Source organism: Sus scrofa, chromosome 10, assembly GCF_000003025.6.
Source record: "Sus scrofa isolate TJ Tabasco breed Duroc chromosome 10, Sscrofa11.1, whole genome shotgun sequence".
Classification (NCBI taxonomy): Eukaryota; Metazoa; Chordata; class Mammalia; order Artiodactyla; family Suidae; genus Sus; species Sus scrofa.
This window is the reverse complement of record NC_010452.4, coordinates 58,395,510-58,539,688: the sequence shown is the minus strand read 5'-3', so window position 1 is coordinate 58,539,688 and position 144,179 is coordinate 58,395,510.

Sequence of the window (144,179 nt, the reverse complement as noted above, 5' to 3'; positions counted from 1 at the left end):
TCTTAAATTATATGCTGTCCATAACGGACACGGATATAATGGACAGTTGGTCACAGCAGACAAAAACAGATTTGCCCAACATTCAAGACATTCTTCTCAGTTTATGACAAACAGAAACTTTGGCTGCGTTGGACTAGTTCTGACTTTTTCCATATATTGATATTGGTTTTAAAAAAATAAGAATGTTTTTAAGGATGGCTACAGCAAGAGTAATGCAATATAATTTGATTTTACATAGTACACTTAGGAACTAAATTATAGTAACTCTACTTTAATTTGCGGGATACCAGAAAGTTATGTGCAGCTTTCCAAATTAAACCAATAGACCAAATCCTGCCACAAGATCTTGGCTTCTCTCAATAGATTGCAAAGTTTCTAGCACATGACTCCTCTCTGGGGTGGCACTTATAATGAGACATGTCAAATTCTAGCTCTGGAGGACAGTCAGAAAAAAACCTAGGCTATGACTCAATGACAGTGGTCTGCATCTCTGCCTTTGAGTTTTTATGGTTCCTATAAAAAATGGCAATATGGTATCCCAGAAACGTGGATGAGCGGAGCATTGGGGAGCTGATTGCCAGCCCGTCCCCCCATCAGCCAGCTGTCAACTTTGTGCAAATCTTGTCCTTTTTCTTGACTTCGTTTTCTCATCTGTAGAAGTAAAGGGTTAGATTAAGTAATGCCTAAGCTCCCTCTCAAAGCTAAAACTCCAAGGTTAAAAAAAAAAAATTACGTAAGCCAACCATCATTCTTAGCATTGTACATATTTCATATCTGAACTCTGTCCTCAGAAGTAGGAATTATATTATTACCATTTTACAGATAAACAGAAGGGTTACAACAAACCATCCAGTTGGAGAGAAATCTGCCAAATGTCTGAATGCTTGATCTGTATTACCTTGGAATCCCCGCCTGCCCACCCCGAGCTCAGCCTTATTCCCCTTTCTCACTCTTCCTCGAAGCACGAAGGATGGCTAGATCTTGGATGGATGTGCACTTGTACAAAGTGACTGTACTTCAGAAAAGAGATGACGATTGTAAGTAGAGATTTTGGAGAATTTCAGCCCCCTCTGTGGATAAACTATCGTGAGGATCACAGCCTTAGGAAGAGAGGAGATTGAGGGCAGGAAACATGAGGCCTAAAAACTCGTTAGTCAGGGGACCACAGGCGCCCGTGGAGGTATTCATCACCAACATCTGTTTCCCCTCCACTCCCAGGATGAGAGTCGTACTTCCCTGCCCCGTGGGTGTCAGGCTCAGTCATGGGACTCGCTTTGGCCAATGACGTGTGACAGCAATGAAGTGGCAGAGGCTCTAGTGGCCAGTCTGTTCTTTCCTGGGCTCAGTTTTCCCTCTGCCACTGTGACCTGCATGCTTTAGAGAGGCTGGCCCGGTGGCCCGGCTCCCAGAAGCGGATGAGACAACACGACAACTACACAGCCTCCCTGAGAAATCAGCCTTTGTTCTCTTCGGCACTGAGCTGGGGAGGCATTGAGGAGAATGAGAAGGAGGACCCAGAAAGGTAAATGCCGAACACAGGAGGACTGTGTCCCATAGTCCGCAGGCGAGAGCCTGGGGAGAGGAGTCAGGAGTGCCAGATGCTGAAAGCCCCGGAGCCGGGGAAGACAATGTGAGCTCTTCTGATCCTATTGAGAGCGCAGGCAGCAGGGGTGGGGCCAAGTCCTGCTGCGGGGATGGTGTCAGTGCAAATGCATGGAAATGAAAACAGTGATGCAGAGAACTATCTAAAAAACATGCAGGGGATCAGAGAGCGGAGCTTACACAGGCCGAGGTGGGCAACACTGAAGCAGCTTTTCAGTGGGAAGTGGCAGGGCATCTGGTGTTTACTGGGTAAGCCTCCTGCAGAGCTGGGGTTTTACCAGGACATTCAGTGCTTGAGAGGGTGAAATGCAAACATTAAAGATGGCAGACGGGGCTCCTTGGGTCGCTGTGCCGTGACCAACCCACTGTTTTTCCGAAGCACCCACGTCTCTTGCATGGAGTTGTATATATTCCCAAGTTCCTTGTCCACCGAGGTCACATCTCATAATTTTTAATGGGCTTCCCTATAGATACACTGTGTATGGATAAGTGAGGCCACAAGGTAATAAATATGTTATTGTGATGAAATATTTGCTTTTCTTTGATGTCCGAATCAAAAACGGGTCCAAGAGGATCATAAATAAGTTATGGGCCAGCACCAGGCCAAGAGTCTGAACACACACTCCATTGCTTAGAATCCACGTACCTCTACTGAAGTTACTTCACTGCTTTTTACTTCTGTTTATTTATTACCCAGCCTCAATCCATTCATACACACACACTGTATTTATATAATCCCATTTTAAAACTTATTTTATTTATTTATTTTTTGTCTTTTTATGGCCACACCTGTGGCATATGGAAGTTCCCAGGCTAGGGGTCCAAACAGAGCTGCAGCTGCCGGCCTACACCACAGCCACAGCAACACCAGATCCAAGCCACATCTCTAACCTATGCCACAGCTTGCATCAATGCCAATTCTTAACCCACTGAGTGAGGCCAGGGATCGAACTCACATCCTCATGGCTACTAGTCAGGTTCTTAACCTGCTAAACCACAACGGAAACTCCCCATGTTAAAATTTAAAGCTTATTAACATATGCCCTGTTTTTTCCATGAGGAAATCTACATTCTTTAAAATTGATTGTTCATTGATAGAAGGTGGCCAAGAGACAGCAAGGAAAGTTGCTGAAAATGCAGCTCATACAGGACAAAGGCAGCCATCAGCTCTGGAGAATCCCAACCCTACAACCACACAGAGGAAGTTCAATGCCTCAGGCTTTTATATTCCTAAGTAAGCTAGATGGACCATGGATGGACCGTGATGGAAAATTATTCCTTTTATAATCATGCTAACATTTTGGTAAACAGATTCTTAATTTTATGACACATTTCTTCCTTTTCCTAAAATATACTATATGACTAATTTTTTAAATACATGAATTAAAGGTAATTTTAGCTGAGGTGAGCATCCCAACCCTTGAAACATGTGGCAGCAAAGATGAGAGGGGTGATAGTTTTTGAAACGGGATAGTTGTATTTTATTCTAAGGAAAGAATCATCTAGGTTTACCTTAACATTTGAGAACAGAAACTGACACAAATTAAATCTTAACATTAGTAGAATTCCAACATGATAGGAATATTTTTAACATGGCGTATACATCATAGAACCATTACAATAATTGGGACAGAAAGATGCTTTAGTGAGCATTCTGTCCCTTGCACACGAAGACAGTGAGGACCAGAAAGAGTAAATGACTTGCCCAAAGTCGTAATTCTTAGAAAAAAAGTAATGATTAGTGCTAAGTGTGAGATAAATAACTACACATAGTTTTAATATTGCAGGCTCATTATTGGTTAATTATCTCACCAATGAGACCATATTTAGAGCCCAGCTTTAGTTTCCAGTCATAGCTTTTTCATTTGTGCTCTTGCTTCATATACAAAGAGCCCTGCAGGAGTCCCCATGGTGGCGCAGTGTGTTAGGAACCTAACTAGTATCCATGAGGATGTGGGTTTGATCCCAGGCCTCGCTCAGAGGGTTAAGGATCCAGCCTTACAACAAGCTGCAGCGTTAGTTGCAGATGCGGCTTGAATCCCTGTGTTGTGGCTGTGGTGTTGGCCTCAGCTGCAGCTCAGATTCAACCCATAGCCTGGGAACTTCCATATGCCACTGGGGCAGCTCAAGAAAGAAGGAAAGAAAAGAAAGAAAGAAAGGAAGGAGGAAGAAAGAGTAAGAAAGAGAAAGAGAGAAAGAAAAGAAGGAGCCCTGTAAGTTTACAAATTGATTAAGACTAACATTAGTGGCAATCCCTTTTTTCATTGTGATTTCTCCTCCTTTCTTCAGACAAAAGTCTCTCATGGATGCTTAGCACACTGATGCATTGAGAAGGATACTCTTCTTTTACCCAATATTTATGACATCATTTTGGACAGATGTTTGTTTTAAGGAAGTAAGCAGAGCATGAATTGTAGAACAATCCCCAAACCCACAGGTAATTAACCTTCCCCACAAACACTCAAAGCATAGAAGAGACAAACAGAGGGTGAGGGGGCTAGGGGCCACCATGGCTGAGTCCCAAGTTGCCCATAAGGTCAGAAAGGTCATCAGGCATGGGAGAGGATGTGCCTGCCTGCAGTCTTTCCCTCAGCAAAAGTTTGATTATTAAAACACATTCGATCGACATATTCTGTGTCTCTTAAGAGTCCTTCCAGAGAGTGAAATTCCAATTACCAAGAACTATCGTCAGTGTGATTATTATTCCTTAAATATTAGAGAGAGTTGCCAGTTTAGAAATGGGAGGTTTCAAGATGGCGTTTGATCTCTAAGTCCATCCACCAAAAAGAGAAATGTCCAGATGGGAGGCATTGAAGGTGTGCGTTGTCCTTTGTTACTTAGGGTATGTTTCACTCCAAAAGAAACAAAGTACTCAGACGCATACCCTGCTTGAGTGTCCCTCCCAGAAGCCAATTAGCATCAGTGCCCAGTGGCAGCCCAGCTCCCGCACAGACTGTAGGCGCTCACCCATTACACTCAGCAGGAAGTTGTATTGCTCTAAAACCACAAGCCACTGCTTTGATGGTTCAGGAGACCTTGGCCTTTTAAACGTATAAACAACCTTTCTTTTCTAATCTGGGCCATTAGAGGGAAATGCTGTGAAAGCCTGCATTCTGAAATAACCAGGTTTGCTCAGAGTCAGGACAGTTTTCAGTCTTGCTGCCTGGAGCAGAAGAATAGCGCTCCACTAAAAATAACATGGGTGAGACTGTGCCTTGGGCACCTACTGAGGCCCAAAGGGTTGCAGATTAATTTGAAACCGAGCAAAGGTGGATTTTTCTCTCTGCTTTGGCCCTTTTGTGGGTGTCATCATCATGGGGAAAATTCATCTGTCTAATGAGCTCTCAGCACAGAAAAGAAAGAAAAGCAGCTGTGGTCAAGATTTCATCTACTCATCAGGAACCCTATGGCTTCTCTTTCCTGGGCTGTAATAAATGTTTCCTGATTGATTCTGCCCTGGTCCTTAGTAAGAGTTCTCTCCTGTCTGCAAAGTATTTCTTTGCAATCGAGTGCTATAATTAAAGTAAATTAATAAATGCAGAGTAGGCTTTACTGCTTTGGAAGATGCTAACAAAAGTTAAGGCAGCTAGGGGTTCCCGCTGTTGGTGCAGCAGGAATTCCAGCATCTTTGCAGCACCAAGACACAGGTTCAGTCCCTGGCCAGGGAACTCCATGTGCCAGGGATCAGCCAAAAAAGGAAAAAAAAAGTTAAGACAGCTAACAAGAATGATATTTTTGCTCTATTATAGTCTTCTGACACAGGCAGGTTTCTTACCGTGAATGAAGTTGTGATTTTTACTCATTGCTTTGGGGGCCATGGGTTGAACTGATAGATGATAGTTCACCTACTCAAATAAGTCTCTGAATGTTCTGGAAACCTCTGCAACCAAAGATGTTAAAACTATCTTTCCAAAATTAGAGCTCTTTTATAACTCTCCTATCATTCCCAGGAGTTTTCACTTTCTAATATTTGCATCTGCCAGACCTCTGCTTTGTGGGTGATAAAAAAAAGAAAAGGAAAAAAAGTGCTTCTCTGCATCCTTCTAAAAGCAAAATGAAGTGTAACCCCAAACCTGAATTTTTTTCTCCAGAGGAGGAAAGACAGAACAAGATTCTGCAAAAGAATATCTGTTCCTTTGGGCTAACTATGAAATTTCAGTTCCATATCTCAAACAAAGCAAACTCTTTCCTAGTAGGACAGAGGCAGAATGAGAGCATGGCCCCCATGTGTTAAGAGGACCGAGTCTCCGTGGATGAATCTACAGTAAAAAGCACCCTCTCCGTCCAGGTCCGAGTGTAAAGAAAGAAGTTTTATAGCTTGAATGTTGCTGGTCATTTAGTACACTTTTTTCATTTCTTAGCTTCCTGTTTAGGAGCCATTTATTTCCAAGAGAAATGGCAAAAGAACTCAGGATTTCAGAGGGGCTAATGTATGTAATTTGTTTCATGACACTAAATATACAAGTTTAGATGGTTAAAAATTTAAAGACCGTGCGAGGACTGACATCAATTTATGAGGCAGAAAAGTGTTTAACCCAAGGACTTAGACGTAAAATTGCCTGAGTAGCCAAGGACTAAATAGAGACCTTTATTTTGCTTAAACCGTGCTTGGAAATCATTCATAAATAAGAACAACATGATGAATATATGTGTTAATCGTCTGTGAGTGTAGACAATCGTGGAGTTTAATCCCGTACCGGCAAACAGTAGGTGCTTATCAGGTTAAGTCATTACATGTTTCTGATGGCCAACATTTGTGAAGGGTTTCAGCACACATAATATTGCCTTAAATTTGCATTTTCATGTGTAACAAAAGATTTTATGTCTAATATCTCAGTTTTCTTTGTCCTTTATTTATCCTTACGACAATCCCTGTAAGTAGGAAAGACATGTTTTGCTGTCCTATATTGTATCAGAGTTGATTACAAATAGTTGTACACATAGCAGTTTATGTTGATTTTATATTAAGACATTTAACATTGGTTTATTTTTTCCATTTTCTTCTAAAATTTGATCCAAGAAAACACAGGCAGTTGATAGACAATCTTCACTCTCTCCTCCAGTTAATTGAGAGTTTACTATGCAACACAAACACACATACACACACACACACACACACACACACACACACACACACACACACACACACACACCCTCTGTAACTGTCCCCAACAGTAATTCCCAAACTTTTTATCTCAGTTCTCCCTACCACCCTAAGGATTCTTGAGGAACACAATAAGCTTGAATTTATGTGTGTTATAGCAATTAATATTTACAATACTAGAAATTAAAATTGTATTATTTAAAAATTATATTAATGCATTTAAAATAAAATGATTAATACATTACATGGACAATGCATTTTAGGAAAAACAACTATTTTTCAAAATAGAAAGTATTAGGAAGAAGAATGACATCGCTGTGTATTTTTGCAGTGTCTGGCTACGTAGGAGACACCAAAGTTTTCATATCTAGTTCTGCATTCCATCTGTTGTAGTATGTTGTTTTGTTTAAAGCATATGAAAAATCCAGTTTCACATATAAATATAATTTTAAAAGGGAGGCACATTGAATGATCTATTGAAGAATCTTTATGGAAATTTTTCTTAGCTGTTGGGTTAAAACTTGACGAGTGGTAGTTGCTTAAATGTTCACTGCAAAGTAGACTGAAGCCCTTTCAGTCAGCTTCTGCCCTCATATACATTAACGTCCAGTGGGCTGTCTCACACTTTGCAGGAATCTTTAAACTCACACATGATTTTGTAACATCATACACTGGTAATTTGGAAAATATTTGATTGCTGAGTTATACGGACCTTCCAACTGTTGACATAGCTCTCTATTTGATATTTTAAAATTACCCTTGTTAAATTTGCCACTGATGTCATCAGACTAGTCTTAAATATTGGGAAGCTGTCAAGCTCACCGTGGCAGACACCAACTTTTCAAAATTCTGATTTTTACTTGGAAGTTCTAATTTAGTCATTAGCCACAAATACTGGCAGCTGTTTTCTTGAAGTAATAGCATCATTTCTTCCCCCCCCCAAAATGTCAGCCAAATACCAAATCAAATGTGAGGTTGTCGATGTGTTAATTAACCTGATAGGGGAATCCTTTCCCAGTGTGTACAGGTATCAAATAATCACATTTTACATTTTAAATATCTTACAACTTTATTTGTCAATTATACTTCAATAAAGCTGAAAAAATTCTGCCTCCAAAATAATCATGGTTTGACAGTCATCCTCTCCAGTAGGATGTTGTTTCATAGCCACACACAAATGGCCAGTTCAGCTCACAGCTCAGTCTCAACCACTTAAGTGCTTTTCCGGGAAGAAAAACATCATTCTGTGTTAGGCAGCATATGTACTTTATAAGTACTTTCCATTTGGTCAAATGGAATATTACAATGACGTGTACTCAAGGGTTGCGATATAATAAAATTTATAGTTATCACAGTTACATCAAGGGCATGTTTAGATGAAACTGGCTTTTTACATCAGTGAGTATGTGATGGAGAAAGTGCAATGAGGACCAGTACAGTTTCATGCTGCTGCCCTGATTTGCACTTGGGTGCCCATAGGGTCATACCTCCCTACCCCTGCACTGCTTTTGCATCACCATGGCAAATGTCAACACAGTGGGAAAGACAAAGATTTTGTATTATCATGAGGATAGTTTTGACCTCATGAAACCACTGAAAGAGTTCCATAGACCACAGTTTAAGAACCACTGGTCTACAAAAACAAAAAGGTCTTTATGAAGGAAATATAATGTAGTTGAAAGAATTTGGAATCATAAAGACTTGAGAATTTGAGTCCCAGCAGCATTTCTAACTAGTTAGGTTATTTGGGGAATGTCTCTTACATGTTCTGGAACTTGATTATTTCATCTGTCAATTGAAATCACACATTTAACTGATAGAAGAATTGGCAAACTATTGTCCATGGATACCCTGTACTACTTTTTAAAATTTAGACACAGAGGCACTGATTTAATCTGGATTTATTTTGAGCTCTCATGATTGTCAGTCCAAACATAAGTGCATGTTTTCACAGTAGACAATTAAGAAAGAGAGAGAGAGGGAGGGAGGGAGAGAGGAAGAAAGAGAAAGGAGGGAAGAAAGCAAGGAAGAAAGAGATTAGACTTTCTAATGTAAAAATTGAGTTATGCTGTCCAATATGGTAGCACTAGTCACTTATGGCTATTGAACAGTTGAAATGTGGCCAGTCCAAATTTAGATATAGTTTACCAGAGAATCTTATATTTCCATACAATTCCGTGCTGCCGCCTGCCACAATTTCATTTCAACTTGGAAGATCCTCTGTAGTATTTCTTGCAGAACAGGTCTAGTGGTCCTGAACTCTCTCAGCTTTGGTTTATCCAGGAAAGTCTCAAGTTCTTTATTTTTTATTTTTTGGCTGCGCTTGTGGCATGCAGAAAACCTGAGCCACTGCAGTGACAACACTGGATCCTTAACCCACTGAGCCACAAGAATACTCTTTAAGTTATTTTTAAGGCTAGTTTTGCCTATACAGTTTTCTTAGTTGACAGTATTTTTGTTTTTCTTTCAGCACTCTGAGTATATCTGTCTCTTCACTTCTGATAAATCCACTGTTAGTCTTATAGGGGTTCCTTGTATGTAATGAATTGCTTTTCTCTTGCTGGTTTCAAAATTCTTTCTTTGTCTTTGACTTTACACAGTTTGATTATACTATGTTTCAGCATGGTCCTCTTTGGGTATTTTTTTATTTTTTATTTTTTTGAGCTTACTGAATCTGTGTGTACATTTCATTCCCAGATTTGGGAAGTTTGGGGCCATTCGTTCTTCAAATAAGCTCTCTGACCCTTTCTCTTGCTCTTCTTTTGGAATTCCCATAATGTGTGTTAGGGCCACTTGATAGTGTCCCAGAAGTCTCATAGGTCTCTTTACTTTTCTCATGTGTTTCCTTTTTACTCCTCTCTCTTGAGGACTTCAAATGACCTATCTTCAAGTTCACTGACTCTTCTGCCTGTCAAGTCTGTTGTTGAACCCCTCTAATGAGTTTTTCATTTGGTTATGGTACTGTTTACTGCAGATTTTCTCTTTGGTTCTTTTACATAAATTCTACCTCTTTGTTGATAATCTCTCTCTCTCTTTTTTTTTTCTTGATCTTTTTGCCATTTCTTGGGTCGCTCCCGCAGCACATGGAGGTTCCCAGGCTAGAGGTCGAATCGGAGCTGTAGCTGCTGGCCTATGCCAGAGCCACAGCAACGCGGGATCTGAGCCACATGTGCAACCTACACCACAGCTCACGGCAACGCCAGATCCTTAACCCGCTGAGCAAGGCCAGGGATGGAACCCGCAACCTCATGGTTCCTAGTTGGATTCGCTTTGCCAACCACTGAGCCACGACGGGAACTCCAATAATCTCATTTTATTTATCCATTGTTTCCTGGTTTTGTTTAGTCGTCTGTATGTGTTCTCTTTTAGCTCAGTGAATGTCTTTATGAATGTCTTTATTTTGAGTTCTTTGTCAGGTATTTCATGGATCTATTTTTTTAGTGTCAGTTTCTGGAGTTTTATTTTGTTCCTTTGTTTAGGCCATGCCAAACTCTTTCTTTCTATGCCTTGTGAGCTTTTGTTGGGATCTGGGAATTTAAAAGAAAATTCTTTGTGCAGGGAAAGAATTTTTCAGCCATGATCCCAGCCAGAGGTTTCTCTCAAGCCTTTTTTCACATCTTACTCCCCTGGTATCTGCTTGAGGAACAGCAGTTCTAATGTGCTGCATGCTTACCTCTGCTTTCAGCAGCCCTCAAACTCTGGCACTGGCTCAATCAGGTGGGACAGAAACCAGCCCCTCAGACAGCCCCCAGGCTAGCAGAATGTTGGGTACACAGACCACTCTTTTGTTTCCATTCCAAGAAAGGAACTCCCTACAAAGAGTTTCCTTTAAGTTGCTCTACATTAGGCTGCTGGGAGAGGGGCACAGACATATAATAAATGACACAAATTTCCCTACCCCTTTCATTGGAATCCCCTCTTGGTTTTGTAATGGCAATGGATGCTGTAGCTTGTCCACTTCTCTCGGAAGTATTATAGTTTATATATTGTCATTCACTGAGAGTCTCAGCTTCTTATTCTACCGTCTTGCTGGCAGCATCCCCTCTACTATTTATTTTTGCAAATAATTTTTTATTGTAATACAGCCATATTCACTCATTTGTGTATTATCTCTGATTTCATACTACAGTTGCAGAGTTGGGAGTTTGATAAAGAGTGTGTGTCCCACAATGCTGGAATATCTGGCTCTTCCTAGAAGAAGTTACAATACTTAAAGAATGGCATAGACGTCCCATCCCTTCCAAAGTCAAAACCAAAGTCTTTACCATAAACTACAAGCCCTCTGAAGCCTGGTTTATATTACATTTCTGACCATATCCCTCGTCCTCCAGTTGACTCTGACCAAACCTGACCACACATGTATTCTTATTGTTCCTCAGAATCTAGGCACTCTTCTGCCTCTGGCCCTTAGCACATGCTGTCTCACTGCCGGAGTGCCCTCCCAACAAATGTACATGCAGCTAGCTCCTGTGCCTTTAAAAGTTATCTTCAGTGATTAGTCATCAAATCTAAAATTTTAACTCCCCCTTTTAACCTTTCATGCCCTTCCCCTGCTTTATTTTCACCCTTAACATTATTTAATCATTACATCCCACCCACTCCCATTTTTAAACCTTCTAACCCCTTTAAAGAATGGAATCAAAATCTTCATATGTTTTATTCAGTAAAGTATCCCTAACACCTAAAGCAGTGTTTGGTATAGTAGGTTCTACAAAAGTACTGATTTAACAAGTGAATAAATTCGAGAATACTCATATTATTAAAGGGACTGAGAAAGTTAGGTAACTTATCACTATTTTCTTGAATCCAAAATGCCTTAACTGGAAATAGGTTCTAATATATTTTGGAGTAGTTAAGAACCCAGGAAAAAACTTAAACTCAATTCTAAGCTCCAGTTGGTTTTGGACTAAAAGTATATATTTATCCCACTCACAATTTCACAAAAGTTCCAAATCATGCCATCACAGCCCTATACAAATAGGGAAAATGGGGGGGGGGCAGATTTCTCTTTTAATCCACCCCAAACAACAAGAGTAAACTCTTGTTTTTAAAAAAGAGTTTACTTTTTACAAGAGTAAAATAAACATCTAAGGAAGGGCTGTGATTCAGTTACATTAGACGTTTTGGATATTACCTCTATTTTGTATTTTGCACATCTTAATGCCATCTTTGGCATCTGAAATGGTCAGATTTGTTAGGATTTCTGAGACAGTTTCAACAAAGCCATGTGCATTCAATCCTTTTTTCTCAAAATATCACAGTGTTCACAGCTGAGTTCCAGCTACACATCCTGCAGTCCATTTACCTCAGACCTCATAGGGACCACTATGTTGTGTGTGTGGCTTCTCTGACAATTCCAGCCATTAAACTTCAATAGGTTTTTCCTTTCTTTTTTAATTATATGTCACAGGTTTACTTTCCCTGTAATTTTTTATGCATATTGGATTCGGTAAGAGCACACTCGTTTCTAAGACATATCTATCCCCTCTTTTTACAAAGTGAACACATTTTTATAAAAGAGAAGAAGTATTTAAAATTGCACTTGGCATTTGGAGTCGAGCAGAAGGTAGCAGTCGTCCTGTTTTATTGTACAACAATCATGTAAACTCCAGCTGTCAAGTCGTCTGATCAGTTCTTCAATAGGAAAAAGGGGCTCTGCTAAATCCTGCCCACATGCTGATGGACGCCTGCCTCATAACTATGTGGCCCCCTCTTTATGAATTTCATTTACAATTATTCTGGGACTTTCAAGGAATTTCTTAAAAGAAAGATGTGACTGGAATGGCTAAGTAGTATTATTTTCTGTCGGGGGTGTGGAGAAAACACCGTCTGTTTTATGCAAGCACAGAGATGAGATCTACCTGCTGTCCTTGGTGTAGTTTCCCAAGTTAGTCCACAAAGATCTTCCCTTTCTTTGAATTCTTGCAAGAGATATCAGTTAGAGACTGACCTTAAGACATCAACAGAATAGAGCTGGCAAACAGGCCAAGAAGGTAAGATCTTAGGGAATTAACTGTTAAAGACATCCTCATTAAGTACAAAACAGAAACATGGAGCGCAAGTAACTTGCTCAAGATTCCCCAGAATTTGCTGTGTTGTGTTCCAGATCTGGCACTAGGAGCCAGATCTGGAGAATTACAAGTCACGTCCAGTTCCTTGGATTATACACACACACACACACACACACACGTGCGCGTACACACACCCCTGTGTGCACACACTCATTACAAAAATATCTTTGTCATCAGGCTATGAAAGGTGAAGTAAAAAGTATGTTTGTTGTGGCTGCTGTTTCTATTGATCTTGCTGTTATTATTGTTGTCATTATCATTATTAAGGGATAAGTATTCCGGAAAAGAAGAAAGAATCATCATCCCCAAAGCTTTAGAGCATCCTGAGAGCAAAGATTCATTCTTAGGTATTTTTGTCCACAAAGAGACTACCAGGTATGACACATAGTAAGTTGAGAATAATGTTAATTGTGGTGGGTCTTAGCCATTAAAAACTTTTTACTTAGAAGAAACAAAGGCATGTCTAACCTAGATGACATCATTGGAATTTGATAGAGAGGCTTACTTTTTTCCTTATCATAAATTTGTATTCAGTGGACCAAGTAATATACTAATAATTTAGGAGATTTTATTAATTTATCACCAGAAAATCAGGACATTTTCCATGGATTTTGTAGGTCCTAAGCTTTGGCAACCAACTAGGCTATTACCTTGCCTCAAAGTATGAGTGGTTTTGTAAGTAATGTTGTTACATGGTTATTTTACCAATATTTGTTAAAGTAGGCTCAGCAAGGCAGTAAAGCAGTCTTCTTACTTTTATTTATTTATTTATTTATTTTGCTTAAAGGAGACAGTGATATTTTATATGGACCAAAGCCACGCAAATGTAACCTGTCAGTAAAGAAATCCATGTCATTGCATGAGAGGACATTGGATAGTGATGAATCAGCAAAGGAAAGATACAGAATATAATATTTGGATACCTCCTTTCAAAGAATTCTTCAACCTAACCACACATTTAAAAACCATTGTGACTTAGTTTCATTTGGCCTGAAAGACTTTTCCATTTTGGAATCTGCCTAAAACAGTGAGGCCGATTCCACAAAAATCTGTCATGTTTTCGTTTAGATGCACACGCTTTTATTTAATATTCTTATCCCCAGATATGCTATGCTGGTTTCTAAAGTTACCTATGACATTTTCTTTTTCAATTCTTAGAAATTCTGCAGGCCATCTAATCTCAGCATTAAAGGTTATCCAAACTAGTTTCTGACAACAACAGCAAAAAAAAACCCTCAAAATTGGACACTAATTTTCAAGGTTTAAATCATATTTTATCTGTAGCCTTCTGAATGATAAGATTGTCATATAATGCTCTCTGAGATATCCGTAGGATACAGGAACTATAAAATCATCACATGTTAGTTACTCATTCTTGTATGATATCCACTTGCTTGTCGTAACTGCATACTACTCACCTGGACCTTCGTTTCAAAATTTAGAGTTTACCACTGCATGAAACATGCTATGTTTACATGTTTCCTCATGTAAAAGTAGCCATAAGGTGGGTTGTGTTATAGCAGATGGAATTCCACAGATGTGGTATCCTCCTTAGCTTTTTACTTAAAATATGCTTAGTAGGATCCAAAATTATCTATCTAAAATGAATAAATAACTTTTTAAACGTCCTTTTTTTTATGGATCCTCAGCATTGCTTAACAATGGGAATCATTTTTTTTTCCAGTACTTTGGTCCTGCTAGTATGGGATTTAGAAACACTGAAATATTATGCCCACTGTACCATGTATATGACCTTAAAATGACACCATCATCTATGACACCAGTCCTAGGACAGCAGGCAGACATGTCACCAACATAATCTCAACCCCCCGAGGAGAGACAGGTGTAGGTAAAGCAGGGATTTGAGAATCAAGGGAATTTCTGACTAGGTTGATTTTTAGATCTTTAATTTCTTGAATAGAATTGGGTTAAGCTAATAGAAAATGTATTTTGTTTGCAGTAGAATAGTACTAATAATGGCTTGGAAAGGAGGAAAATTGGTTAGGATCCCCTCTTGCTGGTGATCAAGTAAAGTTAATTTTACAGTATCTGTAGATGTTTAAATTATTTCGAGAAGGACAGTTTAATTCAAAGAAAACTTGATGGCATGTATTAGACTGCTAAAAAAAAAATCTGTGGATACAGATTTAATAAAAGTATGATTTGCACTCCTCCACTTTTGAAAGAGTAGACAGAAGACGAGTGACCATCTTAAGTCTAGTTATGACTAAGCTCAGAAATAAGGATTTTTAGGTGAAACATCTATAGTATATCGTGGTTGAGTCTGTCTCTGTCAATATTAAAGCCTCATCATAAGACTTCCTTGGGTTTATTTTGATTTTGTTTTCCACAAAAACTATAAACAATAACTGAACAGAGAAGAAAAATAAGAACTAAAGCAGAGCAGCAAAACGCTGATATTCTTCTTATGAGAAGGAGACACATCCAGGGCTGGGAGAAAAGCCCGAAGCCTCCACTCAAAGATCTTTCTTTGGCAGCTCAGTTCAGAAATGAGTCTGGGATGTTTTTATACCTGTGACAATGTGGGAGGAAAGAGTGGAAAAAAAGCAGCTGAGAAACTGGGACATCCAAAAATAAGATTAATAATCAAGATTGGTGTGATGACCCAATAAAGAACGCTGAAAATGGGAAAATATTATGTATGTGCATTTTACCTTCTGCCTTTGCCTGGACGTTTTAAAATTTATTTTGAGTTTAAATTAAGAAAATGTTATACAAATTTTGAGACTGGTCTTGAGCCAGCCCTTTTTCAAATCTGCTGCTGATTAACGTATATGTAAACTACAAGTAAAAATTATTTCTAGTGCAAATTGACTCCACTTCAGCAAACAATCAGTGGCTGCTTTTGCCAAGAGAAACAAGTGTGGCGGCTAACACTCCACAAAGAGCTTTTCTCTGCCCACAATGGTATTCCTTTAACTCATTCATCATCTTGTTTAGAACCATACCTTGTTGGAGTTCCCATCATGGCTCAGCAGAAACAAATCTGACTAGTATTAAGCTACAGTGAAGGAAATACCTGAAGAAGTGGATCAAGTAACCACCAGATTTAAACACCAGTCACATAGCACAACATAGGTCAAGGATACATGAACCAAGCTGGTTGGCTAAACCTACCCCATTACGCTTTCTGTAAATAAAGATAATACATCTTTATTGCTGATTTATTTTCTACACAGCTTGACTTTGCAATTCGACTCCATATAAGGCCTTAGAAAATTGTGTTTGTGTCCATTTCAGTTCAGACTATTCTTTTTTTTTATTATTATTCACTGTCTGCTCCTTTCTCACTTTTGCTTTGTTTCTAATCCAGCAGAGTTTACTTGCATTTATTTTGATATCATCTCATTGTTTACTTCTTTACTAATGGAAACCATGTCTTCTCCCATTTAAGTAAGAATTTAATGACTTTGCTTTTGTCTTTGAATCAAGGAGTTGGATTTTTTTGTTTGTTTTTTTTAACAAAGTTCTACAATTTATCATCCTACATTCTCTGGTCCCCACAACTCAGAGTGACTAAGGATTGAAGTAGAGCTTTCCCAGTGAGATTAATCATCACATTCGGCCTTCACCACTGACGTGAGAACGCCTGAGTGTGAATCCGTCCCACGTCTTGATGAGGAGCTCTGTCAGTCTTCCTGGTGACTTTGCCGTTGGCCTTCCATCCTTCCATGTCCCATCAAGGCCATGTATGGGAGAAATCTTTCAAAGATGCTGGTGTTTGAATAAGTTGCTTCTCCAGCTTTCCTCAAGGAGGCTACTTCAGATTGTCCCTCATTTTTTTTTTTTTTTAATTCTTAGTTATTTCCTAAAGAGTGGAATAGAAGATAAATAGGACATGAGTCAAACGTAATGTCCTTCATGTAGTATGTAGGGCTAGATTATCTTTCCTTTCTTCTATTTTTTCACTTTTTCTCTTTTTGGGACCATACCTGCAGCATATGGAAGTTCCCCGGGCCAGGAATTGAATCAGAGTTTCACAGCCATGCTGGCTCTGAGCCACATCTGCTTCAGCTTACGGCAACACTAGATCCTTAACCCACTGAGCAAGGCCAGAGATTAAACCAGCATCCTCGGGAACACTATGTCAGGTTCTTAACCCGCTAAGCCACAATGGGAACTCCTAACTTTTCTTTTGATAATTAACACATTCTCGTCAGGAAGCCTTCTGTTTTCTTCTCCTGGCTTCTTTTCCCAGATAAAAATTGGCTTTGACTTTACTCGTGGCATTCTGTCCCGACGGTAATCTGATCAGTGCCTTCAGAGAGCTATGGTTGGGTAACAACTGTCCACCAGCTGGCGAGGGTTGGAGCTGCAAGCCTCTAAGACACTTTGGGTGTCTTAGAGCCCATACCAACCCACCTCCCTTCCCATTCCATCCGGGTGTAGAGGATAGGCAGGTAGGCAAGTAGGGTTGGAAAAGGTCCCAGTGCCGTTTGCAGAGTTGTGTTCCTCATGCTTTTTCCTTAGCATCGTTTTCATCCCAGCTTTGTTAGTGCCCAGGGCCTTCTGCCCTGGAGGACACTTGATGAGCATGTTAGATGTCTATTGCTACATGAAGGGATTGGAGAAGGTACACAAACCCAGAGAAGAGGCCCACAGAGGCAGGGCTGCAGCCCCCCAGCAAGAACAGGAAACCGCCTTTACCATGCAGCTCATTGCTTGTCACATTCTAATAGTTCTGGCCTGAGCATTAGACTCTACCAAACCACCAGCCACTAGAATAATTTGTTATTCAATGCCACACACAAATACAACCTGAAAGAGCCTCGGATCACACAGAAGCGCAAGGAAAGATGCAGAGGTCCGTGACAGCAAGATCCTTCATCATCTCTACAAGCCTTTTAGAATTCTCTGCCTCCATCCAGGCAAGCCAGATACATTTTTATGATTCCTCGGTGATTATGGGGCTGCATTTAAGAGGCAGAAGGAGTCTGGGGTTTGGAGTCGATGAAAATGCAGGCTCACATCAGTGATGGTTTTCTCATTAATAAGAGGAAGATGATGAAATCAATCTGTATACTCTCCCTAGATTATGAGTAATCCACTCGAGCTCTGGGCATGGTGTCTGGCATGTGGCGGGTAGTGGCTGCCCCTCCTCCCCCTGTTGTCCTTAAAGCCAAGACTGTCACTTCTACTACTGACAATGTTAGCAGTATGACGCGGGTCACACAGGTTCCACTTGAGAAAACACGTTGGACCCTAAATATTGAAACCTGTAGCAGTGACTCTGAAAGAATCGGCAAAGATACACTTGGGTGCATTTCAGTTTTGCAAAGGGTTCTAAAGTCAGTTCTTGGCAAAGTGACGGAATCCAACTGCCTGCCTGGACGGCCGGGTGGGAGGAATGGATGCACGCGTCTCGCTTGTGTAATCACTTGGTGTGAGGTCTGCACCCCGAAGCTCTCTCCTCTAAAGCTCACCGAGGGGACCTTCCCCAGAGCAGAGAGGTTAGTTCTCATTCCAACATAAGCAACAGAGAAATAGCTCCCTGGGAAGTCTCTGAAATGCATGCACGCAGGTCAGTTTGGATTAATTTCCAGGGCAATGGAGAGAACTGGACGGAGTCACCATCCAGAAGGTTAAAGGTCACTTGTCTGTGAGAGGTTATCCTAGGTAAGGATCAGTCTGATTTATATTTGGCCTCAGATTTGTCTGTCTTATCAGCCAGCGACCTGGCTGCCCCAGGGTTCATGGACGGCAGATGTTGTACATAAACCAAAGGGGGAAATGAGGCTGTAGAAAACCAGAAATTCCTGTGTAAACCAGTTTGAGAGATCTGTGAGCAATTACACGTGGTCCAATTGTGCAAAACATAGAAGGATTAGAGTATTTTAGTGAAAAGTACATCATTTCAGGTTCCAAGTCAGCAAAAATAAGCCTATTTTAAAATATTCCTATGGGTCTAAATCATAAACCTGAGATAATTTTCTTTCCCATTTATATCCATCTCTTTACAAATCCATTTACTATCTAAAATATTCAATTTCTAATTTTTGTATTTTTAAACTATATAGGTTGATTCCCTTGTGTTTCATGTATAATCTTTTCTTTAAATTCCTACAGCTTTAATACTTGCAAATTAATTGAGATCTGGTTCTCTGTTTACTTTAAAAGCGTAGTCCTGTGAAGTGTGTAGGACCATAGTCATTTTCTCTATTGACAGAAGGAGAAACAGACTCTTGGAGATCGAGTCAGTTGCTCAAGATGGCCAGGTAGCTGGGCTGGGGCCAAGGCAGGGTCACTGGTTGTCCTGTGTCTTCAGCAAGTGAGCTGTTGACTTAGTCCCAGCCTGACTTTACTCTCGGAGCCAGAGCCTGGGCTGATTCTGCAGAGAACTCTCTAGAATAGACTCTAAGTCTGTTGCTCAGGAACCAAGGGCCAGCTCTATTCCGATGATGTGTGTGGTGGTCACCAGGGGTCCAGCAAGCCTCTAAGAAAGGTAGGGAGGGCCAACCAAGGACACATACACCCCACAGTCTCACTGTGATTCAGCAACCACCGGGGCTGGGGCATTTTCCTCAAATTCCGTCCTATGGGAGACTGGGTTTGCAAATTCAGGCACGACCCAGGCTGTCCTCTCCTGTCCTTTAGGAAGCACAGCTTCCATTCCCAAATTAAAAGGTCTCTGATTTGGATCTGTTCTTTCTCGCATTCAAAATACCTCCCAGGAAGAACCAAGGCCACATTCCAATAGCTCAGAGCCTACAGTTACATTCCTGGGGGCGGGGTTCGGGCTTCACCAGCCACTTGATTCCTACCAGAGTACTGTGTTGTCATTATCTGAAGCTAAACAGATTAATATACATTTAGGAAACCCATTTGCCTTTTTGGAAGATTTGGCTCAAGAGAATTTTAATAATCCCTCTGAATAGTGGTTTAAATAACCAACCCCAGCATCTGTGTCTTGGCAAGCCAAGGAGCAGGGTAGGGAAGAAGAAAGGAGTGTCTGCAAACAGACAAGAGCTGTCTATTTTGGGGGCTTTCATGGCGCAGCTGCTCAGTGTCACGCTTTTAACTAAACTAGTAATTCTCACGTGCTTTTTTTGAGGAACAAGAAGTGCTATACTCCGTGCAGACAGAATGCTCTAAAAAGTGGGAATGAATCTTAATGTCAAGAACTCGCTCATTTCCAGTTGTTCAGTCAGTAGATGCGAGGTAATGAAGAGGTGTTTTCATGGGCTTCTTCTATGAGAACAAGCTTTGTAGGGAATCTGCACTGGAGTGAGGTGGGAGGTGAGGAGAAGAAGGAGGAAAGGGGGAAAATACAAGCATGGATTCCTTCGAACCTCATTCTGAAATTTCTAGATCACTTCTCTGACAAATTGAAGCTGGGTGAAGTGGGAGAAAGAGCACCCGGTTTAAGTAGTTTGTGACTAACTGGAAGAAAATATCACTATGTCTAGTATCTAATATGTGTCGTAGAATTAGGCACATGGTTTGATACTTTTAACTTGATTTGTGAGATAAGTATTAAAAGTAAATCACCTTTAGTTACATGCTATATAAGTCACCTTTACTGAAAAGATGATATTACATTGCGACTGTTCCCAAAGTTCATTATGAACATGTAATATGACAAGATTATAAAAGACTTGGGTCGTATTAACTTAAAGCAAAATTGCACGCTTTGGATTTTACCAACTATATTGAGCTTCATACCTCTTTCAGAATTTGATGTGTAATCTCTTCTCAGTGGTTGAAAGATAAAGGCTTGGTGGTAAGGATGGAGTGTGAGGGAAATATGGATCCTCTGTTCTGAGATGGGAGTGAGGTTGTCTAGATGATGAAGTGGCACATCCAGCACCCTGGACAACCAAACGCCCATCTTCTCAGCCTTGGTTTTTCCATGTCTGAATGAGGAGACTGGCTTTGCCTATTCCTCTTCCACCCTACTGTCTATACTGTGGCTGAACCCACATGGTGGGCGTTAGAAATCCTGATCTTTGGTGGCCTGTCTTGTTTGTATCACTTAACAGATTTGATTCTGATTCCCCTTGCTTGGACCCCTGAGCAAGAAACCAAAACATGTAGGTCAACATGAAAAAAAAACAAAAAACAAAAAAAAAACTCCCCACATCATTCCTCTGAGGTAATGCAAGCTATTTATGTCAATAAAGAGGATTGTTGATAAAATTTTATTAAATTTTAGTAGAAAATATCTTCTACTCTCACACTCAAAAGTCATTCTATAAAGACTAAACAGAGATTTTTCTATTTGTGTTTAAGTTAAGGAAAAATGTTGTTTCTGCAGCCAAATGTGAATGCATGCATCCGACAGGAAGTAGAACCCAAGCAATATGACATGTTTTCTCTTTCACTTAGTAGCCAGGAAAGTGAGAACTGGATTCAGTAATGAACTGTATTAATCAGCCCATTTGAGCATCTGATCATATATTTCGTCTCTGCTCCCTTCAAACTACATCAATCTATTTTTGTTCCTAATTTATATTTAATTTCATTTATTTCAAATACACTTGGAAGAACATAAACTGTAGTTGTAATTGTTATAAAAATATTTGAACAAAGTATGAATCAAAATTTCCAGTAGACTCAAGTGATAATGCTGATTAATATTTTGAATTCAAAATATGTAATTGGAGAACATAACCTGAAAAACATAAATCATCTTTATAAAGGTATGTTGGCACATCTCTCTAAGCCGTAATGACCAGAAAGTAGGAACAACTGTCATTTCCAGATTGCAGCCTGAGGCACAAGACACTTTAGGTCACTTTGGAAGAACTGAACTCACGGAGGAGTCAGGAACGTTGAAAGATGGCCCCTCAATTCCAGCCCAGAAAGGTGGATAGTGGGAGAAACATAAATACTCAGGAACTATTTAGCCCAGTGGCCTGTTGGACGTGTGGAAATTGAAAAAATTCTTTTTTCATCAATTGCGAAATGCAGGAAGTGATGTGATTTTGATGTAGGGAGGTAGGTACCAGAAGTAACAGTAGATTCTCAGAATCACATGCTGAGGTCACAGGCCTGACAGTAACAGAGCTCCAGTAACCTTTTGTATGACCCATCACTTGTGACTGAATAACACAGTTTAAGGACTGATTTAAGCAAAACTACATCTTTATAAGATCAGGAATAATGATTGAAACTTAGGGGGAAAATTGTATGAACAAAAAGCACACCAGTTTGGGCCCCATCTTCTGACAACAAACCACTTACTGAACAATTTGCTGTTCTCTGAACTGAAATATGAACCTGGCCTAGAAAAATTTTAAGAAAGTGAAAGTAGCATTTAAAGTGTTTAAAGTAATAGTCTCTAAAAATTGTTTTTCTGTGTCCATGTGTATGGCCCTTGTAAATTAACCTTTCTAAAATTCAATTCCAATGGTAATTCTTACTTTCATGCAAACTATTTGAAGCATTTTGTTAGATACTGTAGGAAGAAAGGTACAGCCACTGTGCCCCAGTACCTAATCCAATTTCTAGTCATTGCTTCATGCCTGTCCAACTTCCTGGACCAGATTCAGGAACTTCCTTTATTTCTTCTCTTTTCATACTCTCTTTTCCTTTTTTTCCTCTCTCTCTCCTTCCTCCCACCCTCCCTTCCTTCCTTTCTTCCATTCTCTCTCTTTCTCTCATTGCTGTTGTCATTGTTTCTTGTTTGTTTCTTTTATTCCAAACCACACTTTCAACATCTCTCCCACTATTCATCAAAATATTTCTAATGTTTCAACAAACTAAACATTTTCCTTCAACTTTAGGGCTTCATTCTCTTCATCTCCCCCATGTGGACAGATCAGCACAAACCATCTCTATGCTCTTAACTTTCAGAGACCAACGTCCATCCTTTCCTGCCTGGGCCTTGACATTTGGCAAGGGGTCTGATTATGGCTCTGTCACTTCCTACCTGTATGACTCTGGAGGAGTGACTTAACTTTCCCAGCTTCTGTCTTCTCTGTCAAATGGAGTTAATACTTAACCTCTGAGGGTCACTTCAATGGTTAAATGAGATAATACAAGCGAGCTGCTTACATATTGTGGTACATAATAAAGTTTGACAAATATTTGCTACCATTTGTACCAATAACGCCAAAAATGAAATGACCATTCCCTCCATGAAAACCAGATATTTGTTCCTTTCTAACATGTTTATTAGTGTCGATTCTGTCCCTGTCAGTTCTGTCTCACTGTGTGCCTTGTACGTTATACAATCTGATCTATATAAGTGTATATATACACACACATTAAACATTTTAATGCCTTTTTCACAAATTAGTACTTTTGTTTTTATCTTGGAAGAAATGTGATGTATGATTTTTTAGGAACCTCCATGTTTAGGTTTCTTCCTCCAGAAATGCCTCCTAAAATGCTCCCTTTCATCGGTCTCCAGCCCAGACCCATCGTCTCCCATATATAGCCTTGGCTTGACATGGTTTCTTGTTCCCTGAGTTTTCACAGAGGTTTGGTCTTAAGACACTTTATCTTATCCTGTGTAGTTGCATGTGTCTTCTCTTCACGTGCCCTGATCCATTGTTATGTTCTTTAAGATGGGAAGATACTCTTTTGTTTTAATCCCTTGCATTTCATAGACTGTCTGCATTAATTCCTTAGTTCCTTTGTTCATCTCCTCACTCGTGCTGGAAGCCATGGCTGCAAGCTCATGGTTGCTGGGCACCAGGGCGGAGCACCAGATTTGAGCCCCTGTCCACTTGCTGTGTTGTTTCAGCTTCTTTCATGCAGCATTCTCAGTTGCAAGTAAGTGTTTTTATGTATGTTGAATTGTATAGTAAAATATAAAACTGTTATAGGATCATCTGGCAGAGTCATCTTATATCCTAAGCAAATGTCAATGTTCTTCTCTTAGCTTCACCAACAGATTCTTTGAAATGTTGTGCCCAAAGTAAACTGATCTTTACGTTGGCAGGCATTCTGAAGTGTGCCGCATGCTGTAGAGTCTGTCTCTGGATCCGTACTCAAGCTCTTTTAAGGTAGAGCCATTAGAGCTACAAAACTGATAAACCAAGACAGCAAGTGTTGACTCCCCTCTTGGAAGTAGATAACTTTTCTTCTCTCTCTTTTTTTTTGTCTTTTGTTGTTGTTGTTGTTGCTATTTCTTGGGCCGCTCCCGCGGCCTATGGAGGTTCCCAGGCTAGGGGTTGAATCGGAGCTGTAGCCACCGGCCTACGCCAGAGCCACAGCAACGCGGGATCCGAGCCGTGTCTGCAACCTACACCACAGCTCACGGCAACGCCGGATTGTTAACCCACTGAGCAAGGGCAGGGTCGAACCTGCAACCTCATGGTTCCTAGTCGGATTCGTTAACCACTGCGCCACGACGGGAACTCCTTTTTTTTTTTTTTTTTTGTCTTTTTGTCTTTGTTGTTGTTGTTGTTGTTATTGTTGCTTTCTTCTCTTTTTTTAAAAAGAGTAAGTAAGAGTATCTTGGATTGCTAGTGAAATAGTTTCCCTCCCGCCACCTAAGAGCTGGCTGTTGTCTCCCCAGACGCCCTGTCCGAATGCATTTCTGATGGCTGCAGGCTGGGTCATGTGTGTGGCCTGAGGAAATGCATCATTTCCATCTCTGCTTCCTGTTCGCTGTGTCAGCAGGGTCAGCGTGGACCAGATCCACAGCCCAGGTCAAGCTTCTCTTGGCCCAGGGCCTCCTGAATCAAACCAGTGCATCACATGTAGAGCAGAGGGCACATTTACTCTCTGTTTTTGCAACCTAGAATCAAAATTATTTTACAATATAAGCAAGCCTGTGGGTAGCCTGACTACTGCCAGAACTATTTAAAGAATGTATCAGTTTCATTCAATTTTTGCTTCACATTTTGCTGATATAATATATATCAACATACAGGGAAACCTCAAAATCTCCATTCTATTACGTTCCAAATTCTACTGTTCCCTTTATAGGTGTTTATATGTTCTTCGCTTTAGAAGGAACAACTTTGTATAATAGTAAAAGTTCATACTTTATTTTTTATATTTTTTGTAGAGAGATTTTAGAATCGAAAAATGTAAAGACAGTGCATTAATATGATTTCATTTAGAAGCTAGCTTTCATTTATTTTTTAAAATAGTTTTTTGGCCTCGCCCACAGGATGTGGAAGTTCCCGGGCTGGGGATCAGATCTGCACCACAGCAGTGACTCCAGCCATAGCAGTGACAACTCCAGGTCCTTACCCACTGTGCTACCAGGGAACTCCCTAGAAACGTTTAGAACTCCCTAGAAGCGTTTAGAAAATAACTGATTATTGTTTTTTCTCACCAAGAAAATGAGATGCATAAATCTCTAGATTTGGTTCATCTTTGCCATATTACACAATTTTGTGAAGATAAGAAGCCTTCAAACTTTAGGAAGTCCCCCTCTTCCATGGCATGTTCATTTAGAGACATTTCATTTGTTTGATATCAGTTACACTATTTGAGTTCTTGTCTAATTTATAATCCAACACACAAAAAAAGCAGACAGAAAATAGACAAAGATTAGTACAGGCACTTCACAAAAACAGAAATACAAGTATCCATTAAGCACCAATGAATAAGTGCTTAATCATTAGTAATTAAGGAAATTCAAATTAAAGCCACAATAAGCTACATGTCCTCTAGAATGGATTTAACAAAAAAAGACTGACAACAAATATGGCTGAGGATGCATTGCTTGTGGTTGTATAAAACATTATAACTACTGGAGTTCCTGTCGTGTCATAGCAGAAACAAATCTGACTAAGAACCATGAGGTTGCGGGTTCGATCCCTGGCCTTGCTCAGTGGGTTAAGGATCTGGCATTGCCGTGAGCTATAGTGTAGGTTGCAGATGTGGCTTGGATCCCATGTGCTGTGGCTGTGGTGTAGGACGGCAGCAACAGCTCCAATTAGACCCCGAGCCTGGGAACCTCCATATGCCACAGGTGTGGCCCTAAAAAGACAAAAACAAACAAACATTATAACTACTGCAGAAAATGGTTTTGCTGCTTTTTTTTGTTATTGAGGTACAGGAGTTCTTTATCTGAATACAAGTGTGTGTGTGTGTGTGTGTGTGTGTGTGTGTGTGTGTGTTGTCAGTTACGTTTTAAGAATATTTTCTTCTAGCTAATGGCTTAATGTGGTCTTTTGATGGTTATAATTTAAAGTAGTCTAATTAATATTTTTTCTTCTTTTGTTGCTTACTTCTTTCCATGTCCTGTATGATACTTACCTACATAGAATTATAAAGATAGTCTTCTGTAACTAGAAGCTTTCTTAACTAGAGGATTCTTCTGTAACTAGAAGCTTTCTTAACTAGAGGATTCTTCTGTAACTAGAAGCTTTCTTAACTAGAGGATTCTTCTGTAACTAGAAGCTTTCTTAACTAGAGGATTCTTCTGTAACTAGAAGATTCTTCTCTATTCTAGAAGACTTGTAATTTCAGCATTTATATTTTGGTCTATAATCCATTTCAAAGGAATTTTATTAATAGTAGACGTATAGGCTATGGCTCTAATTGCTAAAAGAACTTTTATTGTAGAATTGTTCTGATACCTTCCCTTAAAGTCAGTTGACCCTATGTGTGTAAGTAAATTTATGGCTACATATTCTGTCCTATTTGAACTATTTAATTTTCCATACCCCAGTACCAAATTGTCTTGATTATTTATTTATTTATTTTTGATTACTTTAGCTATATAGTAAGCCTTAGAGTCAGGTATTTTGTCTTCTGACTTTGTTTAATTTTGAAGACTCCGTTTAATTTTGAAGACTCCGTTTAATTTTGAAGACTCCTCTGACTATTTTAAGTTCTTTTTTTCTGTATAAATTTTAAAATCAATTTGCCTTTTTAAAATATTTATTATAGTTGATTTACAATGTTCTGTCAATTTCTGCTGTACAGTAAAGTGACCAGTTATACATACACACACACACACACACATATAAATACACATATATACATTCTTTTTCTCACATTATCCTCCATCATGTTCCAGCCCAAGCAGCTAGATATAGTTCCCTGTGCTATACATCAGGATCTCATTGCTTACCCACTCCAAATGCAATAGTTTGCATCTACTAACCCCCAATTCCCAGTCCATCCCATTCGCTCCCTCTCCCCCTCCCACTTGGCAACCACAGGTCTGTTCTCCATGTCCATGAGTTTATTTTTTTCTGTAGATAGGTTCATTTGTGCCATATAGTAGATTCCAGATATAAGTGATATCATATGGTATTTGTCTTTCTCTTTCTGACTTACTTCACTTAGTATAAGAATCTCTAGTTCCATCCATGTTGCTGCATATGGCATTGTTTTATTCTTTTAATGGCTAAGCACTATTCCATTGTGTACATATACCACATCTTCTTAATCCATTCTACAAAAGGAATTTCCTACCATAATATTGTGATCAGTGTTGCATTGAATCTATAAGCAAACTTGGGAAGAATTCAAGTATTACAATAATGAATCTTTTCATTCATGAAAATTCTTACCTCTCAATTTGATTAGATATTCTTTATTTTCTCTCATCAAGGTTTTACACTTTTCATTGTAAAGGTCTTACTCTACTTTCATTAAGTTTATTCTTAAGTATTTTATGTCTTCTAAAGATATTGAAAGTGGAGTTAACATTTTTTTCTGATGTAGTATTCTGGAGTTTATAAATACAATTGCTCTAAGTTTATTGACTGATCCTTTATCCTGTCATGTTGCTCAATTTAATTATTAATTCTGATAGCCACTTTGCAGATTCCTTTAGATGTTTAATGTAAACAGATATGTCTTTTGGAAATAGACATAGTTTTAATTCTTCCTTTCCATTCTGAAGTTTTTTATTTTATTCTTTGCTTTTTTGTGCTAGCTAGGACCTTGTTTCAATAGTTAAGCCTATTCCCAATCTTAAAGGGAAAATGCTCAGACTTTTGTCATTTAGTTTAATTTCAATTGTAGATGGCTTCCTTTAGTTTGTAATACTGAGGAAGACCCCTCCTATGTCTACTTCTGTAATTAAAAAAACTACTAATGGGTATTGTTTTGTCAAATACTTTTTCTACATCTTTTGAGATTTTCTCCTTTTGTCTATTAATGTAATTGATTATAGTGATTGATTTTCAAATGTTAAACCAAACTTGCATTCCTGGTATACAGTCCACTAAGTCACGATGTTTTTATTTTTATAATTTTTGTCTTCAACTTGTTAGCATTTTATTAAGGACTTTTGATCTGTTTTCATGAGCGATACTGTGTGTTTAAAACAACTTTTTTCTTGTGTGTTTTTGTCAGGTTATGATATCAAGGTTGTGATTGTAAATTTTCTGTTGTTCTGAACCCTCTGTAACCTATTTTCTTCCTTCCTTTCCTTCCTTCATTCCTTCCATCCACCCTCCCTCCCTTCCTTCTTTCCCTCTTTTTCATAATTTGTTTAGGTTTTACTCCTTCCAGTTTGAGGCATTCCTTCAATGTCTGGTGATTTGAGCTATCATTTCATGTTTAAGAGTGAGGTTTTAAGAGCTGGTCAGAAGCCCTGAGCCTATAACTAGAAATTGTTGGCTAGGAGCCACTGTAGGGTAGCCAAAAGGACACAGGCCATTTCCTTGAGGGGAACCCCAAATATCTGTTGAGAGTTTGTTTGTTTAACTACACAGTTTCTCTAGGGTGGGGTTTTCCAGGTTTCTGTCTGTGGGGGAATGGTTTTAAGTCCAAGTGAGAAAAAGATGTTATTCTTACTGTCATCTTACTCTCAAAATGATGACTCTTTCAGAGTTTCTGTGGAACAAATTGACCTCTACAGACGCAAAATATAATTTTTATAATTTCTCCTGCCCTGCTAAGTCACATGTCACTCTTGCTCTGTCCAAAATTAGTGTAAAGTTTGCTAAAATCTCATTGTCTTTATGGGTTCGTACTTTTTTTTCTTTTTGAAAAATTCCTTTGCTGTCATTTTAATTTGGTTTTGGTAGGAAGAGGAGATTGACACATGTCAATACCCCATGTTTAACCAGAACTCTGTTTAAATTGGTGTAGAGTCTAGCAATATTATGGTGATAATATAGTTAACCTCTCAAGAGACTGTCCCTGAGTATTAGTGTTGCAGATAATAAAGATGAATTTTGAAAAAGAATGTGTATCAATTGAGTATCTTTGTTCATAAATGTTCAGCATAAAATGTTTTATTTCTATAAATTGAGGACAAACAATATGGTCTCTTTTCATCAATTTCTGATTTCAGATGTTTTTAATCTCAATTATCTAGAGAGTGAATGAACAGTTGAGACAGAGAGAGAGAGAAGGAGAGGGAGAGGTGTATGTTGTATATCTCACTGCTGCTGAGAAGTTTTTAAATGTGGCAGAGCTATTCTTAAAGGACATGAATAAAAATGTAGATCGGGGAAGAAGTTCTTGTCATGGCTGTCAAGTTTCTGATTGGTAGATGAGAAATATAGCATAAAATTAAGTTGTTCAGAAACTCACTTCTCTCTCCCAGTTAAGCCGAAAATGGTAGAGTGTCATAGAATAGAAATAGTAAATGGTGCCAGAGACTGACTTGGAACCACAAAGTTCCCCTGAGTGAGTCGTGCAGCAGTTTCATTCCACACCTAAAACACAGAGAGCCCTGGAGATGTCACGATGTACCCAGAGAGCCCCGGATAGTTTGTGATGTACAGGAGGAACCCCTGGTGTGCAACTGTGTACACAGAGAGCCCTGGATAGTTTGTGATGTACAGGAAGAACCCCTGGTGTGCAACTGTGTACACAGAGAGCCCCGGATAGTTTGTGATGTACAGGAAGAACCCCTGGTGTGCAACTGTGTACACAGAGAGCCCTGGATAGTTTGTGATGTACAGGAGGAACCCCTGGTGTGCAACTGTGTGCACAGAGAGCCCTGGATCTATTGTGATGTACACACTGTGTACACAGAGAGCCCTGGATATGTCGTGATGTACACGGGGAACCCTGGTGTGTAATTATGTTTGCATTTGGCTCCTTCTCGCTTTGTTCTTTGTCTTGGCTTCCGACTATTTGAGAGTTAGAATGTCTTCAGTCTTTTATTTACGTATGATATTCAAAATTGGCAGAGTCTGTAGATTCAGGACTATAGGACAAACCCTAGATTAACTGAGCTATTGAACCTCCTTTTGTGAGAATGTAAAGAGTTCTATTCCACCCATCAAAACAGATATTAAGCACCTTCCACTCCTGAAAGCATGCCAGCCACTTTCCGTAAGGAAGTACAATGAGGGATCAAAGCCACTGATCCTCTTGTTACAAAGGCAGTGTTTACCTCCCGACAAGATAGTTTGATGTTGGCAATATTTGAAGCAAGTTTCCAAAGAAGAATCCAATTAAAGTACAGGGTGAATTTAAAGATAAGTAAATATCCAGGCTACATCTCTGTAATAATGGGGCCTCCTTCTCAGGACTAAATAACCATCGGTTCAGAGAACTGAAAATGAGACAAACCGTAGAAAATGCAGAAAATTGAGTTACTCTCCAAGATCACGGGAGAGCTTGTGGCAAGATAAAACCTAAAGTTTAATTTTTAAATGGACATAGATTTTTTTTTTTTGTCCATTTAAAGAAATAGACTAAAGTTTGGTTTTAATATTGAAATACATCATACAGGCTGTCCTGAAGGGTTAGTTTTCTCTTAGGCCAGATCACTTTAGGTCATTCTGAGGCTGTTTTGCCAACAAATACTCTTACTAGTCTTTATGGTTCAAGTGGCCCAGCAACACAAGATATTGGAAATTTTTCTTCAAGTCCTTTTGGTCAATCCAGTCCGTGACGTCTATATAACAGGAGCTGTGTTCTTGGATTAAAGAAGAGGCTTGCATTTTCTGAACATTTTCCGTAGGCATTCATAAAGTTCAAGCTTACATGATGTTTTTTTTTCCTTTTACGACTGTCATAACTTAAAAAAGAAAGAAAGAAAGAAAGGAAAGAAAAGAAAGAAACATCCTAGCGCAGTGAAGAGAAACAAAAATCTGAAAATTCTGATCCAACATTTGCACCTTCTGCTTCCAAATATTTTGCCTCTTAAATTCTGCTACATTTTGATCAAATAACTGTGGGCAACTATCCGAGGACATATAAGAAACAAATTTTCTTGGAAAAATAACCTTTTTTTTTTTTTTTTTTTTTTGTCTTTTTGCCTTTTCTAGAGCCGCTCCCGCAGCATATGGAGGTTCCCAAGCTAGGGGTCCAATCGGAGCTGCAGCTGCCGGCCTACAACAGAGCCACAGCAACGCGGGATCTGAGCCGAGTCTGCAACCTACACCACAGCTCACAGCAACGCCAGATCCTTAACCCACCGAGCAAGGCCAGGGTCAAACCTGCAACCTCATGGCTCCTAGTCGGATTCATTAACCACTGCGCCATGATGGGAACTCCGGAAAAATAACTTTTAAAACAAATATAAAGGTGAAAGTCAGGTAAGTAGTTAGGATCTAACTTTTGCCTGCTGGGAAAACACATGAAAGTGTTCTTATTTGATCCAAATTAGTTTCCAGAAAGCCAGTGATAGAAATTTAAGAACTTGGCACTCTTATTCTACAATTTAAGCCAGCAAGTGCCCCAGAGACGCTGGGAGAGTGAAGTGTCCGTAGGGTTAACTTTGTGCTCCCAAGTGTCCTGTTTTAAGCCTGAAATGGGTTGTTCTATCAAAGCTCACCCTGGTTATTTTCACTTATGATTAGACAACTTAAAGGGATAAAAGTAATGGCATTATATATATATACCCCTTTTCAAACACTGAAAAGGTTTCTGAGTGAGTGCAGGGCTGCTTCCAGTTTGTAAACTAAGAAACCTGGACAAAGTCATACATCATCCACTGTAGCCAATGTTCCTTTGAATGTTATTTGAATTCTATTAGCTCAACCAAATTAAGGGGGCACAACTCTGTGAAAGTGATGACGATATAAAACAAGTTCCGTACCATCCAAACATTCACAGGGACGTTTGCTGTCTCTTTAGCTATATTGAGTAATTGCTGCCCTGCTACCAGGTGATTGGAGACAGTGGGAGAGCCAGCTCCAAGGGAGACAGCAAAAGCTATTTGCTCTGAACGCTCCATCAGGCTGCAGCTCAAACCTCGGCTCTGCTCCTGACAAACTGCATGATCTGGATGTGTTTGTTAACCTCCCTGCGAGTCCATTTCCCAGAAAATGGGAGCTAAATCTAGTAGCTCTGCCATGGGGTTACTAACGGAATCAAATGCAATGTTGCCGTAGAAGGCTTAGCCTGGGCTTTACCAGCGTCTTTACAGATGCTGGTGTTTAATTCTTAGTATCTATCGCCTTTATGTAAACAGGATAAAATCATGTGGGAGAAATGAATTGAGAAAGATCCCTTCTCTCAGATCCCCCAAGTTCTGCTCCTCCCTCCTTAGAGGCCATTGATTGAATGGCAGCTGAATTCAGTCAGGTGTGCAGCTGAATTCTGAAGTATACAAAAGCAGGGCAACTCCTGGGGAGGTCCCAGAAAGAGACAAGATCAACTAGCATCTAATTCTTGTTGTTGCAATTCAGGAATCGGCTCCAACTAGTACCATCCTTATAAGTACTGTGTACAACAAGCCAAGCATTTCTGCCCAGTGGCCCATCTCCTTCCAAGAACTCCCAGATTCTTCTTCACAGTCAGGACTAACCCCCAAATCAAACAGGATATAAGTTCCCTAAAAAACTAAAAATAAAGCTACCAAACAATGTAGCAGTTCCCACTCCTGGGCATATAACCAGACAAAACTATAATTCGAAAAGATACTTGCACACCTCTATTCATAGCAGCACTATTCGCAATAGCCAAGACATGTAAACAACCTAAATGTCCATCAACAGAGGAGTGGATAAAGAAGATGTGGTACATATAAACAATGGAATACCACTCAGCCATGAAAAAGAATGAACTAATGCCATTTGCAGCAATGTGGACCCATCCTAGAGGTCATCATACTTACTGAAGTAAGTCAGACAAAGACAAATATCATATGATATCACTTATATGTGGAATCTAAAAAATGATACAAATGAATCTATTTACAAAACAGATTCACAGATATAGGAAACAAATTCCTGGTTACCAAAGGGGAAAGGTAGGTGGGGTATAAATTAGGAGTTTGGAATTAACATACGTACTCTAATACATAAGATAGGCAATCAACAAGGACCTCCTGTAGAGCACAGGGAACTCTACTCAATGGTCTGTAATGGGAAAAGAATCTTGAAAGACGGGATGTATGTGTAAGTATAACTGATTCACTTTGCTGTACGCCTGAAACTAACAACACTGTAAATCAACTAAACTCCAATGTAAAATAAAAATTAAAGGAAATTTTTAAAAAGTCTGAAAAAAAAAGAGACCTGGGCCCCAGCATCAACACCCACCCTCACCAGCAGGCTGTGTGCTGGTCCACCACCAGACGGCACCCCAAGTTTGGTCATGTGTCACAAGAGAGTACCTGAGAGAGGAGGCTTGCCTGGTATAGACAAGTTCTCTCCATGGGAAGAGCTGTTCCAAGTCCGTGCCTACTAAAGAAGGTTTGGGAAGGTCATTTTCGAGTTACAGGCCAACACTATCCATTCATCTTCATTTACTACATGGATTATCATCAGATAATCGATGGTCAGAATTTATCACCACTCCTGGGAGAAAGAAGCATGCAAACACTGAGGCAGGGTGTCAGTCTCACAACTATAAAGGTAAAAGTTGCACTTAAAAGATGTCTCTGGGAGTTCCCACCCACAGAGGGTTAAGGATCCAGGGTTGCCACAGCTGTGGTGTAGGTCACAGCTGTGGCTCGGATTCGATCTCTGGCCCAGGAACTTCCATGTGCTACGGGTGCTGCCAAAAAAAAGATGTCTCTGAAGGCCTAGCTAGGGTTCCTTCCTTCTTTCTCTCCTACCAGTCATTAGAAAATGATGAATTTTCAGTCTCAGATGAAAGAACTCCTGCTTCATTCATGATGAAATTTTGGTTTTGGTTTTGTTGTGTTTTTTTTTTGCTTTTTAGGGCCACACCCATGGCATATGGAGGTTCCCAGGCTAGGGGTCAAATCGGAGCTACAGCCCCCAGCCTATGCCACAGCCACAGCAACACAGGATCCGAGCTGCATTTGTGATGTGCACCACAACTCATGGCAATACCGGATCCTTAAACACTGAGTGAGGTCAGGGATTGAACCCAAATCCTCATGGATCCTAGTTGGGTTAGTGACTGCTGAGCCATGAGGGGAACTCCTGAAATCGTTTTAAATATTATCCTTGGAAATGGACATCTTACCTCCTTAGGTTACCTTGGGATTAAAATACCAGGTTTTATGCACTGATTAGAATTTTCCATGGGAGTATGTTGCTGTTATTTTATTTTTTGCCTCAAGCTCTCTTAATGGCCAGTTTCCTGTGAAATTGTTTGTTCATGTAGCCAACCTATCAGCTCTGTAGAAACTGTCTGGGCTCCAGTCACTTAGAGTAGCACTTCCCAAACTTGTTAGAACAGATTCTGATTCGGGATCCAGGGGGTGGCCCAGGATCCAGCACTCCTAAGGGGTGATGGTACCAGTGCTGGTCCACAGACCACCTAACCTGCCACGTGAAGTTAAGGGAAGATGGTGCCAGCGTCCCAGTTTCAACGCCGTGAACATAGGAGAGGAGAGCAGACTCTAAACAGGGTCAGATTTTCCATTGAAGTTTGGATTTTTCGTAGCTCATTGAATGTCATTATTGGAAAAAAAGGCTCGACTAAATGAGTGGGAAAGTCTGAATGGAGTTCTCTTTTTAGGCTGCATGGAATCATTATCGAACTATTAACAAACTATTAGCAGGGAAAGCCTTCTCTGGACCACATCAAGTGAGAAGGTCTACTTTCTTCCTGTATAGGCAATTGCCTCTATTCAACTTCGGTTGCCAACTAAAATTTGAGTGGTGCTTAAATCCCTGACATTGTGTTTGCTTTCTAAAAATTGCATACAGTTATTAAAGGATTTTTTTTCTATTGTCATATTTGAAAAAAAAAAAAAAACTATTGTATTTCCTGAAAGCACAGATCCACTCAGCAGAAGTTTCACAAGAAGAGTTTTCCATCTGGAAGGTGAAGTTTGTAGAGCAAAACCCCAGAGAAGATAGCATGGAATGATTTGACACATTTCTCATGCAGCACTTAAACGTCCATACCCAGAGACAACTCTGTTGAAATTTTCAAAATCCTAAAATGAATGCTGAGTATAGCACAGTTATTTCCAGCTTATGGGTGATGCTGCAAAACCACCCAGCTAATCAAAATAGAGCCCTGTGTTGCACAGGCCAACTTCATTTTAGATTGATGAGTTATGCCTTTTTTTATACCAAATACTCTTTATCCTAGGAGTTCCTGTTGTGATGTAGCAGAAACAAATCCGACTAGGAACCATGAGGTTGTGGGTTCGATTCCTGGCCTCACTCAGTGGGTTAAGGATCCGGTGTTGCCATGAGCTGTGGTGTAGGTCACAGATGTGGCTCAGATCCCACGTTGCTGTGGCTGTGGTGTAGGCTGGTGGCTGCAGCTCTGATTCGACCCCTAGCCTGGGAACCTTCACATGCCGCTGGTACAGCCCTAAAAAAGACCAAAGACCAAAAACCAAAAACAGACAAAGAAACAAACAAAAAAAAAACACTCTGTGTTCTAGCATCCTAAAACCTATGTTTTTCACAGCCATTATGGGGAATGTAAAAGACTCAAGGAGACACTAGCTAATCTGTCCCTGAGATTAAATCAGAGTATCTCCAAGCTTCGATTTTTCTCTAATGTGGTACAAGGTTATACCTTGATGTCTATACTATAGAATTTTTTTCAGTGCATTTTTACATGATCCTCTACCCTGGTAACATATACAAGCACATTGGATACTTGCAGATTTCTAGTTGTTTTCATACTTTCTTTCAAGTGCTGTCTAAAATAGCAACCCCGAATTTGGAACTGTATTTTTTAATGATAATGCCTATAGATAATTACTAAATTAAGAAATGATGTTTTCCCCATCTTAAATTCTGTCTTGGGGCCTCCTGCTGTAGTTTGAAAGCCTGTGCCCTTCAAACACTTTCTTATTTATCAAGGAACACCTTTCGCCACCTATCTCCACAGTCACAGAATGAAGTCTGCTCTGTCCGAGGTACCAGGCTTTGGTGAAGCCCAACACAATGAAAAGTCACGCTTGCCATTCCCCTAGCAAATGTTTATCAAAATTGGCTACTGTCTGAGAGCAGTTTTAAAATATGCTAAAAATGATTCACCCGCATTTTCCTGAATTCATTCTTATGAAGGCAAAGTAGCTGAACATTCTTAGCCGGCCTCGTCCATTTTACTGTGAAAATTCCCTTGTGCTGGGGATTCATTCAAAGCCAGGAGGATCGCTTTACAGGTTCTCATTGTACTCAGGGGAAGTTTATGGACATGTTGCAGAAATAAGCTGCGAATGGAAACCTGGCCTTCTGCCCAACTGCATCTCGCTCTTCTGCTCTGACAATATTTCTTTCCCTCTTCAGCACTTAATGTGTTCTCCAGCATCTAGAACATTTATCTGGGGCTAATTTTAGAAATGCAAGACATAGTGATTACATCCCAAACAACATTAATAACTGATACTTACATGGTGTAGCTGTGTGCCAGACATCTTCCTAAATGCATTTTGTCTATTAAGTGTGAATGCTTTTTAAAACGCCTTCCACGTCCATCAAGAGAGGAATGGATGCAGGAGATGTGGTGGAATACTACTCAGGCACATCAAGGAACAAATTTAGGCCATTCACAGCAACATGGATGCCACTAGAGATTCTCAGACTAAATGACCTAAGTCAGAAAGAGAAAGATAAATACCATGTGATATCATTTATGGGCAGAATCTAAAATATGGCACAAATGAACCTATCTATAAAACAGAATCAGACGCACAGACACAGAGAACAGACTTGTGGTTGCTAAGGCGGGGGTTAGGGAGTGGGATGGACTGGGAGTTTGGGTTTGGTAGATGCAAACTATTACATTTAGAATGGAGACACAATAAGGTCCTACTGTACAGCACAGGGACCTAGATCCAATCTCCTGGGATAGACCATGATGGAAAATAACATTAAAAAAGAATATGTTTGACTGAGTCATTTTGCTGTACAGCAGCAATTAGCACAACACTGTAAATCAACTATATTTTAATTGAAAACTTTTTAAATAAAATGGCTTACATGCCTAATTCATTGAATGCTCACATTAACCCATGAGGTGGGTACTGTGAGTACCCATTTTACAGATGAGGACACTGAAGCACAAAGAGGGAAAAGATTTGCCTAGGGTCACTCTCTGTGTTGGCAACAGACAGAACTGGGGTTGAATCCAGGTGGTCACACCCAAGAGTCTAGGCTGCTTCAGTCCTTTCGTTACTGTCCATGGCAATTTCCCTCTGTCTTCAATAGACTCAAATTAAGCAAAAAGAATTATTGGAAAAGAGGACGGCTCTATTTTATATTTCAGTTGACTTCCATTATCTAGGTCTCATACTCTATACTTGTTTTTTTTTTTTTTTTTTTTTAGGGCCACACCTGCAGCATATGAAAGTTCCTAGGCTAGGGGTCAAGGTGGAGCTGCAGCTGCCAGCGTGCAGCTGCCAGCCTACACCGCAGCCACAGTAATGCCAGATCCGAGCTGCATCTGTAACCTACACAGCTCATGGCAACGCCATGTCCTTAATCCACTGAGTGAGGCCAGGGATCCAAGCCACATCCTCATGGATACTAGTTGGGTTTGTTACCACTGAGCCACAACAGAAACTCATACATCTTAACACTCTAAATTTTTAAGCAGTTATGATGAAATATTTCTCTCCAAGAGGGGTAAGTGTTTTTTTCTTTCCTAGCTTTGATGTATGCAAGATGATCTATTAGCACACTCTACAAAATGGCTTTTAGAATAAAAAAGTGTGACGTTTATTTGGATAGCCTTCATTTTATAATCAATGATTTTCTTTAAAGTGTTGCTTTCCATGGGTGGAAATAAGTTTTTAGGGAACAGAAACATAATCAAATAATATCATATAGAGAAAAAAAAAGAGTAGAGCGTAAAAATGTTTCAAAATGCAAATTCACATGGATGTAGGACATTGGAAATGCCTGCGTGAGGCTTACTGTGGTTCACTTACTTATTAAACTGAGATTGGAAACAGAAATTCTCATGAGATGATTGAGCCTTCCAGGGTTGATAGGAAACACAAAAACAGGAATATATCCCCAGTGTGCTTTTCCCTTATGAGTTTAGTCGAACAGAAGATTCACAGCCAGAAATTCCTGAGTAGCACTCCCAGTTCTGACTCTGGCTTGCGTAGTGACCTTGGCCATCTGCCAGCCCCTGTGACTTCATTTCCTCCTCTGCAAAATTAGCAGACCACTCACCTACATCCCAGATGTTAGAAGACTTAATTAATGTCAACGTTTGTGTAAAAATGAAATGCTGTTTACCCAATAAATGCCAAGTAGTTCAGATTTTTTACTCCTGCTCTTGGCAAGCACCATAGAATGGAGAAGAAAAAAATATTAACTTACTAAAATAGTTGGGGTAATATCAAGGATTCTTGAACCTTTCTTTGCAGTGTATTAGAACTGGGCAGTCTACTCTAGCAACAGTAATCATCAAGAATCACTTATTAATACCCTTGCACAGAGTAATGCTTTTCTGCATAAGGCTCACCAAGTTGTACAGACACTGCACTGATTAAAAATTTGCAGGAGTTCCTGTCGTGGCTCAGTGGTTAACAAACCCGACTGGCATCCATGAGGTTTGATCCCTGGCCTTGCTCAGTGGGTTAGGGATCTGGCGTTGCCATGAGCTGTGCTGTAGGTGGCAGACACGACTCGGATCCTACATTGCTGTGCTGTGGCGTAGGCCGGCAGCTACAGCTCTGATTCGACCCCTGGCCTGGGAACCTCCGTATGCTGCAGGTATGGCCCTAAAAACAAAAAACAAAAAAACAGTGAAAATGTCAGGTATACACCTCAGTAAAGCTAAAAAAAAAATATGTGTTCCAGTCGCCTTACACACTGTCCTGATGAAGATAAAGTCTTGGGTTCTGTCCTGCTGCCCCATCTTCTAAGGCCACAGACTCTAAGTCCACGCCATCAACCAGGCACCCTGGAAATGTGTGCAGTGGATCCCAGGGGGACTAAAATCAATAGACTCATGTGACCCCATCCACATTTCTGAGAAACACCCTAATGTCTCTGTCTTACTGTTTGCTTCACCTTCTTCTTCCCACCCACACGTGGGCTCAGTCCCTTGTTCGTTTGTATATTTAAATAAGCATTTACTGATTGTTTACTCTCTGCTGAGGCAGCACTAGCCATAGGTTGGTGAGCCAGACAGAAACAGTCCTTGGTTATACAGTGGAGCACAGACACGAAGCCAGTGTCTGTAATCACATGTGAAGTCGTCCTGAAGGGGAAGTTCCTTGTTAAATTACGTACCTGTCAGTTGTTCAGTTCAGCGCTGGGCGTGATGTAAGGGCATTTTAATGATATAAACCAGACATTTGTAGTTTTTCCTAAAAGTTGGTGTCAAATACCTTCATAGCATGTAACAGACAGCTAAGCATTGAGACTAGCCTAATACCATTGGAATAAGTGAAACAAAACACAGTTTAATAGGTGGAGGAGATTTCAGATGTATTTCTGTCTATTTTTCTATGGTTTAGATCTATTAAAATATTCAAAAATGGTAGGAGATTTTAAACTGTATTTTTTTTAAGTAGATTTTCAGTCTCTGTCTGGGTTACCTCCCACAGCGTAGCCAGGTAGTCATTAGCGATGGAGTGTAAACTTCTCACCTCCCACCCCCATGGGACAAAACCTTGTTCGTAAACAGGAGGCTTGAATGAAAGCAAAAGTGACATACCTAGTGTTTGTTGCACATTCAGAAATCATATACATTTTATTTGAATTTTAGAAAGGAATTCAGTTAGGTTAGACACCCTTGGGAAGATAAACCAGTTTTTGAACTCATAATGTACATCCATTAAACATCATTTAAAGTGCAAAAATAAAGTCAACTGAATTATTCCCTTAAAATCTTAAAAGTGAGAAACATATGGAGGTCCCCTGTGGCTTAAGAGGTTAAAGAGCCTGCGTTTTCCCTGCAGTGCTCGGGTTGCTGCTGTGGCAAGGGTTGATCCCTTGGCCTGGGAAATTCTGCATGCTGCAGGTGGCCAAAACCAAAGAGCAAACAAGCAAGCAAACAAAAATAAAAGTGGAAAACATGTTACCAGTGACCTGAAAAAAAAAAAAAAAAAGCTCCATTGCAAAAACTAGGTCTTTGAACCTATTTCATTGAGTTTAAGGGAAAGAGTGAAAGTAAATGAAAATGTGAAGGGAAAAAACTGAATTCAATAAAACAAGTAATAAATCAGTGGTTTGATCCAATTTTTCACCGCCTTCATGGCTGTGTTGGCATTATGTAGCACTGACTATGTGTATATGGCAGGTATGTGACTGACCTAGCACTACAAACTTTGTTTAATGTAAGAGAAAAAAAAAAAATCCCCTGGTTTCCTAGCACCCCAAGTTCCCAGAAAGGCTGGCTCTGGGTGGGTTACTAGATTGTGCAAAACACCACCCAAAACACAGGCTCTGATTCATTTCCCAGGGCTTCAGCTTCAACTGGCAAAGAATAATTACAAATGGGCCTGGAAACACAAGAAATCTGTTTGAAAAGAATGCACTTTTCACATAAAAATTTGAAGTTTAAATAGTGAGGCTAAACAAATAGCAGCCACATCTACATAGGTAGTCATCTTTGTAGATCTTATTCTTCTGGCCCTCTTCCTAAAAGGAATACGAAATCCCTCTCAACGGCACCTGTCCTTTTCTACTCCAAGTACCCTTCATACACAGGACTTGTCACGTCATCATCTTCTCAGTCCTCCCCTCAATGGGGAAGGGAGAAATAAATGAGCAAAGTGAGGGTGGCACTCACCCACTTTTTTGTTGCTTATAACTGCCCAGCCTTACTCCTCTGGTGGCTTGATGAGCCTGTGCCTTACCGTCTCTCCTTTGCCAGGCTTCACGTTCAGCATAACTTCAATACATCACTGAATGGTTTTACTAAGAGAAGTTCACAACCCAAAGGCTGATTAATAAGTGCTTACTACGTACTAATAGGTTGCTGTTCTGTTTGCCAAAATCTATTACTTTCACATGAAAGATCTTGTATTTTTTTCCCTTTTAATATTTTAGCCATCATATGTATGTGTATACATATATATTACTGTTGAAACAAAAATATCAAATTATAGATGTTCCTGTTGTGGCTCAGTGGTAACAAACCAGACTAGTATCCATGAGAATGCCTGTTCCATCCCTGGCCCTGCTCAGTGTGTTAAGGATCCGGCAGTGCCATCAGCTGCAGGGTAGGTTGCAGATGTGGCTCGGATCTTGTGCAGCTGTGGCTGTGGCATTGACTGGCAGCCACAGCTCCGATTTGACCCCTAGCCTGGGAACTTACGTGTGCCACAGGTGCAGCCCTAAAAAAGACACACACACACAAAAAGAAAGAAATACCTAGGAATAAATTTCACCAAGGATGTAAAAGACCTATACAGTAAAAACTAGAAGACATTAATGGAAGAAATTAAAGAAGATGCAAATAAATAGAAAAATCTATGGTGCTCATGGATTGGAAGAATTAATATTGTTAAAACACCCATGTTCCCTGAGGCAATCTACAGATTTGGTGCAAACTTTACCCAAATTTCAATGGCATTTTTTCAGAGGACAAAAACGAATAATCCTAAAGTTTGTACAGAAACACAATATCCTGAATAGCCAAGAGCCATCTTGAGAAAAAAGAACAAAGCTGGAGGCATCACACGTGCTGGTTTCAAACTATATTGTAAATCTATAATAATCAAAACAGTATGGTATTGCCCGAATCTAGACACACAGATCAATGGAACAGACTAGAAAGCCCAGATATATATGCATGCACTATACGTTCAATTAATCTGCTGATAAAGGAAGCAAGAATATATAATGGGGAAAAGACAGCTTCTTCAATAAATGGTTCTGGGAAAACTGGACAGGCACATGCAAAAGAATGTTATACATCAGTTATATCTCAATTTAAAAAGAAATCTACAACCACCTTTTTCTAAGCAGCTGTAGAAGGACATAGAGCCTACCCTTCCCAAACCTGGCCCTCATTCCTCTGGCAGGGTCACTAAATTCGCCTTCCACTTATATCCCCAGGTCTTTATATCCTGAAAGTTAAGGCCAATCCTAACCTTTCCTTTCCACCACAGCTGAGTTACCACACCTTGGCTCTGAACATGGTATTATAGTTTCTTCTTACTCCAATTTCTCTCTCTGGCCACTAGGTCATTAACCTCTTAACCTCTGTGGTCTTAAGATCTCTCTACAATCTTAAATATAACTGCAGACCCCAAAGTACTTTGTAGATGTGGATTGTATCTATTGGTATTTATCAAACTGGAAATTAAAATAGAAATATTTTTATTATTTATTTATTATTTTATTTAGAAAGAGCCATAATAAAACTCCAAATAATAAACATATTATCATATAGAACATTCTAAAAAATCTATATTTTCTAAAACATAACAAAAAAGAAGTTAAAAAGTAGCATGGTTTTATATTTTTACAACTCTTTAATGTCTGGCTTAATAGGAAACAGCTAAATTCTCATATCTGTTTCTGTATTCAATCTGTAGTGATAGCTAGTTTTGGTTGAAATATATTAAAACCTGTTCTCTCATAGAAATATAGTTGAAAAATGAGTAATAATTTAATAGTATTCAGATAATTGTGGCAACACAGCACATCTTGACAATTGTTTTTTAAAGGTTAGTTGCAATATGTAATATGAAATTATACTGATGCATTTTTTGGTTGGTTGCATCAAAATTCATTGGTCTTGAACTTTGAAAGAATAGTTGATCCATGCATGGTTTGTAGTATTGGTTATACGGAATATACCCATTCACTAAGCTATGCCTCTGTTTGGAATGTTAACACAATTCGTAATGTAATATTTAAAAAATTGCGTTCATCAATATCATCATGGATCCTGTTAGAAAAGTCTTGAAGTATTGGAAAGCTGTCAAGATTGTGGCAGCTGATACACCCTTTTCAAAATTCTAATTTTCACTTGAAAAGCTCAAATTTTATCACAGGCAACAAACAGGAACTCCCCAGGCAGCACTTTTACTGTGACCTTCCAAAGTCCATCCTCTGACGCAGGCCAGAGAGTAAATATTTTCTATTTTGTGGGCTATACAATTTCTATCATAGCTACTCAACTCTTCCATTGTAGCAAGTAAATTTCAAAAACTTTAATAGGCACTGAAATTTGGATTTTATAGTTTTTGTGTGTCACAAAATATTAGTCTTTTAATTTCTTTCCCAATCATTTGGATAACATTCTTAAATTGCAGGCTATTCAAAAATAGGTGGTGGACTAGATTTGGAGCATGGGCCATAGTTGGCAGACCATACTTTAAATACAAAAGTCTAGGAGTTCCCCATTGTGGCTCATTGGGTTAAGAACCCACGTAGTCTCTGTGAGGATGCAGGTTGAATCCCTGGCCTCTCTTGGTGGGTTAGGGATCCAGCATTGCTGCAAGCTGCAGTATAGGTCACAGATGCAGCTCAGATCCAGTGTGGCTGTGGCTGTGTCATAGGATCTGTGCAGTGTGGCTGCAGCTCCCATTTGACCCCTAGCCCAGGAACTTCCATATGCTGCAGGTGCAGCCCTGAAAATACAAGCAAGCAAGCAAGGAAAGAAGGGAGGAAGGAGGGAAAAGAAAGGAAGAAAGCAAGCAAGCAAGCAAGCAAGAAAGGATCCTAGTGATAAAAATTTGGCCTGCCATGAAGAATAACATGGATAAATGAAGCCCTTTTAATAGTCTTTGATGTCTATCTTTATTTCAGGCTGACCTTATGTTCTCATCAGCCAAGTACGTGTGGCTGTGTTTTTCTAACATTGCTGATAAAAGTCACATGTTCCTGTGACAAAAAAGAAATCCCGGAACATAAACTATACCACGTAATGTAGCAAAATATAATGCAATGTATTATGATCATAAGAGACTTAGAGTGTTTATTACATTCTGCCAGGTCTTCCCTGTAATGTTTGTCCACAAAAATTGTATTTGCACCTGAAAAGAAACTAAACAAACCAACCCCCTCTGCAGCTGGCTTCAGGCAGAATCAAAAAAGCTAAAAACAGAAACATGAGCTTTTTGAAGCAACTCACTTTGAAGGATCTAGCCTATTAAATAATACTGTTGAGAAAGAGTCAGAATAAGTAACTGGATTTGTTTTGTCCCAGGAACACTGTCCTGACAGCCTGGCCTCTTCAGAGTCTAGAGGCTCTTCAAGCCCCGTTCATATCTTAGCTGCTTTGTATGTAAAGCCTTCCCTTATCTGAGACATCTCAAATCTGAACTCCAGGGCATTCATTTATGGTCCTATTTATTTGACAGTCATACTGATTCATAGAGTCTTTTCCAGTGTTTTCTTAAGCTATTTATTAGACTCTTTTTACTTTTTTTTTTACTTTCTGGGGGGCGGGGGGCCTACACCTGCAGCATATGGAAGTTCCCAGGCTAGGGGTCGAATTGGAGTTGCAGCTGCAGGCCTACACCTCAGCCACAGCAACGCCAGATCCAAACGGCATCTGCGACCTACACCACAGCTTGAGGGCCAAAGCAATGCCGGATCCTTAACCCACTGAGCAGGGCCAGGGATTGAACCCACATCCTCAAAGATGCTAGTCAGGTTCTTAACCTGCTGAGCCACAATGGGAAATCTAGTTCTTTAACTCTTTGAAAAAAAAAAAATTACTGAAATACAGTTGACCTACAAAATTATGCTAATTTCAGGCATATAGCAAAGTAAATCAGTTATACATATATCCATTCTTTTTCAGATTCTTTTCCCATATAGGTTATTACACAGTGTTGAGTGAATTTCTCTGTGCTATACAGTAGGTCCTTGTTACCTGTATATATATATATATAGTATATATAGTAGTGTGTATATGTTAATCCCAACTTCCTAATTTATCCCTCCCCACTGTCCCCCCGCCCCCCACCGCATTTCCTCTTTGGTGAACATAGTTCGGTTTTGAAATCTTTGAGTCTGTTTCTGTTTTGTAAGTTCTATTGTATCTATCCTATCTGATTCCTCATACTCGTGATCTCATACGCTGTTTGTCTTTCCCTGTCTAATTGACTTCACTTAGTATGACTCTTGAATGTGTACTGTAAACTCCTGGAGAATCACAACCCTCTTCTAGCTTCTTGTGATTTCTAGGCCCCTTCATGTAGTGCCTCAGTTAAAATTAAATGCAAGTAAAACAACTCATGTTTTGGCCTATTTTTCTTCATGGTTTCTCCATTCAATTTCTTCTCCATTCTCCTGGGAGGAAAATTTCTCCACTAGTGTTCATTTGCCTTTAGATTTTTAATCTCCTTAAGAAATTTTAAAAATCAAATGTAGGATTTGTAAACTGACATGATTTAGTTTATTTAGCACATTGATACTGTTGTTTAATTATGTCCCCTTTTGTTTTTTTCAAATCCTATTAATCTAAACTACATTGAGGTATATCTTTTGATGTGTCCAGAGGTTTTCAGTCATACTGAGCAGGGTTCCTATCAGCTTATTTCAATCTCTTATCTTCAAAAAGCTTTTGGAGTTGCATCTATAAAATGGGTATAGAATTAGAATATGGATGTAGAGTCAATTAGCATGTGAGGAATGGTATTTGGAAGCATAAAATTGTTATACCGATTTTGAAAAGCAAGTTGACAGCACCCATTTTGAATGCAGATATCCTTTGATCCATCAATTTCACTTTTAACATTTGGTTTTATAAATATAACATATAAAATATGTATGCATGTATATATATATATACACACACACATACTTACAAAAGTTTTTCAAGCTATGTAAACACGAATTTTATTATAGTATAACCTAGAGTACGGAAAATATACAGAGCAACCAAAAGGTACATCAGTACAAAAATTGTTGAATAAAATATATTATTTTCATAAAATAAAATCCTACTTTGTGTTACAAAGAATGAGATAGGGCTATGTATGCTGATATTAAAACATCTCTAACATTTATTACTTAATAGTTGAAAAATAAAGGTGCAGTGTGGGGGAAGTAGTGTGGTTTTATTTGAGAATATTAAAAGTATATTATGTACACTGGTTTATACAAAAAATATTATTTTCCCTAGTGATACACACAAAATTGTTAATGTGATAATATTTAATGAAAAATATTAGGCGAACAGAGAAGTAGACTTCCATTTTTATTTGGTGCCTCAGTTAAATTATGTGCCTAAAAAACACCTACTGTATCAGTGTTGTGAACATTAAATGTGAATGTCTAGCCGACTTGGCAGGTAACAGATGCCCAACAAGTGCTCATTCTCTTTTCCTTACCCACATGTCTAGTCAGTCACTAGTACAATTTTTTTTTCAGAAAACATTTATTCCAAAGGAGAAAAATGCATAAACTGTGATGGGTCAGTATCCCATCTGTAATGCTATTCCGTGGTATTTAATTTGCAAACCTAGATTCTTCTAGCCACATACACAATTTATTGCTTTATTTTCTAGACTGCTTTGAGATGGCAGAATAAAGTAAATCCGTATTTGAAGTTTTTTTCTCTTAAAGAATCTTTTAGATTAACAAGAGTAAATATTTAGACCCAGGTGCTTTTTAAAATAGTCTTATCGATGTTATTTCTTTAGGCAAAAAGACAAAAGTTATATGAGATGGGCAGGCTCATGAGAAAGTAACATTTCATTTCACACCCTAAGAGCCTGGTTAATTCAAAAGAAAAATGTCCTTCATCAAGCTCACATGAAAGAGAACAGAAGTAAAATAAAAAATAAAGAAAAAAATAGAAAAAAAAAGGAAAGGGGGAGAAAGGAAGGGGGGAGAAGGAAAGAAAGAAAAACCATCTCATCTTGGGAGGCCAGCATGATCCAGGCCAGAACAGAAGTCAGAAGTGTGTTAAGGAAAGTAAGATGTATCCCATCTGCATTAACTCTTGCTATACTTGAATTATTACCTTTCTACTCTAAGATATTTTCACTGATAAAAAAAGGATATTTAATTATTTAGTCTGCGTTGGGTCAACTGTCAGAAATCATGATATACATTACCTCATCTCAGTATAGCTCTATGGCAACCATTGAAAACCAAATATTTTTAACCTTCAGTGACTCCAAAGTGCTAAGAAGAGACGTCGACCTTTTGCAGATATTAACCACACTGCCTTGTGCCTGCTGCCAGTCACACCTCAGGACAAGGAGGGCATTGTGAGAGCAGCCTGGAATCCCCAGGAGCCTGTATCATGCTTTTCTGAAATGCAGGTGGACAGTCCTTGCAGACACATGACGTTTCATCAAACTAAACCTAGGCTAAGGCAGGCTCAGGGTGAGGGGGGAATTTAAAAAGCAGTTCCAAAAAAAAAAAAAAAAAGGCAGTTCCGTTGAAATCCTTTTATAAAAGGGCACAAACTGATAGGGTGATGTTACAGAAACAGACTTGGATACTGTTAGAGCTGGAGGAAAAAAAGGTTTAACAGAAGAACTCTCCCAGGACCCCTTCATTTAATGATGAACAAGGAGGGAATTTCACTGACTTGCCAAAATTGATACAAGTTAATCGCTAAGAAGCAAACCTGAAAATGTTGCCTGAAATGATGGAAAGGTCATCTGCGAGAGAATACGTTTATTTTCAACTACTTCTAATAAAGGTAATTTAAGGAATACTTGCAATAATCAAATCTAGACTCAATCCTATATCTTGCTTTGGGCCCATTTGAATCCTTCTCCCACCACTCATTGATTAGAGCCAAAACACTAAGCTGAATTTACTTTTTTCTTTTCTTCATGGATTTAGCAAATTCTTATGGAGTAGACAACAGTTTCAAAACACTAGAAGGTCGTGGTCTGACGGGCATACTTGTGGACAGTGAGAACGGTAGCAGAGGTGTGTATGTAGACAGCTATTGCACCGCGGTGCAGAAGAACGCTGATTTTGATGGGGGAGGCAGAAGTCACAAAGGCTTCTTGGGAGGGACATTTTCATGCACTTTGAAGAGCAAGTAGAAGCTAGCCGTGTAGTCAGAAGAGAAGCATGTCCAGGGAGAGAAAACAGCATATGCAGTGCCCCAGAGCCATGAACGTCTTTATGAAAATTCATATGTAGCATAAGTTCCAATAGAATAATCCTAGGTGATGAGGTTAGAAAAGAGTTTTGGTTGCCATGTTGAGTTTCAGCTTGACCTGGGATTTTGGAAACAGTTACTCAGCAGCTGTTTGAAAGGTGCAGTCCTGCCAGTAATAAGGGCATTATATAATAAGTACAGGTAATAAAGGCAAAGACCAGCAAAGTGAAGTGAGATCAATACATAACCTAAGGACTGGCTGTGGTTAGAGATGGATGGATGGATGGATAGTTTTGAGAAAAGTCAAAAAAAATAAGTAGCAATCAGGTTTTCCTGATGTAGAAAAATGCTTTTATAAGATAGAATATATATAGTGACAATGGATTAACAAGACTTTCCATTATCACCTTCTGCTCTTCCTTGGGTTACAGAACTAGAAGGCCTGTCAATGCAGCCACACCTACCTTCAGTATGTACTCAACGTTTATGGTGTAAGTTTGCATTTTAACACCTTCATAAGGTTTTTGAAGGCAGGTGATGGGAAAGGGAATTAGTGTTTTTATTTATTTGCCATTTTGATGTGAACGTTCTCATCTATCTTTTCCTGATTTTTTTTAAACTTCCTACCATAACAAATTTGAAGTTCCTATTTTACGGGCAGAAATATTTTAGAAATGTATATTTCTAGTATAGCACCTTAGATAATGTATAGTATTAACCTCTAAAAAAAATTTTTTGGAAATGTTATTTGGTGACGGGAGATCCATGGAAGGTTTTCTTCCAGACATCTCTGCTAGAGAAATAGCTCCATGTCATTATCTAAAGCATGAATGTAATTTTGTACTTGTTAGACTTTCTCTTCTCATAAGTCATTAGGAAGCCTAGAGCTGTAATGAGGTCCACCTGTATTTACTGTGTCAAGCTGTGGGGTAGGTATTTGTGTGTGTTAACTTTCACACTAATTGACTCAATTTTTTTTCACTTAAGTTTATTCAAAGTTTTAAAAAATCATCTTGTGTTTATATAAATTGTCTCAAATCCTTTATGGAAGCAGTGGGGTGTAAATTATAAGACATATTCTACCTACAGTAACATTCAATACATATTCATGGTTGGTAGTCACAGAATATGTGAACAAGCACCAAACCGGAATAAGAGCGTATGAGCAATCTCCGTCATGTTCCTTCCTTGTGGGCATCCACTGCACTGCCTATTTGAGGAAGCATTTCCTCCTATTCTGCCTCGCAGAAATAATGAGATAACAGTCTCAGAGATTCTTCTAAGGAAATTTCCTGGACCGAATGGAATAATTAAATATACCGAGTTTGCTGAGTTTATCCAGGTTTCACTAATGAGGAACTACTCTGGTCTTCTCTTTAAAGTCTAAACTTATTTGAGTATAATGGGGTTACAAGTGTTACCATACGCCTTCCCCTTTTGAGTTCATATGAAAATACAGTTTACCCTCTGCTAAACCAGAGCATAAATAACTAATTCCTGTGCTGCTTCAAGGGCTGATTGAAGCAATAGAGATGAGGGAGGAGGAAATATTGGACTTCCTAGAAATGAAATAATTTTATTTTTATTTATTTATTTATTGCTTTTTAGGGCCGCATATGCAGCATATGCAAGTTCCCAGGCTGGGGTCACATCAGAGCTGCAGCTGCTGGCCTACGCCACAGCCACCCCAACGTGGGATCCAAGCCACGTCTATGACCCACACCACATCTCACAGCAACGCTGGATCCTTAACCCACTGAGCGAGGCCAGGGATTGAACCCACATACTCATGGATAACAGTTGGGTTCTTAACCTGCTGAGCCACACCTGGAACTCCGAATTTTAAAACTTAGTTATATTGGCCACTGAACTTAAGTCTCCTGGAAGATGGGCCTTTTCAGAATCACCCAAGCTCTAATTTTAATATGAAACAATTAGCTGGGAGTTTTCTCCATCTCTCCTTCCTTCCCTACTTTCCTCCCTATAATATATTATTTACCCTAGTGGATGGTATGTTATGCCACTGGGATTCCCGCCCCCCCCCCGCCACCAACCCCCAAACTGAGGCATTCTTCCCCACCAGCTACTTGGAACTTGAGGCTGAGAGCTCTCACCGAATCCCTCTTGAGGAATTGATCTCAGCTGAAGATCTCAAAGGCAACAGTAGAAGCCAGGACAGATGGAAGGACATGTTCCAGGGCTGAACATAAATAACCATCATGCTAAAATCCTGCCGTCTGCTAAATGCCTCCGCAAGGGCAGGGCAAACCAGAGAAGTTCAGATAAGTGAAGACTGAGACAAAGTCCATTTAACAGATCCTCTCTGAAACAACACCTAAAAGAGATATGTCAAGAAAATGAAAACTGAATCCAGAAAAAAAGAGTGAGATACAAGAACTGAGGAATGGTAAACATGTTAGAGACCCTACCCAATACAGCAGCAATACGATGACATGTCACAAATGTAGAAGAACACAGCGGAAGGAAAGTGCTGGACAGTATCACATAAGACAATAGGAGGTGATTAGACGTAAGTGTTCTGGGGTCCCTGTGTCAGCTGGGACTTGGGAAAGAGATAGCGATTAACTTCAAACACAAATGAGCCAAGTCGGCATATTCAAAATGTCAGCCTCTCCACTAAAAATACTGAATGTAAAACTTCCCAGCTAGTAGGGGGAAATAAAATTGGAAAGGGGAACTTGATCAATCCATCAGGAAGTATAAAAGGAGACGAGAGAGCCAGAGGAACTACTGTGGGTGCTGTGGGGAGCCCCAGGGCCCTTCCAGAACTGGGGAGTTCCCTCCCTCAGGTGCTGAAAGCCCTGGGTGTGGATGGCCCTCTCTTGAAATGAAACACCCACCGTGCACAAGTTGACACCCCCTCTCTGGTGACAACCCACACCCATAGCTGATCAAAGCAGGGATATGAATGTCCAGCTTGCTTGCCTCAAGATGAGATGAATCTTCAGAGCCATCTTAGCTCCAGGGCTACTGAGGGATGAGCTGAGGCTTTTGCTGTAGATGCATCACAGATGCATCCCAATTCAGTTCCTCACTTTGTCCTGCCTTCTTCTTTCCCTTCGCTCTTGATCATGGAAGCCCTCCCCAATAAACCTCTGCACACAAGTCACTAAGATTTTTTTACCCAGGAACCTGGCCTACGGCAATGATCACATACGTGCTAGGCACCTGGAAATGAGCAGAAGGAGACGAGGTGTACCAAAGGAGTTATGGGTCTAATATATCCAAACAGTTAGACTGTAGGTTCTGGATTCAGAATTGCCACATGCTGCCTGTGTGACATGTATACACTCCTTGAGCCTCAGTTCCCTCACCTGTAGAATAAGGCTGCTGTGTGCTATGGACTGAAGGCTTGTGTTCCCTCCAGCTCTATATGGTGATGCCCGAATCCCCCACGTGATGGTGTCTGGAGAGGAAGCATTTGGGAGGTAATCAGGGTAAAGAGATCATGAGGGTGGAGCCTTCCCAGTGGGATTAGCCCCCTTATAAGAAGAGACAGGAGAAAGCTTGCTCTCTGTCTGAGCACATGGCAAGAAGGTAGCCACCTACAAGCCAAGAGGAGACATCTCAGAATAAATCCACCTTGCTGGCACCTGCATCCCGAACTTCTCAGTTTCCAGAACAATGAGGAACAGACTCACAGACTTTGAAAACAAACCCGTGACCAAAGGGGAAGGTGGGGGGATGAATTGGGAGCTTGGGATTGGCATACCTGCACTATTGTATATGGAACGTATACAGCAGGGACCTACTGCAGAGCACAGGGACATCTGCTCACTCTTCTGCCATAACCTATGTGGGAATGGATATTTCTTTGCTGTACTTCAGAAATTAACACAACACTGTGAATCAACTATACGTCAATACATTTTTGACACACCAGCACCATACAGAAGCTCCCTAGGCCAGGAATTAAACCCACATGACAGCAGCGACCCAGGCTGCTGCCGTGAGAATGCCAGATCTTTAACCTGATGTGCCACGTGGAACTCTGGTTAATAAGTTTTTTAAATAAAAAAAATTTAAAAAGGTAGAAAACTAAGGAAAACCTGGATGCCAGGAGACATGCAAGAAACCTATTGCATTCATCCAAGCACAAGATGAGAACAGACTGAACTTGGTCCGTCTTAGAAGAAACTGATACTGAATGACTACTTTAAAACACTTAAAGGAGGCATTAGGGATTAGCAGATAGACACTGCTATACATAAAATAGGTAAACAACAAGTTCCTGCTGTATAGCACAGAGAACGCCACTCAATGTCTTGGAATAAACTATATTGGAAAAGAATCTGAAAAAGAATATATATATATATATATATATATAACTAAATCACATTGCTACACACTTGAAACTAACACAACATTGTAAATTAACTACACTTCAATTAAAAATGCACACAGTAGGAGCTCAATTAAGAAAAACACTTAGGAGGCAAAGACAAGAGAATTTTGGATGCATCGGCAAGAGGAGAGGAAGAAAGAGGATTCAAAGCCCATCTCTGAGTGTTCCAACTTAAGTGAGAGCTTCAGAAATGAGGAGACTAGTCTTATTTTGAATACAATCAGCCTACAATATCAGATTAGCAAAGAATTATGTTAAGAGGATAGAGTGGACGAGGCTAAATACAACTCGCAACAATGCTCGAAGAGTGGTGTCACGGTGCTTGGTGGAACAGTCCTCATCTGTCTGCATGTCTGCAAAATAATTTTCTACCTGGTTAGATCTGCAGATGGAAAACGTGTGTTTCTTTTCCCATGGAACAAGAACACTTAGTGAATACATCACACGTCACAGTATTTCCTTCCGAATACCTGAATGTGGATTTTCAATGGACAATTCAGGCTGCATTTCATGCACTGTTCATCAGTAATTTATAATATGCATAAATAGCCTTCTCTATTAGATTTATATCCATGCATTTGAATTAAGATCCACTTAGTCTGCTGCCTCTGAGTCTAGCTGAAAATATGCCAAAAGTTTGGCTTTTAAGTTTTCAAGCTTTGGGGGGATTAATTCATCCACCAGAAGCACAATAATTCCATATGTCTAAGTTCAGAGGTATTTGCTACTTCTGAAACAATGATGACACTATGCTGACTTTCAAAATGAATCGAATGAAAGGAAAGGCATAATTCAAAGCCAAATTGGGATTCATTTGCACATATTTGGGACTTAAAAGATTTTTGTCATCCTTCGACTGGAGCCCTGTTGGAGACTATTTATGAGTCATTTCTAGAGTGCTCTTTTCAGGATGCTCAGCCTTAAACTGCACCAAAGCCTGTCTTGCTTCCCCTGATCATGTAACCAACTGCCTGCCTTTTTATAATTGTGTCTCTGAAGCCCTGTCAGCAGGACAACTGCAAAACCATCTTTAAGTCTAGTAAAAACATGAAGCCCAAGATGAAATTTAGCACTGAAACTCCCAACTCAAAAGAGACTCCATTGTAAAGGAAGACTGACTAAAATGAAAATTAGAAAATTTATCTGTACATAAAACCATTCATTCCAAAGACCTTAAAATGACTGCGAGAAACTGTAGCTCTAAAATTGTTAATAGTACTCTTAAATATCAATACTCTTAAATATCAAACAGTTCTTATGGCAGGTCTACAGAAATTTTTTAAAGTATTTCGTGATTTAAAAAATGAGCTTTACTGTCAAATTGGATTTATTGCTATTTTCCATTCATTCAGCAATGGATCTCCTTCTTGAACGGTCATATTGTACTATCTTTGCTGGTTCTCCAATGAATCAGAAACATTCACCAAGGCCCTAGAAATGCTGAAATTTTCTTGATAAAATGAAAATGTTATATCCTTATGACAAGTGTATAAACACTTGTTATGTTTTAAGAGAAGACTGTATCACATAAAGACAAAAGAGGAGAGGGGCATTCTGGCAAAATGAAGCTACATAGAGTTATATACATCAATCTTTATGTATCTAGCCCAAAGTGAATCTTCAAGGCCATTATGCCAAATAAATAGTGCTGTTTTTAGCAATTCTAATTGCCCATTTTAAACTTTTAAAAAGATATTTCTTCATTCTATATTTCTCTGATTTTTCAAAGTCTAAAATGAATAGTATCGTGTCATATGATATTAGTACATGTCAGGTGATGGCAGCACACCTTTAGAAGTGTGAAACACATCCCAAAGTTCTCTGACTTTCCCCTCACTGAGAGCAGGGATCAAAATCTTCTCCTAGAAGATTGCTTAACCAATGCAATACCAGTGGAGTTGATGGTATGCCAGTTTCTGGGCCAGGCTTGAGGCAACGGGGACAACCACTTTCTATATCTTGGAATACTCTTTCTTGGAACTCAGACGTAATGCTCTGAGGAAGTCACATGGCTCTACAGAGCTATCTATGTGAAGAAAAATCTGTAATCAGAAAAAAGGTAGCTACTACTGCACTGACATTCATCTAGCCAATGTCAGATGAGATGGAGATGAGATCTTCCCACTGGGTCCTACTCAAACTGAAAATGCATGAAAAAAAGGCTACCAAAATATCAAAATTACCAGAAAGATCAGAACAAAATAGAATGCCTAGTAAAAAATATATATGCATATATATATTTGACCTGAAGGAACAGTAAAGAAAAATGGAGCTTTGTGGCAGTGAATGAGGAAAAAGCAATGTTTGAATGGATAATGGTTGAAACTTATCCAGAATTTAAGAGAGACAGGTATTCATCATTAAAATGTCCAAAATATTAAAAGTAGCATAAATAAAAGGACGTACACATCCAGAATATTTTTGTCTAAGTACAAACCATGAAAGACAAAAAAAATTTCTAGGGGTCAAATTGGAGCTGTAGCTGCCGGCCTGCACCACAGCAATGCAGGATCCAAGCCACATCTGCAGCCTGCACCACAGCTCACGGGAACGCCGGATCCTTAACTCATTGAGTGAGGCCAGGGATCGAACCCACAACCTCATGGTTCCTAGTCGGGTTCATTAACCACTCCAACAAAAGAAAAAAATTTTTAAGTATCCAGAGGAAAAATAGTTTACCTGCAATGAATTGAAAACAATTTAATAACCTACTTCTCAACAGCAGTAATAAAAAAAAAAGATAGTGGTAAAATATCTTCCACATATTAAGAAAAAATAACTGCCAATCTAGAGCTGCATTCTCAAAACAAAATTATTCAAAACCAAAAGGAAAGTAAGCAAAAACTGAGAGTTTATTGTTATTAATGGGGCTTCTACAAAATCCTACAACTAACATCGTAAGATCAAGAACAAGACAAAGATATCAAAACTCACATTATTATTCAACATCTTATTGGAAGTCCTAACAAGTATAAAAACGCAACACGAACAAACACAGGACACATAGATTTGAAAAGAAGAAACAAAACTTCACGGGGGGTATGATCTGGGTGGAAAGTCCCAAAGAATTTACAAGAAAGTCCCTAGAACTCATCAATGAAATGAACAAAGTCACAGGATATAAGGTTAAGGTGCAAAAATCAACTGTTTTAGTATACACTAGCAGTGAACAATATATAAAGAAAAATTTTAAACAGGACCATCTTTAATAGCACCAAAAATATGAACCACTTAGATATAAATCTAGGAAACGTTATACACATAGCAGAGATTAAAACAACAGTATTATTTGATGGAGATGGCAATGATGATGACGATGATGACAAAGATGGCAACAACAGAACAGCTAATATTTAGATATCACTCCTCACCCAGCCCTATTCTAAGTAATTTATAGGCATTAGCTCATGAAATTCTCACAACAACTCTATGAAGTAAATATTATACCTCTCTTTTACAAATGAGCATACAGAGCCACCCTAGGGAGAATATGTGATGAGCCTAGTGTTAAACAGTTGGTAAGGAGTGGAGACAAGATGTGAACTTAGGCAGCCTGGCTGTCTCTCTGCACATATGCAATAAGTTATACTTCCTTATTGCTCCCCCAAAATCATTCTGTTTGTCTTCTTAACATTGCCCATGGCTGCAACTAGTGTGTTCATTAAAATCTTTGTGTTTGTTTGTTTATTTATTTATTGTCTTTTTAGGGCCACACCCATGCGGCATATGGAGGTTCCCAGGGTAGGGGTCTAATCAGAGCTACAGCTGTTGGCCTACACCACAGCTCACGGCAACACCAGATCCTTAACCCAGTGAGCAAGGCCAGGGATTGAACCCACAACCTCATGGTTCCTAATCGGATTCATTTCCATGTGGCAGGACAGGAACTCCCTTTGTGTTTAAATTAAATTGATAAATTTTGTTTTCAGCCAGAATACTGACTGATACACAGTTTTAACATGAATGACCCTTAAAAAGCAAGCAGCCAAAGAACATTGCATATGATATCATCTTTACAAATTTAAAAACACAAATTAAATAATATACTGCTTAGGAGTGCCCATCATGGCTCAGTGGTTAACAAACCCAACTGGTGTCCATGAGGACAGGGATTTTATCCCTGGCCTTGATCAGTGGGTTAAGGATCCAGCATTGCTGTGGGCTGTGGTGTAGGTCACAGATGCAGCTCAGATCTGGCATTGCTGTGACTGTGGCATAGGCCTGTGGCAACAGCTCTGATTTGACCCCTAACCTGGGAATTTCCATATGCTGTGGGTGTGGCCCTAAAAAGACAACAAAGACCAAAAAAACCTATATATATGGTATAAAGTTATGGAGAAAAGAAAAAGAGAAAGAAAAAGAAATCAAGATGGTACAAAGTGATAATTCACACAAGAATGTGGGGTAGCTTTATAAGTCTTACTGAGGCAGAACTCCTCCCAGACTATATAATTACATTATGTTGAACAAACATCTTCCATCAAACTGGCTAATTCTCCCCAGAATTTCTGGCCCTGTCTTGTCAAGTGGTTTCTCCATTCTACCATGCAGTAAATAACCAGAGACAAATTACTCCATTTGGTGGTCACTCAAAATCAATAGGATCTTAGGCCCATCCCGACTCACAGACTCAATCCAGTACATGCTTGCCCCAAGAGTGAAAGGACATTTACTTCAGACTGAGTGGCAAGATGAGCACTCTAAACACTGTGGAAAAACAAGAGTTCTCCACTTAAAACACTAGATAACACAAATCTGACTCATTCGTAGACAAAACAGAAATACTAAGTAAAAGCCTAGAGAGCTCTGAATTTTTTTCCTATCTTATTCCCGGCCCAGGCTCTGGCACTAACCTAATAACTTCCACCCAGAGGCTGACAATATATCTTACTGTGTTACAAATAAATAGCAGACATAGTCCACAGACTGTCAAATCACTTCAGCAGAACAAACAGGGCTATGATTGTGTTCCGTAAAATAAAATAGTGCCCAAGGAATGAACTCAACAGAGGTGACTGCCAGTGCAAATCTGTAAAAAGCCTCAGGAAACAGAAGTCCAAAGTTATTATTTTATTGGGGTTGGGTATCTTGGGGGATTAGAGATAAAAGATTTATACCTCTAGGTTTTCTAGCTTAAGTGAACTGAAAGCATGAGTAACTTTCAAAATATCAGAAAACAGATTGTGTTGTTCTAATACTTAGATAAAGTTATTTATGAAAAAGTGTGATGGCTTCTTTTCTTCATTCAAACCTTGGCATGAGTGTTTCTTAATGGCCAAGTAGTTTCCTGAGAAGTCTGAGGACTTAGAAAGCTTCTTTTCAATTGGGAGGTACTCAAAAATGTTGACTAACGTACTGCAACCACACGTGCGTTGAATCATGGAACGCTCATCAATGGGAACAACTCTTGTCTTGACCCAAATGGGGTGAGAAGGTCATGTCTGCATTTTTTGACTAGCAAATGTTTGGCTATGAACCCCACCAGAATTAAATTACATTTGTGTGAGATAGCTAATCAATATTTCCAAAGCCAACGCTTATTTAAATTTTTATCTAAGTCAAGCAAGTTGTAAAATATTTTCCACTGTGACCATTTGGTATAAACAAGGAAAGGCATCTACAGACTTAGAATTATCTACTGCTCTGGCCAACTAGGACAACTGGCATCTTTTGTGGGTTTGTTTTTATAGGTCTTTTTGATAGTTTCACTTTTGTGTCTTTAATGTAATTTTTTGTTGTCCATTAAGGAAGGTTTTCATTCTCAAGGACTGAAACCCTGTCTTCTCAGGGTTTTGTTTTTTTTTTCCTCCAGCAATAGTGAATGATCCATACCTAGTTAATTAAGGGGTACACAAATCGTAACCTCATAGTAACTTTGGGTAAATTGCTTTATTTTTTTTAAATCTCTTTCTTCAGAACAATAATGAATCAAAACAATTTGCCTTTATTTAACGAAGTCAGAAAACCATGCAAAGCCAATATAGTTAATTCCCACTCATTGTTAGGAGGAATGCTTAGTTTAAATGAGTAGGAAATATGAATGAATTTTAAAATATAGAGCAGTAGTTCTGTCAATTACAAGCTGTATTTTAAATCAGGTGACAACACAGCAGCAACTTTGGATGTTTAAGGGAGGTGGATAGAATGTTTTGTAAAATAGCCTAACACGAGGGTCCCATCAGCTTGGAAGCCATCTCTCTGCAGCAAGTTAAATATTAACCAGCATTGCTCCCCTGCCCTCTGCTAGCTGGGTTGCCAGCATACCACATACTACATTCTGCATATCAGTCTTTGTGTGTAGTTAATAAAGCAAATTATTTTGCAAACCAATGCTAAATTTTTTGTTTTTAACCATTTGGAGGAGAGAAACCCAGATGAAAGGCCCCAAGGGTCAGCAGACATTTCCTGTAAAGAGCCGGCTAGTGGATAGTGCAGGTGCAGTGTCTCTGTTCAAACTACCCAATTCTGTTGGAAATGAATGAGCAGCGTTCCAATACAATTTTGCTTATGGATGCTGAAATTTGAATTTCATATAATTTTCATATTCCATGAAATAGAATGCTTTTGATTTGTCTTGACTATTAAAAAATGTCAAAGACATTCTTAGCTTATAGGCCTTACAAAACATGAGGTAGGCTGGATTTGGCCTGTAGGCCTAAGTTTGCCAGTAGACTTCAACTTTCTCATATTCGCATAAAATTCCACCACGTTAGAAATAAAAAGATCACAAAGAGGACTAAAGGAAGGACCAAAGAAATACTGAAGAGGGCACTGAGTGGTTAAATATGTATGTGCAAATCAGTCCCGCTGAATTTTATCTTGCCTGCGTTCATGAATCCAAGATTTTGGTTCATTTTTTATATAAAGATGATAAACACCTTTTAATCAAAAGTTATCTTAATGAACTATTTTGATTCCCTAGGAAACACCAATAAGATAATGTTCCTAATATATGTAGCTTTTTAAGAATTAAAAATAGTTGCCTATCTAATACATCTTTCTGAAAACTCAAGTGAACCTCCCTTTGAAAGCCGCTCCTCTGGCTCTTTCCTGTTTGTCCATTTCTGCTCCCCTCTAACCTTGAAAGAAGCTAATTATAGGAACGAGATCCCAGGCAGTCTTCCCTGACTCCTGACTTGGGCTCTCCTGAGTGCACACTATGCCTTGCCTAACCTGTCGGTTCTTTTCCTAGATAAAAATAAATAAGAATAAAGAATTAAGCAGTTAAGAGGATGACTAGCTTGCCATGCCCAACAGCCCCCTTAGCAATCCTGCAGGCAGATCATGGAGGCAGCATAACATCTGAGGAGTCAGCCAGGCAATGGAGGAGGATGCAAACCCAACCTCCTGCCTCAGTGAGTCGCTGAGATTCTCCCCCCGCCTTTCCCCTTTAAAAACTGTCATGGCTGAGCAGAATCTTCAGAACTGGTCTCAGGACACACCTTCTCCCCAGATAGCTCGCTTTTCTGAGGAAAGCACCTTTCCCTTCTATTGGTACTTTCCTCTTGAATTATTGGCTTTTGAGTGACGTTAACAATTTGGTAACAACTTCACGGGTGTTCCCCCTGCAACCAGGACTCAAGTCCTAAATTCTGGCAGAACAAACTGGAATACAGGAGCACCCAAGAGGAGATGTTCAGGGCTGTCCAGAGGTAGTCACTTCCCCTGTCTTCATTCTTGGACTTGACTTTACGAGAACACCAGATAAGACTCATCAAACAAGGGTCTCTAGAATTTATAATCATTTATAGAAACAACTTCATGGAAATAATTGATTTGTGACATATGCCATACACTCATAGAAGCTACAGGTTAAAACTGGTCTGGATGGTTGTTTACCTGAACCCCTGCCACCACAACCACCTTCACCCTCATCACCCACCACAACCACCCGCACTAGCATCACCACCACACACACTCGAAGATGAAAACGTGAGGACATCTGGAGATTCAGTGACTTTCCAAAGTTGTAAAATTAATGAGTCGGCCTGGCTTTAGAACTTTGGGGGCAGGGATCCGCCTGCAATACCCTTCTCCATCCCATGAGAGCCAACACTGCACAAGCCCTGCGGATGTCTGGGGGTTCACACTCTCAGTTTGCTTTGGACACAGAGGGAGGCACCCTCTTGATCACTCTCATCAGCTTGCTTTGCAGTGACCTTAGGAAGACACCTTGGTGAGTTTCAATTCCCTTCAAGGCATCCCTGCAAACCTTCCTTTACAATGTACCTTTTCTGAAAGCACGTACAATTGTAGTGTGAGAATCCTTTCACTTTTTTTTTTTTTTTTTTTTTTTGCTTTTTGGCTTTTTGGCTTTTCTAGGGCCACTCCCGCAGCATATGGAGGTTCCCAGGCTAGGGGTCAAATCGGAGCTGTAGCTGCCGGCCTATGCCAGAGCCACAGCAACATGGGATCCGAGTCAAGTCTGCAACCTACACCACAGGTCACAGCAATGCCCAGGCTAGAGGTCTAATAGGAGCTGTAGCCACCAGCCTACACCTCAGCTCATGGCAATTCCAGATCCTTAACCACTGAGCAAGGCCAGGGACCGAACCCAAAACCTCATGGTTCCTAGTCGGATTCGTTAACCACTGCGCCACGACGGGAACCCCAAGAATCCTTTTATTCTTTATCCAAGTTCCTCAAGCTCCCCCTGCATGACAAAAAAAAAAAAAAAAAGGCATTTTTTAGATGTACAGTTTCCCAGAGGCATTTAAATATCTTGCCTTTCAACTTCCGTGAGCTGAAATATCAGTATTTCTCATTTTATTTGTCCCCTGAATATTTACTTATATGGTTATTGGCAGAAACAGTTTAGACCTTAAATGAGGTAGGTGAGTATCTTCACCAAACAAAATACTGCTGATACATTATTTAATCAAAGAAAGTACATTGAGCAAACTTTTCACTGGGCAAATAAATATATTTCAATAACACTGAATGCAATGTTGACCATTTCCTGTGTCTGTTGTCTGCAACAGAGGGAAAGAAAAAGTAGTCATATTTGAGGCATTCAAAACACCTTGCTTTTTAAAAAACTGAGGTTTATCAATCATTAGTTCAAATATCAGTGGCCTAAATTCACCAATTAAAAGACAGAGACTGTTAAAATAGATCGAAATGCCAGACACTTACATGTTGTCTACAAGAAGTCCACTTTAATATAAAGATACAAATAGATTAAACGTGGAAGGATATGAAGTTCCCTGGTGGCTCAGCGGGTTAAGGATCTGGCCTTGTCACTGCTGTGGCTCAGATCACGGCTGTGGCTCTGGTCAGTGCTGTGGCGCAGTTCAGTCCCTGGCCTGGGAACTTCCTGAGTGAGCCCCCCCCCACCCAAAAAAAAAAAAAAAAGCAGGGTCATGGAAAACCATGAAAAGAATAGCTTCAAATGAGTTAATCCTCTACGGCTGGTAGCAGGATAACGACTTTGTCCATCCACTCGACCCGCCCAACTATATCCAGGAAAGTTACCTCTGAACGTCGCGTTTAATATGTATTTACTGAAAAATATCTTCAACCTCTTTTCTTTGATATGCATTTGAAAAAGTTTGAAGTGCTGGTGCGAAGGTGCGGATGCGTCGGACTGGTGCGGCTTCCATGTTGTTCTGGTTTAACGCAGATGGAGGGGCATGTGTGGATCTTCAGGAAAGAGAGAAGGGGGCCAGAGGCTTTCTGCTCACAACACCCCACCTCCGCCGTTTCTCCAAGAACACCCTCTGGCTAATGAGTCCCTTGCAGCTGCTCTTACTCTAAGAACTCGCTCCGAAGAGGATCAGAAGGACTCCTTTTTGCTTTCTTTTTTTCCTTTAACCAAAGCAGAGTCTAACTCCTCCCAGAAAAGCTTTCTGTATTGTTCTCTAATTTGGGTTATTGCTTTTCAACAGGGCATTGATTTTGATTTTAACTTTCACTGAAAATGAACTTAGTGTTAGCTGGGCGCTTTGGTCGTCTGTGGAGCACTCAATTATGTTTTAATGACTGTTTTGCAATGAGGTAATATTCCTGCTTCCCTCCTCTGGGAAAACAAACTCTCCGATTTTCAGAACCCAGCTATCTTCCAGTGGGTTTGCTTCCTCTCATTACCCTTATCCTGTCACCATATTTCCACTCCACAGGCTCCGCGATCTAACCCTGGGCGCCAAGGTAAATAAATAACACTTCAGAATACCCAACGGCTCTGGCTTAATAACCACACAGCCACCGAAGGAGAGAAATGCCACTTGCCAGACATAGCATCTCACTTTTTCTTTCTTTCTTTCATTGCCTTAAGGTCTTTGGCAGTTCAGTCTGGAAAAGTAAAAGCTCTTTACCCAGAAGACACTGAGTCATTTTAAACTCCGCTTTCGGATGCTCTCCAGCAAGAAATGGAGCCGGGCGGGGAGGCGGGGAGGCGGGGAGGGGCTCTCGCTCCAGCTGTTGGAAGCAATCTTGGCCGGGAGAAGGATTTCTAATCCCATCCCGGCACCCTGGGAACGCTGGAGCTGTCAGCATCCGCCAAGCGCTGCCACAGAGGGTCCCATCCCCAGCCGGCCGGGCTTTTCCTGAACAATCCTCGTCGTTGTTTCTCTGTGTAGCAGGACCCCTTCCGCGGGGGGCTGGGATTCATACAACCGAAGGCGCCGTCGGCAGCCCGAGCCTGCCTCTTGGAATTACCTCTCTCCCGCCCCAGGCAGCTTCAAGCCTCCAAGCGGGGAAGGCACTGCAAACCCGGCGAAGGGAGGCTTTCGATTTGGATGGGGAGGGGGTGGGAGGCGCGGGGGCCCTGATCGTCCCCTTTCCTTCCATTCTGAGCAGGACACTCCTTCTGAAAGGCTAGTCCCGCGTTGCTCCACTCTCACTGCATTGACTTGAATCCCGAAAGATCCCTATGAAAAAAAACCCTCAGAGGCTTGGGGCAGCGACCAGGGAGGTGGTGGTGGTTGCTTGTTTTTGTTTGTTTGTTTGTTCCCTGAAGTCTAGAGCAGTGTCTGGGCCCTTCTGAGTGTTGCCCAGCTGGCCAGGGGTCCCTGCCAGGCCCCTGGAGTTCCAAGCTAGGTCTACTAAACTGAGCCTTCCATTAAAAAAAGGAAAAACAAAAAACAAAAAAAAAAAATAGAAAGCAGTAGTTTTTTGCCACACCCACAGCATGTGGAAGTTCCAGGGCCAGGGATTGAACTGGCGCTGCAGCGATGACCCAAGCCCCTCCTAGTAACAATGCAGGGATCCTGAACCGGCTGAACCACTGTTGTGTATCACATAAGGAGAGTGTGTGTGGATGTGGGGTCTCTCGTTTCTGCCTTCTGCTGCTTCTATCAGCTGCTCTCACTCTCACATCTGCAATAACCCATGTCTCACCTGGGAGTCTCGGGCTCAAGCCGAGCGGCCAGAGGAAGAGCTGTGCTGACCCAGAGCCAGGCCACCTCAGTGTCCCCAGCGGAGAGGCACCTCCTTAGCCGAATATTCCCAGCCAGCAACAGATGGAAAATTCATCTCTTCCCTCCAGGGTCTAACAAAAGAACAAAAACCCCAGAAGCTATGCTGCATTTTCACCCAACCCTGCTGCAACAGGCTGAGGGCTAAATGGACAGGACAGTGTGTTTCCTGCCCATCTTCTCTCCTCTCCTCTCTGACTGGGCAGAGATGCTCACCTACCTCGGCAGAGGCAGAGAGCCAAAAAAAAAAAAAAAAAAAAAAAAAAAAAAGATGGCACTTTAAGCTGGCAGGTTCTGCTACGGCCACAGTGCTCCCCACTTTAAGAACTTTGGGAAAGTGAGGAAGAGGAAACAAAGAATATTTATTGAGCACCAATTGTTTATCCATCAGACATGGATTAGGCATTTTCTGTGCCCCAGACGGTGTGCCTTATGGGATGTTTCTAAGATTTCATGTGATTTTTCAATTTAATCCTTAATACTCTATTCTTCTCCTGGGCAAGGATGGTTCAGGCTCCATTTTTACAGAGAGGAAACTAAGGCTCTTTCAGACCACTCAGCAGAGTGTGACAGAGCACATATCTGCAGCCTGGTATGTTTGTTTATTTTTTATTACAGTTGATTTACAATGTTCTGTCAATTTCTTCCATACAGCAAAGTGACCCAGTTTTCTCTATATACACGCATTCTTTTTCTCACATTACCCTCCATCATAATTTAATTTTTGTCCTTATTCTTTTTTTTTTTTTTTTGGCTGCACCTGCAGCATGAGGAATTTCCCAGATCGGAGACCAAACCTGCACCACAGTAGTGACCAGCATCACAGCTGTGACAAAGCTGGATCCTTAATCTGCTGAGCTACCAGGGACCCCTGAAGCCGTGTTTGTTTTGATTTCAAAGGCTGTGCAATTTCTAGCTCACCAAGATCCTTTTAAGGCAGCATACAGAGTGATGTGGGGGGAAATTAAGGTTACTGTTCCACTGCGTTGTAATGTCAGATAAATACGACAATCACGATGGTGACATAATCCCAAGAACAGCAGGCAGTGAAGGTCATGGGCAGTTACGTATTCAATAATTACCTTTTCAGTATTTGGTATAAAAATAAAGAAAAGAAAGCTGTACTAGTGATGTTTATTGTGCATTGAGAAATCTTGGCGCTTCCATGGTAACCGGGAAGGCCCAAGGACACAGCCTCACACATGACAGTGAAATGACATCTCCAAAAATGACAGTCACATCAACATCTTGACTTTTATGGGTACTAAAAATATGAATATTTCAAATTCCATGTGTACTTTATTATGAACTTTTTTTTTCTTTTGTTTAGGGCCACACCGGTGGCCCATGGACGTTCCCAGGCTAGGGGTCGAATCAAGCTGCAGCTGCCGGCCTACGCCACAGCCACAGCAACATGAAATCTGAGCTGTGTCTGTGACACACGGCTGGGCCAGATCCTTAACCACTGAGGGAGCCCAGGGATCGAACCCACATCCTCATGGATACTCATCGGGTTCGTCACCCTCTGAGCCACAATGGGAACTCCCTTAACGTTGAACTTTTGATACAAGGTTTTCAAATCTTTGACTGGAGAAGAAGTAAAATATCCATTTCATCAACCAAATAGTTACTGCGGGTCTCCTCTGTACCAGAACCACGGTTGGCCTTGGAAATAGGGCGGCTAGAAACGAGTGTTTTCCTCTCCAGTTGTGATTTCCTCCATCCCATTGTCTTCTTCCTTTTTCCTATTGAGAGGAGACCTTTTAATATTTCTTTAAGGAGAGGTTTAGTATTGCTGTATTCTTTCCGTTTTTGCAGATTCTCACGTTTAGAATAGATAACCACAAGGTCCTGCCGCATAGCTCAGGGAACTATATCCGGTCTCCTTGGATGGACCACGATAGGAAAGTATGCGTATGCATATGACATATATATGTCTGTATGGCATATATCTGTGACGGAGTCACCTTGCTGGACAGCAGAAATTGGCACAACATTGTAAACAACTTTATTTTAATGAAAAAAAAAAAAAGAGCAACTGAGACCAAAGTTGCAAAAAAAAAAGATACCCTTTTTACTTCAAGGGAAATTATGACTTACAAAAGGTTTAACAGTAAATTTGCTTTAAAAGGTCTTTGATAAACGTGCTCCAGTTGGGTCTTGGTTTGTCCCAGGCACACTGACCCTTAGCCAATCCCGGTGGAAAGGCCATCGCATTGGGGCTTTAGACCGTGGCCTCCATCCTCACTAGCCTGTCCTAAATGGCAAAGGTCCTAATCCTAAAAGTAAGCGCTTTATATCTTCAGATCATCGTTTCGTTTGCTGTAAATCAAGAGGTTTGGTTGATAGCACTGCCTTCTTGGAGCTCTCGTATCTATATTTTGTGTAGGCAATTGATTAAAAAGTAAAACAAGGAAGTTCCCTGGCGGCTCAGTGGGTTAAGGATCCACCGTTGTCACTTCTGTGGCTCTGGTTATAGCTGTGGCATGGGTTCCCTCCCTGGCCCTGGAATTTCTGCATGCCACAGGCACAGCTAAGAAAGTAAAACCACACACAAAGGAAAAGTCAGGCTCACCCACAGGACATACTGGAGACTCGGCCACAACCAGTCACCAACATCAGGGAAAGAAAAGAATGTTAAAACTAATTTTCCTACCACACTTAACGACTCCTAGCAGATAATAGAATCTATTCCCTCCTCTCTGCTCATTGTGGATCCACATGGCTGTTAACCAGACTTCAATTTGACAGGTTTAAAATTCCATCTCATTTCTTCCTCACCCTAAGCTCAAGTAGCTAATGAGCAGAAAAATGACCACAAAGAGGATAAGAAACAAGTTACTAGGAAGATAATAAAGAACGTTGACGACTGAGAACTGGCTGCCACTTGTTGACCTGCTCAAGGAACTTCCTGAATAAATATATGTGGTTTAATTTTTTAACAAGATTTATTTTTCAAGACCCTCACCCCCCAGGATAGGAAAAAAAAATGTAAAACATGATCCTTTATTAAAGTGGTTTCAGACATCCAACATCAGAAGAAAGGAAGACAAAGCAGAAAGAAAAATCTGGGCGTGTTCTAGAAAGACAACAGAGAGTAGAAGGGTCATGGCAGGCTTGTTCCCTGGCATGAGGTCAACCTGCTGTCCTCGGTGACAGTCCCAGGTACAGTCCCAAAGATGACCCCCATAGCACCCTCTGTGGGCAGGTGGGCCCCGTAGAGCCTCTCTGCCACTGACTTTGCTCAGCAGCTGCCCAGTCACCCATGGCACAGCTCCATGGTGGCACCACTGGTTGTGGTTACCAGCTTTCTGAGCACCCGTCCCTCATTCCAACTGTCACTTGGTCTCCTACATCCTGAAGCTGTAATTCTTCCCTATGCAGTTCTCCCTGAATCTGTAGCCCCTTGCACGGTGGCTCTCCAAGGACCTGGAATGAGAAGGCTGGCTCTGGAAAGAAGCTAGAGATCTACTTACTTCTCATGTCCCGCCCCAAGCCCTATCAACCGCCAGCATGCACACATGTGCACTCGCAACCACACACATACATTTTTCCATGGGGAAGCCGAGCTTCCAAGACAACGCAGCATCTTGACCAAGTCAGTGCACTGGTGCCTCAGTGTCCATCCCACCATGTGCATCTCCTGAAGATGGTAAAACTTAAGGAGCTGGAGATGCAGCCCCACCCGGCAACAGAGTTCCACGAGGGAGACACGTGGCACTACACATCCTCCCCCCTCCTGGCTCCTCCCCCCTTCACTCTTGTTTTGCTGGAAAGAAGCCACCACCCCTCACACCTGTAGTCTTCCTGTAGGAAGTCTTCCAGGGAAACATGGAGTCTGTGTGGTCACTTCATAAAGGCCACGTCTAAACCTGGACCCTAGAGGACAAGGACAAAGTGTGGTAGAGAGAGTATGGTTGTTGGCAAATGGTTGCTTTTATAACTTTATGTAAATCATGCAAACGTATTTGTGTTCTAAGGTTAAACTCGGTATATGAAAATCACGTGTAAACTGTGAGCCTGTTGGGAAGAGTGGATTAAGCAAAAGCCCCACTTGTCTGTTTCTCCCCTGCCCCCTCTCCGGAAGGAACCAAAAGCAGAGGTGGGAACAAGTTCAAGGTACAGTCCTGAGTGATCTACCTTCCCCAAGCTAGGTATGCAAACTAACTCCAAAAGGGACCTGGAATTGGAGAAAAAGAAAGGGTGTTTTTTAATCAGAGCAGTTTGTCAAATGCACTCTAACCGTCATTTGGATTTGTACAGCTCTTTAGAGCTTACAAAGGGCTTTTACTTTAATGAATTGCAGTCACAGCTTTATTCAGTGACTCTGGGCTTGAAACCAGGTCTTCTAATTCTTATTCTAGTACTCTTTTTTTTTTTTCTTATTCTTATCAGTTCATCAATATCTACAAATTGTGTGGGAATCTGGACCATGAAATAGGGAGAGTGTCCACGTGGATTTCGGACTGTGGTTTTGAGTAGACCCAGCAGCTTGTTAGTGGTTGAAGGGACCTTCTAGTACTAGGAAGTCAATACCACATCTTTACCCAGACATAAATGGAAGACTGGGTGGGAAAATAAATTTCTCGGGTTCATGAAGAAATCTGATGTCACCTCTTTGGCTGGAATTCAGCTATCCAGATGCCTACACGATATCCGTCTACCCTGGGTATATGCACACCCTCCTATAGGCACAAAGATCCCCAATTTATAGAACCCAATTCTCTCCAACTGGGAAGGGCTGTCTTGGCCAACTCACCTCGAAGATACCATTTTCCTTACCAGTAACAGACAAGTGCACTGGCAAGCAGTATAATTCAGGCCAAGTGGGAGGGAGAGGAGATGTGACGTGGAGCTTCTGCATAAAGTTTCCTTACAAGGACATAGGCTCGAGACACAAGATTCTGTGTTCTTCTGTCTCTGGATGTTGTTGAGTGTTGTTGTGATGGCTGGAACTGCTACAGCCAGGTTGCAATCCTGAGGAACCAGCCTTAGGATGAAGTCAATCTAAGAAGTAAATTAACCTTGCATTATTTAAATGTAGAGCTTTGTCTAAGCAAGATCATGCCTTCTTGTTATTTTAAGCCACTTCAAATTGTAGTATCAGGCATCTTGCCTAAGTAATCTGGAGTTCCCATCACAGCTCAGCAGAAATGAATCTGACTAGTATCCATGGGGACGAAGTTTCGATCCCTGGCCTTGCTCTGTGGGTTAGGATTCAGCTTTGCGTGAGCTGTGGTGTAGGTCACAGATACAGCTCAGATCTGGCGTTGCTGTGGCTGTGGCATAGGCTGGCAGCTACAGCTCTGATTCAACCCCTAGCCTGGGAACCTCCATATGCCATGGGTGCAGCCCTAAAAAAAATTAATAATCTGTAGAAGGATAAAATATCTGGATGGATTGATGGGTGGATGGATGACAGATGTGTAGATTAAATAATTATGTAGCTATAACCGTCTATCATTTAATCTTCATGACAGTCCAGGGTGGCAGCCATTCCTATGTGCACAGGACAGAAAAGGACATTTAGGCTCAGAGAAGTTAGATGAGTTGGCCAATGTCGTACAGTTACTGGGTGGCATAGGAGATTCAAACCCACCCTAAGTGACACAGCCCTTGTCCATTGGATTTGGTATTTGACTACTCCATAGCATGGCCATTTAGAGATTTGGGGGATATCTCAATAGTCACAAATGGTTTCCCTTCCAAAGTCTAACGGTACACATAGTTGTGTCCTAACGGGAGCAAGAGCGACCAGCTGCAAAATGGCTTGGGAACTCTCTAAACAAAATCCAAACTAATTTCTCTATTTCTTGAGCAGTCAAACAGTTCGGCAGAAGAGATGGCTGGGGTGTCTGTACTGTCTATCCCCTCAGTCAGAACACTTTTGAGAGTGGAGAGACACCCTGCTAATCGTTAAGCCAACATGACAAGCCCTTACCCAGACAGTTTGGGTTAAATGGTCAACCTAGAGGAAGCCAAGGGAAGCACCCCAGGCCTTCTTCTCTGCTAGAAACATCACCATAAAGAAGTTCTGAAAACTGTCTCATCCTTTCTCTGTGTAACCGAAACACTCTATTTCTGTACCCTTTCCTAGTGTCCATTTAATAATTAATCATTTCTTCTGAAACTGAGAGGGGAAAATGCAGTTCTGGAATTTGGGGGTGACTTGGGGATTGGAAGCAAACGGCTCTAGACCTCAAGCTAGATGAGCAGGAATAATGGTACTTATCATTTTACCAACTGACAGGCAGAGAACAGTGTCTGAGAGGAGAAACTGTGCCATGAAAAATTGAAATAAAGAAGAAAACAAAATAGAGAGAAAATACAAAAGAGCTGGTCCTGAAAGAGAGCTGGTATCCAGGAGCGTGTTTTACTTGTCCTATTTCACCATAACCCTGGGATACTTTTAATTACTTGGCTCTTTTACAAACAGCGCCTGACTATTTTGTCAGAGGGTCAAGGATAACAGCGGGACCTGCCCTTTCCTTGTGCTTAAAGGGACACCACCCCGTAGACGTTCGCGGACACCCAACCTGGAACGGCTGTCAAGGACACGCATTTTTTCCTGGCCAATCTTTCCCCAAAAAAGCTTCTCCTGGAGACTGTGCTTGCTCAGGCCGAGAGAAGAAGTCGGCACCATCAGACACTGTCTAAAAACCCAGAATAAGATTTTGTCTGAGGTGCAGCGAATGCCTAGTCGATCTCATATTTAGTACTCGCACTGAGACATGTCCAGACAATGGAATTAGAAGGGGGATATAAAAGGGAAAAACCAGTGAATCAAATGCTGATGATCAAAAAAAATTTTTAAATTGAATTTTTAAAAAAAGACATGATTTTTTCTTTGGTCTTTTTCCCCTTCCAGTTCAGAACATATGCCTTTTTTCTTAAAGGATGCTAATTACACTTTACTCACTAACCCATTAAATTAAAACATTCGTTTAATAAGCTCCGCTAAGATTTCATCTGAGAATTTATTACACACTAGAGCTGATTAAAAGGATGCCTGCGTAGAAAAATCCAGCTTGTTTCTACGTAAGAATAAAAGAAAATCCTGTCCACAGTAGGGTTAAAAAGAATAATCATTTTCATAGTTGTTAGTTCTTCTTTAAATTTTATATTTTGCTTGTCTCCTTAACTGTAAATCTTTAAGATTGCATAACCCCAATTAAGAAAAATAAAAAGCAAATTGAGAGCCAGTATTCACAGAGGAATGCTGTTGGCTACGGCCCCAGATATTTTTTGTATCTCCAGTGAATTGCCTGTAAAATTTCCAGGAAGTTTGGGAAAACTTTGCATTGACATCACTCAGCAAACTTGGAAAAGTTTTACCAGGGGAAAGAGTGGAGGCCAAGCTGACCGTCTGGAGTACTGCTCCCGGGATATTTGTAGACTCAGTTAATGCTGATGAATTTTGCAGAAATCTCCATTCTCTATTTCCCACCTACATTTCTAGTCTCTTTATTGAGGAGTACTTTAATAATTTAACCCAATTTTATCTTTGCTCTAGGTTTTCTCCCTTCGCAGAGTTTCCTTGTTTATATCTTTGTCAAAATGGGCACTTTCTGTATTATGATATGGAAAAGCAAAGAAACTATGCTTAGGTTTATTTCACCTTCAATTATAAGAATATATTATCAGCCAACATCGTTGAGAGGTTTATACTTGAAAACACCGTGATTCCTAGGGAAATGTGTCTAATTTAAAAGAGGAAGTTATTTCAAATCACTCTTTTAACTGGTTGTTTTTTTTTTTTTTTCTCCTGTAGTTCCATTTTAATGGCACAGAATCATGTCATTTTTCATGAGAAACTTTATGGAATTTTTAAATGATCTTATAGATTAATTTCAGTTGATAAGCTGTTAGAATACTATATTGGACTACAGAAAAATATATTCGTGAAATAGAGAACAAAGGTCATCTCCTTTAAAATACTTTAAAAAACGAGTCTCACAGAGAAATATTGTATTAATAAGAGCATATTTTGCAGGAAAAAAACCCTGTGAGCTAAAAAATACTGTGAGCATTTACATGTTACAGTGTTCACTGCTGTATATACTTGGTCAAAGCTTCTCGTTTGGAGCAGCTCTATTGCGATATGTCACAGAGTGTACAATTACATGGTACAATTCAATGGTTTTTTATTTTTTTCATTTTTAACATCCGCAAGAGCTGGATTTTAGGAATTATATATTTTTTTCAGGCTCTATCTTTTTATTTTTTATTATTTTTTTAACTCAAAGAAGTTGGTGACATTGATAGTTGTGCAATGATCATCACAACCTAGTTTTGTAGTATTTCCCTCCCAAACCCCCCATCAGTGGTTTTTATTGTATATGCGCATATACATGGATAAGTGCCATCATCAGAACTAAATTTAGAATATTTTCAGTACCTCGAAAGGAAATTCTGTGTCTTTAGCTCTGCATTCCCGCCTTCCTTCCCGCTTCTCTATAGATTTGCCTATTCTGGACGTCTCATATCAACAGAATCAGGTAATATGTGGTCTTTTATGATCTGCCTCTTTCCCTTAGAATAATATTTTCCAGGGTCATCCATGTTGTGGCATATATCAGTACTTCATTCCTTGTAAAGGCTGAACAAAAGACTTTTTTAGAATCTAGATTTGAATTATTTATGCCTCTTTATTGAATGGCTTCAAATCAAATTCTGATGAGCATCCTTTCATCTTGGTATACAGTGGCTCTTCAAAAAATATATTCTTCAAAAATTTTTAAGATTCTAGATTTTTCTGTGTCTTGCTAATATAACGTTGGAAGTCAAGAAAAATACTTCTCATTCTGAAATCAATCAGCAAAGAACTAATGTTCAGTAAAAAATAGACATGACTGTCCAACAGGATTACAATGTATCAGGGTAAGATTTATTATAGATATTCCAAGAGACATCTATTATTATCTATTTATTATAGATATTCTGGAAGGATCTCAAGCATATTTTATGTTCTTACATGAACGTTATTATTTTATTGAAGGCATTATTTATTGAAATATTTGCATGTGAAATGCTAAGATCTATGCATGCCACACAGTGTACAAAGCTCTTTACATATTCATGTTATTTGAATGTTCATGCTTGTTTAATCCACAGTTTTAGTGATTAGATGTCAGTCTCTCCTCCAGTTTACAGATGGGGCACTGAGACTTGAGAACTTTCTGGAAGCTTCTCAAGATCACACAACTAGGGAGTTCCCGTCGTGGCTCAGCAGAAACAAATCCGACTAGGAACCATGAGGTTTGGGGTTTGATCCTGGCCTTGTTCTGTGGTTGGAGATCTGGTGTTGCCCTGAGCTGTGGTATAGGTCGCAGACACGGCTTGGATCTGGCATTACTGTAGCTGCGGTATAGGCCAGTGTCTACAGCGCCTATTGGACCCCTAGCCTGGGACTCTCCATATGCCATGGGTGTGGCTCTCAAAAGACAAAAAAGACAAATAAATAAGTTAATTAAAAAGGTCACACAACTAGTAAATAGCAGAGCCCAGATTCAACCTCAGAGCCTCATGTCGAATCCTAGTTTCAAAATCCCAGAGTCCAAGATTTTGTTCTCTAAGATTTTACTATGGACATTTTCTAACATATAGAAAGGTTGAAAGAATTGTAGTGGGGATACTAGCTAACTAGATTCTTCAATTAACTTTATAACTGTCATCCATTTACCCATCTCTCTGGCCATCCACCAGCCTGTATTGCTTGTTTGTTTGTTTGTTTTAATTGCAAAGCAGAGTTGAGGCTTTGGCATGAGGCAGCTCAGTGCCTAAATAATAGTCTCTTAGGTTAAGTCTCCCATTTCCTCATCTGTTAAGTGGAGACCAAAATAGTGCTATGGGAGATTATTTGCAGTGTTGGTCACGATACTCTTCCTGGATCTGTGCCCCACTGATATGTGGTTTTACAACTTTCCCCATCACAAGAGGTGGAGTCAGTTTCCCTCCCTCTTGAATGGGGCTTCTTGTGCCCGCGCCTTGCTTCAGGCCACGGAGAAGGAGAAGAAATGATCAGGTGCCCAGTCTGAATGTAGACTTCAAGAATTTTTGTCCACTCTTCTTCTTAAAAACCTGCCCTACGGCTGTGTGAAGAAGCTTAGGCTGGAATGTTGAAAACCAGACACCACACGGAGCCGAGACATTCCAGACCAGCCAGCCCCCAAATGACCGAGCAGCTGACCAGAGGCTCACGAGGGAGCCCAAGGGACCAGAAAAACCTCCCAATGCTTCCAGCTTGAATTACCAACCCACAGAGAATCTTGAACGACCACAATGGTGGTCGTTTAAGCCACTGAGTTTGGGGGTAGAACACAACAGAAAACTGATTCAAGAATCTATTTCACAGAGGTATTGTAAAGATTTAAAAAAAAAAAAAAAAAGACCGTGCATAATATAAAAAAGGAAATGTGTATATATATATATGAGTATGACCGGGTCACTTGGCTGTACTACAGAAATTGGCACAAAATTATAAATCAACTATACATTAATCAAAAAAATGAATGTCACCAAATATTTTGAGCTGTGTCTGCCAGGTAGGAAATGACCTACAAGCATGAACATTAGCAGCAGCATCCTTTAGGTATGAACTGCTACAGTTTCTTAATGGCCACTCTTAAAAGCCACTTACTCCAGATGTGTTTCCCTTCCTTTCTTTCTTAGACGTCATGGTTCAAAGTCACAGGCTTGGATAAATCTCCTTTGGATTACCCACCAAATGAGCTTTGTCCTCTCATGAGAACTGTGTTTATTTCACTCATCCTATGCTCTAATATATGTCCGTCCCAGAATCCAGGGTATATTTCATTCACATTTGTGATTTCAGCAGTAGCTGAGTATATATATTCAGTTAATATATGTATCAAATAAATGCATAAAAATAAAAACATAAAATTGTTTTAGGCCAGGGGCGCAAAGTCCATATTTGGTATCCATATGCTCTTCACATGGTCTATCAGCTTAATCAGTTCATTTCTATTTATTTTTGAAAGCAATACGTTCTTCAAGGTAGTGACACGTAAATTCCACATCCATTTTGCCTGTGTAAATACATCACAGTCTATCTAGGAATTTCATCAGCGCCCACCCATACTTCAGATTGCTTTCAGTTACTTATCTAAGAGATTTATGCCATCATACTCAATATTTACAATGGAAGGTCTTTATGGAACAGTGTGTGAATATAATTGTGTGTTGTTCAATGAAGCTGTTCACTCCCATTCAGGTGAAAACACTGATTTATTTACAGTTAGACCTGGTCCATTCCTCTCTGGAGATGCAGACATCTTGGTAATCTGGTAACTATTTCTTAATTACAAAATAATAAGTTAAGAAGAAATACAGCCTGCGTCATGAAAGCCCTGGGGAAATATAATTAAAATCACATACGACGCACTGTCTTCTGTCTTGTCTGTTCATCCGCGATTGGCTGCCTTTACTTCCCTTCCCCCACTCTGATTGTCACCTGCAACCAGGTGGCACCATGCAGCCTAGAAAACACGTTCAGAGCAAGAAGTAAGTCAGAGGGAGGAAAGAGAAAGGGCAGCTTTAACTAAGGACTTCTGAGAATAAGTTGACAACACCTTATACGTGTAACATATGTGTAGAAGTCATGTTTCGCCACTATTGTTGGATACACACAGTTTTGACGAATCAGGAGTGGACTAGATAGAAGAAAATCTGGGGCAAGGCTGTCCTTCCAGTGTTCAGGCTGGTTTCTCCTGGAGGCCTGGGGGCCCAGACTGTTCTGTGGCTCCATTTCGTGACAATCACTCGTCTGGCTGCTCCTACTGATCCTGTGGCACGTGTCTGGGTGTGACATCCTCCCAAACTCTTATCCAAATTTATTTTTTTGATTTTTAGGGCCCCACCCACGATATATGGAAGTTCCCAGGCTAGGGGTTGAATCGGAGCTGCAGCTGCCAGCCTATGCCACGGCCACAGCAACACGGGATCTGAGCCACGTCTGCAAACTACATCACAGCTCACGGCAATGCTGGATCCTTAACCCACTGAGCAGGGCCAGGGATCGAACCTGCATCCTCATTGTTACTAGTCAGGTTCGTTACCCCTGAGCCACAACGGGAACCCCCAAATATTCTTGATGGAGGAGCGTTCTCCCAGGTCGTCAATGGACCAGCAGGGCTATGATTGCTTGGCCCTGCTAGTAAAGCAAGAGATTTTAGTGGTGGTGTGTTTCAGTTTCTGTTTTTCTCATCTTCGTTTCTCTAGCCCTCCTTCAATACCTTAAGCAGAACATTATTTGGTAGATGGTGGGGAGATGGAGGAGGTGGGGGGGGGAATTTAATCATTCGAAGCTTTATGCTAAGATTTATGAGGGATCCAAAGTGTCATAAGCCCCCTCAGGAGCACACAATCTGGTTGGGGACAGACATGGACATACAGTCACACAGCTTCATATATTCATCTCTCTCAACCTTCATGTCTACCCAGTGCATTGCCTAGGATCTTACTGTTTCAATCCAATTTTGATAAGGTGATAAGAATAACATGCTGTTAAGGTTTAGGAGATACTTAGACCTAATTGGTTCTAAAACTGCAGTCATGATCTGCAGGCTATATCTAAATGTAGGAATTAATTATTTAACTGGGTTCACTTTATTTTAAAGTAGGTTATTGATTGGTAAGTTAGTCAATAAAGCCAATGTGGTTCCAGCAGGTAGCAGAGTCTCACGGTCAATACACAACTCCTGTTTCCTACTCACAACAATAGAAAGAGGATAGATCAGCCTTGCCTGCCAAAGCCAGAAAAAAGAATATATCTCCAAGAAAATTTCCCAAGTATACTTTTTTGTGTTTTTACTTTTTTATGCCATCTTAACCATTTTTAAGTATACAGTCTGGTGGCACTAAGTATATTCACCATGTCGTGCCCTCATCACCATTATACACTTTTTCATCGTCCCAAACTGAAAAGATTCATTGAACAGTAGCTTTCCGCTTCTCCCTCCCTCCAGCCCCTGGCAGCCACTTAAACCACCATTCTACTTTGTCTCTATAGATTTTTCCTATTCTAGGTACGTTAGTTACATAAATATATATATACACATACATATATACATATATATATATTTGCCCTTTTGTGTTAGGCTTTTTGCAGTTAGCATTTGTCTTCAGGGTTGATCCATATAGTATCAAAATGTCATTCCTCTTTAAAGCCGAATAATATTTCACTGTATACATGGATCACGTTTTGTTTATCCATCCTTCTGTGGATAGACATGCAAGTTGTTTCCAACGTTTGGCTTTTGTAAATAATGGTGCTGTGCACGTTGGTGTACAAGTGTATGTTTGAATTCCTGCCTTCAGCTGGTTGGGGTATATACCCAGGAGTGGAATTGCTGGATCCCACAGTAATTCTAGGTTTGACTTTTTGGTGAAGTTCCATACTGTCTTCTACAGTGGCTATACCACGTTACATTCCTACCAGTAATGCACAAGTGTTCCAGTTTCTCTACATCCTCCTCAACACTTTATATTTCCCATTTAAAAATTTTTTATTGTAATCGATTTACAATGTTCTGTCAATTTCTGCAAATAACAGCAAATAACCCCGTTATACACAGATATACATTCTTTTTTTCACATTATCCTCCATCATGTTCCAACACAAGTGATCAGATATAGTTTCTTGGGCTATAGAGCAGGATCTCATTGCTTATCCACTGCAAATGCAATAGTTTGCATCTACTAACCCCAAACCCTCAGTCTATCCCACTCTCTCCCTGCTCTCTCCCAGCAAACACAAGTCTGTTCTCTATGTCCATGAGTCTGCCTCTTTTCTGTAGACAGGTTCATTTGTGCTGTATATTAGACCCCAGATATAAATGATATCATATGGTATTTGTCTTTCTCCTTCTGACTTACTTATTATGAGAGTCTCTAGTTCCATCCATGTTGCTGCAAATGGCATTACTTTGTTGTTTTTTAATGAGTAGTATTGCATTGTGTGTCTGTACCACATCTTCCTAATCCATTCATCTGCTGTTGAACATTTAGGTTGTTTCCATGTCTTGGCTATTGTGAATAGTGCTGCAGTGAACATGGGGGTGCATGTATCTTTTTCAATTAATGTTTTGTCTAGATATATGCCCAGGAGTGGGATTGCTGGATCATATTTTAGTTCTATATTAAGTTTTCTGAGATACCTCCACACTGTTTTCCATAGTTGTACCAATTTACATTCCAACTAGCAGTGTAGAAGGGTTCCCTTTTCTCCACAACCTCTCCAGCATTTGTTATTGTGAACTTAGTAATGATGACCATTTAAAAAAAAAAAAAAAAGACAACCTACAGAATGGGAGAAAATAGTTGCAAAAGATGCAACTGACAAGGGCTTAATCTCCAAAATATACAAACAACTCATACAACTCAACAGCAAAAAAACAAACAACCCAACTGAAAAATGGGCAGAAGACCTAAGCAGACATTTCTCCAAAGAAGACATATGGATGGTCAATAAGCACATGAAAAAATGCTCAACATCGCTAATTATCAAAGAAATGCGAGTCAAAACTTTATTTCCCATTTTAAATTTATAATTCCCATTCTTATGGATGTGACGTAGTATCTCATTGTAGTTTGATTTGCATTTTCCTTATGGCTAGTGAGTATCTTTTTATGTACTTATCGATCACTTTTATATCCTCTTTGGAGAAGTATCCACTCAGGTTTTTGGCTATTTTTAAATTGTTTTTTTTTGTTTGTTTGTTTTGTTTCTGTTTTTTGTTTGTTTGTTTGTTTGTTTGTTTTGCTATTGTTAAGCTGTAGGAATTTTTACATAGTCTGGTTGTTAATACCGTATCACGTGTGATTTGCAAATATTCTCTCCCATTCTGTGGAATGTCTTTTCATCTTTTTGGTAGTGCCTTTTCATGTTCAAAACTTGCGATTGTGATGGAGTCCAATTTCCTGATTTTTTTCTTTTGTCATTGTACGCAAGAGATTATTGCCAAACTCAGTGTCATGCAGACTGTCCTCATGATTTCTTCTAAGGGTTCTACAGTGTTTAGTTCTCCTTAGATCTTTGATCCATTCTGAGTTGATTGTTGTATATAATGTACAACCTTTACCTTTAAGGGTTTAGATATAAATAGATAGATAGATAGATAGATAGATAGATAGATAGATAGATAGATAGACAGACAGACAGACAGACAGACAGATAGATGGGTAGGATGGAGATACCCAGTTTTCCCAGTACCATTTGTTGAAAAGACTGCTCTTTCTTCATTGAAAAGTAGGTCTCAGCAGCCTCATTAAAATCATTTGACCATACATACAAGAGTTTATTTCTGGGCTCTCTATTTTACCTGTATCTTTTTTTTTTTTTAAACTATTTTCTATGTACCAAGAAACTACATAAACTGGTACTTTGCACTGTGGAAAAGAGGAGGTCAAATAGAGAAAAATTTGAAACTTAAAGAGATGCAGACCTAGTGAAGTAGTGGGAAGAGCCTGTCTTACTTTTTGCCTAGGAGAATACCCAGAATAGGCTCTGGGTACATTTCATGGACTGGAAAGAATAGGGAAGGGACTCTCCAGATGAATAACTCTATAAGAATCTATTGAAAGTCTCCAAGTACCCAACCCTTGGGTTAAAGAGTTGAATCCTATTGCTCTTCCTATATTACTTCTTAATTTTTTTGAGGACAATTACACAGCCAAAAATGATTCTCTTACTGTTTTCTGCCTTTGACTCCCTTAATATAATTCTGCATCATGAGACATATTATACTTATTGCTTATAAGTCTCCCCAATGAAAATAAAATAAACATGGAAGGAGCTGCACAAAAATTTAAACCATCCTTGTATGCCTTTATTTCTCTTCCCACCATCAGTATTTTCATCCACTGTATCACTTACACAGTTATAAATGTGGAGCCAAGAAAGGATAAATTTTCCTCAGTCTAACATAACTCATTGCACATAGAATCATCCAGGCTATAATCTGAGAAGACTGAATCCTTGAGACTGAATCCCTTTGACAGAGAAATCCTCACTCTTAAAAGTGCTCACTGATACTCTCTCTGACCAGCCATTCAGGCTGGGAACTGCAGTTTGGTGAAGTTTTTCCTTGAGATCTTCATAGTTATCCACAGCATCTGTCTCTCCATGTCCTGAGCACTTCCTACCTAAATAATCAGCACTTGGCAAATACTACCGGCAATTTCATCCGTGTCCACTCGTCCCCAGGCGTGGACCCTCATGACAGTTGTTCACCCTCGTGCCTTACCATACGCTTTCCTACATGTTGGAAGAATTTCTCCAACAGTTCCCATCCAAAGCCATTGTTCAAAGCCCGCAGGTGTCTTGGCACTTACCACACGGTGGAATTCTAGAATCCTCAGCTCACTTCCTTCCCTTGAATGCACTCTTGACCTAGCCCTGGGCAGACAGTTCCTCAAGGCTGGGGTTGTGCTCATCTTTGGCACAATTTCATCCATTGTGCTTGACCCTAGATGTCTCTGCCCTTACATAAATATTAAATAATAGCAAGACAATGACTGTTCTTTCTTCTGGAGGGAAGGGGATGTTTTCCACTATTTACTTTCACCCTCCTCTCTTTTTATTTACATGTGTCAGCTGAAACCTTTAATTTTTAAAGATAACTGAGAAATAGGCATGTACAAATGACATCTAATTTTCTGCATATTGTTCTAGTGCCTTAACAACAAATTCTAATTTCTGTTACACTCTGGAAGATCATCGGCCATACTGCTTTGGATACTGAGGAAAAATATTGGGAAAAAAAAAACAAAACAGAAAAGAAGACATTAAAAATGAAATGCAGCTTGTTCTAGGAAAGCCCATCAGCATCTCCCTACATCCTCGCAAGACCTGCATATTAGCCTTTGCAAGTAAGGGAAAGGCAAAATATGAGGTGTGGTATTTGTTTTGTTAACTACCAAGAACGGAACGCAGGTCCAAACTGAAGGAGGGAAATGTGAGCATTGTGAAATGTCATGTCTTCCTTCCCCTGGGAGATTTATTTATTGGAAATTATATTGCGAGGAAAAAGTCCAAATAAATTAAATCCCTAGTTATTATGTCACATGGAACTGCATCGCAGCATAGAGCCACAATTTTGCAGTTATGTAAACTAAGCTGTCAAGCACTTGTTATTTTAAAGCTGGAACCAGGCAGCTCCTCTGACAGCCCTGTGGTCCCAGCTCCCAGCCTGATTCATGGCCGGCGCTGAGACACAGGAAGTTCGTGTCTGCTATAATCTAAACACCATGAAAATGGAACATAAGAAGCAGTGCAGAAAGGTAAAAATAGGCTAAACCCCATAACCCAGACAAGAACCATGCAACACACGGGGAGGAAGAAGAAGGGAAAAGTAAACCAGTCAACTACAGCGTCAGCGCTTGCGCAGTTAGGGAAACCCAAGCCGGGTCCGGGATTTGCAGGGCCCCGTGCAAAATGAAAATACGTTGGGAGGGGCCTGTGCACACCATCGTATATGGCATGGATGGTCAACAGGGACCTGCTAGAGAGCACAGGGAACTCTCCTCGATATTCTGTGATAACCTATATAGAAAAGGGAATCTGTAAAAGAATGGATATGTGTATAGTGTATAACCAAATGAGGAGGTGCAGCCGAAATTCACCCAACAGTGTAAATCAACTAGACTTACAGTGAAACTTTGAAAAATAAAAAGAATTTTAAATGAAGGAGTTCCTGTTCAAAAATGGTCAAGGATTCCAAGACAGGACAGCAGCACTAAACCAAGTGTGAGAGCCTCTCCCGTGGGGCCCTGGGTAACCACACGTCACAAACCATGAAGCTGGGCCTAGGAGTACCTTTAAAGAGCTGAATCGTTAAGATGCAATGAAATGGCATTGCCTCCCATAGAAGGAAAAAATTTCCATCATCCATATTTTGCTATCATGGCATCATGCATTTAAAGTGTAAAGATGAATGAGATACATTCTATACATTTTAAATTTGGGTTTTTTTTTTTTTTTTTTTAAGCATCTGGTTGTATAGTGAACACTTCCAGTCAGTTTAATTCTTTCCATATTTTTCTGCTCAGACACTGTAATCTGAATTGTACCTCAATTCAACAGCAATAAAATCTGGACGTATTGTTTAGCTGGGAATCAAGACAGTGTTCTTTGCTCCAGGAACTGCCACTGGGGGAAAAGGAATATTTAAAATCCACTGCTCTAAATCTGTTTGTTTGTTTGAGGGGACAGAGTTTGACCATTCCAACCCTAAATAAAGCTAAGCTACGATTATTTCCTATAATAACAACAAAATGCCTATTTAGCTGTCCATTCTCCTCCTTGAAGGGGAAGTTACACATTACTGCTATTGTTATTCTGTACAAACAAAGAAAGGGGACCAAACCTTGTCTTCAGTCATAAGCAAGGTTTTACAAAAGTTGAAGAGCAAGAGATTACAAGAGGTAGCGGATTTGAGCGGCAAGTCTGATCCTCAAAGCATCTTTCTCTTGAGCAAGAAGGTGAGCATTTGGCAGGAGACCCTGAGCTGCTGCTGCCTCTGGGGCCCCCTGTGCAGCTGAGCCCAGAGCAGAGACCGGCGCCCCTTAGGAAGCTCGCTGGAACAGTAACATTATCTGCCATAATTCGCGCACCAGAGGCCCTGTCAACAGGCAGTGGTGGGCCATTCTGTTTAAACCGAAGTAATTAAATCTCTCTGCTCCCATAAAAGTAAAATAAAATAAAAATACAACTGCCTGCTGCTGGTCAGTGGAATTACACTGAGAGGAGGTAAATTTTAATTTCACGGTGCAAGTGTTACATTATTGCCCTCTAAGCTGACTGCCAATTCTGCATGAAATCTCACCACATTTTAATAATTCGTCTTTTGTTTAGGATGGAAAGAGACTTAGGAACAGCACATGTGTTATGATTTGGAAGGAGATTTTATGTGCAATTAGGGCCCCGAGAACCACAACAGCATAACCGCATTCGGGTTTCCTAATTGGACCAAGAGGAAACTATCATTGCTGAAATAATTTGGGGGCCTTAACCTTTGTGCAACTTCTCTAAAGCACTTGGAGTTATTTTGATAGTGTCTGCTTCTTTTCATGATTTCAATTTTATTTAAAAACTATGCATTTTAGAGATGTGCCTCTCTATTAACATGTAAAGAGGGTTAATGATCAGTCTCTTTCATTGCATTGTGAAACTGTCAAGAAAATTGTCCTTTCTAAGTGACACTATGTGACAATTTCTGTTTTTTGGTTTTTTTTTTTAATATAACCTTAACAGAACCCCAGTCTGCCAAGACTCAGAGCCAAATAAGCATCATTTGGCAAATTATTTCTGAAAAACTCATCAACAAAACGCTGAACATTTAGAAAAAGTTGTTTTTTTAAAAAAATATTAATAAAAGCCTCATAGGTTCTTACTGATGAACATTGAAAAAGTCTCAAATAGTCTCAAATATTTCTCCTGATTTTTGCATATCGCCATCTAACTAGTGAAATCAGAATGTTAAATGACTTTAAATAAAGAAAATAGAAAAATTGCTTTAGTTTGTTTTAATCAATATTTTATATCTTGCAAAGCACTGTGACTGCTGTGTTCAAAATCAATGATTCAATAAATCCCTTGTAGTTCAATTGATTTGTCGCTCTTAGACATTCCACATGGCTATTAACATAAAATGGAGTTAAAATAGAGTGTTGTGCAGTAAGACCTGCCTGAATAATCTATATACATAGTTTATCCCATACCCCAGGGTATGTGAAAAGACTACTCAGGGAGTGAATCAGCCTGACAGCCTCCATATGCTATTGACTTGTTGAATTCCAAATTCTTTAATCTGAGTAAAAATAGCATTTTCAAACTGACTCACATTGGAGATGTCCAGCTACATCCAAATTGATAAATCCTTAGAGACAGAAGAATGCACATTAACCGAATAGACCGTGATATGCAAGGCAGAGGTGAATAGATAGGTAGATAATAGGTATATAAATCAGTTTGGAGTCAGATGTCCTCAACAGTATGATGCATTTATTTACCAGAGTTCTACATTTTCAAACAAGGAATAATAACCCGTGTTTATTTCAGATTCCCAAACTACATCCTAACAGAAGCTGTGCTTCCTATACGTTTATTTTAATCATTTTCTTATTTACTTGTAAGATTAGTCTCTGAATTGTCATCATTGCCTTTGATTTCAGGAAATTCAAGATAAAAGCTTAGAATGGTTAGAATCCTAAATCTCATTTAGATGCCTTAATTCCCTAGAGTATATGTCAGCTCCATTCTTTGGCTCCTCACAATGAAACAGGACCCATAGAATATAAGTGCAAACATACAAACATATGTGTAGGCATGTATGCATATATCTTGAATACATACTCATTCAATGTTCACTAAAGTAACAAGCTGGAAAACTCATAGATCCAGAAGAAACCCGAAGAAGTCTTTGAACTCTACCATTTTCTTTAAATTTTTTTTTAAATATTTTAAAATGGAAGTATAGTTGATTTACAAGGCTGTGTTAGTTTCTGGTGTTCAACAAAATGATTTAGTTGTATATATAATGGAATCATATATATGTATATGATATATATATATTCTTTTTCAGATTCTTTTCCATTATAGTTTATTACAAGATTATTGAGTGTAGTTTCCTGTGCTCTACTGTAGGTCTTTGTTGTTTATCTATTTTATATATGGTAGTCTATGTCTCCTCATCCTAAAGTTCTAATTTATCCCCCCCTTACCCTTTGGTAATGTTGAATTTGTTTTCTGTGTCTCTGAATACATTTTTAAAGTAAGTCCACTCATCTTTTTTTTAGATTCCACATGTAAGTAATATCCTTTGGTATTTGTCTTTGTCTGACTTATTTCACTTAGCATGATAATCTCTAGGTCCACTCATATTGCTGCAAATGGCATTATCACATGCTTTTTTATGGCTGAGTAGTATTCCATTGCTTATATATACCACTCTTCTTTATCCATTCATCTATGGATGGACTGGACCTGCCATTTTCTATAAGTAGTTGACTTTCTTGAATCATTTCAAAAGAGATGGTAGACAGTGAACAAATATTAGTGATTGTCAAAGCTAGGTGATGTACTGGGGTTTAATCATTCTATTCTTTCTACAAATGGGCAGTTTGTTCCACTATTAGTATTGCTGATCCTAATAACTTGGTTAATCAAATGGCTAATACTTCTTATTATAGAGGATAATATTGCCCTTAAAATTTATTACTCTCTATTAAGAAATACTCTAGGATCTTATCAATATCTCATTTCTCCAATAACCTATTACATAATAGCTTTATTTCTCATTATTATCCTCTATTTAAATCAGTTATTACATTAGAATTAATAATTCTGTAAGTTTTGATACTGGTGTTTTCCTAATCTTACCAAAAAATACCAAGTTTCTAGGTCAACAATTAGGATTCACATTAACTCCGATAGTTCTAAATGACACATCAATGAAATTATTAGAGGGTTTCAATTGTCCAGTCTATTGCCAACAGTAACAACCAGGTTTGAACTTTCATAGGCAAGATAACTACCTTGTGACTTAATCTGGCCAATAGAGGCAGTAAGATTCTATCAACTGTAAGAAACATCCTTACTGCAGAGATGGTACAATGTGGGGGAAGAAGAACAGAGTTGATTTCGCATTTTCACCAAATAGTATTTCATGGTTATCTAAATACCTTTAGAAATGTCACAAAAGGTAGTATCACCAAAAAAAACCAGATGAATTAGTGAAGAGATACTAATATTCGATGAATTTGTGAATGAGTGACTGAGTGATGGAATGCGTGCTCTAATAAGTGCACGTGTGGTATAAAAAGTCAAAAATGTTGTCTTGGAAATTCAATCATACTAGCAACTGAGAATTTAATACATGGTATAGAAAAGGCTGTCCGTGAAGATGACATCCTGACATGGATTTGCATGCAAGAATTTATTAAGAAGGGTTTGAGAGAGGGAAAGATGCCACAGGAGATCTGGGTGTGTTACAGTCACAGCAAAAGCTTCCGTAGAGCCCTCTGGTTGCTCTGAGGCTGGTAGGGTCCTTCCAAATGGAACTGAGTTGAAAGGAGGGAGCTGAGACATTTGACCCCTGACTTACTGAATGCAGATTGCTCCCTGGGAGGGGCCATGACCTTGGGAAAAGTGGCTCTCCTCCACCAAGGGCAATTCCTAGAGAGATCTGACAGCAAAGTGAATTGATGTTTTGGTTCTGGGGGGGTGGGGTAGGTAGCACATCATCGCATCTATGCAATATGTTCGGGTGCCACAGTTACCAGTGTTTATGGAATAAGTAGATTTGAATTGCATATAAACATATGTAGTAGGGATTTATACTTGACAGATTGCTTGTAGGAGATTTTTTATTTTGCCAATTTTATTTTATTTGTTTTTTAAATTTAATTTTATTGGAGTATAGTTGATTTACAATGTTGTATTAGTTCCAGGTGTACAGCAAAGTGAATCAGTCAAAAAACGTTTTGGCAAAAAATATAATGAGTGAAATCATACTAAATAAAATCAAATGTTGGGAGTTCCCATTGTGGTGCAGCAGAAATGAATCTGCCTAGTATCCATAAGTATGCAGGTTCCATCCCTGGCCTTGCTCAGTGGGCCAGGGATCCAGCATTTCCATGAGCTGTGGTGTAGGTTGCAGACATGGCTTGGATCCCAAGTTGCTGTGGCTGTGGTGTAGGCCACCAGCTGTAGCTCCAATTGGCCCCCTAGCCTGGGAACTTCCATATGCTGCAGATGCAGCCCTAAAAAAAGAAAAAAAAATCAAACATTAAGTTTTTATCTAATAGTTTTGATACACATTATAAAACATTGATAATGTCATTTCTATTATGGATAAATTAATACACTACCTTGTCTAATATTATGGTGTACATATAACAGAAAAACTTTTATCCTTGTTTGGCTGTTAATTTCCTTCAAATATGGACTACTGGTATCCAGCTTATCTGTTTATTTAATGCATTTGCTAAGTCAAATATGTCATACAGGTTGGATTAATAATAATTACTATGAAGTCTTATAACTGATGTTAGATATGTATTCAAAACAAAGTTATACATAATTTGGTAAGTATTCACTGATTTTCATCTACTTTAAGAACACAAAAATACAAAAGAACAATTACATTAAGCTTCAGGTGTAGATACTTTCCAGTTTTATTTGGTCTTGGGTGCATTCATTTATTTGGTAGACCTTTTTACTAAATACACTCTAGACAGACGCTAGGCAGTGAATATACAGTAAAGACTAAGATTAGAGGGACTGAGCTTGACAAACAAAGCAATAAGGACACAAAATAAATAGATTGGTACCATGGCAGTGGGTCTGTAGAAACACAAAAAGGAAGTATCAAAGTCAACCCAGAGGTTGACTGAAGCTTCCTAAGGTATTAACGTCCTGATTAATCTTGAAAGAGAGTAGGAGTTAGTCATAACAAAGAAGGGGGGCAGAGGCAGAGGGACGATCTCATGCAGATATTCATGAAATGCTAACTATACATGGAATCATTAATTGTCAAAAAACCTCTACTGATCATAGATCAATATCCTATGATTGACCTAATTTCCTAGATGAGGCTATGGAGGCTTCGAGAAGGCTAGGGCACACTTCAGTAGCAGAGCTAGGGTTTGCACTGATATAGATATAAAGATATATGAAACAATCTCCTAATTGCATTAAGAGAACTGCCAGTTTTTTAGTTTTGGTGACACAAGAGAGAATAGGTCAGAGAGACGATCATAAAATGAAATTCAAGAGGCAGTTTTAAGCCAATTCCTGAAGAGTCTGTGTAGAGTTAATGGGTTTGAACTTCACCCTAAGAGAAGGACAAGATTGGATTTGTGTTCTAGAACGGCTCTGTGACATCACTGTGAAGAATGCACTGAGGTGGTCAGGAGGCTACTTCCTGCAAGCAGGAAGGGCCAGAAATAAAGCAGCTGGCAGAGGTAAGGAATAAGTAGAAGGACTTGAAAATAATTCAGCTGTGAAGTCCATAGCACCTCTGTGTCCAGTTGGCAAAGGAGACGTTTATAGGACAGAGTCTACCTGACTCCCGGGTTTCCAGCTTGGAAGTTGGGTGGATGGATGTATTCACTAGACAAAACTAAACACCAACAGAACTTGCCCCCCCCAAAAAAATTCTTAAAATTGTATATATTATATCTTTAAAATCACAGTATTTTTCCTAGAGTATCAACGTTACTATTTCTCAAGATCTTGTGATGTGATCTAAACTTGAGCCCAGAGCTCCATCTCCTCTCGTGTTTCCATACACTGTAGACCTCACTTCTTTGTTTTCGTCCCATCTTCTCCCTTTGTAATGGTGTTTCAAGAGTTGGAGGGGACTTTTCTGATGAATCATCTCTCCTTGGGTATTATCTATTCCACTGAAAAAAATTTATCCTGAAATCAAAAGCTTACATAACAATGGACGTTTATTATCTTCTATCATTTCTGTGAGTCATGAATTTGGGAGCTGCTTAGGTAAATGGTCTAGCTTGGCTTTTCTCGTGAGGTTGCTATCAAAATGTTGGCCAGGGCTGCAGTCATCAGAAGGCTTATCTAGGGCTGGAGGATCCGCTTCCAGGATGGCACACTCACCTGACTGTTGGCCATATGGGTCTCTCCATAGAGTGTCCTTGTGACATGGCAGTTGGTTTCCCCTAGAGCAAGTGATCCAAGAGAATGAACATGGAAGAAGCTACAACACCTTTTATGACCCAGTCTTAGAAGCCACACACGGTTACGTCCACACTCATCTCCTTAGGAGTGAATCACTGTGCCCACTCCACACTAAAGAAGAAGGGATATCATGGACTTTGGTTAATAACAGTGTATCGATATTGGCTCATGGATTGTAACAAATGTACCAAAACTAATGGCAAGATGTTAAATACAGAAGAAATTGGGGATGGAGAGGGGAGGTCATGTGGAAATTGTGCTTTGTGCTCAGTTTTTTTTCTTCTGTATACTAATACTGCCTTAAAAATAGAATCTAATAATTTTTTTTAAAGACTTAGAGATACTGGCGAAATAGAGAATTAAATTTTGTGTAGCCAGGGAATAAAGGTCAAATATAAGAATATAAAAAAGGGAAGAAGGGAAAGAAGGACAAAGGAAGGAATTAGGAATGTAGTTACCTTTAAATTAAAAAAATAATGTTCCCTTTGGCTAATTTCTGCCCTGTTAACAACAAACCGAAAATTCCATATGTATTTGCATATTTGACCAAAATATTATTGTATAAGACACAAACTATTCGGCAAAGCCCTCTCAGGTCTAAAAGAGATACTTGCAAACCGGAGAGTGCTTTCATGACTCACAGCCTTGATTAAATCTCTCTCCCATTCCTTCATAATTAAAGAAAACCACGCAACTTTGTAGTGAACAAAGCTGTGGTTAGAGCTGTGGTTCTGAAAAGTCCTATTTCTCTGAGTATGATCTTCACTAGATTGGATTTAAATTGCCTAACCATGTCCTTCCTAGGATATCTCTAAAGGAATTCTTTTTATTAATACAGTTCCCATTTAGCACATCCCTCTTTACTTCAAACGAATGTGTTCCATTGCCTATTTCCCAGGTCGTCAATAACAGCAGTTGAGTTTTTAAGCTCCATCGTCCTTCTTCCTCACATAACAGAAGAAGTCTATAATTCCTTAATTACAGTCAATAGGGGCGGCAAATCCAGTGCGACAGGACCCACAAAAGTGAGCCACTGAACCCAAACCCTATCAGTGCTGCCCCTGAAGCCACAACGACTGTGCGCGCAGCAAAACCACCCCTAGGCAGCCCGTGGGAAATTAGACAAATTAAGGTCCTACTTGGAGAAATATGACTTTTCACAACATCGTGCCTTCAGTTGCACATAGTACAGGCAAAACCTCTCCTTTTCAATCAAGTACTGAGTTCAGACTCCTGGGAAGCCCGGCTGGGAGAAGCAAGGCATGTCCCCAACAGGATGACCTTCCATTTCAGTTTTCTGGTTGTATCCAGCAGCCCTCAGTCTGCAAACTTCAATGATGGATATTATTGGATTATTAACACTAGTTGCACAATTTCTCTTTTCCACTGCCATAGAAGCTTGAGATTTTTCCCTTATTCTTGGACTGCCTTGATTACCTTAATGTATTTTTGAGGAAGCTTAAATGATTGAGCCAAAAATGAGGAAAAAAAAAATTCTGACACTTAAGATGTCTAGATCCAAAGACAGGATTTTTCTTTTTTTTAGATAGAAGGTACTGAAAACCCAGGAGCTATGAATTGATAATGTCTCTATCACACATAGGCATAATTGGCTTCTATTAAGTATTTCCACTAATTACGTAAAACGCAAAGGCTATTTGTTCCTTCATCTAAAATACATTTGATTAGATTTCCCTCCTCTGCAGGACATTTTTTAATGCTAGATATGCATCTTCCTTTTCTGGAGCCCTCCAAAGAGCTTAATAATTCTCTGCAAACCGAGTTGCCAAAGCTGCACCAGAATTTTGATGTTTCCATTAATAAAAGATATATGCCTGCAGGAGGTACAGATTTGTGATCTCAGGATCCAGAGTTTAGGGGCAAAGGGAAAACGGCTCGCATCTGTGCAATGATTAAATGTGTATTCAGAGAGAGGAGCTGTAAAGTGTCTCCACAGATCTAACAAGACCTATTTGGACCTGGGGCCTCCCCCTGCAGGGTGTTTTTGATAGCTTTATCTGTGTCAGACGCTGGGGCTCTATCCATTCCCACTTGTCAATATGCCCTGGTAGCTTCAGAGCTGGAACCAGGGAGACAGTGGGCCCCACCAAGAGGAACCTGCCAGTCGGGACCATTTCACAAGCCCACACGGGGCCTGGCCGAAATGCAAGGCCAGAAAAAAAGACAAATCGAATGTCAGGAAAGAAAAAAAAAATCAAAGGGATGACAATCAAGCCTAAAATAGAGTCTATAACTGGTGAAGAACTGAAACTGCTCAGAAGGAAAATAGGAAGAAACATACTTAAGATTGAAATTCTGGTCCTACGCATTTGCCTCTTGGACAAGGAAAAGGGGGGAAGCACCGTGGAAACGGGACCCAAATGCCTGGAAACAGAATCCGGAGATGCTGTGTCACATGAAGGTCTATTGTGGTTTTGAGAGTCATTTAACAAAAAACTTGTTGATTCGTACGACCTGGTCTTTAATGGTTTTATTTGTTTTTATTTTTACATATTTTTAAGTGAGAATTGCAACGTTTATATTTTATTTTATTTTATTTATTTACTTATTTTTTAGGGCTGCACACGTGGCATATAGGAGGTTCCCAGGCTAGGGGTCTACTAGGAGCTGCAGCTGCTGGCCTACACCACAGCCACAGCAACACCAGATCTGAGCCGTGTCTGTGACCTACACCGCAGCTCATGTCAATGCCAGATCCTTAACCTTCCGAGCAAGGCCAGGGATTGAACCTGCAACTTCATGGTTCCTAGTGAGATTCGTTTCCACTGCAACATGACTGGAGCTCTTGGTCTTTAATGGTTTTAATCACTCAATTTTTATTGCGCCTTTTCTATGCATAAGGCATGGATTGGATACTACTAAAAAAATAAGAATCAGTCAAGTACCGAAATTTTCTTTTTTTTTTTTGAAATTAAAATGACTTTATTTTTGTTATTATAAATCACATGCTAATTAAAAATATCTATAAAAATGTACTAAAATATAAAATGTCTAGAAATAAACTCATTTGACATTGTTCAATATATTATTCTAGCCTCTCAGATATATTTGGGAAAATATTATATGTCTATATATAAACATAGTTAATACATACCTAGTTGCATGCTTATAATTTAAATTATATGTGTCATTTAAATTTTATATATACACACATATACATGTACATATAGTATTAGATTTCCAAAGGCTACCATAATAATCACAAGTGGGGGGCTTAAACGATAGAAACTTACTTTTCTTTTTTCACAGCTCTGGAGACAAGAAGTCCAAGATCAAGAGGTGGGCAGGTTTGGTTACTTCTTACAGGATGTCAATCAGATTGGCTTAGCCTACTGGCTTCATGTTAATTCCATCATCTCTTCTGAGCTCCACTCCGACCACCCCTCTCCCCCAATACCAGTCAAATAGAAACAGACTCACAGACACGGGGAACAAATTGTGGTCGCCAAGGGGGAGGGGAGATGGAGGAGGAGGGACTGGGAGTTTGGGGGCAGCAGATACAAACGCTCATGTACAGAATGGATAAGAACAAGGACGTACTGTCTAGCACAGGGAACTGTATTCACTATCCTGCGATAAACCGTAACGGAAAAGAACATGGAAAAGTATGTATAATTGAACCACTTTGCTGTACGGCAGAAATCAACACATTATAAATCGACTACACTTCAATAAAAAATAAAGTACGTGTAATTTTGGCTTTCTATTTTATTTTCTAACTGGTATATAAGAAAGCTATTGAATGTTGGTATGTTTTCTAAATAAATAGCCACCTACTTTTATTGTATTGGTTCAAATGATCTTCATTTGTTTATTTCCTGTTTTCTAGAATATCAAAAAAATAATCAAAAAAGTAGTGACAAGTCCATTCCAAAGTGAATACCTCATTTCTTTTTTTCTTTTTCATGTTTTTTGCTCTATTGTTTTCTTTTTTTATCATTAGGATCTTTTATTAAAGTTTAGTTGACTTACAATGTTATGCCAATATCTGCATAACTGTATAGCAAAGTGTCTGAGTCATATACGTATATATATATTTTTCTTTTTCTCATGTTATCTTCCATCATGTTTTATCCCAAGAGATTGGATAAAGTTCCCTGTGCTGTACTGTAGGACTTCATTGCTTATCCGTTCTAAATGTAAAGCTTACATCTACTAACCCCAAACTCCCAGGCCATCCCTCTCCTTCCCCTCTCCCTCCTTGGCAACCACAAGTCTGTTCTCCTTGTCTGTGAGTCTGTTTCTGTTCTGCGAATACCTCATTTCTCTCTGCTTTCTTCTCACACTTGCTGGAACTTTCAGACCCCTGCTACCCACTAACTGTGGGACTGGCTGGTGTTCTGCTCTCTCATTAAGAGGAAGTTCTCAAGCCCATCACCGTTCACTACGACACCTGCTACTGGCGTAGCCAAAGCACCTTATCACAGAGCTGTTCCTCGTTCGCCATGGATTTGGTCTTTTTTTTAAAAAAAATGAGTATAGGAATGGATGCTGAATGACATCCAATGTGTGCTTGCTTGTTTTTAGTGTGTCACAGTGGACTGTATTTGCCAGTGTTTACGGAGCCTGACAGTCTTGGACCAAGTAAATCATGTTATACATAATCTTCTTTCCTTTTTTCTTCATTGTGTTCATTAAGGGAATATTTGATATATACAAAAGAATACAAGTAACTTATCTGTAAGTTATATAACATACCTTCCAAAAGAGCTCGCACATCTCTACCCACTCTAGGAATAAGGGCATTTCCAGTATCTTCTGTCTACCTGCATGTGTCGGTCCCCTGACTTTATCCCACCAAATCAGCCACTACTCTGAACTGCATGATGTGCTATTCTTCAAACATATATCATGCACTATTCTTCAAACATAGTCTCTGGCTGAACATGCTAATGATTTTTTGAAATGTTTCATCTGTATTCTTATGGGAAGATAGTTTATAGTTTTCTTCTCTATGCTATCTTAGTGATGTTTAGAAGTATCAAGCCTCAGGAAATTGAAAAGCTTTCAATATTATTCTAATATCAAAGGATTCATCTGTTCCTGGAGGGCTTGAGAGAACTCATTTTTAAAACCAAAGGTTTACAGTGGTTCTTCCATGAATTTTCTCATTTTCTATAGTTTTGATTCTATTCAGGAGTGTTTTCTTTTGTTACGGTTTGTTTTGTTTGAGGGGTTTCTTTTTATCTCTGATTGCTTCACTTTCAGTGGTACACATTTCATATGTACGACACACACTCACAATATGTTAGCCTTAAACTTAAAATAATATGTGCTTTTTATTGATGATCTCTATATAATCTGATTCTTTTTTTTTTTTTTTTAATAGCCACACCCACGGCACATGGAAGTTCCTGAGCCAAGGACTGCATCCGAGACACAGCTGCAACCTATGCTGAAGCAGCGGAGGTCTGATCCTTTAACCCACTGCACTGGGCCAGGGATCAGACCTGCACCTCGGCAGCAACCCAAGCCCCTGCAGTCAGATTCTTAACCCACTGTGCCACAGCAGGAACTCCTAATCTCATTCTTAATGTTGTTGAAACATGAGTTTTCATTTGGCTTTCTTGTTAGATTTTCTAGCTCTGGATTTTAGCTGTAAGTTCTACTGTAGTCTCCTTTGTAATTCATTTTTTCCTGTACTTAGTGTTTTACTCATTTTTAAATGAACAAATTGTCCTCTCTAGGTTCTGGAGTTGATTCTTCGCAGTAGAACTTTCTATTCAAACAGAATGTTATCAAGAACTTTAATATAAGAAAAAAAAAGTATGGATGTGCTAGTAAAAACAGAGTGGAACAGATCAAAGGCAGCACAGACTGGAAACAAATACCAAAGAGTGTTTTATGCTACACCCACTATGAATATCTAAATGGACTGAAATGTTAGTTTTTGTGTTCTCATCGAATCGATATACTTTTAAAGGATGTTTAAAAAGGATTTTCTAAGGGAAGAGGTATTTTCACCTTTAGTTGTGAATTTACAGCTCTGTTGCCATGGTAGAGAACCCAGCCTGGGCTCGTCTGCCTAGATTTTTCTATGTGAAGTTGCTTTGTGATGTGTGAAAACAGCAGTTTTGCATGTTTCAAAATACATTGGGAGACGTATTCAGTTTTCCTTATTACCAGTTTTTGTACGTCTCATACATATTTTAAAATAATGTGTTTTCTTGGTGAAGTAGTTTATCTGTATGCTTATCAAATTAATTTAGTTGACTATATTATTCAGATACTCTATAACAGTGACTTTTCAGCTTGTGGCTACCAACCCCTGCTTGGTATATCAAACTGTATGAGGTCTATAATTTGAAGAAATTATATTTACCATCAATTTGATTTGTTTTAATAATAGTCCAATTTATTTAGAAAATTATAATAATCTTTGAGAGTTTGCGATTTTATGTTCATCAAAAGGGAGGATTGATTTTTTTTTTTTTTTTTTTTTTTTTTTTTTTTTTTTTTTTGCTTTTTAGGGCTGCACCTTACAGCACATGGAAGTTCCCAGGCTAGGGGTCAAATAGGAGCTACGGCTGCCAGCCTATGCCACAGCCACAGCAACTCAGGATTTGAGCCACATCTGCAACCTACACCACAGCTCATGGTAACCCAGGATCCCCAACCCACCAAGTGAGGCCAGGGATCAAACTGGCATGCTCATGGATACTAGCCGGATTCATTGCCACTGCACTGCAGGTCCCTCCCAGCATTGATTTTTTAAATTATAAGAATTGCCACTTAATCATCATCTGGGGCTACTCGATTGGTAAAAATATAAGACAAGCATGTTATATCTTCTTACTATAAGGTCTTGTAGTTTCTCCTTGTATTTATATGAGTTTTTACTCATAAATATGGTATTAAGCTTTAGTTCAGAGTGGTAATGTATCTGCTCATCTTTACTGCAAAGCACATCTAACTTAAGACAGCATTCTTTTCTGCCAGTTACCATATGTTTACTTGGAATTCTTCTTAGTCCCATACTGACCAGCTTACCTGCTTTCTGTGGATCTTCATGGGGTGGTGCATAGCATGGCCTAGCCTCTGTTTTTAACACTGCTATTCCACTTTTCCTGGAAGAGCCATGTCTTGGAAACAGAATACATCTAAACTCTTTTCTATTACTAGAAAAGTCCATGTCTTTTAACAGAGAAGTATATTCTACTTACAACTATTTGAGTCGTTGTGTTTTTTCAGTATTTTCACATTTTTCTTTATTAAACTGTCAGGTTTACATTAGCATACTTTTCCATAATCATGCATTAAATAATTCAAAATATGTATTAAGCGCCTATATGCCAAGCACCATTATTCTTGTCCAATCAATTTGTCCTTCTTCTAGTAACCACAACATCAATATCCAACGTTTATTAAAGGAGTAAGAGAGGTACAGCCCCAAAGGTGTTACATGTATTAACACATTTAATACTTAGGACAGATGCGTTGGTATCATTATCATACCCATTTTAAAGAGGATAAAATTGATGCACAAAAAATTTCAGAGTTCACCCAAGGGGAATAGTTCAAATGATGGAGGCAGGAAGCAGGACTGCATAGGTCTGATTCCAGGACTCTCTCTCTGATTTGGAAGTTCATCCTCTGCTTTATCCCACATCTCTAAACCTATTTGTACTTACCTTTAGTTACAGGAAAATGGAAGCAGAATCTGTGTTTATTCTCTTATAATTTCCATCACTGTCTTCATTTCCATGAGTGGGAGACTCTGAAGCCATCTTACCCTGTAGACTCTAAGCTCTATGCTCTTTCTTTTCCCCCACACACTGGCACACAACAAATAATTGTGAATGTTGTATAGACGCATAGTCATCAGATCTACTCTCTGGTTTTCGGAAATATCCAACTCCATCTGCATTACTTCTGTTGAGTTGCCGAGTTCCTTGCATATATGTTCATTTCCTCTTACTATTCCATGTTTTCAGGTCACTCCACTTTGTAACAGTTAAAAGCACCATTTGAATACTCAACATCTCTCCCATTTTCTGTAGTAAGAAACTATGTGTCTGCTTTGCTTGAATGATCCCTCTCTTTCGAATACATCCCTTATACAGGGATCTGAGAACAGAAATTCTTGTCATTCATGAGATTTGGGTAAACATTTGAAAAAAATTTTTGTTAGTCAGAAAACAAAGAGTCCCGCAAGAATTACAGCTGGAAAATCCAGACAACTTTTCAAGTTTAATTTTTTATCAAAGGATAGTTGATGTACAGTGTTGTGTTAGTTTCAAGTGTACAGCAAAGCGATTCAGTTACACACATGATAGAGAGAAAAAGACAAACTATGATAGTGCTTATATGTGGAATCTAAAAAAATGATACAAATGAACATATTTATAAAACAGAAATAGACTCACAGACATGGAAAACAAAGTTATGGTTACCAAAGTGGATAGCAGTGGAGGCAGAGGAGGGAGGGGCAGAAAGAAATTAGGAGTTGGGATTAACATATACACACTACCTGGATAAAACAGGTAAATGACAAGGACCTACTGTAGAGCACAGGAAACTATACGCAATATCTTGGAATAACCTGTAATGAAAAAGAATCTGAAAAAGGATATATAGAGACAAATTATTTGTGAACCCAAAGCTCTCACTAAAATATGTATCATTTCATTAAATGATTTTGTCTAACAAAACCAGGTAAATGTATCAATGGCGATAGGAAAATACTTATCCCTTTAACATGGATTTCCACAGCCTTAAATGCTCCCACTGTACATAGAAGGCATCACAGAAAAGGCACAAAATGATTAATTATTTGAAGTGCAAGCATTGCCTCCTGCTGACCCCATTCATCCATCTGTCTCAGTACACCTGTCCTGGCCACCACCTCTTCCCCTCACTGATACACACAGTGCAGCCATTGAACACTCCAGGACAATACTGAATATTGCCAAGGATCTGTTGCTTTTCTGCCAACGCATTCAAAGTGGGTTATTGGTTCTTTCTCTCCTCCCCCTCAGTGACCTGTCATTTCTATCATTTTCATTGTTTCACGTGAGTTTTAGGAGCTCCGTCTTCGCCAGAATGTTTTTGTTAACTAGACAAAGAACATGGCTCTTTTCAAATGGCAGGTTAGGCATCCTGGTTGGTTCAGAAAGCACAGGCGGGGAAATGGCCTCTTGGCTGGAAGAAGGGAACAGAATTGAGTTCACATTATACAAGCAATTATCCCCCGTGCCGTAGCGTGTACAGAGAGAGAGGCAGGGAGGCCAGAGAATTACTAAAAAGGAATTTGCTGCTTCGGTGACCCCGTTAGACACCTGTTAAGACCTTTTGCTTCCTCTCCCGATTCTAACAAAATCTCAGCAAAAAAAAAAAAAAAAGAGAGAGAGAGAGAAATCTAAAGAAACGGTGGGAATTATGTTAGAACTGGGCATTTTCTTCTTCAGTGTCACTGTAGCCGTTATTCCCTGGCAGCCTAATTGTAACTAATTAGAATCTAGTTAGATACAGAGACAGCGTTAAAACGTTCTGCTTGTTTTTTGCTCCCTTGATGGTCACAGTTGGCGCTTCTGCTTGTTCAAGGCAGGCAAAGTTTCAGTTCTACAGTCACTTTGCAAGTTTAGTTTTATCTGTTTATTTTTCTTCCAAATAATTTGCCCAGATTTCGACATGATGCTGTGGACTGCGTGGACCACTTTCCACACTCCCTGCCAGGTTCCCCCCTGCATTCACTCCAGAGGATAAAGCCCTTCGACTGCCCCAGTCGCTCTAATTGCAGGATGGCCAGAGGGTATCCATTTGGTCTATAATTAGGTCATTTCTCTCTCATCCCCTGCAAGTGTGTATAATTATAAATTAATTTAAAATCCCACTGTGAGGAAAGAAACGCGCTGTAATATAAAAGGAAAGACAAAAGCGGCAGGAAGTATGTCTTTAAAAACATTTTTTGGCGTTTCCTTCCAAATTGATCCTCAAAATTGGTGTTTTGCTCTACTATTCATTTTCCCAGCTGGGAGCTTCATCACCGTATATTTAAATTGTGGGTCGATTTAAAGTTATATTGCAGCCTGGCCGTCCGACGCTTCCTGCGGAATTCACATTTGCAGATCAAAACTATTCTTTGGGAAAATAAAGCCCATGGGGAAGCTGGCCTCTCAGTGATGCTTAAAGCATGCAGGCCTGATGAGAGATCACTCTGCCCAATGCTCTCATTTCCTCTGGACGCCGCACACTTTGGCCCGTTTAACACTTGCCTTTCTGTGCCCACAATACAAATGTATTCTTTTTTTTTTTTTTGCTCTAATGTGTCTTTCTCTTTGTTAATTGAAGAGTAGTTGATTTACGATGTTGTGTTCGTTTCAGGTGTACAGAAAAGGGATTCCATTACACATGTATACATATTTTTTCTTTTTCAGGTTCTCTTCCACTGTAGGTTATTACAAAATAATGACTCGAGTTCCCTGTGCTATAGAGTAGGCCTTGTTATGTATCTATTTTATATATTGCAGTGTGTATATGTTAATCCCAAACTTCTAATTTGTCCCCCCGACACACACACTTTCCCCGTTGCTAACCATAAGTTTATTTTCTATGTCTGTAAGTCTATTTCTGTTTTTGTAAACAAGATCATTTTTATTTTTTTTTTTTTAGATTCCACATATGGGCACTATCTTGCGATATTTGTCTTTATCTGGCTTACTTCACTTAGAATGATAATCTTTAGGTCCATCCATGTTGCTGCAAATGGCATATCTAATTCTTTTTCATGGCCAAGTAATGTTCCATTGTATACACATACCACATCTTCTTTAACCAACCATTTGTTGATGGATATTTAGGTCATGTTAATTTGCTTGGCTGAAATGTTCTTTTTACCTATGTTACCCAAAGCTATGGCCAAATGCACAGCCTGCACATCTACAGAGAGATAGTACAGGTAAAAACATGCATGCCTAGTGACAGGGTAACCTCAGCCAGGTTTCCATGGCCATGTTTGACATGCTAGATCTCCCACTTCTGCCAAGAAATACATTTCTGTGAATTTGAGGAAAATAAGGCCGATAATGCTGCAGCTAAGACAGTGTACAAAGTCCCAAACTGCACTTGTGACATTTTCTATTTCCTAAAAACCAAAAAAATTAGAGCAAGGCATGTTCTGTTATCAGAAGTGGTATATTCAAATCCTAAGTGTATTCTGATGAATTCATTATAATCCATATAGAAATGTGAAAAATTCTTTTTTCAGAAATTGATTTTATTACTTTGCAAAGACGCATACTTGCTTCTGACAGGTCATTGAGAGGATAGTCACCGTAACATTTCATCCTTGGAATATTCCAGACACTGTGCTGGGTTTTTTATGTTCACCCTCTGAGGAGGCATCTTCTTTTTTTTTTTTCCTGTGCATTTTAAAAAATTTGGTCGACATCTGGTTGATTTACAATGTTGTGTTAATTTCTGCTGTACAGCAAAGTGATTCAGTTCTGTATATGTATTCTTTTACATATTCTTTTCTAATACGATTTATTATAGGACTTTGGATATAGTTCTCAGTGCTATACAGAAGGATGTTATTGTTTATCCACCCTATATATATAAAATAGTTTTTTAACTTTTTAAACTAAACTATAGTTGATCTACAATGTTGTGCCAGTTTCAGCTGTGCAGCAAAGTGGCCCAGTCATACACATACACACATTTTTTTCTCATAATATCTTCCATTATGTTCCATCCCAAGAGACTGGACATAGTTCCCTGTGCTGCTCAGTAGGAGAAGCATCGTTATTATTCTTGACATAGGCAAGGAAACTGGACACAAGAGATGAAGTGATGTGATCAAGACCTAACCAGGAGGTTGCTTGACTCAGGCCTTTCGGTTTGGGGGCCTGGCGAGCCGCAGCATGTTAAGCTGAGGTAGCAGGAATGAGGTGCCGGCACCTGCTACCACACTCTTCCAACCTGGGGACCTGGCAGGACCAGGAAGAGCTGCCTCACAGACCGGATGTAGCAGTGTCCTCTTACGTCTAGCGGTGCGCATGTGATCACATTGGCCATTCAGAAGGGTGTCTCTATCCACAGAATCCCTAAAGAGGTTTCACACCCGCAGTGAAGTCCAGGGTGAAGGCTGCAGCATCTACCGCTGATCAACTAAGTCTAGTTCTTCATCTGTGTTGATTTGGCGACAAAACGAAAGTCAAAAAATAGGACACTGTTGGATTTGGTCTCATCATCATAGGCTTTAAACTATCAGCAAGATATCCTGTCATGAAAACAAGCAGCGAAGAGGGGTTTAGCATACACAGAGAAAAAAGTCCATGAAATACCAAGTTCTGGAAACATTTCATAGTCTTCCATTTTCTACTTTCAAAAAAACCATAATTCCCACTTGTATTGTTTGAGATTTTTATGATATTGGGACTCAATTCATAAAAAAAAAAAAACCCACTGACTTTATGTTTTATAAAAAGCAAAGAAACCTAATTTATTTCCTCCAAATCACTCACAGTTAGGAGTGAGCCACCTTTTCTATAAAGGGCCAGATGGTAAATATGTTTGGGTGGTAAGATCTCGGTCACACCTGCTCTGTCATTGTGGTGCAGAAGCTATCGTAGATGGTATGTTAATAAATGAGCTGCCTGTGTTCCAATAAAACTTTATTTACAAGTGAGGTAGGGGCCGTTTAAGTGTACAGGCCATGGTTTGTCAACCTTCGATCTATACCATAGGAAGATCATGTATGTTTTACTTCTAGTGGAGGAAATAAGAATTTATTTATAAATGAAAATTATTTTTTGACATAATGATAAACTCTCAACAGGACCATTTCTAAGAAAAACTCCCAGGTTTACCTAGTAGAAGAATAGTTTTGTAATTTCCTTCTAATTCCTCTGTAATAGCAGTGGATTATATGTCTTTATCTCAGTAGATAGATATACAGACCCAACCAAGGTTCTAGAAAATGAAGAGGCTTATACGTGGCTGTGAGATCCCAGACAGTGCTTGATGCTATGTTTAACGTTTCTGAGTGCTGTCATCACTGTGGTCCATGCATCCACTGAGCATCAGTTGGCAAAACAGAATCACAGCCCTTTGCATGGCCATCAGTGTTTCTGGACCTGTTTTCATCTGCCTTCCCCCTGCCTGATAAAAATATACCCATCATTCATATCCAGACCAAGTTCTAGGACAAACCAAACTAAACAGGTAAATTTAAGCAAATGCATTTTATTAAAATCTGCCCAGAGAGAGAATGGAGAGGAACGAGATGGTAAAATGTCCGGTTTAAGTGAATTTCCTCCTTTTGACTCAAATCAACTTCAGGTCTGGGATTCCCACTTTTCATGTCCTCCACGGATGGCTAGGAGTTTAATGACTTCTCAGTGAAGGAAGGGCTTGGAGAATTTTGAACAGTTTTATTGGCTACATCTCTGCTTTATGGCTAAGATAAATCTTCCTTGTAAGTAGAGTTCTTCCAGACAACTAGAAAAATTCAAAAAAGGGCTATTGAAAAAATATATCATCACAATGTAATATTCTTTTTAGAATTGTTGACTGAAGGGCGTCAGTGTTTATCTAGCTAGATGCATTACTAAAACAGTCATTTCTGAATATAAACTCCCAAGTGCGTCATGCGAGCAATAAGCATGAACAAATTTGTTCTAAAAATGATTGATGGATCTTAGAATCCTGAGGTTTCTTCCCCTGCTTTTCTCACATGCAGGTAGAATGTTATTTTCCAATGGACACCTCAGAAGGTATCTATTCATCACAAAGCAAATCACAGAAAGAAAGTCCTAGATTTTTGTTTTGTTTTGTTTTGTTTTTTTTAGGGTGGTACCTGCAGCAGGTGGAAGTTCCCAGGCTAGGAGTTAAATCAGAGCTGCAGCTGCCAGCCTATGCCCACAGCCACAGCAACTCCAGATCTGAGCTGTCCCTGCAACCTACACCGCAGCTCATGGCAATGCTGGATCCTTAATTCACCGAGTGAGGCCAGGGATCGAACCCACATCCTAGTGGTTACTAGTTGGGTTTGTAACCTGCTGAGCCACAATGGGAACTCCAGAAAAATCTAGATTTTGCTGAACTGTATAATCAGTACCCTAAGGTCTTAAAAATAATTTTAAAACAAGTGTAAATTATGACAATTTCAAAATAGGTAGGAAATGGGACCGCACATGTTTTGTGATTTTCTCCTGGTGCTGGTTGACTTGCGCCCTCTGACTGGGGGGCAGGCCTCCCTGCAAAGACTCAGATGCTAACACTAAAAGCTGCACCTCAGCGCTCCTGTCTCTTTGCCCAGGTCAGTCAAAGTCATGGCAGCTCAAGGAAACCCAATGGGCTTGGGAACGCTGCACATATAGCAGGAGTATTCCTTAGTCTGTTGGGAATGAAACAGGAATCTGGCAGGAGGTCAGCAGAATTCATTAGCCAGACAGCACAGCAGAGCCAACATGAGGCAGGAAGAGTGAATTTAGAGCAAAAGGCTAATTACTCCAGCACCGGCTCCATCTTCTGCTAGATTTGCTAATTAATGTTCTCTTCCCCATTTTTTTTTTTATTTCTCTAGCCACTGAATCAGGGCCCAAGACTCATTTTCTGCTTTCCCTCCTTTAACCATCCCCAGTTCGGCTGCATTAGCAAACTGCCCTCTTGAGTAGCTCTTTTCTGAAGGTTGGTTGCCTGGGTGACCTCAGTGCTCTTGACCTTGGCAGCCCTTTTGCAAAAGGACCCAGGGCAACAAGCTGCGCACATTAAAAACCACAAAATGGGGCCATCATAATGATAAGATCTGGGGGGGGTACTCCTTTTACACTCTAATTCTCTCATAAGAAAATTTTCATGATCCTTATGTTTTTTCTGTTTCCTGAAGAGTTCACATCGACAAGGCATGTTTCTAGTGCTGCTCGGGGCATTACATGCCTATGACCAACCACACAGAGGCATAGGGAGCACAGAATGGAGACAGAAGGAGAAAGAGAAAACATGAAATGCTATTAGATTTTATGAAGATTTACAAGTATGCTTTATTTTAACCAGATATCAACTCTCTTAAATAGGTTCAGAAACCAAGGCAGGCTCATGTGTATGTGTACTAACCAGTGTTTCTAAAGAGTTGCTGTTTATGAAAATAGCAAGTGAGATACAAGATTTCCAGGCAGAATTATAGCAGCTGGCTTTCCAGAAACTCAAGGGAAGCTTACGGCCTGGTTTGTTTCAATCCTGTGTCTTCTGTGTTTTCTATGTGTTTCTAGGTGACACAAAACTCTCCTTTTAGCCTCCTTGTGAATGGAATTAAATGTAATACAGCTTGGATTCAAAGCCATGTTATTTCCATTGAAAAGCTGGTATGTCTGAGCACTCATTTACCTCCCAGAGCTATAGTCTGTGGCTTATTCAGATCAGTTATGAATCTGGGATTAGAAGGATTGGAAAATGAAGCAAGGAATTAATTAAAATGAGGATACAGCAATACAGAGAGCAAAACAAGAGTACGTTCTTAAACCCCTAAGTATTAAGGACTGCCTGGGGAAGCAGGTTTTGCAGACTGCCCGCCGTGGCCCCTGTGTGATGTGGACAAAGCCATGGCGACTGGATGCTACTCTGGTGACCACGGAGTCACCCCACCCACCCCATGGAATCAGGGGGCTGATGACTTGCTTTTCTGTCTAAAACACAAAGTCCAGGAGTTTCTATCATGGCTCAGCGGTAGCAAATCTGACTAGTATCCATGAGGATGCAGGTTCGATCCCTGGCCTTGCTCAGTGGGTTAAGGGTTTGGCGTTGCCATGAGCTGTGTTGTAGGTGGCAGACACAGCTCAGATCCCACGTTTCTATGGCTGTGGTGTAGGCTGGCAGCTGTAGTTCAGATTTGACCCCTAACCTGGGAACTTCCATATGCTTCGGGAGTGGCCCTAAGAAGACAAAAAACAAACGAACAACCCACAAAGGCCAGTGGTGGGGTGGGGGGATCATCCTGGGTTTGCTACAGGGCCCTCATTTGGGTTTTTTCATACACACAAGCCAGCTCAACTGAGTAAGTCCAACTTCCTGGAACAAAGATTTAATTATTTAAATCTTGAAATATTTAATTATTTTAAATTAATGTTAATTAATTAACATTAATTTTAAATTAATTCAATGGTATTTGATTTTTACCATGAGTGTCCTGCCATCCCATCTCTCTGCTGGAATCCTTACACTTCAGGGTATCTTTGGAGAGGTAGGGTGGAAATTTTACAGGGTTTTCTTGGGAAGTAGCAATCTGTAAAGTATGAGTGACACAGACATGAGGAAGACAGCAGCAACCATAGGATTCTTTACCATTTGCTCTTACAACAAACTAACTAAACATTTCAGAATCAGTAAGCAAGAATGTTGTGACTTTCATGAAATAATCATAAATAAATACGATCTCTTTAAAATATCTGCACACGATGCCATAAAGTTTGGATTTAGATGATTACATACACCGATCTTTTATCAGACACTACACAAAATTATCGAGATGTTTCAACTCAGCATCATGTAATAAGTTTCCTAACGATGGTATTTTGATGGTATTTTTGTTTGTTTGTTTGTGTTTTGGCTGTGCCCACAGCATGTGGAAGTTCCTGGGCCAGGAATGGAACTGTCACCACTGCAGTGACCTGAGCTGCTGCAGTGACAACACCAAATCCTTAACCCACTCTGCCACAAGGGAACTCCCAGGAATGACGGCATCGATGGTATTTTGGAAGCAAATAAATGGAGATGCAAATAGCTGTAATGCCATCTTCATCACCACAAATTTAGAAATGCAAAAAGCCAACAAAACCACGACTTATATTAAGTGGTCATTCATTTTGGGCTCAGCTCATGGGAGACAAGCTGGTGATTTGGGACCAGAGTAGAGGAAGATGTGAAGAGGGTAAGTAATGCATCCAAACAACGGCGAGAGACTCAAGCCTGCTATTGGGAAGGTCTCCTAAGAGGCTGCAACCATCTTGGGCCACCTCCCCAGGTTACATCTGCTCTGATAAAAACATGCGGGGACCTGGTTCCAGGATTGAATAGATTCACAATACTCAGAGGGTTCAGTAAGCCATGTCAGAAGCCACGGGGATTTCAGAATACATATGGAGTACTAGGAACTCAATAAATGCTGATTCTGCTGAGAAATGAGAGTAATGGTAAGAACAGATCATCATACTGATGGTGGGAATGTGACCTGGTACAGGCATTGTGGAGAACAGGATGGAGGTTCCTCGAAAAACTAAAAAGCACTGATCTTGCTTATCCGCTATTTCTCAGGCATCCTCTTACACCTGTTCCTGGTTCACAAAAACACCGCAGGTTAAATACCACGGTATCTGCTTCTCAGACAAGGAAATTGTGGCTCAAGAAATAAAGTGAGTTGCCCACTGCATCTTTTTTAAGGAACCTCTGCTCCCTTCCTTCCATCTCACGTCCATACTGTCAAATCCAACACTGTGGCAAGAAGAGGCCCGTGGTGATTTAACATGTCACATTTCCAGGTAACACTAGTGCGTTCTGGTGCCTCAGAATACGTAGCCCGAACGCAACACTGGTGGAGAGTTCTAGACCAAGAAGCAAGATGGTCCTCTATGGAATATTTTCTCATTTTATGGAGAGAAGAGATGGCTCTCACCCTACCATGGCCAAGGTCAGCCTGGCCTGGAATGGGAAGATCAATCACAGAATATGGGATGTGGATCAACGTACAGGAGAGACATTTTTAATGTCTTTGGTTGCTAAATTTTTTTAAAGAAATTATTAAGACAATGTGTTTAGGTTTTGGTCCATGGTTTCTACAAGTCATTTAAATTAATCACAGTAGCGGCAGTGGTAGAATAAGACAAACGGGAGTTCATTGAACATAATCAAGAATAATACAATTTGAGTTACAGTGATTAAAACCTAGAGAGAGTCTCTTATACCAGGTATAGCCATTAACATCCCAGCTAGTGAGATAAAGAAATATGTTCATTTAAAATAAACCCAAATTTACCCAAATACTTGTATTTCCATTTTTTAAGAAACATAAGTCCACACACATATATATTTCCCACTTATTTCCATTGCTTCTTATTAATAAACATGAAAAGATGGTACCATAAATCTGTATTATTCCAAAGCCGAATTTTATCTTACTTGAAAGAGCCTTTGTTTAAGCTCAGAGCTGCTTGCAATTTTTCTGAGAACATATGATCCTCTTGGAATTCTGTTATATATTTTGATTAAAATCATAGCCATAGTCTTTTCTGACATATAAATATAACTTACTTCCCCAATTTTATGGTCTATATACCCCTTATGTGAAGAGCTAGTAGGACTTGCTTACAAACAGTTCTAAGTCCTTAATTTCTGGAACTGGGGGGCTTGTCCAGTAAAATAGAGAGACCCAAACTATAGGAGGAGGTGTAGTCAAGGCTCAGGCCCCCTGGATTTGACTTCTGGTTCTGCCACTCACTGCTGTGACTTTGGGCAACTTACTTCATCCGACCTCCAGCTTCCTCATCTGTGAGATGGTCCTTACAGAGTGGCCATGAGGATGGAAAGAGCTCACACACAACAGCTCACGTGTTTCCCTGTACCCAGGGTGCCCTGTGGGTCTTCACTCAATTTCCACGGCAAACCCTTGCGATAACACACTCTTGTGTCCTCCTCATTGGACAACTGAGGAAGCAGAGGACTTAGAAAGGTCCAGGCCCATTGTGAGCAGCCAACCCATAGATCTTGCTTGCTGGCATCTTCGCTGCCCACATTATTATTTCTAGTTGGTGATTTCCATGCAGGTTAGCCTTCAAAATTTTTTCGAGCAGATTAGTTTGCTGCTATGGTCCAGCCCAGGGCAGTAGCCAAGCTCAGAAAATGGAAACAACTTAAAAAAAAAAGTCTCTCCTCAAAAAAATAAAAAATGTGCAGCCCAAAGAAAACTACCAGCAGCATTCCAAAGCCAAGTGAAAATAACATTGGTATCATGGACTCTTTGGAATGCTCTCCATGCTGCTCCCTTTGATTGTGTGGATATGCAAAAATACAAGAAAATAACTTTTTCCCCCCACTTGCCTGTGAAAATCACAAAAATTTCAATAAGTTATCACAGTATTAACATTCACGGAACTATGACATTCACATATATTTCTTTCTTGCTGAAATGCTCTTGTGACTCTTGACAGCTCATTAAGGATCCACACAAGCCCAAGCTGGGCTCACTCGTGCTGGGAACCAGCTGCTCTCACCTCTCAGAACGTTGCTGCCACAGGTGTGGACTGGCCGGTCTGCAGGGAGGTGGATGAGAGAGGATATTTAGTTAGACTTCCTAGACTCCCTGCCGGCTTTTATTTTGACATGTGGGGTTGTAACCCAAAGTGCACACGGATTAGAGATGTCATTTTATGTCAGTTGTAAGACAGGATACAACAAAACCTGAGCGCAGATATCCCATCCTTTGTCTGTCATGACACTTCCAGAAGGGAAGATGCCACGGTCAAATCAAACAGCCACCTTTTCACAGAGGGTTTTCCTTTGCCCACTCCAGCTGTCAGCAGTTCTTACTGGGGATTTCATCAGCGGCGAAACTTCTTGCAAGGCAACTGTGCTGCCTCCCTGTCAATGGATCAGTGATGCTGCGAATGGGTGGGGGGTCACTGAGAGATTGTTGCAAGCGCAGGAAAGAGAGCCACCAACTCAACCCCCGAACCTAATGACATCGGTTTCCAAACAGTGACAGCTACCTAGCACCAGATGGGTCATGTTCGATCATGGCAATTACGTTTAATTTTTCAAAGAATGACCCATTTCAAACGATTTGCCCAGATTGGGAATAAATAATACAAATGTATTGGGGAATCAGAAGGGGATTAAAAAGAGGAATCTTCCAGAACACATAAATTGCATGAAAGCAGATGGTTTAAATTTATTGAGCACCAACTATATGCCAGGGAAATCACTGAGTACTTGACAAACGTTGTCTCATTCAGTCTCTTAAAAATAACATTAGTGGAAACTTGGGGTTAACAGATTCAAATCATTGCCTTTGGAATGGATTAGCAATGAGATCCTGCTGTATAGCACTGGGAACTATATTTAGCCACTTATGATGGAGCCTGATAATGTGAGAAAAAGGAACGTCTATTTGTATGTGTGACTGGGTCACCTTGCTGTACAGTAGAAAATTGACAGAACACTATAAACCAGCCATAAAGGAAAAAAATCAAAATCAAAATCACAGTAAATAAATAAATGAAATTGGGAGAGACAACACAAAAATTTAAAAAATTAAAAAAAAAATAAGAACATTAGGCCCAAAGAGCCAAAGTGTGCTGCCTACAATCACATATCCAGGAAGCGGCATCAACAGCGTGGTTCTTCCTCTTTTTTGTTTGTATCTTTTTAGGGCTGCACCAGCAGCACATGGAGGTTCCTAGGCTAGGGGCCAAATTGGAGCTGCAGCTGATTGCCTACACCACAACCACAGCAACACCAGGATCCAAGCCGCATCTACGATCTACACCACAGCTCATGGCAACGCCGGATCCTTAACCCATTGAGCAAGGCCAGGGGTCGAACCCGCATCTTCATGGATACTAGTCGGGTTCCCAGGAGCCACCACAGGAAATCTGACAGCTTCATTCTAAAGGTCACGTTCCCCCCAATGCTTGCTCTCAGTAAGGGGGACACATTCCTCGAGGTATCTGTTCACGGGCCAGGATGCACCTCCATCAGGCTAGACGTGGTGCAACTTCCCCGAATTTCACTGTAGCTGGAGAGTCAGCATTTTAAGCAATGGAAATTTTGAAATCGTCTATCAAAGCTCTTTCTGCGGAATTCCCACTTTTTATTTCCAGTTAATATAAATGTTTGTTACCTTGTCCAACTGGGAAAGCAAAAGCATTTGATATGTGGTGGAGGACTTGAAGGAGAGCTGGTTTGCACAGCTGATGCTGAGACATTGACATGTCTGCTGTCTCAGAAAATGGGGGGAGGATCACAGATTGGAATTTAAAATAAGTCTTTTTGGAGTTCCCATCATGATGCAGTAGTAGTGAATCCATCTAGCATCCATGAGTACTCGGGTTTGATCCCTGGCTTTGTTCAGTGGGTTAAGGATCCGGCATCACCATGAACTGCAGTGTAGGCTGCAGACATGGTTTAGATCTGGTGTTGCTGTGGCTGTGGTGTAGGTTGGCAGCTGCAGCTCCAATTTGACCCCTAGCCTGGGAACTTCCATATGCTGCGGGTACGGCCCTACAAAGCTAAAAAAAATTTTTTTAATTAAAAAAATTAAAAAAATAGAAAGCCATCTTAATTTTAATGCCTTAATGAAATTTCATAAGGATCCACATCAACTTTATAGCTGATGAACAAAATACATATTGATTGGCTTAATAATTCACTTCTCACCCCAGGATGACATTCAGATGACACTCAGTAACTCAAAACTGTGGAAAATACTGGAGTTCCCATTGTGGCTCAGCAGGTTAAGAACCCATCATAGTGTCCGTGAGGATGTGGGTTTGATCCCTGGCCTCGCTCAGTCGGTGAAGGATCCGGCATTGCTGTGGCTGTGGTGTAGGTCCGCAGCTGCAGCTCTGATTCAAGCCCCAACCCCAGGAAACTTCCGTATGCCACAGGTGCAGCTGTAAAAAAAGAAAAGGGAAAAACTATGGGCAATTCTAAGGTTTGTGACTTTTATGTCATTCTTCGTTTGACATCTTTAAAATGACATCCTTTGAAAACCGTAGTTTCAAGTGAGAATGGGATTGGCAGATAAAGATGGCAAGTTTTAAGTGCAGTACTGGTACCTAGAAGGTCAGGGGTCCGGATCAGCCCAGGGAGACAGATACCACAATGCACTTGCAGGGAGATGCCAGTACCTGAGCGTGAGGGTGGTCCAAGCAGCAAGTATCGTAAGGTGAGCTTCCAAGTTTACATGAAATATGAGTAATGTTATTGAGGAGGAAAAGGAATTGCTCTGGGCAAGAATAACTCTATCAAATTGTCGGGGTTTTTTGTTTTTGTTTTTGTTTTTTTTTTCAAAAATCATGGACATGTTGAAAGGAAATCAACAAATTATTTACAGCTAAGCAAGAGAGAGGTCTGGGCTAGAATCAGTTTAAAAAGAGAGCAAATCAAACAAAAACATTTGTAATGCTTGAGATCTGTTTGATGAACCTATTTCAGAATTACCTTGAAAGATGATGCTTACAAAATAAGAGAAAATGAGGTAAAGTCCTATTCTTCTGATAGTAAAAAAAAAAAAAAAAAAAAACTCCTTTGATGAAAAGAGACAGGAAAGCTAAAGAAAAAATTACATTCCTCACACATCATTGCCAAATAATGCAATTTCAAGTGCCCCCCAATCAAAATTGAATTGGCTGACAGATTTTAGGTTCTTAGGTAATTAATTCAGATTAGGTTTTGGATTTTTTTTTTTTTACCATCTTTATGATGATTTTATCCATGAAGATGTGTTCATTGAAATGTTAATCATTTTTCTTTTAAAAATTGTAACCAGACAAATACTTCTGGGAGTTATTTGTCAGTCTTGTATTCGCTTGAAGGATGGACAGGTGTCTGCATGGATAGGAAACAACCTACAGGGGAGTCATTGGACATCGAGGCCACAGACACGCTGTCTTTGGCAGTAGCCACCCCATGACTCAGCGAGAACCCCTCCTTAGAGTGTCATTGCTAGCATTGCACAGTTTGTCCCTCGAGGTGGTAAATATCCTAAATGTTCTTAAACAATTAAAAAAAAGCTAATTTTAATATTAATATCCAAAATAATAATTTGAATATAATATCCGATTTAAAGTGGAAATGTACCCAAGAGCAATTCTGGTGCCGTCAGGGGGAGATACTGACCAGAATTTTTACCCTCAGATGGGATCATTATTTTTCCTTATGAGATGTAAGGGAAGCTAATGAAAAACTTTCAGGGAGGATACATCCTGACAAATACGTGTGTTGATCCAGAATTGGCTTGTTTGCCATGGGTAAGCTCCGTGGAGGCATGAACCTACATATGCTTCAAGGTCCTATGAAGATTGCTGTAAGGAAGATGAGCTGGGGGGAAACAAATTTGACCTTGGAGATTATGAATCATTAGAGGCTCTTGACTTGATGCATGTTGAAGTATCTGTGGGAAAACTGAAATAAACCTTTCATCAACGGAAGGATGGTGAATGAGGGTTTCCCAGACGCCATAATAGAACCTGATCAATGTATCAGAGAACCTGGTGGCAGAAAGCCCTGTAATCAGCAGTATGACACAAGTGACCTGAGACAGAATGAATTTCCTCAGCCTAGGAAATTCCGAAACACCACGAAGCACAAACCTTCAGTGCCCTCGGGGTGACATAAATTAGTGAGCCTGAGGCGACCAGAGAGAATGCCTCTCTGAAGGCTTTATCCCTTTGTGGGGGAGGGGCTGAATTTTGTCCTCAGGTCACAGGTATGTGGCCCCCACCCCCATATATCCCTTGTCTGGCAGAATTTTGGCCATTTCTCCTCAGTCATTATTCTGACTCGACCTAGAAAGCATCAGAAAATGCCATTTGTATACTTACTACAACTCAATTTGCATTTCCATCATTGTTAGTGAGATTAAGCAACTCCATGAGTTTGGGGCAACATTTTCCTTTGCGGTGTCTTTTCGTGAGAAAAAAAAAAAAAGTCTCAAATTTAATGTAGTCAAATTAAAAAATAGCTTTCTTTAGGTGGGTGGTTTTATGTGGTATTCAATTCTTGCCCTGGATTCAGAACGCTTTTTGATATTCCTTGCTAATATTATTCTATGCCAGTTTTGTTGTGGTTGTTTTAGTATTTCCAGTCAGCAGTGCATACTAAGAGTCTACTGTGTGCAAAAATAAATATACAAAAATATTATTTCTTTGATGTGTTGAGTCTTTAAAATACGATAGGCATTTTCGTAGTTGCTGTGTACATATTTGGAGGTGACTACTTCTATCATTATCTGCAATTTATGGACGAGGAAATGGAGGCTGAGAGAGACAAGGTGTAACCAATCCAAGATCGTACAGCTGTGTGAGGTTGGCATTTGCTTCCGAGCCGACACCCCTGAGTATTACGCTGACCTGCCCCCAAGGCAAACAAGGACCATGAACACACAAGCTCTGTCTTGTTAACTGTTCAGTTGTGCTCATCCGCATGGCCACGGATGACTTCCGATAGTGACTGGAAAAAGCAGGAGTTGCAATAAATGGAAACAGGAGTGTGAACGTGACCTGTTGGTTGCCTATTCAACGCTTCCTCTAATTCCTGAGTACATGTTTTAACATACCCAGCCTTCCCCCATGTAGCCATGTGTCTCTAAGGAAGCTGACCCCATCAGATGCAGTGGGTCTGGAGGAGTCTAAGGAGCCCAGGGGACATACAGCTAACCCTTGCCAAGGACTGGTATAAAAAAATGCGGCCACAATCAGGCCAGCGAGCCACTGGAGAAAATTTTTTCAAGTACAAGAAGTTGCCCTTTCTTGTTTCTTTTTGGCCACATCGGTGGCATATGGAAGTTCTTGGGCCAGTAATCAAATGGGAGCTGCAGCAGTGACCTATGCTACAGCGGCAGCAAGGCCAGATCCCTAACCTGCTGCACCCGGTGGGAACCCTGAGGAGCTGCCCTTTCTTACTGACACGAGAAAAGGAAGGGGAAGCCCCTTTCGGCCACTAGTGACTACTGTCTCCGGGTTACAGCCATTTGTGATCACAAGAGAAAATCAACTACAGGATGAAGGCAAAAGTGGAGACAGTGAATTGCAGACTCAGTGGAAGGAACGTGGACTCTTGATAAAATGAATGAGCTGTTGCGTTGGGTACCTTATCTTTCTTTTTTTTTATTACAAGAAATAATACATTACATTTTGGTTGGTAAACCAGAGTTTTATGATACTTGTTGCTAAATCCATTATATCTGATGAATGGTGGAAGGAATTTTATGTGCCTGTGACCTAGTGAAAGAAACCAACCTGCAAAGCCCACCTGTTACACAAGAGCAACCCCATGACATTCTGGCAAAGAAAAAGAAAAAAAAAACTATGGCAGAGTTAGAGGAAGGGGGAAGAGTGTAGCAGCAGAACACGGAAGACTTTTAGGGAAGTGAAAATACCCTGTATGATACTATAGTATAAAGGCCTGTCATTATACATTTGTCCAAATCTGCAGAATGTACAACCTAAGATTAGAATGTACATCCTAACTTTAGGATGGAGTGATTCTGATGTGTCAAATTTTGTTTGACTTTTTTTTTTTTTTTTTTTTTTGCTTTTTAGGGCCGTACCTGCAGCATGTGGAAGTTCCCAGGCTAGGGGTCGAATAGGAGTTACAGCTGCTGGATTATGCCACAGCCACAGCTTACGGCAACGCTGGATCCATTGGATATTTAACCCACTGAATGAAGCCAGGGATCAAACTCGTGTCCTCATGGATACTAACTAGTTCATTACCACTGAGCCAAGACAGGAACTCCCTGGCTTGCCAGTTATAACAAATGCACCACTCCAGTGGAAGATGCTGATAACAGGGGAAACTCTGCAAGTGCGGAAGCCAGGAACATATGGAAAAACTCTGGAGCTTCTTAGTTTTTCTGTTAACCTAAAACTGCTCTTTTAAAAATGTCTAAAAAAAAACCTATTCAGACTTTATAAAGTAAAATAAAAAAAAAAAAAGATGGAAATGGAGTTCCTGTTGTGGCTCAGCAGGTTGAGAATCCAGCAAAGTGTCTATGGGGATGTGGGTTCGATCCCTAGCTTTGCTCAGTGGGTTAAGGATCCTGTTTTGCCGCAAGCTGCAGCATAGGTCACAGATGCAGCCTGGATCCAGCGTTTCTGTGGCTGTGGTGTAGGCTGGCAGCTGCAGCTCCAATTCAACCCCTGGCCTGGGAATTTCCATATGCCACAGGTACAGTCCTAAGAAGAAAAATAAATAAATATAAAATAAAATAAAATAGATTCTTTGGGGGAAAAAAAGAAAGAGAGTAACAGAAGTTACTTACCTCTGGGAGTCAAAGTAAGAATGTTATTAAGGATGAGAACTTGGGAAGGTTTTTAAACTATTGGTAATAATTTCTTTTGTCTTTTGTCCTTTTTTAGGGCCGCACCTGCGGCATATGGAGGTTCCCAGGCTAGGGGTCTAATCGGAGCTGTAGCTGCTGGCCTACACCACAGCTCATGGCAACGCTGGATCCTTAACCCACTGAGCAAGGCCAAGGATCAAACCTGCAACCTCAAGATTCCTAGTTACATTTGTTTCTGCTGCGCCACGATGGGAACTCCTTTATTTTTTATTTTATTATTTTATTGTTCAGGAATATTTTATTAAATTAAGCAGTGGGTACAGCAGTGGTGCAACAGCTCCTTGGAACTGCAAACCTCACCATGAGGGTGCTATGGATCCTGTCCCCTCCTACTCAATCAAGAAATGTATTATAGGGTCATCTCTTCCTTTCCTATATGATTAATATTTTCCTTATCCATGTCCTTGTTCCATACAGTTTGGGATTGTGAAATACAGAGACCAAGGCTTATCCATATTATAACATGCATAGCATCTAATTTAGTATGAAAGCTACTGAAGCTGCCGTATTAATTGTCTTTTCACTTTCCGTGTTGTATGATGTCCTGACACCTTCAAAAGCTTTCTGGCCAAGAGACAAACCCTTTCTTAGAGACAGCAAAGGGCTGAGCATGGAGCCCATCTTTCATGCACAAACCAACCAGTCCAAGTGCAGAGCCCTGGACACACCCTTGTCTATCTCTCTATCAAGCTCCAATTCATCCCTGGGCTGGGTACCACCACCGAGAGCCTATCCGATAGCTCAGGGGTCCCCATAGTTATTCACACCTAAAATCTTCTCTCTGACTGGTGCTTTCCCTGTGGCCCTGCATCTCATATGGTGCCTCTCTAGGACCTGTGCCTACAGTCAATTCTTCCTTCAAAGCCTTGTTTCTATTCCCTCCCCTGGCTGCCCCGACATTGACCCGCCATATCCAACATTTACATTCTTAGAATATACATCAAATAAATATTTCTACGGCCTTGCATTTCTTAATGAATGAATACAAATTCTTGAAGCCTTCATGTCTACTTTTAGCCTCTACAGGGTTTTAGTATTTTGTGTATTATGTATATAATGTGTAAAGCTTTCTTTACCTTGCCATCCACATATGTTCTTTAAAGTGAGTGAACTCAATATTTTCACTAATTTTTTTAAACTGATGCTTAACTTTTCCCCACATTTGGCCAGACTGTTTAAAACTTTCCAGATACAAGGCTATTTGTTACAAAGAGCCAGCTTCTGTATATGGGTCAAAGCATCTATACGGGGAGGTTGAGTCTCTCTATGGAAATTCATGGGTTTTGTCGAACGTGTTTTGTAACTAACAATTTATAAAATCAGCTCAGGATTACTTTTAGTTTGGCTAAGAAGCAACTCGTTAGCCTGGTAGATTCTAAATCAATGTTACTTTGTTGGAACAAAGGCAATAAAGGTAGGAGAAGGAGAGGAAGGGGCACAATTTTTTCTTAAACATTTGACTTAGCTTTACAAAAAAATAAAATAATGATAAGGAATGAGCAATCACCTAGTTGACTTTAACATAAATTTGGCAGAATAGAATATGGTTCCTGGTCTGAGTTAATTGTGTCTGGGAAGCTCTTAATATCCTTCCACATAAAAATCTCTGCCAACCTGCCAGACTGTCCCCTCTGACTTATTTGGCAGCCAGTAGGTCTGTGGCCTCAGACATGCACCAACAAGAGGGCAGACCCCTGAGTGTGTAGGGACCTGATGTATGCCTTCCAAGACAGCTCTTTTTAAGTACAGTTGATTTACAACGTTGTGCCACTTTCTGCTGTACACACACACATACACATACATACATTCTTTTTCTCATATTCTCTCCCATCATGTTCTTTCCAAGAGATTGTATATTGTTCCCGGCGCTGTACAGTAGCGTCTCGTTACCCATCAATTCTAAATGTAATAGTTTGCCTCCACTAACCCCAAGCTCCCGGTCAACTCCACTCCCTCCTCTTCCTCCTTGGCAACCACCAGAGTCATCATGGGAGATCCTCCATGGGGGAAAATGTCATAGAAAATCCCATGACCACATTTGAAGTCAAGGGTGCTGTGGGACCTGAGAAAGAATTTTGAAAGCTCAGTTCCTAAATATGCCTAGGAGATCGCCACTGTACAGTTTTCAGGAGTGGGAAGGGACATACCATTTTTGATCTGCATTTGGTATCAAGCAAGCACAAAAGCTCAAACCTGAACGGAGTCCCATCTTTCCAAAACTAGCTGAAAAAACATGACGCAAACTAGAGCTTACCTAACTTCAACTACCCATAATTTAAAAACTAAAAATCTGGAGCTTTCAGTGCTGACAAGGCTTTGTTTAAAAAGGAGAGCAGGAGGAGGGATTCTGTGAAAGCGTCAGAGGAGACGGTATAGCTTCCCTTTCCCCATCCTGCCTCTGCCTTTACCGCAAACCATGACAAGCAGCCACGCCGAGCCCCAAGCCCAGACCAGCTCTGCTTTCACCCAGAGATTCCACTCCAGGACCCTGGGGACCGCAGGGGAGGCTAAATGCAGCTCAGGTTTGTGCAACGAAGCCAAATAATTGGTGAGTTTGGCCAAGATTCAAGTTCATTCTGAAGCATTAAATCAACATGTTACAGGCTGGGTTCCAACTTAGAGAACAGCCCAAGTAGTGAATTGCAAATCAGTCACCTTTCTCCCCCTTAATCAATCTCATCTAGGTGACAGCAGCAAAGCCGTGCCAGGACCCGGGCCGAATGGCAAAAATAAGCCAAAGAATTAGAACAGTAAATTTCATTGTTAACAACTCTTCGGAGCAAAGACGAGGCACTGAAGAAGGAAAGGAATTAACCCAACAAAGAAGACACTGGGAAGAGAAAGTTAAGAGCCATTTCAGTGCAAAATTATGGAGTAAGAGCAGGCATAGAAAAAAAAGGGGGGTTTTTTTTTTAAACACCCCCCTAAATTTGGCAAAATCGTAAGAGGCATTTGGTAGAGGGCTCTGACCTTGGAAAAAACATTAATGGAGGAAGAGAAAACAGAAGAGATAAGACACAAAATGGGGCAAAGGGCATTCCTGCGGGGCCCTGGAAGTGGAAGCTCCCAGGAGGAGATTGCTGGGGAAGGTGGGAGGTGCTGGTTGGGAAAGGGGCTCTGGCAGGTTGAGGAAGAGCTGTGAGAGCCAGAGACATTAACCCTTCCGTTGTTAAACATCAGAAGCAACGAAGAGATCATCTGGAGAAAAAAACGTATTTGTTAAATAGATAAATAATTCTCATTTCACCAGAGAGTCCAGTGAACTAGATCATGGGGAAATAAATGCAAATTACACTTGCCAGCTCAAGAAAAGTTTGCTAAAGAAAATGATAATGTCTAACACATCCCTCACAGACCTAGGAGAATAGTCCATCAAATCTGAAATTTTTTATAAGTACAAGGCAGATATGAGGGAGTTGGAATGCACTTTTTTTTTTAGCAAAACATGTAGGACTACCTTAATAATAGTGACACCAGCCTCCGCTCAGTGCCTGCAGAGAAAAACTTCATGGGGGAAGGTTTTACTCCTGCTGTCACGTGATGCTAAATGGGTTTTGGTCTAAGGTACAGGAAGGGGTGGCTGAAGGTGCCTGGGGAGGTGGACAGGAGGTGATGGTCTTTTTTTTTGTTTTTGTCTTTTGTCTTTTTAGGGCTGTGCCCATGGCATATGGAGGCTCCCAGGCTAGGGATCTGATGGGAGCTGTTGCCGCCGGCCTACGCCACAGCCACAGCAACGCCGGATCTGAGCCTCGTCTGTGACCCACTCCACAGCTCACGGCAACACTGGATCCTTAACCCACTGAACGAAGCTGGGGATCGAAGCTGCAATCTGACGGTTCCTAGTCGGATTCGTTTCTGCTGCACCATGACGGGAACTCCGTGATGGTCTTAACGAAGGAAAGAGATGCAAAGACACGACACTATACCATTCAAGCTGCCCAAAGAACGAGGAGTAACGATACTCAGGGAAAGCCAATAACATGCGGGCCCATGATATACTACATGCTGTTTTTTTGTGTTTCACGGGACACTGTGAAATATTTCACTTTTAGGAGAAAACAAACATGAAATCAGTTCTTCCCCCTTTTCTCCCTGTAAAAGTCTCTAATATCATTCTTTAAGGCTGGAACATTGCATCTTCTTATCGGACAGATCCTTCCATTCTCTTTCTAGAAAAGAACCTAACTCAGCGAACTGTACAGCCCTTTCCCAGATTCTAAATAATCCTGACTCTACAGATTATCTTCCCACAGCTGCAAGGAACACAAAGCTTTCCCCAGAAGGGGGGGTTGGGGAGAATTCTGAAGCTGAGTAAAGGCAGTTTCTCCCCGGCTCTCATGTGACTTTTAAGAGCCAGCCGGTCTGGAAAATGTTGAATTTGTTTGCAGGAAAGGTAAACACGGCCAAAATCAACAAGTTCCTTCCTTAGGGGGCTGTAGAGAAAATTGGCCCTCAGATTAACAGAGTTCGGACAACTTAGGCTGGGGTAGAAGTGAACCCCCTTGGCACCCCAGTCTCACCCCAGAACTGTATTAGAGAGCTGATAAGGCTCGGTTGGAGGAACTACGAACTGTGTCCTCAAGAGGTAAGGGAAATTAAAATTGATGTCTTCTATAAATATCTTAGACAAAGTGATTTTTTAAAAAGGAGCAAGTAGGCCAAGGGGCTTAGTGAATTGGGTGAAATGGTTCAGCCACGCTGGCGAGATTGCTTGCTCTGTGTGTCTTAACTGTGATTAGACTGGTATAAGATGATTTCATAGGTAATTGGTTACAAGTCAACAAAAATGCTGTGATTAAAATGGAACAGCTAAACATTTGCTGCCTGTCCTCCTGTAATTAGGACTGTCAAGTAAAAAAGCAGGACACCAGCTTCATTTGAATTTCAGATCAACAACAAAAAAAATTTTTTAGTATACGCATGTCCTAAATATTGCTGGTGACATACTTATACCCCCCAAATTATTCACTGTTTATACAACATTTATATATAACTGTGCACCCTCTGTTTTGATTCGCTAAATCTGGCAAATTTACCTGTAATACCTATAAAAGAGGGCGTGTGTTTTTTATACTCCCAGTCCCCAGAGCACACTGAATTCATATTTGAAGAAGTTTAGCCAATACCTATGCCTAGAACCATCAAGATTAAGTATTATTTATGAGATGAAAATCCAGGCAAGGTTTTCTAAGAAGTTAATTGTAAGAGTTACTTGAGGGAATTGAATTTCCTGAGTTTTCTTCTAGGTTGCATTTTATAACTCTCAGGGGAGTTTTAAAAAGCCAAGCTGCAGCTCAGACCGATTAAACCCGAACCTCTGGGTGGGACCCAGGCAGCTGCATGTTTTAAGACTCCACAGTGAATCCTAAGCGACCAGGGTGAGACTCACAGCTCTAGACTGATTGGTAGAACCTGCTACCCTGTGATCACGAAAACAAAAGATGAAAATGGAGCTACTGCTTCCAGGCTGAGTGACATTCATGTTAGCAAAAGCTTGGCTGCTTTTGCTCCTTCTTGCTTCGGACGTATAAGAAGATTCACCTCCAGGAGTTCCCGTTGTGGTGCAGTGGTTAACGAATCCAACTAGGAACCATGAGGTTGCATGTTCGATCCCTGGTCTTGCTCAGTGGGTTAAGGATCTGGCGTTGCCGTGAGCTGTGGTGTAGGTCGCAGACGTGGCTCGGACCCTGTGTTGCTGTGACTCTGGCGTAGGCCGATGGCCACAGCTCTGATTTGACCCCTAGCCTGGGAACCTCCATATGCTGCAGAAGCAGCCCTAGAAAAGGCAAAAAAAAAGACAAAAAAAAAAAGAAAAAAAGAACATTCACCTCCAGCGGTTGATGGGAGATAAATGAAAGGCTAAGAAATAGTGATGTGGGCGAAAGATAAACATCACATGATATCCCTTGTATGCGGAAATCTTTAAAAAAGGGTACAAATAAATTTATTCGCAGAGCAGAAATCGACTCACAGACTTTGAAAAACTTATAGTTACCAAAGGGGACAGGTGGGGGTGGGGTGATGGGCAGGAGAGACTGGAATTTGGGATTGGCCTATGCCCTCTGAAGTCTATGGAATGATTGGCCACCGGGGACCTGCTGTATGGCACAGGGCACTCAACCCAACATTCTGTGATAATCTGTGTGGGAAAAGAATCTGGAAGAAAATGGATGTGTGTATAGGTATGACTGAATCACTTTGTTGTACAGCAGAAAGTCTCACAACCTTGTAACTCAATTATACTGCAACAAAACTTAAAGAAAAATAGTGAAGATGAGAAGGGTTTTGAAAAGTCTCCATCTTCAAATATGGGAGCCTGGTGAAGTTTGTCAGGCTGGGTTTTATGGACACAACTGTTAGGAAGGGGAAACACCCACAAATCTGTGCTCTTAATCAAGGGATTAAAACTACACGGAGTCATGTATATTTTACATTTACATCAGAGAAGTCACAAAGTATAGATTTCAAGTACATATTTCCCCATTATTGTTTTTGCCACATACATTACTTATCAGTGCCAGCTGAAAAACTACCAATAGACCCAGCCAGATTTACTGCTTTTCTTCTGTTTTTTGGGGCGGCACCCACGGCATATGGAGGTTCCCAGGCTAGGGGTCGAATTGGAGTTGCACCTGCAAGCCTACGCCACAGCCACAATGACACAAGATCCAAGCCGGGTCTGTGACTACACCACAGCTCACAGCAACACCAGATCCTTAACCCACTGAGCGAGACCATGGAATGAACCCATGTCCTCATGGATACTAGTTGGGTTTGTTACCGCTGAGCCACGATGGCAACTCCCAGAGTCACTGCTTTTAATTCAAATGATGGGATCCTTCAATTCCAGTGGGCTCTTAACTTACTAAATGTTGCAAAGATCACTAGAGTTAGTTTTTCTCTGTAATTGTAACTGATAATGCATTGCCTGAAGGTGAACGTAGAAGCATTCATTCTTGCTGTATTTGTCCTGGAAGTTGACTGGTAAGCCCACTGCAATGCTGCCTACTTTCAACCCTTCCTTGTCAGAAAGTCTGAAAAAATTGTTATGTTATTAAACCCCCAATCCTAGCACTCCCAAGAAGGGTTCCGGAGCAAGCTTCCATATCTTACCATATACCACTGGCTCCACAGTGCATTTTGACACAGGGTCTATTTACTTTCAACACTGACAACATTCCCTTTGCTCCCCCGTGTACCCTAAACTCTCCGGGATTAAGGATCCCATATATACTTCCCAACAAGTTGCTTTTGTTATCTCAATCCTGCAAGGGATAGAGTTAACAACATCTTTCATTAATAATGAAGGACTGATGGCGCTCTCTCCCTGCTGATAGACTAGTTAGTTCTCCTGGCACAAGAGAAGAGGTAAAGACCCAAAATTAAATGATTTCATGTATAATTTCATCTGCAGTCCACTATGAGTACTAAACTCTGTCTACCCTTACATGCAAGGCATTTTCGTTTGATGCAATTGTGCCCTAGCTATTAAGGGGCACAGTAAGTGCAAAGAGAACTCCTCTGGCACCAGATTCATCCCCACATGTATGTGAGCACTCTGATTCTGTTCCCCATCCTCTTCTCTTCCTCCTCTGAAGACTCTTAACCCAGGCTACAATTACCTCCTAAATGTGTATAACCCTCAGGTATGTATTTCCAACTCTAAATTCTAAGTTATGGTTTCATTTTTCCTGTAGTCCTTGGCATGTATGTCAGTTGTGTAGACTCGAAATCTTGAAGAGGCTTTGACACATCACCCTTCACATAATCAAGAAGTTTCCTCACCCGTTCTTTCATGAGAGCATCCATATATGTCCTTTCATATACATATTCAGACTGCCAACTCCCTGGATCAGTCTCCATTAGCTCATAGCAAAACTATTACTGTAACTTCCTAATTAGGCTCCCTCTATCTTCCCATATGTAGTCCTGATAATGAAACTCCCAAGGGAAAGAGGGTTTTAAAATTTTAGGATGTTCTCATGTTCCACTGACTAAAGAGCACCAGGCTAAAGATGCAGAAATTAGAATCTAGGAATAAGAAGCAGAGAGGCGAATCCTAGCGAATACCTCAGAATCTCAGTGGAAACTGGAAATGTATACCCTAGGAGTGTGGAACAACCAGGAATTGACTTGATTAAGACTAAATTGACATGAATAAAAACTACAATATATGCAATTAAAGACTCAGGAAAACAAAAAAGAAGCAACAAAGGAAAAAATTTTTGAAGAGATAATAGATTTCAAAAAGACTGACAAAAATCAAGATAGAGATCATAGCGAAACTGTGGACCCCAAGCAGGATAACCACACACACACGCACACGCACACGCACACGCACATGCACCCCACAACTAGTCACATCATAGAAAAGTTACTGAAAATCAGAGACAAAAAAATGTTAATGACATTCAAGAAAAATATTACCCTTCAAGGAGCAATAATGACATACAGCTGATGTCTCTATAGAATATGAAATCAAAAAGACAATGGAATATCTTTAAGGCGATAAATGAAAACAACAGCCAAACTAGGATTCTATATCTAGAAAAAAATCTTCAAAAAGTTAAGTATATTGTGAGAAAAAGAATGCCTATAAAAGTATGACTGGGTCACTTTGTTGTACCGCAGAAATTGACAAAACATTGTAAATCGACTATAATAAAACAATTTTTTAAAAATGAAATGGTCGGGAACACTAAAAGCATATAAAATTCAAATTTATATATATATATGTATATATAAAATGCATATATACACAAACTGAGAGAATTTGTTGCCAGGACACTGAAACTAAACAAATAGTTGTTTTTCAGGCAGAAAGAAAATGATCCCAGCTAGTAGCAACCCAAAAATGCAGGAAGAAATTTAAAACAACAGAATGTATCTGAGTGATTGCAATGTAGTGTAATGATTGAATTTTACGACAAAATAGAGGAGGAGAGCTCTTCATTGTGAATGCTCCCATATCAGCCTCCTCAGTAAGTGTCGTGTCTAGAGGCGGGAACTTTTCTTCACTCCTGTATCACTGGTGACTAAAACGGTGACTAGTAGATAGTGAGTACTCAAGAAATATTTGATAATTGAATGACCAAATCCACGGTGTCTACAACCTTGTACCATATTTGAAACCCCTGGGCGATAACCGACATGACACTAGGTACACAGACACACTGTTAAGGAAATTATGGACTGAGATGAAAATCTAAGCTTATTTTGGGGGAAAGACAGAAGGCAGGAAGGGAAGAGGGAGAAATTCACATAATGTTGTGGAATGAACTCGAAGAAAGAGAAGAGTAAGGGCTCAACCCTATTGTGCCCTCCAGTCCTGAAACGCTGGAAGGAAAATGCAGCTGTGGTGCAGAAAAGGCAGTCAAGCTTCTCTCTGGAATAATCTGCCATTGACTATTTGTAGATCAATACTTTTTGCAAAGTCATAGTAACAATATTAAGAGCAACACAGTAAGGCCAATAATGCACACAATGATATTTATCATCACGAAAAGGAATGAAGGATGGTGCATGCGTTAGCAGGTTTGTAATCAGACGCACTGTTGTTATCCCGAGAAGCTGGAATGGAATGGCTGTTACTGTAAGTGGATAATGTATCTCCCTGTTACAATCACCTCAGGGTGCCAACAGCACAGCATTGCCATTAGCATTCCAGGGTGGTCATGAGCTCTGCTATTTTCTTGCAAGTTTTTCTGCTGTCGCAACAGGGTAACAACAGACAGGTGTCTGTTGGTATTACACCAGCAGGCAGAGCAAAAGGAAACAGACTTAGGTCTTTAAAAAAATAACCATAGTCACAGTTATACGTTTTCAAAATACATGGCTAGTGAATAAGAGCTTAAAATTGTCATATCTCTCATTTAATTGGGCATTGCATGTTTGTCCTGGTGTGTGAATAATAGGAAAAAAAATGTAGATTACAGAATTGGGCAGAAAAATAACCCCACAACAAGTGTAACGCCTTTTAAACCAATGAAGTTCCAGAGAGTTGGTGCTCATTGTCTAAATAATTTGTCAACTCTAGGCATTAAAAGCAAATACCTAACTGCTGCTAATATTTATGGTTTAAATTTGGATTATTGGAGAATTTCACACTAGTCCAGCATGAACTGAGCTCAGGTAGTGATAACATCTTTCTTTCAACTTCTATCATTTGCTGTATGTTTCCAGAAACAAATTTTGGGAAGTACACACACACACACACACACACACACACACACACACACACAAACACAATCCTGTATGAAATCTCTACCTACAGTCTTCCTCATTAGTAACTGGCATGCTTTCATAATTCTTTCTCCACCCCTGAGCTTGGTAGATTAGTCATATTAGACTCACGTCTGTCCTTGTTTGTCACGTTTACGTCACAAGGGTGTTGGAAGGATTAATTAGTTAACATGCAAAATTCTTTGAAGATGAAAAGCGCTGTGAAATTGGTAAGCGGTGCCAACATTCCTCTGTAGGACACATTTTTCCTTTCATACCAGTAAAAATCCATCCATCTCCCGTTAACCCTTTTAGCTCACATGATATACTCAGAATGCTTTTTAAAACATTGACTAGCCTTATCTTTTCCTTCACACTCTCGAAATACCTATGTCCTCCTCTGCCTCCGTCTCTGTTTTTCCTAAGTATTGTTTCGTTCTTACTGAAAGATCCTGCCATCATTTATGAAAGCTACTGACCAGTTATTGCTTCCTACTTACATTTTTTATATTCATTGGAATTGTGGACTGGTCTACCTGAGGATCACTAATGAGAAGAGGAAAAGTCACTAACTTTTAGAGGCTTGGGTCATGACAATCATTACTTTGGATCAAATGTTCCAGGCTAGAGGATGGGGAAATTATGTGTGTCATGCTCTGAGCAAGAAAAAAGAAATTGATTTTTTTCCCCCAAGATCTGTATTTTTCCTAATAAGGAGTTATTTAAAATGATGTTTATGAGACTGAAACATATATTCAAGGAAATCTGGTGAACTTCCCTCCTCCCAGCTTCTGACGCTGGGTGCTGCTAAGGCTGCACCTGCAGCTGAGGCTCCGGACACCAGGAGGGGTGTTCCTCCCGTGGAGCTGTCTGTGATGCAAAGGCTCATTTCCAGGAAGCATCTAAGCCGAGAGCTGTTTACCTCGAGTTACCCCAATAATTTTAACTACCTCCATCTGTAAGATAGAGGTGGCGATTTAGGATGAAATCCTGAGGTTTTCTTCACAGCTCTGGCTATGAAGAACCCAGCCATTATTTTTTCATTCATTTTTGGACACTTTCTATTTTGATTACAAAGCGGGACCTTGCGATGTTTAAATGTATCAAAAACATGTAAAATGTATCAGCTTTTAAAAAGAGGTGTTCATATTATTCCTAAAGGCTATTCCCCCCAAGAGATTCGGGTACCCACCAATATCTTTACCAGAAGCAAAGGATATAAAACACAGTACATGCACATGCTTTTCACCTTGTATAGTAAACTTAATTCTGCGAATATTTAGATATTAAAATAATATATTTCTTATGCTCTCTGTCTCAAATAGAATGAGCAACAACCTAAGAAACAGCCAGCCACAAAATGAAATGGAAAATGATCTTGGGCACAATGTATTTACTATTATAGTACAGAACACATATCCTTAATTATAATGCTATTATAGGAAAGCATATTTCAGAAAAAATCACATTTCTTTTTTTGATAACCAAAAATGTGTACACAATTAATACATGCAATTTGATGAGTATGGAGATAAGTACACACCCCTGAATCCATCACCATGATCTATGTCAGAGAACCTATCCGTTAGCTCTGCAGTGCCGTAATTGAAAGCACTGAATGTTATTTTTGCAAAATTTTCAATATAATATGCTTTTATTGAGAAGATGGAGAATGGACATACTTGTGTAGCAAAGAATGTGTGTAGATGAGCTAAATCATCATCCTTCATAATGGCAACCTAAACAAGAGTATCAAAATCCCACATTTTTTAAGGAATACTAAAATACAAGAACCATCAGATAAAAGTGATGAAAGAGACTATCACTCTGGTAAGCAAGAGGCAGGGGTTTGAAGGGGTGGACAGAAGACTGATGCTCTGAAAGACAAGCTTTGGAGGACTGAGTTTTAAACCGTTTTTAAATATGTGCTTTAAAATATGAGGGTTTTTTTTTTTTTTCTCTTGTTAGGGCCACACCTGAGGCATATGGGAGTTCCCGGGGCTGGGGGTTGAATCGGAGCTGCAGCTGCCGGTCTCTACCACAGCCACAGCAACACCGGATCTGAGCAGCATCTGCGATCCAAGCCTCAGCTTGCAGCAATGCCAGATCTTTAACCCACTGAGCGAGGCCAGGGCTTGAACCTGCATCCTCATGGAGACTATATCGGGTTCTTAACCCGATGAGCCACAATGGGAACTGCTAAAATATGCGTTTTAAAATATGCGTTTTAAAATATGAGTTTTAAGATGTCTTAAAGTATATGCATATCATTTCAATAAAAATAAATTTTAATTTAAAAAACTAAAACTTCATGCAGAGCAGAACCTGTAACTTCAATGGAAGCTATACCTACCATTGACCTACCATTGGAGCACCTTCCCTTCTCTGGCATGCTTGTGTTACCATCCACATTTATCCAGAAAACTAATAGTCCCTCTGTCAAATGAACTCTTGGCTGCAAAATCCCAAAACATCAAAATAATTAAAAAAAAAAAAAACTATCATTTTCACTCCCTGAGAAATCCAAACCCAATGGTAAGTATGATACATTGAAAAAAAATGTAATCCATAACTGTGAGCACTCATGTTACCAGCCATTTGAGGAAAAGCAGAAAATAGAGATGCAACAGATGATTATGTAATCTTGCTTCCTACAGTGTGTATTCTCAAGTGGGTTTATATAGCCTGTCTTGTTTTGAATGAGTCCAGGAAGGGAGTCACTCAGCACCGCTACCCAGGGAAATCTATTTTGTGTCAGCAGCAGAACACCTGCAGTGATACCATCAGGCCATGGGCCAGATGGACGAAGAACCAGAAACGACTCTTTGGGGAGAAGGAGGGAGACAGGGAAACAAGTTTCTGAAAACGTATCCCTTGACACCAGCACGCCATGTATTTTCCCAGGATTAAAAAGACCTGGACTCTATAAGGAACCTATTTTTTCCAATTCTAAATTTTGTGCCATTTTGCCTTGGGATTAACATATACACACTATTATATATAAAATAGATAAAACCAGCAAGGACTGACTTCCTGTACCGCACAGGGAAATCTACTTAATATTCTGTAATAACCTATATGGGAAAAGAATCTGAAAAAGAGTCGATATATGTATATGTACAACTGAATCACTTTGCCGTACACCTGAAACTAACACAACGCTGTAAATCAACTATACTCCAATAAACTTTTTTTTTTAAAGGATGGTCATGACACAATGGGGATTTAAGGAAAAATCAGCAAAAGTACTTTCTCAAGGTACAGAGGAAGATGAGAAAATGAGAAGAAAATATTATTTTCTAATCATCTCCATGTGAATATATAAATATCATGATTTGCAAAACAATCTGGTCCTAAATTATTATTATTATTATTATTATTTTACCAAATTCTGCTTCTCTATCCCAGAATGATCCTTCTTCAAAGATTTACTTCCTTGGGGTCTTTTAGCAGCCAAGACATAGTGAATGATGAGCTCTTTTTTTGTTACTTTTCTTTCACCCTCTTGAGACTTTCCCACAGTTGACAGTTCATTTCCTGGGTGCTGTGCTAGGCTCTGATGATACACATAATAATAATAGATCATAATAGAGATGACTGCTATTTTTACTAGTAATAACAGCTACCAGTTTTGAAGATTTGCTATGTTCTCAGCACTAAACTGAAATCACCTCTTATCATTCTCACAGTGAAATTCCCATTTCCTAGCTATACAACCACAGGTATAACCGGGTACTTCAATTTTCTAATCTACGAAAAATGAGAATAACAGTAGTTAGATGATAGTTCTAACTCAAGCAATTGTTATGAAAAACTAAGTTAGAAAATGCATACAAAGTCCTGAGAACAAGGCCTGGCACATAGAAAGTGCTACCGAAATGTTAGCTCTTCCTATAGGTTGTGTCATCTGGACCCAATTGTGTTCAGTGACAGCTACCTGCTCATAACTTCCAAGTCTAGGTCACCGGTCCTTACCTCTCTGAAGAACTTCAAGTCTGTATTTCTAATAGACAGATTTCGTCTGCACATGGATGTCTGGCAGCTAGCTCCAAATTAACACAGGCAACAACAGGACCCTTGATTTCCTCCCCTCCCTGAGAGAAAAGCCCAGCTCTGTGCCAATAGACCTGGTAAATGGCAGTGAATGAGAGGCCATATAGATCGGCATCAACGTGTACAGATAATACAGCCCAGGGCCTGCATTCAAATCCATCCCTCTACTGGTTGCGTGATCTCGGGCAAATGACTTACACCCTCAGTGTCCCAGGGTCCTCATCTGTAAAGACAAGAAATAACAGTATGTTTGCAGAGGTGCGATGAGGATTCAAGTTAGTATATGCACAAGTGTTTTCAACAGTGCCTGGCACATATAGTCAACACCATATCAATGTTACTTAGTATTATCATGTTCATCCTTGGTCTTGTTCAGATTCTTCTAATTATTTAAATCAAACAGCTAGGAGTTATCTTTGACTCTCTCCCTTACCCTCACACTGAATCCTCAGTAAATCCTGTTGGATTTGTTCCAAGACGTATTCCAAATCCCATCACATATGCACCACTATCACGGTGCCATGCTGGGACCAGTTCTGTGACTTCATGCTTAACTGTCACCACTGCCTCCCAGAAAGTCCTTCTGCAGCCACACTTGGTTACCCCCACCCCTCACCATTAGCCTGACCATTTTATGTTTTTGTCTTTAAAAAAATTGTTTTAATTACAGTTGATTCACAATGTTCTGTCAATTTCTACTGTACAGCAAAGTGACCCAGTCATACATATATACATTCTTTTTCTTGTATTATCTTCCATCATGTTCTATCCCAAGTGATTGGATAGAGTTCCCTGTGCTATATACAGCAGGATCTCATTGCCCATTCATTCTAAATGCATCTGCTAACCCCAAACTCCCAGTCTATCCCACTCCTCCCCTCTCCCCCCTGGGAGAAGTCTATTCTCTATGTCTGAGTCTGTTTCTGTTTTGTAGATAGGTTCATCTGTGCCATATTCTAGATTCCACATATAAGTGATATCGTATAGTATTTGTCTTTCTCTTTCTGACTTCCTTAGTATGAGAATCTCTAGTTGCATCCATGTGGCTGCAAATGGCACTATTTTGTTCTTTTTAATGACTGAGTAGTATTGCATTGTGTATATGTAACACATCTCCTTACTCCATTCATCTGTCAATGGGCTTTAAGTTGTTTCCATGAGCCTGTCCATTTTAAATGTAAGACGGATTAAATGGTGATCCTGTAAAACCTACCAGAACAATCCTCTCTTCACACATCATATAGAATCCAAACTCATGACTTGACTTGGAGTGTCTAAGAATGGAGAACATGGAGCCAGATGACACAGGGTGCCCTAAGTCCAGGTATTATACATTCTGCATCATGGTTTCCCTCATCTTCCCCGTTAATGAGGATGCACAGGTGCCCTCTGTATAGGCTGTCATGATGACAGGTGCATAGGTGCAAAATGCTTACCACCGTGCCACAAATGCTTGGTTAATGTTTGGATGCCATCCTCTTTCTCCTCCTCTCCCCATCACCAGGTACTCTCCAGACACTTTGTCTTTTTGTCTGCTCTTGGAAGAAGCCAAGTTCACTGCTGTCTTGAAACTTTTAAACTAGTTGTCCTTCCCACCCAGAATGTTCTTCCAGATCCAGATCCAGATCCTCATGCTCTTAGCTCCTTCTGGTCTGAATGAGTATAAATGCAGCCACAAAAACCTTAACCACCCAATCTAAGGAGACAATGTTACTCCCTGTTGCATAATGCAATTTTAGTTATCCAGACAGCACTTATCACCATCTAGTTTTATGCATAAAGATTCACTCAGTTTATTATCACACACACACACACACACACCCAAACTCCAAGAAAGCCAAGATTCTGCTTATCTTGCCTTGTCCCCTACTATATCTTCAAAGTCTAGATTAGTTCTATATTGTTCTAGATGGTTCTATACTGTTCTATATTGAGTCCTTGATAAATATTTATATTTTTCAATAGGACAGTTGATTTAAGAATATCTTTAAATATTAACACCAGCTAATATAAACAGCATTGATTCTAATGTCTTTGAAGAGTTAACATGGCAATGATAGGGGTTAAGGAATATACGAATGTGCGTATCCGAGGTGAATATATCGTACAGCATAAATGTTAAATATGCATCATCTTTCTACTTAGATGCTTTTTAGCACGAGGTTTGATTTAATACTTGAGCTGTCTATAACCTCTCTCTAAACATGTCAATATAAAAATCAATAAATATGTAGCTTATTATATTTTCATATCACTTCCTACTTGCTTTTCACGACAATTTTGGGCCTGCCCCACAGTCTGCAGGGTGGCTGACAAGCAAAAGGAGTTTGTTAGGCGGTATTAGTGAGGCTGGATTCAGTTGCAAATTGCTTTCTCTCCTTGCAGATGGGAATTAGCTGAGGTGTGAAGTCATCCTCATACTTTGGCACATAACTGAGGTGCTTGGTGGGAGGATTTCTAAAAAAAATAAGCAGAGAATTAAACCGTGGGACAGCTTGCAGTGCAGCTGGAAATAGCAAATCTCAGATGAGCTCTCTGCGCCAACAACCAAAATCAAATAATGCTCTAAAAAGCAACCCTGCCTCAAGCACTCCAGTGCACTGTTCCTCTGACATCCCCGGCTAATGTCACGGGCAGGGACAGGCTCAGTCGTATGAATACTGTCCTTCAAGACTGATATGGAGCCAAATGTAAAATCACATGCCTACTTGGAAAGGAAATTAAGAGGCAGTCTGAAATGCGTTACCTGAGAATATTATTTATTTGATCACGCATAACTGAAACTCCAGCCGTTGCATCTCAAAATTGTCGGGAGTCACAAGAGGCGATGCTCTGAATGAATGAATGTACCTTGCAGGAATTATGCGAAGTTTTGTGTGTTGATCCAGGATGAACAACTACATTGCCTGTTGAAACCAAGACTGAATAAGCCTCTCGCCAGAAATAGTTTTGCCTGTTAATGCTTTATAGATGTTTATAGAGACTTTCATGCTTTATAAATCTCAAAATGGTCCCATGCATATTCTGTAAAGGAGGTATTTCCTTGCTTTCTATGAGATGAGCATCTCTCTTCAACAAAGGACCCTTAGGAAACCTCTTGATTCTTCATAATTTCATCTAGAAACAACTCATCAAAAGGTACAGACTTCGAGGATGCAAGATTCATACACATTCACTACCCTTGGTATCAAGAGTAGTCAATACAGAGGTTCCCATTGCGGCTCAGTGGGTAAAGAACCCAACATAGTTTCCTTGAGGATGTGGTTCAATCCCTGGCTTTGGATAGTGGGTTGAGGATGCACCGTTGCTGTGGGCTGTGGTGTAGGTCACAGAGGCAGCTCGGATCCTGCATTGCTTTGGCTATGGTGTAGGCCAGCAGCTGCAGCTCTGATTCGACCCCTTTATGGCTGCAGGTGTGGCTGTAAAAATGAGAACAAGTAGTCAATACAGAAAATGCAACATACAGGACATTTTAAAAAGAATGCCACAAATAAGGGGGGCTCTTTTCACTTTTTTCTTATATACATGCTAAGACTGTGAGCATTTCTGAGTTTTACTTAAATTAGAAAAACTCTCTTGACACTAACATAATAATGACAGAATATTGCCTTTTCATCGAAGCTCATTTTCTCACTTCTAACATTCAAAAATGGACTCCCATTTTACAAAGTACCACCACCGTTTTCCTAAAACCATCTTTTGCACCTTTTCCTGGAATGTGGGCCAGACTATCTTTCCTCTAAGTAGAGAAAAAGTGGTTACGATTTTTCCGCTGGATTCTGGCCTGGGTGGGGTGAAGAGCTTCATTCAACAGGTTTTTACTGATGATTCTTTTTGCTCCGATATGTTTTTAGGCATGAAGTACTATGACTAGGCACACGGCCATATCAACTCCACACCAAGGTTACACTGAAGGTCACAGACTTAATTGGGACCAGATATTTCTATTCTCTGAAATACAAGTTGTATTACTTCAGGTACAGTATAAATTTGAAGCAAAATATAAATGGACAGTTATTAGCAAAATGAGGTGAGTGACACAATTAAATGTTCTCAGTAAGGCTCTATGATCATATTAATGTATCAGAAATATTAAAATGTGTTTCCACATGTAAAAATTAGTATGGAAGCAAGAGTAATTTTTTTTTCTTTTTTAGAGCCTCATGTGCAGCATAAGGAAGTTCCCAGGCTAGGGGTCGAATCAGACCTACAGCTGCCGGCCTACACCACAGCCACGGCAATGAGGGATCTGAGCCATATCTGTGACCTACACCACAGCTACAGCTCAGGGCAACCCCAGTCCTTAGCACACTGAGCGAGGCCAGGGATTGAACCCGCATCCTCATGGATACGAGCCAGGTTCATTACTGCTGAGGCACAACGGGAACTCCTGGAAGCAAGAGTTGGGGACATTGCAGGACATTCCTTGAATCCACAGTATTTTTAAGTCACTGAATTTTGACAAGTTTAAATATAAGTAAAAACCGAAACATTTAGTAAGTAATTTCCAGTTATTTTCATAGGACATCACTTCAATGACTGAATTTGAAGCTTATTAAATACAAATGAACGGCACTTGTACTGTCTACAAAAATGGAGTCTTTTTCCAAAACAAACAAATAAAAAAGTCACAATAATTCTTTGTCACAGGCTTGGTTTCCAAGCTGAAGGTAGGTACTGCCCAGGGCAGTGGATCAAAGTGAGTAAAGATACTGGTGTCGGGCAGGGCAGGGAGACAGGTATCTCCTGTTGTCCAGAAACACCTGCATATGCCTAAAATGCACTGGTCCTGGTTCTCAGATGCTGTTCCTTCCTCTTTCTGAGTTAAGAATTCCTGTGACCTGGTTAAGCAAATACTCAGTGGAAGGAGAGTCTATATTTCAAGACGAAATGCAGGGGAAAATAATACACACCTTGTCTTTCTATGACTAATGCAAAAATCTAATCATTCACTCCATTCCACAGCCCACACTGGGTTTAAACAGCTAGCGTCTGTCTGCCAGGTATAAAGACTTAATGTCCCTCTTGAGAAGAAATTAACTGCTAAAACAGACTCGGGTGAAATGAAGGTCTGTCTTCTGTCCTCAAGGCAGCCATTTTTCTCTTTGAATCTTCCTCTTCCGTTCAAGCAGAAGGAAAACTTGGATCTCGGCCTTGAGCGAGTTTCACTTCCCAGGCTCAAATTCTGTTTAATTGCAGAGGTGTGCTACCCGTGTAGCAGCTCGGAAATCAGTCAAATCCACTGTTCCTGAGCAAGAGAGGGGTGAAGTGTTACTCGCGAAGTTCTGTGCTGCTCCCTGGGGAGCCCTGGGCGTGTTTTTTTTTTCAGCACAACCTCATTGGATTACTTACCACCGAAGAGTGAACACAGCCCGGGCAGCTCAGTGGTCGCAAACCAAATGGACTCATGAATGCGACTTGGGCAATGCCAGGCAGCATGGCTCTGGCTTCTGATCCTGAGATATTAGCAAGCAGGATGCTGAGGGCAGTAGGCTTCAGCCAATGGACCAGAAAGAATCTTCTTCTGCCAATCTTGTCTCTTCCAACATGATAAGTGGGCTCTAAAAAAGTAGAAATGCATGTTTACTGGACAGGATTGTAAACGTAAACCTGATGTATTTGTTAGAAACAGAACTGGAATTCCTGCCATGGCTCAGCAGGTTAAGAACCTGACATATGGAGTTCCCGTCGTGGCGCAGTGGTTAACGAATCCGACTAGGAACCATGAGGTTGCGGGTTCGATCCCTGCCCTTGCTCAGTGGGTTAAGGATCCGGCGTTGCCGTGAGCTGTGGTGTAGGTCGCAGACGCGGCTCGGATCCTGCGTTGCTGTGGCTCTGGCGTAGGCCAGTGGCTACAGCTCCGATTCGACCCCTAGCCTGGGAGTCTCCATATGCCGCTGGAGCGGCCCAAAGAAGTAGCAAAGACAAAAAAAAAAAAAAAAAAAAAAGAACCTCACATAATGTCTGTGAAGATGCAGGTTCGATCCCTGGCCTCTCTCAGGGGGTTAAGGATCCAGTGTTGCAGCTTAGGTCTCAGATGTGGCTCAGACCCCATATTGCTGTGGCTGTGATGTAGGCTGGCAGCTGCAGCTCTGAATCGACTCCTAGCCTGGGAAGTGCCATGTGCCACAGGTGCAGCTGTAAAAACAACAACAAAAGCAGAATAGGATAGGATAAGGTAGAAAGATAGATAGATAGGTAAGGTGATGGATGTAGATAGATAGATATAGGGACTTATTATAAGGAATCAGCTTACATGGTCATGGCAGTTGGCAGGTCCCACAGTTTGCAGGGTGAGTCTGCAAGTTGAAGATCTAGACGAGCCAGTGTTTCACTTCAAGTTGAAAGGCCCACAGACTTGAGAACCCAGGAAGAGCCACGGTCCCAGTTTGGAGGCCATGAGGCAAAGGAAATTCTCTTTTACCAGGAGAGGGTCAGCATTTTTGCTTTATCCAGGCCTTCAACTGATTAGATGAGACCCATTCATATTATGAAGGGGAATCTGCTTTACTCTATCAATTTAAATGTTACTCTTATTCAAAAATACCCTCACAGAAACGCCAGAATAATATCTGATTGAATACTTGGACAACCATGTCCCAGTCAAGTTGAGAATTAAAATTAACTTGACGAATCTGACTAGGTCCACTTGGTCCACTCCTGGCTCCTACTCACAATGTGTAGAAAGGCTTCCTTTCTTCACACTTCTTCAACTTGGTGTCACATCAATCCACTTTTATTCCACAAACCTAGTTATTAACCTAAAAGTGTAGAGATCTGATATGACATGATTGGTTTAATTTTTTTATACATCTCTCTTTTCCTATTTCACGTCATCATTTTGTTTTCACCAATGCTAAAGCAGGTGGTCGAAACACCTAATAAAATTTCATTATACATGATCAATAACCTACAATGTATGAAAGCACTAATCGATATTTCTTGATATAACTTCTCAATTAAAAGACAAAATCAACTGATATTTGAAAAAAAAAGCAAAAGAAATCCAATGGAGAAAAAGTCGTCTTTTCAGCAAATGGTTCTGCCACAATTACAAAAAAAAAAAAAAAGAACCTAGACACTGATCTTACACCTTTCACAAAAATCAACTCAGAATGGATTAATTACTGAAAGACAATACAAAACAATACAATTAGGCCTGTGACTGTAGGGGGTGTGGGGTGATAAAAATGGCACTTTACCTCTGTGACCTTCCTCCCCAAAACCCATCACTCTGGGTTAATCATGAGAAAAACAAACAGACTAACCCTGTTTGGGGGTCATTCTACAAAATATCTGACCAGTGTTCCTCAGAACTGTCAAGGTCATCTAAATAAGGGAAGTCTGAGAAATTGTCAACACCCAAGAGAAGCCTAAGGAGCTGTTAACAGCTAAATGTGATATGGTATCCTGGACAGGATCTGGGGACAGAAAAAGAACATTAGATGAAAACTGAGAAAATCCAAATAAGAGACAATCTTCATCTCAGTATTAATTCATTAATTGTAATAAACGCACCAACTAACATTAAACATTTAAAAAAATTTTATTGAAGGATGTTTGACTCAACAATGTTGTGTTAATTTCTGCAATACAGCCAAGTGACTCAGTTATACATATATGTATAATCTTTTCCATTACAGCTTATCATAGGATGTTGTAGGACCTTGTTGTTCATCCATAGTATATATACAATTGTTTGCTTCTGCCAATCCCAAACTTAATCTAAGACATTTTTAATAGAGGAGAATTCTGGGAACTCTCTGTGCTATCCTCACAATTCTTCTGCAAATCTAAAGCTTTCTTTTAAAAAATTATTAATGAAATTTTGTCCATTTGTATGCCCAAGAGTGGGATTGCTGGGTCATATGGTGTTTTATATTTAGTTTTCTGAGGTACCTCCATACGGTTTTCCATAGTGGTTGTACCAATTTACATTCCCACCAACAGTGCAAGAAGGTTCCCTTTTCTCCACACCCTCTCCAGCACGTGTTATTTGTTGACTTGTTAATGATGGCCATTCTGATGGGTGTGAGGTGGTACCTCATGGTAGTTTTGATTGGCACTTCTCTAATCACCAGTGATGTTGAGCATTTTTTCATGTGTTTGTTGGCCATCTCCGTATCTGTTTGGAGAAATGTCTATTCAGGTCTTTTGCTCATTTTTCAATTGGGTTGTTGGGTTCTTTTGCTGTTGAGTCGTATAAGTGGTTTGTATATTTTAGAAATTAATCACTTGTCGGACTTTTGGTTGCCAAGGGGGAAGGGGAGAGAGTGGGTTGGACTGGAGTCTGGGGTTAATAAATGCAAATTATTGCATTTGGAGTGGATAAGCAATGAGATCCTGCTATATAGCACAGGTAACTATATCCAGTCACTTCTGATGGAACATGATAGAGGATAAGAATTTATATACATATATATACATACACACACACACACACATACATGACAGGGTCAATTTGCTGTACAGTAGAAACTAACAGAACACTATAAATCAACTATGATGAGAAGAATAAAAATCATAAAATTAAAAAAATAAAAAAATAAAAAATTATTTAAAAAAAAGTATCTAATGGCATGTTATCTTTAAATTTTATTCCAAGTACTTCACTGTAGTACTAAAGACCACTATCCAAAATTCTATTTTGAAGGAGTATTTATTTTAAGGAGTCAACTACAGTGATGAGATTAATTCATCTTCTTCCAATTACTTTTAGGAGATCAATTTTTAAAAAATCATTTCAAATGAACATCTGAAAATGCCACTTAGCTCAGGGTTTACCCTACCTCCTATAAACGGAAGAGACTATCTCAGATCAGCCATGTATAAAAAACGAATTTTTTTTAAATGATTCTCACTGACCATCTACTTTCCATGCTCCAATGTTTTTTAAGAGTATTATGTTTCACAAAATTGAAATTGCAAAATAACATAAAATAGAATAAACTGAAGTATCGGAAGCCTGAGTAAATCTTTGAATTTTCTAAATTAACCTTGTCGCCATCAGACAAGACCATATCTGAACTCAGCAAGTGGACAACGGTCTATCCTACCTTTGTTTAACCTCTGGAGACACTCTAGTCTCTTCTAGTCACATTCAATAATCCCTCTGTCAAGGTCCTTTTCAAAGTCTGAATTCAATCCTTTATGCAGCCGCTTAATTCCGTTTCTTCATATTATTTTTTCAAATAAAGATAGAAAACAGTGACTGGCCATTTCCTGTGTAGCAAGCATGCAGGTGTATGTGAAGATTATCATTAAGTAACCATTCTCTCGGGATTAAATGAATATAGACTCTTTAATCTTTTCAATTTAAAGCCAATCCTTTTGTCTTCTTGTGGCTGGTTATTATCTGAACACTTCTCATTTGCTATCATCTCGTCTTTAGTCCAGCACCAAAGAATTAAACTTGACATTCAAGACGGTATATTTGAAAACCCCTGTGTGATCTTGAAGAAAAATAGTCTGTAAAAAGAATAAGGTTACCTAATTTCATCAGTGAGAATGGATTGTACTGAAAACATTTCCAATTAGAATTTTAACCTCCCTTTGGTGCACTTGGATACAAAAGAATGTAAAATCGGGTAGAATATAATTTTTCAAACAGCATTGCCTGCACATGACTATGAAGATACAGGCTATTAATTGGGATGCTAAGGCGACGGGTTTGTTGGCAAGTTTATTTGAATAAAAAGTAGTTGCGGAAAGAAATGCTTGATATTTTGCCATCCTCAGCAGCTCTCATTTCAGGCAACAATGTCCCTTGAGCTGTGAAAAGGCTTTCCTGCTGCTCACACTCTCTGCAGCCACATGGCTTTTGGAACAAAATTTACTGCTTTGGTTAAATGGGCGTAAAGAGATGCACCACGCTGTCCCCCTGGCCCCGCAGGGGTCCAGGAAAACCTGGTCATTTGGGCCCCTGTGAATAAAATTAACCCATTGCTTTTATAAACGCAATGAGCTATTTATGTGGCCACAAAGCCAAATCTATATAAATCACTCAGCACAGGCCTGGCATCCACTAAGGACTGGCATCCACTATCGAACCGGAGCCGCTGCTGTAACCAGAGCCGCAGCAGGGACAATGCCAGATCCCAACTCTGCTGAGCCACCAGGAAACTCCACACATTCCTTTTTAAGGAATTAAGGATTAAGGAGCTAGGGGTCCAAGGTTGTCACTGCTGTGGTGCTGGTTCAATCCCTGGCCTTGGAACTTCCACATGCCATGGGTGCAGCCAAAAAAAACCAAAAAACAAAAAAGAAATTTGCAAATTACATATTTGAAGCCTCGTAACCATGATAGAAAGATTTTCTAAAATTCCATAGCTGACACTCCCACTGTCAACTCTCCATGGTGCCCTACACGTCACCCGTTTGCAAAACCTCACTTTCACCTGGTGGTGAAGGCATTAAGCTCTCTGACCTTTGACCGTCCCTTCCCCCACCCACTCACAAGGCCTCATCTCCCAACACGCCTCCCTGAGACCCCCCTGCAAAGACCCCACCTTCCCTCTCCTATTCTACCTTCATCACAAGCCCTGGAATGTTCCTGCACCTCTGCTTCTCCCTCCCACAGAATCTTAGCACCTCACCCTTCAAACTCGATGCGCTCCCCCCACCTGGTCCGCCATATTCTGAGATGCTGACACACCAGCAAAGCCACTGCAGCCAGTGCTGTGATCCTGTGTGTCTGTGTCTGAGCACAGGACACAGTGGGCCCAGGAAGGTGCCTGACCAAACACACACACCTCCTCCCGGGCTCCATCAAAATGCCCAAGACATAACTCCTATCATTTAGGTACTCTGGATCCCCACATAACATGACGACACCTCCAAGGATGGCGATGGCTCTTCTGCCGTGTTCTAGAAGCTGGGAGGGAGAGCCATCTGATAGCGCTGGGGAAGCACTTGAGGAAAGCAGTTCCCCAGGTCTCTGTTTGTCAGTGTTTACCTGGAAACAAAGTGAAGGTGAGGTAATGATTTCAGATGTACAAAATTCTCCTGGCTAACCCATCCAGGCCACAGAGATCAACTTGACATTCGCGGTGTGAGACCTCTTGACAACTCAGCTTTTCTTAAGGCCTCACCATGAATTTCCTCTTTAGGAATGTTCCTTTTCATGAAGGATTTTGTTTCACTTTTTTGAACCTCATCTCCCCCAGCTTCTTCCGTCTGCTTGGACATGATCCAACCAGGATGTCCAAGCCCCTACTTGGGTCTGCGGTCCACATCTGCCCTGAGAATACTTTTAAAAGTTATATTCAGAATTTTTTAAAAAGATCTATGCAGAGTTCATCTCTGGATGTTCAGTGTATTTGAATCTTCTCGCTGGAAAGGGATCTATCCCCAGATATGGCTTATTTACAAGATTCTCAGGAAGGCAGCCCATGAGGGGAGTTAGAAGAAAAGAATGAAACAGCTTCAGCACCAGGAGCCCCAATCTGTTTCAGGGCTGGATTGTAGCTTTCATCTCACACCTGGGGAAGCCTGGTCTGTAGAAAGGAACCCACTGTGACAGTTTGGTCTCCTCCCGGCTCTGAGGAGCTGTGTTTGGAATGGCGGTGTGCGGGCAGGAATCCTGCTTTAGAAATGCAGGCAACTCCGGCTCAGAAAACCAAAATGGTACACAGGGAGCATTGCCCCAGATCAGACTTACATCTTTTTTGACAAAGAAATGGCATTTTTTTTCAACTGTGTTCAGAGAGCATCCAAACCACCTGCCTTCTGCGTCTCAGTTGTCTGCCACGGAGGGTCACTGGACCCAGGAAAGGAAACATTTCCACTTTATACATAGGAAGGGCACTGCAAATAGATTTTGCCTAAAAAAAAAAAAATTAATGAGATAAATAACCCCAATTTTGGTAAAGTGTCAGCCAAAATAGATTCATCACTTCAGTTTGAGTCAGCAAGCCGTATTCTCTAGTTAGGAACAGCTTGAGGCTGTTGCTAAATTGGGATTTAAAGGATGTCTTCACACAGGGTCGGTATTGCCAAGTAAGAAGCAGGATGAATTTCCCCTAGTCTGTGTAAAAGAAGGTCTGAAAGTTACCTGAGCCCAAGCCCTCCTGTTTGTGTTTGGTTTTAGTTACAAGCTCCTCCCCCTCCCTCCTCAACCCATCACTACCTCCCGAAGTCATCACTCTCCCCCATAGATGGAAAATACAGGGGCGACATTGTCTGCAGTTGAGTCGCCTGGGTTGGCATTCCGAAGCTCCCAGGCGACTCTATGACAGTTAGCAAATCCACTAACGTCCCTGTGCCTCCGTTATCATCCTCTATAAAATGGAGATAATAATAACGACCTCCGGGCTTTGCCGAGGGTCAAAGGAAATAACAAAGGGTCAGGTTCTCAAATGAACACCCAGCATCGAGATCAATACAGAAGAGCCAATATCATGGATAGAAACACCCAAAGCATGTTCTCAGAGCCTCTTTTACAACGGCTCACTCACACACAGGATTTCAAACCTTGCGGGTCTGACCACCCCTAAGCATTAAGAGGCTCTGTGTCAAGAGCATCTTTATTTTATTTTTTTATTTTTATTTTTTGGCTTTTTTAGGGCCGCACCTGCAGCACATGGGGGTTCCCAAGCTAAGGGCTGAAGCAGAGCAATAGCCGCCGGCCTACACCACAGCCACAGCAAGGCCAGATCTGAGCCACGTCTGCGACCCACAGCTCACAGCATTGCCAGATCCTTAACCCACTGAGCGAGGCCAGGGATGGAACCCGCGTCCTCACGGATGCTAGTTGGGTTCATTTCTGCTGCGCACGACGGGAACTCCACTGTGTCAAGAGCATCTTTAAATCCAGCCACGCTTGTGCCTAAAACCATGGTCTTTGTGAAACAAACCAATGACCCTCTTTTGTTCCTTGCAGTGAAAAGTCTTCATAGTAAGATGTTTCATAGAAGTTGCCACTGTGTCCAAAGAGGATCAGCAGCATCTCTGCAGTGCTGGGATGCAGGTTTGCTCCCCCAGTCCCACATGGTGGACTCAGGATCCCACCACGTTGCTGCAGCTGTGCCATAGGTGGCAACCGTGGCTCAGGTCTGATCCCCTGGCCTGGGAAGTCCAAAAAAGAAAAAGAAAAAAGTTCTACAAATCTCTGAAAACATCAACCTAATAACTCTATGTCAAAATTTGCCAGTATTTGATTTTAAAATTATTGTATTTTCAATTATAAGCCAACATGAAGCACTTCTTTGCCGTTCCTAAAGTTGGAAATGGAGATGCTGCTCCATCCAGGAAGAGGTGGGTTTAGGGAAAGGGGCTTTGGGATGGCATCCCTCCACCATCTGGCAGCCAGCGTTAGAAAGGGCGTACTTTTTTCTGGAGGCGACTCTCCTGAGCCACATTTGGGCAGGACAGCCACTCCCTCATGCACATGCAGCTCGGTCACCTTGCCAAATATTTAGCGAATACCTACAGTTCTCTACGGAACCTTCCATGTGTTTACAAAATACATGGTTTATAATAAATGTACTAACCTTTATACCTAAAATAACAATTTAATGACAATATTTTTATTTGACTATTTGGGAACGTAGTAATTTCTTGATCACATCCACATCTACATTTTTAAAATTTAATTTAATTTTTTTTTTTTTTGCCACCCCGCAGCTCAGTGATCAGATCTCAGTCACAGCTGCACCTTCTGCTGAAGGTCTGGTAATGCTGGATCCGTAACCCCCCGTGCTGGCCAGGGATCGAACCTGCATCTAGGGCTTCAGAAATGCTGCTGATCCCGTTGCACCACAGCAGGAACTCCAAACATACGCATCTTTGAACAGTGACTAACACAGCCCATTTTCTTGCTCCCGTGAATCAACAAGGAAGCAATGGAACTGATGCCTGAACACGTGTATTCCCCAGTGAGAAAGGGAAGTTAGAACAAGGAAAGATTTCTGCCATCGAGCTCTGTGGATCTTTTCCCAGAAGGCACTAAAACTGTGAGAGAAATCCCACACAACTCAGGAAATAGAACAAGCTTTTACTCCTACTATAAATAATTTTATCTTTGGGGGATAGGGTTTTGTTTTTAATTTAGAGCGAATTAATAGGCATAACACAGACGAACCTGTCCTGGAAGGAATATGATTCTGTGACAATTGTCAATTAGATCAGATTTTTTAAATTATTACAATCTTAGTTTACACTATAGTTCTATGAGTAATGGTGACAATTCCCACCAATTTATTCTCAAGTTTCAGTTAGGCCTTTAGACCACTAAATATTATTTTTAACTCAGTTTAAAATGCATGTGATAAAGGGGGGAAATGGCAGAGTTTTTTTTTTTTTTCTTCTTCTTTTGGTTCTATTCTTTTCTTCAGAGTTCTCCCACATCTGTTTTAAAGCTCAGCTGATAAACAATACTTTCTTCCTAGGAACTTGGCTCTTTATACATAAAGGAACCACAGTGCTATTATGTATCCCTTCAGATAAAATAGGAATATACACAAAACACCTACATGCACACACAGACACACATAAGCACAGACAGACGCAAACACACACAGTCACTGATCAAGGGCTCAGTGTTGGCCAGGCCCTGAGCCAGAAGGCCAGTTGCTGCAGTTTTCTGAAATTAAACTGGGCCAGGGTTGACCTTGACCCTGCCAATAGCTGTCACCAGAGGCTTTGAAAAGACTCTACTTGACACAGTCCAAATTGTTCTTTAGCCCCAGCAAAGGGGCATGTAAAGATCTATGGAGTTTCAAAGACATATTCCTGATGATTTCACCTTTGCAGGGTGGGAGCATGCATGACTTTGGCTTTTAAAACCTTCTACGATTACCCAACTCAGTGGGCTGGCTGTTCTAGGGAACCAAACTGCCCAGAAAATCATCCAAAACATGGTAGTTTAATACAACACGTTGACTATCTCAGTTTCTGGAAGTTGGTACCTCCAGAGTGGCTTGGCTGGCCCATCCTGGTGTATCCTGAGGATGCAGTCAGGTGGTGGCTCAAGATGGAACATCATCGGGTTCTTCTCATCTATCTGGTGCCAGGGCTGGGAAGACTCAAGCAGCTGCGTTCCTTGGTGTCCACTCCTGTTCCTCTGCACTGTTCCCTGGATCTCTCTCCAGCAGGGCATATGTTCAAAGGAGCAGGACTTCGCAGGTGTCGGCTGGAGTCTTCGGAGGTGTGTCTCCATGTGAGGGCGGGAGCTCAGGCATCACGTCCCTCACATTTTAATCATTAGCATTGAGTCACTGGTTCAGCCCTCATTAGGAGATAGGAATTAGACTCCATCTTTTCAAAGGTGGTGTGCAAAGAATTTCCAGATGTGTCTTTTTTTTTTTTTGTCTTTTTGCTATTTCTTTGGGCCGCTCCCTCGGCATATGGAGGTTCCCAGGCTAGGGGTCC